General features: G+C 41.5%; 3 protein-coding genes and 3 long non-coding RNA genes across 15 annotated transcripts; 5 read left to right on the top strand and 1 right to left on the bottom strand.

The window, feature by feature from the left end:
• The first annotated feature begins 5,542 nt into the window (after positions 1-5,542).
• LOC124065625 lies at positions 5,543-6,806 on the top strand. The gene is made up of 3 exons (XR_006844495.1): positions 5,543-5,669; positions 6,075-6,212; positions 6,500-6,806. It is a non-coding gene; the product is annotated as an uncharacterized LOC124065625 (long non-coding RNA).
• Positions 6,807-7,832: 1,026 nt separating this feature from the next.
• Positions 7,833-13,174, top strand: LOC124061040. Its single transcript, XR_006843673.1, has 3 exons — positions 7,833-9,014; positions 10,700-11,488; positions 11,711-13,174. It is a non-coding gene; the product is annotated as an uncharacterized LOC124061040 (long non-coding RNA).
• A 13,986-nt stretch (positions 13,175-27,160) lies between these two features.
• Positions 27,161-90,185, top strand: LOC124061033. Its single transcript, XR_006843672.1, has 9 exons — positions 27,161-28,899; positions 29,627-29,682; positions 30,039-30,132; positions 67,236-67,432; positions 67,553-67,572; positions 69,776-69,869; positions 80,005-80,133; positions 88,260-88,365; positions 89,446-90,185. It is a non-coding gene; the product is annotated as an uncharacterized LOC124061033 (long non-coding RNA).
• A 2,699-nt stretch (positions 90,186-92,884) lies between these two features.
• On the top strand, positions 92,885-132,153 carry dmxl2 (Dmx-like 2). 10 transcript variants are annotated; one of them, XM_046392417.1, is made up of 56 exons: positions 92,885-93,285; positions 101,568-101,693; positions 101,945-102,016; positions 102,141-102,216; positions 102,424-102,568; positions 104,029-104,095; positions 104,212-104,384; positions 104,803-104,983; positions 105,105-105,285; positions 105,416-105,634; positions 106,044-106,315; positions 106,864-107,133; positions 107,398-107,627; positions 107,806-108,011; positions 108,396-108,517; positions 108,859-108,948; positions 109,034-109,136; positions 109,241-109,360; positions 109,502-109,729; positions 109,876-110,162; positions 110,628-110,800; positions 110,880-111,531; positions 111,785-112,114; positions 112,189-112,308; positions 112,754-112,889; positions 113,570-113,680; positions 113,853-114,022; positions 114,638-114,735; positions 114,849-115,014; positions 115,526-115,790; positions 115,904-116,106; positions 116,256-116,645; positions 117,337-117,519; positions 117,612-117,908; positions 118,035-118,226; positions 118,333-118,409; positions 118,623-118,753; positions 119,269-119,514; positions 119,829-120,011; positions 120,343-120,426; positions 121,652-121,842; positions 121,952-122,085; positions 122,180-122,265; positions 122,394-122,595; positions 123,294-123,411; positions 124,571-124,636; positions 125,523-125,609; positions 125,813-125,934; positions 126,824-126,962; positions 128,125-128,185; positions 128,343-128,470; positions 128,573-128,650; positions 128,767-128,858; positions 128,960-129,012; positions 129,120-129,337; positions 130,219-132,153. In XM_046392417.1, exons 1-56 carry the CDS (start codon positions 93,199-93,201, stop codon positions 130,426-130,428), a joined length of 9,447 nt encoding a protein of 3,148 aa, XP_046248373.1. In that variant the 5' UTR covers positions 92,885-93,198; the 3' UTR covers positions 130,429-132,153. The 10 variants fall into 10 exon arrangements, with proteins under 10 accessions (XP_046248373.1, XP_046248365.1, XP_046248382.1 ...); XM_046392409.1 differs by having other exon boundaries at positions 102,138-102,216; positions 107,809-108,011; XM_046392426.1 differs by having other exon boundaries at positions 102,138-102,216; positions 110,634-110,800.
• Positions 132,154-132,282: 129 nt separating this feature from the next.
• Positions 132,283-136,805, bottom strand: gldn (gliomedin). The gene is made up of 10 exons (XM_046392529.1): positions 136,081-136,805; positions 135,340-135,391; positions 135,232-135,249; positions 134,996-135,094; positions 134,383-134,484; positions 134,091-134,225; positions 133,647-133,730; positions 133,425-133,550; positions 133,184-133,334; positions 132,283-133,085 (listed from the first exon to the last, which is right to left on the bottom strand). The coding sequence occupies exons 1-10, from the start codon at positions 136,624-136,626 to the stop codon at positions 132,620-132,622; spliced, it is 1,779 nt and encodes a 592-aa protein (XP_046248485.1). The 5' UTR covers positions 136,627-136,805; the 3' UTR covers positions 132,283-132,619.
• Positions 136,806-140,085: 3,280 nt separating this feature from the next.
• LOC124061003 (aromatase) lies at positions 140,086-143,409 on the top strand. The gene is made up of 9 exons (XM_046392489.1): positions 140,086-140,410; positions 140,495-140,645; positions 140,732-140,886; positions 141,000-141,164; positions 141,346-141,460; positions 141,596-141,707; positions 141,830-141,992; positions 142,210-142,451; positions 142,862-143,409. Exons 1-9 carry the CDS (start codon positions 140,215-140,217, stop codon positions 143,117-143,119), a joined length of 1,557 nt encoding a protein of 518 aa, XP_046248445.1. The 5' UTR covers positions 140,086-140,214; the 3' UTR covers positions 143,120-143,409.
• The last annotated feature ends 770 nt before the right edge of the window (positions 143,410-144,179 follow it).

Here is a 144,179-nt window from a genome sequence, read left to right as displayed (position 1 = left end):
CAGATGGTTGGGGCCTATCCCTCCTCCCATTGGGCAAACAAAGATGACAAAATTTTCAAAGATGAGGGACTATTTACACTTGTTTCATCTGTTTCTACATTTTTCTGTAGTTTTTGCATGGTGAAACCAGCCAAAAGAAGGAAAGTGATTCAAGTGCAAAGATTGAAGTTCGTGTCTGTACATCGTTATTGGATAGCTTTCACTGACAGCTAATATTGTTACATTATGCCAGTAAATATTTTTTTCTGCATTGTGTGGATGTACTGCATATACAAAAATTCAGTTGGGTTTGCTGTTTTGTAAAAACTGATTAAAGGAGGTTTTTTTCCCCTTATAAAGAACTCCAGATGCCAGATCCCATAAGGAAAAGGCATATAAAATTTTAAATAATGTGTCACACATTTTATGTTTGGAATTTGAGTAGTTAGAGCAAGCAGAGAAGGAGCACACTGTTTGTATTTCTGCTATTTTTTTCTCTGGGTTTACCTGTTGAGCCAAGAGCAGTAAATAAGGAAATGTTTCTGCTGTCAGAACGTCATGGCTGATAGAGTGAGACCATCTGTGTCCTTGCTCGCTCTGAAAAGGGGGGATGATGTTGAGGAAAGAGAGATGAAGGGATGGAGACAGTAAAGGCCTTCACAACTGTTGTTGGTCACAGCCCAGTGCACACATCCCCCTTGCAGGCTTCAGGCTTGACCTGTGCATGAGCTCTGTCTATCCCTCACAGTCTGAACACCTCTGGACAAACACAAAGACACACACACACACACACACAAACAACGTGCAGTCACAAGTGCACACAAACAGATCTGCCTGTCTTGCAAATCCAGACAGGTGTGCAGACTCAGTCGACAAGATTTTACCACAGTGCTTTCATGCACACATGCACATATGCACACACCTACACACACGCCTGGCTGCCACCTGGGAAGACAGACACATCCGGTAGGTCACCTGTGGTGCAGGTGCTTCCTGCTGCTGAAGATGTAAAAATCCTTTAGTTTAGTTTAGTTTTTGTCACAGCAATGCACAGTTTCATCGTATCCTTCCAGTAATATGTTGGGTTACAACATCACCATGAATAAAAAGCCAGTGTTGCTATTATGCAAATGATATTGGACAACAGAGAGGATGCATAAGATGCAGTTCTGGATCTTTCCTGTGAGTTACACAAGATCTGTCTGCTGGATTTATTAGCATAACAATCCCTGGACTAAAGTGAGTTTGTGATTCCACATTTCAGACAGGCTGAATATGAAACATTAGTGCATTAGTAAATCCTTATGCTGATAACCGGATTGCAAAGCAAGTGGTGCAAGGTCAGGATGTTTTTCCTCATGATCCACAGCTAGTAGAAGTAATATGGAGACTGCTGGTGGAAAACACATAACTTGCTTGGCATTGTATCTGTACGGGAGGTTTCATATCTGACATTATGCAAAAGGTGAAGACTAAATATCTCAATATACAGAACAGTGATTCCACCCCGTAGCACTGTACGTTATTGCTGATGTGTTACTAGTTGCAGTGCAAGACAGATTGACCTAGCGAGACAATGTCTCACCACATGATCAATATCTATCTCTGTCTCCCAGTTAAATGGAAAAAAGACAATCTTCTGCTAATGTATCTCCTTTATTACTCGTATTTATCACCAAGTGAGAAGAGAAAGAAAAGGAGGGCGGGTGGCAGCAGCTCAGCGTGTTGAATATGAGCATAGTGAGTCACACATAACAGCCTGTCAGCTACAAACAGGGCAACCGAGTTTTCTCCCACCATATGTGGAAGTGTGGTTCTGTATGAATATGGTAAAACAGACCAGCTTTTCATCTCCTCCTTCTTGTATCTGCAACGTGAATCCTGCTTCAGGAGTTTTGTGTTCCCCTACAGCCTTTCTTGACTGATGCTTTAATTTTTGATGAATCTTGTAATAGCTGGAGCAGAATATATTGAGAAAGTGGCCTTTGTGCATTCGGCGACAGTCGTGTTGGAGGGAGAGCGGCACCATATGTTGCAAAGTGGAGATGAAATTGGCTTTGTCTAGAATGGAGAGAAATCGAGAGACTGTGCTGGAGTCCTGGAGGGATGACGAAGAGGAGGAAGAAGAAGAAGCAGAAGGAGAGAAAAAACTCTCCTTCATTTCCTCATCATCTCCAACAAAGCGAGGTATTAAAGAAACACCTGTGGTTGGAGCAATGTAAGATCCAGGACTTTCCCCCTCCTCTTTCTCTCATCATCGACTTCATTCCTCTTTCACCCCCCTGCTGCTACATCCCTTTCTGGCCTGGGGCATAATCTCTTCCCCAGACAAAAAACGAAAGGAAGAGATGCTGACATGTAATAAAGCAGGACTGATTCTGTTTGGGGCTGAGGCTGGCCGCGGCTGCAGTTGGAGCCTGGCTTGTTTCCTGCTTTTTGGTACCAGAATGTAGAAAGAAGGGGAGGGAGAGAGAGAATTGGTATTTCTACAGCAGAAAGATGAGATTGCATACTAACAGATGCCTGTTAATGAAGTGTTGACAGGCCGGGTGAAGGGCCAGGCAAAGCTACTGTATGGTAAATGATGGAAAAAAGAGGGGGAAAATGGGTTATGAGAAGACTGATGAAGGCAGGGGAAGCGTGTGTATATGTGTGTGTGTATGTGTTTGTGTGTTTGTGTGTGTGTGTGTGTGTGTGTGTGTGTGTGTGTGTAAGTCTGTCTTAAGCTTCTGTTCTCCAACCTTAGAGCTGGTGCTCTGTCACCAGGGGAACAGATAGCTTTTAGCAGACTACCTCGAGGTGGAAAAGACTGTTGAGTCTGTCTCTCTCTCTCTCTCTCTCTTGCTCCCTCCCCCTGTTACTCCCTCTTTCTTGCTCTCCCCACTTTTCATCTCTCTCCTTCGAAGCGTTTTGTTTTCCTTTGGTATCCCTGTGACACTTGCCTTTTTTTTTGTGAGGCAGGTTTGAATTGTAATAAATTTATTTCTTTTCTATCCTCATGCTGCTGCTGCTGCCATGGACATAAACCTTCTCTATCCAGAGCAGTCAGTGCTGTCATTGAAACGTATTACCTCTGTTTCCTGCTCTCCTCACACAGGTGGTGTCGTATTTTCAAGGCTGTAGATAAATAACAGGGATCATTTCACATTGACATTTTTTATCTTCTTTTTTCTATGAAAACTTATCAGCTTTGTTTACCAATTCTGTTGTCGCCGTCCCCGCACCCCCGACCCCGTGAGGAGATCTGAGCCGGATGGCAAACATCAATGACAGATCCGGTGGGTGATGAAACACAAGGACGCACGTGGTGGGGAGTTGGAACAGCTTGGGGTCTGGGAGCTGTAGCCTGACAGAGCAGGTGAAAGAGTTTTTTTTTTTTTTTTCTAAAGGAAAAGGATGGAGGCACTGGAGAAAAGCATCTGATAGGAAATTCAGTCCAGGGAGAAAAATAGATGGGCATGGTATCAGCTCCCTGGACCCGCACATTTGGTAAAGAGCAGCCACTTTTGAAATTTTATAACTTCCACCCACCTGCCCAGCTTGCTCACCTTCCATGCTACACAGGCACGCCAGAGGAAGCTTGTGAAGGTTGTTCCTAACACTGTCTCCCTCTGCTTCCTTTGTTTTCTGGAAATTAGCACTGAAGATCTGATGCCTCTTCCTCTGTTAGCGAGCGAGTGTATCGAGCAACAGCAATTTTCTTCAGCAGGAGTTGCCTCCTGCTGCTCCAGATTACAGCTCATTAGTAGTAGCTGCAGAGAGACAGCCCACATCTTTCCTCCCCTCTGGTTCCCACATTGTTTCCTATAATTCTAGTGTGGCCTGCCACGGTGACAAAAATGATGGAGGTGGTGGTTCTAAAGGTAAGGAAGTTACGGACACAAAAGGGAGTACAAAGACAGCAGCGAGGTGCTTGTTCTGAGGTTGCCAGTTGCTGACGAACATGTGAAGAAGTAATTTTGGAGAAAAAAATTGAATTGGATTGAATAAAAAACTGGGTTTGGAAGGTCACAACAGAAGTTTGCATGTTGTGTTGCTGGACTGAGGTGAAAGTGATCTTCGTGTAGCTGTCAAGGCAAGAGTATTTGTGTCTCTATGGTTTTCTAGAAAAGTATTGGAGGTTATCAGGAGGTCATGTACAAGGTCAGCAGCTATATTTGTTTGTGTGAATAGGCTGCAGATTGTGAGCTGCTTTGGCTGTTGAGCTCTTGTACATCTGCCTAAGTCTGTCTTTTGTCTTTCGTTTGCAAGAGTAAAGCAGTGTGAGAGTGCTTCTCTCAAACTGTCAGCTGTGCCAGGCAGTGCATGGTAATTGCCATTGAACAGCTTTGTGTTTCTGCGCATTCACATTCATTATCCTTTTTTTTCTCTTCCTTCCTGTTTAAGAAGATCATTGGAACTCAAGCACATTGCTCCAAAGTTGCACTGTCTCTATCTCCTCGCTATCCTTGGCAAAGTTTCGTCAAAGTTGCCGAAGGAAGCAGATGCCAGATGTCTGCTCTGTCTGTTGGGTCGCTTAAACTAAACACTTTTCTCTGATTTAGTTTTGGTGTTTCCTGAGAAAAGATGCACACACAGGCTTGTAAATTTCAATAAAAACAACAATACTTACTGTTTGGAAAGAAAATTAAATGTAGAACCAAAGAATTAATTCCATTATGTCAAAGCGTATATTACATCAAACAGTAATATCACTGGAGTGATTGTTTTTCCTGCTGCATTCAGTACCTTAGCACTTGAAACTTCTCGGATGCAAAACAAGATCATGAAGAGTAAGAACTGACCGCTCAGATTGGTTCAGTTTCAGTTTACGTCTTCTGCCTCTCCTCGAGGGGTAGGCCTCCATCCATACATGCTTGGATGGTTTACATCCACTCCATCCACTGGGGCCCCTTCAGACTGAATAAGCCAGGATGATGACAATCCTGTGGGCAGTGGGGAGTAATGAAAAAAGCAAAAAGACAGTCTGTAGGCTCCGTCCTCTGCCTACAAACACAGCTCTGAGCCACGCTGCAGTACTGTACACTGCTGCTTGTTTTCCCTCCAATATCCACATCCCAACATGACCTGTGACCCTAAAGTCATCCTGACAGGCGGATCCTCTGACAGCCTTATTCCCTGAGCTCATTCTGCCTCCATGAACACTGGAGCATGAAGCATGCAGTATGTCAGAACTGAGATGCAGAGATTCTCAGATTCTCAGCAGACATCAGCCAAACGAAGCCTTAATTATATTGCAGTGACTGGACTTAGGTTGCTCTAAATGTACTGTGAATTTTCCTTAAAAAACAAAACAAAACCTTTGATCATGTATCCTTACCGTATGTGCATTTATATAAAACAAATCTATATAATTTGAAGTACAGGGGGAGCTGGATGAGGTATGTTTTGATTCTGGTGGTGAAAAGCAGAAATAAATGTGTTGGAGTGTATGACTTCAATTTCTCTGCATGTCCACGCAGAACCAGAGTTATGAAATATGCTGTTGGTGTTTCTGCACTGTGGGTCATACTCCGCTGTAAGAGAGATGAATTTTTTTTCGTCTTTTCTGTCTCTTTTGTTCAGCTCTCCACTCAGGCCAGACTGGCCACTCCTCACGCATACAACCACGGTGCAGTTGACCTCGAAACAGCGAGTTTCACCTCACACTGACTTCACGGTCAACCTATTTTCAACCAGACTGCCTAATGGTATGCTCATGAGCCAACACAATTCCACTAAATTCTTTTCTTTCATAGTTGGAAAAAACTTGTGCAGCTACTGTTGGTACAAGTTCAGATAATATAAGTCTGAAGTCAAGAGCTTCAAGAAAGAATCTGTGTTACTCTGAAGCTTTCAAAGGCAGGCCTTTACCCCGTCAGTTTTTCATTTTAATGACTGGTAATGCGGTTTGAGTATCTCTCATGTACCAGTGCTTGTCTCCGGTTCCACCCCATCCCCCCTCCCCACCAGTGACATCCTTTACCCCACACTATGTGTCAGCACGCCTGGGACACTCGCTCGGTCACAATCTCGACATCTCCCACCTAAACAATGCTGTCGTCATTTGTCATTTGTCAAACTCCTTTATCTGTCTTTTCTTTGTGAATCTGCAGGAGGAGCTGAGTGATGCTGAGACGTGATAGGTGCCCGTCCAGAACCATGCATTTGATTGTGGGAGGAAGGACATACATATGCGTGAACTGTGTGCGGATAGAGATGGATGCCCTGCCCCACTTGAGCATTCAGAGAGAGTGAGTGCATGTGACAGACAGTCAATCAGCTTGCGATGTGAGGTAATCACACGGTAGACAGATCAATTAGTTATTTTCTCCGTAGACAAAAACGAAGAAAAACACTACTGTTCTCCAGGTAAATGATTTGCATTTCACCGCTTTCATCTCTCTCATCCTTCTTGTATCTTTATCTTTCCTGCCTCACCATTTCTGCCCTCTGCATGCCTCCTTCTCTGCCTCTCCGCTTTGAATTTGGCTGTTTAGCTGTTTATCTCTTCTCATTTCTCCTCCTGCCCGCCTCATAGGGAGGGAGGTGGAGATCCAGCCGATCAGGGCTGAGTGATGGTATATGAGCGCAGGCTGTGAACGATGAGAGCTCCGCTTGGCTGGATCATTTATACTGGGCCTCGTGGAGAACAAACATATGTATCTCAAAGCCATCAGAGACACTCCAAGGCTGGTCTGAGCACGAGCACACGCAAACACAGAAGGAAACAGCAAGCACACTCTAGGACATTGTACGTATCAAGTGGCAGCTCCTACCTCCTGAAGGGCAAAACTCACCTTTTCTCTGTTTTACTGTCCGACATCTAGTGGAAAAGCTAGTAACGTGAGACCTAACATGGGTGAAAAGTCATCTGCTTCAAAGCTCCATTTTCTTGTTATCCCCAGTTGTTTTCCTGCTACCCATTCAGCCAGTGTCAGCTCACATCAGCAGCTTGAATTGGTGGATTTAAGGTTGTTATGCTTGTAGGTCATATGTTCTTTTTGTGTGTGTGTGTTTACTAGCTGTTGCAGTGGACATTCCCTGAGGTTGTAGAAATGTGGTACAGTCTCGGCTGTCACTGGAGATCACTCTGCCCTTCACACTCTCTTAGAGCTGGATGCAGTCAATGCTTGTCAGTGCGATTTTACACAGCAATCTTTATTTACAGGAATACTGCCATGCGTACACACACACACACACGCACACACACACATGCAATCACAGAAAACACAAGAGAGCGAGCTTGCATTTTTCTTGGGAAGGTGATGCAACCAGCAAATGCTCTACTCTTTACACACACACTTGTATGACCATGTGCTTCTCACAAATACAAAAAATAAAATATGTGCCATCTCATTTTACAGTTAGCCACCACACATCACATCAGTCTTATAGCCTCCCGTGTCAGCTGGTGTTGCTCAGACATCCTCTGTCCTCCAAGGCCGGTCCAGCATGCTCTATTCCTGTTTTTAGTCCATCATCTTCTTGTTCTGTGTGGTGACAGGACCACCTGGTGCTGCTGCTGCGGCTTGCCAAATTTTGGATTATTCTGCATAACAATGGGCCAAAGGACTGTTTGGATCAGCTCCACTCCCGAGCTGCCAGGGACCGCTCTGCCTCTTGCCCTTCAGAGACAGTGGCTCTCCTCCCCATCGTGCACACATGGATGCACGGCCACACTGGGGCGATGCTCCCCCTCACACACATTCAAACTGTTAATTAACGTGTCCTTGTGTTTATGGCCATCCAGTGGCCCACGAGGGAGTCAGTGAGGTCTACATTTGTGTAGACACACACACATACACACTGGTAAGCTCACACACACACACACACAGTGGGAAAAACAGATGAATTTCAGTGATGTGAAAATGTGTGAAAGGAATGAAAGCCTAATGCAACTTGGTGTGGGCTGATTATGTACCTGCGGATATGTACGTCTCTTATTGTGTGCGCATGTTGAGCTCTTGTGTAAAATAAAAATGACAGAGGTGGTGATTCTCTTTTTCCTCACAGTGACTATTAACTATAATAGGCTGTACACTATGTGTCTGCAAATCCCCTCTTTGAATATACTGTGACATATTACAGCCTGAAGTGACACTGACATATATGGCCTTCGAGCGTCCAGACAGACTCTTACTCTGTGATAGTCTAAAACAACATTACTGAGGTGCAGTAGACGCTCAGCTCACACTGCAACTGTCAGAGTCATGACCCAACTGGAATAGACAGAAACCTGTGAAATAGAACCAGCCTCTCACCGTCTGAAACACGAACCAAATCTGTCACTCAAACTGCAAATGGAGACCATGGAGAGGTAAGAGGAGGGAAGGGAAAAGAGAGTGATACCTCAATAGAGAAATAAGCTGAGAGACAGGAAGCAGGAAAGACAGAAGAAGACAGAGAGAGTGAGAGAGAGAGGAAATCTGAATTTGAGAGTACAGTATTGCAAAATGAGCCAGTGATTTGCAGCTTGTGTTGCTGCTTCATCATCATCGAGTTACACTGAGTTGCGTGTTCTTTTGCGTGGAGAAACAAGGCAGCTCCAGATGGTGCAGAACTGAAAAGGTGCCTTACATGCTGCCTCGCAGAAGGAGCAAAAAGCAAAATGAGTCCCTCCCCTGTAAAATAACGATTTAAAATTAAACTTTTATGAAAAAAGTTGCTGCGGTGTCAGTGGGGTGGACTGGAGTTGGTGCTGGTGCTGACATTCGGCCCTGTCCCTTGCAGTTGTAGTAACAAGCGGGAGCAGTTTGTTGCCAGGTGTCATATTAAGACCCTGATTCCCATTTGTTATTCACACATGGAATAAAAACTGCAGGAATTAGAGGTTAATTAAGATTGAGAAAGTTTGGGAGGTAAAAGAAAAGGTGAGAGAGAGAGAAACAGGCAAATGGTGGAGTGAAGCGGAGAAAAGTTAATTTTCATCGCTGTTGTTTCTGTGTTGTGCTGCAGCTGGTGATGAATGGCAGACAGAGAGCTCTCAGCTGGAGGAGGAGGACTAATGGGATTGTACTGCATCAGCACTGAGATTCACGAGGAGAACACACCAGGTTACTATTATTCTTTCTAAATGCCATGCCTTGTTAGGGGCATTCTGTTTCACACACAGAGTGCCGGGGGAAAAACCCTCCAGAAAAGATTTTGATTTTGTATTGTCTGCACTGACATATTTTATTTTGATTCATTGTGAAATTAGCTGCAAAGAAGCGGGGATATCTAGGCTGCATGATGATTCTGCTTCATTTCCAGCCTCAAAATATGTCTCAAAATGTTGTTTCGTCAGGCCAGTGAGTTTTCATTTGGATGGTGTAAGTCGTCTACAGCAGATGAGTTTCATTCTGCTCTGTGATAATGATAGATATTGCAGGCGCATAGTGGGCAGGTAGGAGGGAGGACCTAAAAAGTGTGCTGTGTGTTGATTCAGTTTGAGGTGTAATTCGACACTGATGATGTTCAGCAGAGCGTGAGACCAGCCCGAGATGAGAACGCCTTCATATATCGCTTTCTTCTGTCTGCCTGCACTCCCATGCCCAAGTGTACCCTTTGACTGACCAGAGCACTTTCTTCAACATACTTTATGGTCTTATTGATTCACTGTTGTATTTACTGTATGCACTGCTGGAATTATGAACTGTTAAACCAAACCAAACAGGAAGAGTGGATGAAGTCATCTGATATGATAGCACTGATTATTCCCATTAGATTTCTCCTTTCCACCCCACGGCCTACTGCTTCTTCAGTTGAACGAGTTGTGGCCAGTGGCTGAGCAATGATAGTCAGATCATTGCGTTGCATTTTCACAGGCAAGGACATAGAGAGCAGAGCGGGAGACTAAAAGCAAGAAGGAGAAAAGGAAATCAAAGACATCGGTTTATCATAAATGTTAAACTGAAGCCAGTCTCCAGGTGTTTCAGACTGTCTTGGTATTTCCCTTCCCCCACACTACACTATACTGCATTCTTCATTCTTCAGTCTGCTGCTGTAACCTCTTTAGAGGATATTATGGTCCCTTGCCATCAGGAAAGCCCATTACTCCATCGACAAAGCTTTATCCATGGAGGTATAGCTTTACTTTTCCACTTTACACACACACACGGTGTGTGTGTCTGTCTGTGCCTGTGGTAATGTAACCAGAACCTTTACAGTTGTGGAGGATAATGCCTGTAACAGCATCGGTTCTTGTTTGCCTGTAATGGCAGACCAGACGGTGAGAGAGGATCAATGCCAAGATGAAAAGTTGCTCTGTCATGGTACAGTAATTGTTGTTTTACATTTTTAATCCAATACTATCAGCAAACAGATATTGAGTGATTCTGCAAAACCCTGGATTACATTAAACCTTTAGTGTTTAATGCAAAGGCTTATGGTTTCTTTCTACATTATGTGTACATGGAAACTACAGTAACATATGATTAAGCGATTACTGGGAAGATCATGCACCACAGAATTACCCAGTATGGATATACCGAAATTCCTGAGGATACAGTGCTGTCTCGTCGAGTTACCTATGAATGAAGAGATCACTAGGAAAGGTAAACATTGTAAGTAAAGGAAGTGGATAGTGTGCACATCTGAAACCAGCTGGGTACAAATGTGGGACAAAAGACAGCATACAGTGTAAATGTTCACGCACAAATTTGCAAGCTCCCAAAATATGTTCTGTTGAATGTTTTAACATTTTCTCTCTCTCTCTCTCTCTCTCTCTCTCTCTCTCTCTCTCCCTACATGAAACCAGATTGCCCTTCACATGAGGTAATGAAGCCACTCTATCAAAGACTTGTACCTCCATCAGGCTGCAACCCAGCTCCTCCCTCAGAGGACAATACAACATGGCTGTGTTCGAGCTACGCTGTGCCCCTTCAGGACACCATACAATCTTACTGTATCCTTTGCCTAAACCCGTTGTTTATGCACCACTCATAACCTCCACTGTGAAAAATACACTCATCACCTGTCAGTGCTGCTCTATCACTAACATCACTATCACTGCCGTCTTCAGTCATGTTCTATTGTTCTCCCCTGAATGACCTTGAGACACGGTCATATGGCTCAGTCAGAATGGGAGGTCTTCTGGACAGCCTTTCTCTCTCTCTCTCTCACTCACTACAATATTTCACTAAGCAATTTGGTGCCATATGGTCATGGCTCCATAGACCAACACTCCACCACTAAGGAGCTTTATGGGCATAAACGACAGCAAGACAAACTCCTTTTCGGGGGCTGATAAAATCTCTCTAGTCATCCATTTACTATATGGCCAAAGCTGCTTTTGCTCCAACTGTCTCCCTGTCCCTCCAAGTGTCCGTTCTTTTTTTTATTTTTTCTCTCAAGAAGTGTGCTGAGTAGGGTCGTGGCATTAGCGGTGGCAGCATCTGCCAGCAGGGAAAGGACCTAGGAGAGTGAGTGCCTCCTGTTTGTCTCCGCTGTCTCCAAGTCCCCAACCATATTCTTCCTGCTAATTAACCTGCTGACGCCTCCTTACTGTGTACATTTTGGGGGAAGGTGGAAGGAGGGTGTGCAGCAGGTGGGGAGAGAAACTGACAACTGGCAACTAAAGCTCTGAATCTTGAGGATTAATTATGCTCTGTCTCATTTTCTGGCCACATGTATCCATACACCTACCCACATGGTTGTGTGGAGTATCTCCGAACGTTCTGCTTTTTCTTTTCAGATTTTTAACCTTAAATATCACCAATTTAAGTCTACATTTTATTACAGATGAGTTTTTTCTCTCTCTATTATGTAGCACCAACATGGAACAGGAAGTACAGAAGCATATGGATCAAAAATGATTCAGCAGTTTTCCAAACCTTCAGCCAAAGCTGTGAGTATTTGATCGAGTTACGTGTGATCAAGCACAATGGAGGTAACATGGCAATGGTGGAGCATGGGAGGGAGGTGCAAACCTGCCTGCTGACACACAACATGAGGTTGGAAATGCAGATGGCAAAACTGGCTGTGACTCCCCCAGCTTCAGGTTGCCAGGCTTGGAGCCGGGGAATAGCAAATGTACCACAGTCCAAGTGCTAGCCTCTTTAGCATGGAAGTTCAATTTCCTATAATTTTTTGCCAGGAGCTCATTAGTATCCATTCTGATTTTTCTACTTTGTGGTAAGAGCAACCATTTTTGTTTATCTTCATGAAAATGAGTTCCTGAAGGTAATTGCATCCGTGTTTCATTCAAAGTGTTGTTCATTAGGAGAAGGAGTTATAAATGGGAGCTCTCACAGCGTATGTTCACGTCAGGCTCTGCTGCTCCCTCTGCCACCACAGGCGACACGCACATCGCTCACTCCCTTGCAGGAACAGGCGAATATATGGCTGCACCCTGCCAGCGGGAACGAAAATGGGAAGGCGGGGGATGAAGAGGGGTGGAGGAAGAACGAGGAAACAGAAAGGCCACAGAGAGATGAAAATCAGAGCAGGATCAGAGATGACGACTCGGAAGATAAAACAAAGCACAGAAAAGTTTTGACTGAAGATGAGGGAAAATAAAGGGGGAATAAGGAGAAGAAGGGAGAGATATAGCAGACTAGGCAGACGGGCAGAACAAGTTTCCAGCCCTCCACCCATCAGAGAGTTCGGCTGTTCAGATGTTTGGTTGGCGGTAAAGGCAGACAGACAGATTGCAGCCAATGATATGTGTTGGGAATCATCTCAGAGATGGGCTAATGACAGGGGGGGAGAAGCAGGCAGATGGCTCCCGTCAGGGAAATACGCTTGCATTACCGTCCCAGTGGTCTGGGCTGAGACTGCATGAACATTTGGGATTGCAGGGAATAAGTAATGGTTAGTATGGGGAAAGAAACTGATCGGAGAAGGTGGTGACAGACTGTCCTCTTCTTGACCTCCAGTTTCAAAGGAAGAAAGAAACAAAGCTGTGAGTTTATGATGCACAGCAGTGTACATATTTACATCAGTGCATGTTAGCACGTAGAGTGGCAGAGACAGAGAACCAGAGATGATTTTATTGCATGTGTGTGTGGATGAAGTTTTTTTGCATGGTCAAGATTTAATGAATTACTCATTATCCACTTGAGATAATTATATTACATTAGTATTCACTTGATAATAGAAATAATTAGTTGTATTACTCATGGCATTGCTTCACACTTGACTTCAGAGTAATCCAATCATGAGAGGAAGGCGCAGCTTCACACACTCTCACAACTGTGCAAAATAAAACCCCAGCAGATTCCTGGATGTGACTTAGAAGACATAATGTGTAAAATAAGACAAATTTGGAATCACCAAAGAGCATATTCTTCCTCTCTTGGTAACCGTCTCAAGTCCCCGTACCACACTAAAGGTTTGAAACGTGCAATATGTCGCACTGCATGTCATCTGAACTCATGTTTATAGCTGTTCTTGGGGATAAGGACCCACACTTTTGGACAGTATTTCAAAGACAATCACAGGGTTGCACCTGGCCTTACACAAGAAAAGTGACCGAAAAAGCTTTGTGAGGAATGACAAAAGGTAAGCTCAATAAAGAAGGGCAAATCCTACATTCTTTCTCACCTCCAAACACCTGAATAATCGCTGTGTAAAGTGGGCGTGCTTGTTGGATTGCCATTATCAGAAGGATAAAACAGTTTACTGACAAGCCCCCCTTTACTCTTTAGAAAATCAGAAGAAAAAAACAGAAATTCCTTTATTTATCCCTGAAGGGAAATTCTTGTTTTTCTTGAAATGAAATTAATGTGGAAAGGTGTTTAGAGAGGGGTTTCAGATTTGCTTTGACAACCTGACAAGCCCTTTTGAGTCATACTTAAACCTTAAGTATAAGGGGTAAGTGTCATGCTGGTCTTGCCTCTGAAGACACACATACAAAATTACCCGTTTCCCAGAATATGAAAGTAATGAAATTGGAATAAGGAGCTATTTCAAATTTCAAATTGCTGAATTTTAAAAACGAATCCTTGTGGATACAACAGAAAATCACAATCACTGACAAGCAACACTGATAAGCAAACGTTCTCGTGTCTTTCTCTCTCATCAGTCCCTATCTTGGTCTTCTTTGCTTCTCCACCCCTCCCTTCCTGGTCTCTGCATAGTGTCAGCTGATGAAGGAGTGCCAGTGGTATCTTCTGTGAATCCTTAGTATTCGAGTATGTATCATCTACTCATGTGGGCCCTCTTTCATCCCTCTGAGTAGCAGCTCAATAGATCAAAATAAACTAATCTGGCTCCATCTCCTCTGGTATGCTCCACTAGCTCTGACAGTCTGCGTTGTTTCGGTTGAATGTTGTCTTGCTGTCCATGTCTGTGATGCTCAGCTCTGTTGAAGAGCTCTGGAAGAAAGGGCTTCAGATCAGCTGTCAATATGGCAAGGAAACTGAAAGATCAGTAACGGATTGACAGTGAGTGTGTCTCACGGGAAGATCAGATACAATCCATGAATCACGGGCAGCACCATTGCTGAAACTGAATCTATTGTGTATTTACACAGTGATGTGTCACACGGGGCATTTCAGTCTCCGCCTCCTTGAGCTTGCCAGTCTTTTATGCCGAGCAAAATTTTATATTTACTTTTGTAATGAGTGCTGGATTGAGTCAGCCTGCATTCACACAGATTCTTGTCCTTTAGACACCAAAACATAAATAGAAGTGTAAGTATAAGTATGTGTCTTCACTGATAAAATGATGTTGTACACCATCAAAACTCATGTCTACATGCTATAGTTTACATGTTCCTTTGCTCAGCACCATTTCACACATTTTGTTGCCCTGTTGTGATTGTAGGTCTGTCCAACTGACAATAATGACCAAAGACGTGTTAGAGTAATTCCCTTTGCACATTTGTCTGACAATGCCAGGCTAAATTAGTATGCTACATATTATAAAGTAAAGAGAGAAGTCAAGCGACACCTCCTGTCCTATATCGTCTTCTAATGCTAACCGTCTCTTTCTAGCCTTGTCTTCACTCTGTTGGAAACATAAAACACTTTTCGCCCAAGACAAGTTTTCAGAGCAGAATACAGTAATATGAGAGAGTGGCTAATCTGCATTTGTTACGTTTAAAATGATCTTGAGTGAGTCATTCTGAGTGACCCTCTTACTACATCCTGCTGAGCTGTGTGGGTGGATGACTCCGACTTTGTCTGCTGCTGGCTTATGTGTTTAGCTGCCGCCACTGGGCCACAATGAGGGGAATACTTTCTAATGCAATGGGGAAATGGTCATTAGTTTAGCAGCTTCATCAACATTATGAGACTTAAATAGGTCAGTCACTGACTTAGGGGGGGTGAAGAAGATCTTGTTTCTGGGAGGAGGCAAGACATCTTTGTGGTCTTTAGTGCACATGGTTAATAATTGTTTATTAGCATTCATCTGAATGTGAATTTGTCAATTTGACCAGTTTGATAATTGCACATATTTTGGCTTCACAGTTATTAGCTATTGTTTTTTTTTTGTTTGTTTTTTTTAGCGTCTTATGCCCCAGCCCCTTTTTGCTTAGATGACAAAAGACTGTAAGATGACCAAGATATGATAAAAGTCCATTTATATACAACCACCATCGCATACCCATACAAGCTATTCCCCTCTGGCAAAACACAGTCCTGGATATGCTGCGCTCTCCAAGACAGTAAAGGTGCTGAGGGAGCAAACATAAATTTCATTTCACACACCAATCATAGCTTTATTTGACTCCACCTGTTTGATAACGCTCACACTGTGGCTTATATTGTGATTTTCTGGACTGAATAAGATTCTTTATGGCTCGAGCAATAATAGAGGCAAAATATGGATTAGATATAAATTCATCATACACTGTGAAAGAGTGTACGGAAATGTGCACATAAATATGTATATTCCTCAGCCATGGGGATAAACAGGTCTGTATATTTAGAAAAATGTGCTTATTATTATTCAAGCATGAGATTCATCTTGCTGTGCTTCACCCTGATAGAAAGCAGTGTTCTTTGATGTTCAGAGTCAAGATAAAAGAGTCATTGTTTTATGTTTGGGCCCAAATATCTGTAATTCACTGTTTTCCAATTGTTCTTGTTTTTCTTCATACTTTAGGTGGATGTTCAAGAGCCTTATTTTTTTCAGCAATGAAAATATGTGGGGCAGAAGAAAGATGCGGTCAGTTAAATCTTACTTTTCTTGTGTTGAATGTTAGAACAGTGACTTAGCTCTAAGAAATTCTCGTATTCAGACACCACTTAGCTCCCTCTGCATTTCAGCTTAAGCAATACAGTAATACGCTGTATTACGCTGTAATATTTTTATTTGTTTGTTTATTTGTTTTTCATGAGCTATAGTAGCTGGTGGCGGCACGGTGGTGGTGGTGGTTAGCACTGTCGTCTCATAGCAAAGGGTTCGAATCCAGGTTCGAATCCCGGTCTGGGCCCTTCTATGTGGAGTTTGCATGTTCTCCCTGTGCCTGCGTGGATTTTCTCCGGGTACTCCGGCTTCCTCCCACAATACCAAAAACATGCACATTAGGTTAATTGGCTACTCTAAATTGCCCCTAGGTGTGAGTGTGAGAGTGTGTGGTTGTCTGTCTTTGTGTGTTGGCCCTGCGATTGACTGGCGACCAGTCCAGGGTGAACCCCGCCTGTCGCCCGTAGTCAGCTGGGATAGGCTCCAGCTCCCCCGTGACCCTGACGGATAAGCGGTATAGAAAATGGATGGATGGATGGCTACTCTACGTTTCCCCTAGGTGTGTGTCGGCCCTGCGATTGACTGCCGACCGGTTCAGGGTGTACTCCTCCCAGACGACCCCCCGCAACCCTGACGGATAAGCGGTATAGAAAATGGATGGATGGATGTATATAGTAGCTGGTATGATCAATCAGTTTCAATCACTTTGTCTTGTTTTTTATGTTTCCAAGAACAATTGTATAAAGCAAATAAAATGAGGTCAACATAATATGACCAATTAAAATATAGGATAAATAATAATATAGTTAGATAAATAAATAGGTAGATAGATATGGCACACATTTATATGTGAAGGGAAAGGGAAATACGGGGAAAACTGACCTTGCAGTTTTAGTTTCAAGGACAATGCCATCGATCTTATGGTGGAGATGGTAAGTCTGCAGGTGTACTGGATACTGGATTATTCTGAAAGGGACAGGGAAGACAGCATCACTGTGTGTGTGTGTGTTTGTATACAGTAAGTGCTTATTTGTTCCTATGTATAGACAGGCACAACCGCTTTGAAAGCTTATTGCATTCATGACACAAGAGTGCACACTTGTGAAACACAAATCCCATTCAGCACAGATTATCTAATGAACTTCAAAATGCAGAGGTCTGATACTGTGGTGTGTGCTTTTTGGTATTAGTGTTGCCTTCAGGGTAATGAAAATCCTTCTTTGTTCTAGCAATGGGACATTTCCTCATGTAATATGCAGTAGAGCAGAATATTGAACAGCAGCACACTGTCACAGACTGAACAGTAAACCAGTAAGTAATGATTACACATCATTTTTACCAAGGATCTGTGAAACAGCTGCAGTGCAGGGTGTGGCATCCCACCTCGGTTTGTCATCTGAAAGAATACAGTGTGGTAGTGGATGTCATTTTGCCCCTCTGTCTCTGGAGCTGCAAAGTAGTGCCTTGGGGCAAACTCTTTGAAATATATCTCTGTCACAGTGCAGACCTTCACCTCGGCTCAGATCTGCCTAAATGATTTTAGCTGTGGGTGAGAAATCTCAGCCTTTGATTTAGAAAGGGGGCACACAGGTACAGATTTCCCAGAGGAGGGCGAGTTCACAGATATATATCCAGAGAGGTAAATGTCTTGCTCATTTCCAATTATGGTTTAACTAGACGGATTGAGGTCAGAGCCAGAGAGCGGGCCGCAGGAACCAGCCATCAGAAATGCTTGTGGGAATGCCAGTGGAGAGAAGGGGGTACGAGAGGTGGCAGGAACATTGGAAGTCCTAGCACGCCACCCTGAGTGAGAGGGATGATTTTTCCCTCTGCTGCCCGCCCTTTCTCTCAAACACACAATCAGGGAGCAGTCGGAGGCAGGGGGCTGAGGTGGTGCCAACCACCCATAAAAGCCCCAGTGATTCTGTGTGGAGCATTAACCTAGCAACCACAGAGAGAAAGTGAAGCAGCCAGCTCCTTTCTCTCAGGTCCACTTTAAGACTGTGTTTCAGGAGAATATTGTCCTCTAAGATAACTCCTCCAGCACAATGCATCATTTCAGAGGGGCTTGGCAGAAGTGTGTTTAAGTCAGTAGCAAGTCAATGATATGGAGAGGGGGAGGAGACAGCCTAGCTGGGACAGACAGCTCAGGGGCTAGCTGAGAGAGGTGTCACTGCCACTCTGTCTAAAAGGCTGGCCGTTGTCTCGCCCTGTTTGTTCACTTGGTCCTTTCACTGTGGTTTCCTGTAGGCAGGATAGAAAAAAAGCCTCATTCCTAACACAAATCCCTTCTTAAACATCTTGTATTCGGTCGTTTCTGATTTTACCTGGAAACAATCTTTCTCTCTCTCTCTCGCTCTCTTTGCAGATGTAATCCCTGAGGTGGAGTTCTAATTGAGAAACACACAAAAGATTAAACACCTACAACTGTAAAGGTTTGCAAAGTATATCTAAGCAAGCATATGCTCACACAAAAGCACGCAGTACATTCACACACATGCTGTGCACAGTGGATAGACGCACGTACAAGCAGCTGCAGTTGCAGCTGTATGACCAAACTTTAGTTCTGCATAGCTTCAGATCTGTCGCATAACACTGACACACCGTTTGGATTTATGTCATGATGTTGTTTAACGTGCTCTTCCTCCTTCTTCTTCAGTTGTTCAGAAAAATAAAAGACATTATTTGGTCTGCGGTCTTCTGTATTTGAAATTGCAGCAGGTGTTTGCCTGGCAATCTCATTGTCAGTACACTTCTAGCTTTCTGATTCTGATTTCCACATGGAAAGCAGCTCCTGGATTCCACTTTAAATTTCCCTTTACGGTATTTTTTTCACACTGCCAAATGGAATGGAAAATGGAGAAGAAACAAAAGTGCTTTGAGGAAAAAACATGAATCTTTATAAAGGTCAGAGCGTTTGTTTCCTCCGGGATACTGTTCGAGTTTTCATACACGGTTGTCTGTGGCCAACTTGTGTGTATGTGTTAGCAGATTTATTTATTTATTTTTTTGCATATGTAGTGAAGGCAGCATGTGTGCACACAAAGGGTGCTCGTCTTCAGAATGTGTGTATGTTTAAGGGCCGCTGCTTGTATCAGTTTACGACAGCCCCAGAGCTAATGCGATTCAGAGCAGAGAATAAGACTGTGCATTTTAACAGCTTGGCCAGTGGCGCACGGCGGCCAGCAGTGCAAGAAGCGACAGTAGCCGAGTTATGTGTCTGTGCCAGATAGTCTACCAGGGCTGCTTAGTAAGGGACTGGCGTTCCAGCCCATCTCTCCAAGGTCCAGGCTGGGATGAGATGAGGAAACAATCTGAGAGGGAACAGAAAATCATTCACCTGTTTATATCTTAGTAGCTCACAGGGTGCCTTCTCCTCCAGTCTCCTTTGCCTTTCGTCCTCCCTCCATTCAAGCTCACCCGTCTCTCAAACTGTCAGTCTGTGTGTGTGTGTGTGTGTGTGCGCGCGCACATGTGTGCAGGCGTGCATGCTCATAAATCTCCATGAAAGTTGCTATCTGGAGTAAAACCATTTTAGCCATCAGGGAGTAGGAACAATCCTGTTTGATGTGCGCAACCATGGACGCGCACGTACACATGAATGCAGGGAGATACGCCATGATAGATGTCTCACGCGCAACATCATATGACAGACAGTCAAGGTAATTAATGTAGACAAAAGGACTGATATTTTCAGACTGGACATATCATATCAGAGCAGAGCAGCAGAGACGGGAGTCATACATCATGTCTAAAAGATCCACTTACTTTGCCAGCCTAATACAGTGTGCTGGACACCATTATAGTCAAAAACACACCCAGTCAGATCCATTTTACAGCATAAAACAAGGATTTGTTTTATTGGCTGTAATACAGCGTGATGCATAGCGGTAAATACTTATGTTACCTCTACAGTAGAAGTAGAGCTCATATTCAGATATTCTGATTTTTAATTATACTGGCAATAGAGTTAGAAACAGCACGAATACTGTACTGTACTGTACGTTTCTTATATTCACATTTTTAATAAAGGTAGATAGGCATTAGCAGTATTTTAGTATTAGAAGTGATCAAATGAAATATTTTACAACCATCTCAGATGTTCCTAAATCTGACTACTTCACATGCTGTTGTGTGGTTTAAACTATAGAATTGTATCAACTTTGTTCCTTCAGACAAAAAAACAAATAAGACATCCTCAGAAAGAGCTTGGAATGAAATGACCTTTTACAGGAAAAACTTCAAATGCTGTGTCATTCTGAGGGTTAGCATTTAGAAACCTGAAAGGGTGGTATGTTGTCCTATTAAATTGGCTTGTGGCTGACTTGCATTCAAGGATTTGAGACTTGCTTCCAGGAAACACAAATGAATCAAGAGGAATACAAGTACAAATTTGTCTCTGACATGGTGAAGCAAGTAGGAAGTGCCGCAAAATGGAAGTTTTTCAAGCGAGCTACAAGCTGCACATAAGTACAAAACATGTACATGCACTTTGCTGTTTTGCTACTTCCTAGCTCTGTATCAATGGTGCTGTCAGGCATCTACCAGAGCAGCTGTGCTTTTTCTGTTCAGCGCAACAGTAAGTAACTGTAAGGAAAAGTTACAGGAGTTGAGACAACATGAGAGGAAGCAACACAGTTTAATGGAAACAAAATAGGAAACAGAAGCTTGAAGAAGGCGTAGAGAACAGGATGGGAAAATGTCCAAAAGGAGGCTGCAGTATAAAAAGAATGACTAAAACCTCACAGATGAGACGAGAGTAAAATGCAGCCGTGAGACAGAGAGAAGGAAAATAGAGAGGGAGAGCCTGGAGAACAGCAAAGAGGGAAAGCTTAGAGCGAGGGATGGAGAAGGGTGTATTAGCAACGTAGATTAGCGCGGCAGCAAAGGGGATTGTTGACAGCGTCTTTCATCATGGAAGAGGGTGGTGGCAGTGTGACGGTTTGCTCCCACTCAGGTCCTGACCCGTGTTATTACAGAGCAGCTCTCAGCAGATCGCTGGGCTAAATGAAGCCATTGTGCAGGATGGTGCACAGCCTGATGTTGTTGTAATGAAGACAAAGCCGTGTGTCACATGCCAACCTGCAACTATTAACTACACGCTCATATGCACGCACACACTCCGACTCAAACAAGGTCACATCAGCATTTCATAAACACCGTATTTGCCATGTTCCCAGACAGATGCAAGACGGATCTTGTATTAAATTCTGAAGCTGTGCATTTATTTTCATACAAAATTGTTGTGTTATCCGTAAATTTAGCCGACAGAGTCTGAGATTAGGTTTTTAAAAACAGGGGTGGGAGAGTCATGCAGGGTGCTGCATTACAATATTTCAAGGTTTTTCTTATACACAACCCCCACATCCTGCTTTCTCCAGCACACACACACATACATACACACACATACATACACACAGGCCGATGCTGTTTGAGAAAAGTCCGGTGGGTTTCTCTGGTCATGTTGATTCATCCTTGCGTGAAACGGAAACCAAACATTTGCTCTGCATGGCTTCAGCTCCTCAGCACACCTGCTGCCTCTGACCCCCACGGCCATCAGCACTGCAATAATTGGCACATTTATTAAATTTCTACTCATCACGCTCAGCATCTGGACTGTTAGGGAAAAATCCCCACCTGATCCAGGAAGTTCAGAATGGGTCAGCCACTGACAACACATTTAAATCTTGGAATGACAGGGAATTATAGGAATGATCCGCCTGATAATTTCATAACAATGTGTTACTGTTTTAGCTGCAAGAAAACAAAATGCTTCCCATCCACTGATTATAATTTATTCAGGTTATTATTCTGTTACAGGTTACATTCTGTGCAAATGGTCCACTAAGGATGAATCCTACTGTTGTTTTATTATTGAAATTTTCCATAATTTCATCCAGTGCCATCATCAGCTCCAAGTTTATCTACTAATTTTACATTTGCCTTAGTCTTCACTGTACATATTGTTTAGTGTTAATTTGCTCTTAGCATGCTAACATGCTACACAAAGATGGTGCACAAACCCACTTAACATCAGCGTGATACAGTAGCAAGCTGATGTTAACATTTAGCTCAAAACATTGTTGTTTCTAAGCCTCACAGTCTAGACTTATTCTTTCGGGCGAGTACTGAAACTGACAGGATGTGCCTGTGTGAATAGCCCTGCTTACAGTTGGGTGTGTTTTGCTTGGTGATCCAGCTGTGATATGAAGGGGCTCAGTGAAGCTGTCAGATATCCTTTGCATGGCGGCTATGCTCTCAGGTCAAACCGGGGGCATCATTGCCTGTCACTGCTCCTGTGGAGTGTGTGTGTGTGAGAGTGTAACCCAAGGAAACTTTACCCCTGAACCAGTGAGACTAACCTGAGGGAAACAAAATCAGCTGGCCTGGTTCTCCTCCAAGAACCTCAAAGCGGCACTTAAGACAGATGCAGTCAGGAGAGGTGACCTTAGCAGACCTCATGCCAGCAAACCAGATTTATTTGCCTCTACTAGACACCAGACTTACAGTCAAATATATATGTTTTGTTTTTTTTTTATAAATGCAAGCACTGTCAGGCACTTTTCAGGGTCTTTTGCCTGCAAGAATAATCTCAAGTAAACATATCAGTTGAATTAACTGTTATGCTATGATTTAAAAAAAATACCAAACTGAATTACTGTAGTTAGCACACATGATGTAGTGTTACAGGATGTGGATGATATACAGAGTTAACAATAACAGATTGTTGAGTTTTTTTTTTCCACTAGGTTGATAAATGTTTAATCAGGCCTCGGCAGTAGAGTTTTTTAATTATGACTTGGAACTGTTTCATCATAAAATCATAAAATCCTAGATACTTGTTAGAAAATGGTGCTGTTTCAGTGCTCATTATGAGAAAATTAAAGCTTGCTCTGAGGTGAAATGAGCCAGCCTGTATACATGCATTCATACGCCTTGTGCGAGCCAGTCGGGGGCAGCGCTTAGCTGTCAATCATAATGTTTCACCTGCTTTTTATAGCATCACATAACTAATTAAAACCAAAGTTATCAGAAATGCTAATGTTTGAACTTATACCAGTGTGTTAAGAACTATCTAAAATGACAGGCACCAGCATTGCAGTAAATTTATTTGAAGTGTCAGTGTGTACCTGGAACTTTTATGGTGTCACCTCGGTCCAGGTTCCAAGTGGGTTGAACCAAAAGTGAAAACACTGCAGACTGAAGAATCACAGAATCATCACTCATGTTACATGGAGCAGCCAGAGTCATCTCGTCTTCTGTGTGCTGATGTAGGACTTTCCAAACTCCACACTGTTTCTTCAGTGCTCTTTTTCTTTTTCAGTTCTCCATTGTTCATGTGTTCCAGTTTCATGTGGGATCACTATGACGATAAGATAAGAATCCTGCCTGTTTTGAGAGGATGCTGTCTGCAGTGGAAAATAAATTTGAGAAAAGTACCAAAAGCAAGTTGACTAGAGCAGAGTCTTACCAACCCATTGTAAACATGGCTTTATCTTTGTTCTGAAGTCATAACATTAAATTCGTCCCATCATACCCATTAGACCTGACATTATAAGTGACACACACACACAGTCCCACCGACTGTAGTGACATTCTTTGATAGCCCCTCTCTCTCTGCACCCCATCTTGGCTGTGTTAGATCCTTGAATCCCAGACTTAATGGAGGATAACTGAAGCCATGCAGTCTCTCACAGCCACTGTGGAAACACAAGGCAACTTCAAGATTCCCATCAGACCCATTGGGCTCAGACGGCACATTCTTCAGTGTACTCGGATGTGCGATAGTTTCACAACAGTCTCACCATACTTGCTTGTTAGGGCATATGATGAAAAGTAGCAAATGGGTGCGCCTGATGTTACAATATTGAAGGAGAGAGACTTAGACTGTTTTTACTGCAGATGCTATGCGCAGGCACATACCAAATGCTATTCGTTCTGTTCGGTCCTCAGGGCTGTCATGAAGGTTGCTCTTTTTTGTCTGTCATTCTGCTTCTAAAAAACACTGTTGTTTCTACCCTGTGGGATGCACATTTCTCCTCTCCTCAGAGAGGCATCACCGTGACACTTTTTAGAGTCAGAATTAGGGAGCCACCTCCTCTCTGCTGACCCACAAAACCTCTATCTGCTGACCTAGTCTCCCTCTCCTCCTCATTTGCCTCAAATGGAGGCAGCAATGCAAATGTTGTAGCTGACAAGTACCTGGCTCAGTGACATTTCATGGGTTTTTGTACATGATGGCAAAATCGTGCACTCGTCAACTGTTCCTCGGCATCAGTGTGTAAATTCATTGTGTGACTCCCTGCTTGTAAATTCAAAGTGTTTCTCTTTCAGCATACACACGCTGATCCAAGAGCAGCTGCAGCAGAGACTTTAAAAGTTTGCAGCAGTGGCTGAAGGGTGTCACACTCACAATATCTGATTTCTCGCAACTGGCTGACACTCAGAGACAACGTTTTTGTAGCCCACAGCTTTTAGGTTGTTTTTTTTTTGATGATGAGTGAATGGATGTATGGATGGATGGATGTGTAGATAGGGGGATAAACAGGAAAAGCAGGAGGCTGTTTGGCGGCAGCAGATGGAGGAGCAGCAGGTGTCGTGGTAGGGAGGGACCAAGGTTACCATCGTCAGCGTTCCACTATGATGATCCTTGACAGCACAGGGAATGAATGTGTGGGAGAATGTACTCTCTGCCCATTAGCACATCTTCAGTCCAAAGCCTCCTACACTCCAGGCTCTCCTCACTCTGAGGGGAAATACAAACAGGTGGGGAAGGTGCTTCTCTCTTGGAGGTGGTGGCAGAACCATATCGTGGAGCTGACGGATAGATGTGTGGTTGGACTGGCGATATGTCAGAATGATCATGGAGTTTGCTAACACTTGTCTTAAAGCAACATTTATCATCTGAGTTAAGTGACAGGTGTGAAAATTAAATTTTGTTCCCTTTATTATCAGGTTTGCAAAAACAGATAACTGGTTCTGATTTTTATTTTGAATTTTGTTATCTGGATGCAATTCAAACACAGCTTGGAGTCACTGTAAAGAAAAGAATAGCTATCATGAAAAACTCATGCTAAACTGACACCTCTTAAGAATAAATGCATCAACAGGAAGCAACAGCGCAGCAATACAGCAATGTTTAAAATCAGACATCGAAACCACGTCAAAATAACAAACAGACCGAGCAAGTGAGTCCAAAATTGATAAGGTTGTCATTACCAGCTGGTGGCTTTGTGTGAGGGGAATAACTGCACTCCATAGACAGCTTGTGAGTCTGAGACAGGAAATCATAGGCTGTGGTAACAACACCTCAGAAAGCGCAGTGAAACTGCTCCAGATGAGGCTGGGAAACTTTGCTCTGAGGGACCAATAAACAACTGGGGCTGGTGGCTCAGCAGGACGCGTATAAACACACACAACTCTCACTTGCACATAAACCCTTGTGCCACGAGGAAAATCAAGGCTGATGAACAGACTGATGTGCAGCACATTATTGGAGACAAACAAATAAGTAGCTTGTGTCACGACTGATAACAGATGTCCCTTGGTGGTGGTGGTGTATCTGTGTCTGAGGACTTCTCCTGTATATGGAGTGGCAGCTGTCTTTCATTAATTCAAGACCACTTCAGTTTATTTATTGAATCACCAAGCGACATGAGTCACTCTGCCCTCTATGACATCTTTTCAAAAAGTCTGATTTACCTCCAACAAAACATGGAAAATTACAACCTATAAATGTGTAGTTTCAAGTGTTTTGACAAATCTCTACTTTCTATATTCTAAATAATATGGAATCAGGACCTGAGAACAGATGCTTTATTTTCCATTTGATTGTTTCTAGAAGGTCATTTTCCCCACAGCTTTTCTTCTTTCTGTAACTGAATGCTTTTTAATCTTATTTCACTGCATCATCCTGAGGTATTTCAGTCCAAAAAAATCAGTGAAAATTTCAGATGTTTGGCTGACAAAAACAAACAGGCACGACTACATCGTAAAGTGAAGAATACACACTGGGTTTTGCTCTCATTATTTAGAGTTCTGTGTCAGTAGAAGGTAATTAAATAACTTCTTACTATGAACTAACAAAGCATGAACGCAGGAAAAACTTCAGTAACAGCTGTGCTCTTAATCAACTCCAGTAATTGAGAAATTTATACAAGAAGCGAGTGTTTTAATCGCCGCGATAATTGCAGTAATTGTTGGATTGTGATATACTTACAAAATTTCAAGAAGTGTATTAGAAGAAGCTCATTTAGGGTCAAAATATATCAATGAAAACATTGTGTATAACAAGGTCGATTTCTTAGACTGACATTTCTGAAAACAGAATGGTAAGAAGCTAATCGTGCTATGAATATATTTGTTGTATATGGATGATCTGTTAACAGTATGTTGCCGTAGCTCTCTGTTTCTCTCTCAATTGCCCTTGCATTTCCACAGAGATATTGTGGTATTTGTATTCATATCTTATACTATATTCATGAGATATTGCTGAACCAAAGCATGAGATCCAAATGAATGGACGATTTATTCAATATTCAGTGAGACCAGGCGCCATTAATGGAAATTACCATTCTAATTGATGAATGACTATCTTCCTGTAATGAAATTATGGGGTGAAAAGCTAAAGAGTTATTTTAGGAGAGGAAAATAAGGTGCTTTTGTGGTAATACCCCCCTTTTTTTATCATAAAAGATGATAGGCAAGCTTTAATTGCAGTGTTGATGAGGACACTACAATAGGTCCTCCCCCGAGAGGGGATTTCTGGGGGTCTATCGTTTAAAGATAGGCCCACGATTCCGCACAGCTTTTAATTGAAATCTTGTGGAAAAAAATAGAAAGAAAAACTTAATAGCTTTTGCCTGAGCACTCAACCAATCACAGAGATAGTGGCACCCATTGACTTGGGTAATTATTTCTGAGTTTAACTCTTGTGTGCATTGAGCGATTCTTCTTGTTCTTTACTGAAGAGCTGGTGCTAAATGGTGGAATATGTCATGTTTGGAGGCTTGAGGCAGGCGGCAGTACGAGTTTTTTTTTTGTTTTTGTTTTTTTTTAATAAATGCTAATTTGTGTTGATATTTGAGTTGATTTTATTGGAGAGTTTCCACCGTGGTAGGGCAAGAGAAAACGGGAAACTGCACAATGAGACTAGCTCTCCTCTGACAGGGTTTCACCAAGATAGATGACAGTGATCCATGTCTGGATGGGTAATTTAATCACAGGTCTTCTCTAGCAGGGGTAGTACAGTATAATCATTATGAGGATATTAATGCATGGAGGTTATTGGCTGGATGTCAGCAGCTGGTTGTCTTGACGTAAGCCTCCAGGGATTCACAGCTGTGGCTCCAGGAGCAGGCTGGAGCCCACTGTGATCTAGGAGCTTTAAAGGACCATGTTAGTGACTGACAGGTGAAGTGGAGGTAGATAGATGCTTTTTGTGTATTCTGACAGAACCTGACTGTGCCATGTGGTTCACACTTGGTTACATGAAGCAAGCAACAAGCGAAACCATCTGCATCATTTGAATCTGTTTGGATCATCACTAATTCAATTTTATCTGCATTCAGAACTGTGAAATGGAGCTGATAAAATTCACAATCAGAAAGTGAAATTATATGTAATTAAATAAAGATCACCAGTATTCACAGGGTAGAAAACCTTCCCTGTGGTTTTGAAAATTGGGAGGAAAGCGTGATCACCCCTTTTCCTTGATACGTGAAGACCTTGATAGTTTTCTGTAGTTTTTTGGTCTTGTTTCTAAGTTTGACAATGTGTTACACTCTTATATGCAACAGTAACAAAAGTAAAAGTATTTAATTTAGATTTCTAGAATTTTGTCTCCTTAGAAGCCATTTATAGTGGAAATTAGTGTTCAAAACCTGCAGGTATATAACTTTAAAACATGAACTGTTGATTTGTGTTCGTCATAACGAGCACCTTCACAACAAGGGACCTTAAAAGTGATATAAACTCTTAAAAATGCCTTTTCTTGCTATCATTATTTTAGCTTGAAACAAATCCCCCATCACTAGCAACTCCACCCTCCACCATCATCCCCTTTGCTCAAACCGCTCATTCTTGTTCTGCGAGTACTCATTAGAAGAACAATCAGAGTTATATTTAGCCTGCTGTTGAGAATATTCTCAGGGAAAGTCATTCTCTGGTGAATTAGAGGAGAACCTTAATGCAGGACAGGGTGAAGGCTATTCATTTGTAACTAAAGCTTCTGATGGCTACTATGAATGCACGCATAAGAGAAGAGGAACTGGTAAAAGGCTGACTGACAAAAATTATTCAGTTTTTGTTGGGTAACTCCCTGCAGTGAGAAGGTCTAAAATACAACACATCAAACAGAAGAAAGCGCAAAGCAGATTTTTTTAAATCTCCTGAGGCTGCCAACAACACTGCAATTGATTTAGTATGAAATAAAATACCGTGTGCTTGTAATTTCAATGTAAAAGCTTTTTGGTGTGTTTTTAAATAGCGATGTGATCAGTAGGCGTTTGAGTAGAAAAAGAGGCAGTGAAATGTCAAATTCTTATTTTAATCTTCTTTCAGTTTCCACATTTTCATGCACCGGGGAATACCAGTGCAGAACTAACCTTGTCGCCATCTCATCCCTCGGTTCTCTCTCTCTCTCTACCCTCTCAAGAGTTTCATCCCGTTTTCATTTTCCCTTTTTTCTCTGATCAGAAAATATGTGTTGTGTGTCTTCTCTTCTGACAGCGATAAGGAGGCTGTTGGTTTATTGCAAGTGATCTTCAGGGTAGGGATCTCCAGCTTGGACTCAAGGCTGCAGTGGCCTTACAAACTGATACAGTAAGCCTCTAACAAACATACACATGCAAAGAAAACACACACATGTGCACACACAGGGTACCCTCACAAACAGTTCCAATGAGGTGTATACTTTATGCATAGCAAAAATGTACACTTGCACTGCACACACAAGCAGATCAAATGGAGTACAAGAATCAGTGCATAGCATCAAATGGGGAACTGGAAGTTTTCTCATTCATAAAGTCCCTCTTACATAAAGTATATATCACCAGTAATGCTTTTCAAACACAAACACAAAGAATATACACATACAAGAAGATGAACAGCTGCTTATAGAAACTGTGTGCAGCCTGAGATGAATAAGCACTTTTCCCATTAAAAGGGTCTTAAAGGGTCAGTGGACCAACAAGGGTGACCAGTCACATCAATGTAAATAGTTGTCATCGGAACTCCTGTCAATCAAAGAAATAGTCCCCATTTAAAAGTATCACACCGTGCACAGTGTGTCAGTTCTCATCTTTCACATGCCTTCTTTGTGGGAGGCTTTGTGGATGGACAGACTGATGCATCTGTACGTGCGTCTGTGTCACTCTGTCTTTTGTTTCCTGATTGTGTGTTTCTCTGTGCTCCAAAGATGCCTGGTTCGTGGCAGTTTGTCTCCGTCTCTGAAGGGGCTAATTAAGCCTTCATGTGTCTCTGCTCTGTGCCTTTTGCTTCATTCCATGATGTTTGTATTTAGTGCTTCCTCTCCTCTGCTCTCCTCTAGGCTTCTTCACATGGAGTTTTTGAATGCAGTTGCATGTTGTCTGCTTATGACTTAAGGTAAGAATTTGTCTCCTTCTCACCTTAGACAGACAAAAGGAAGCAGCCGCCCTCCCACCACACACACACACACACACACACCCCTTGCTAACAGCATTTGGACAGTCCTGTTGTCCTGCTTCCCTTTTTGTCAGTATTAAATGAAAGACCATGTTACTGTGTAATTAATAAGTTACAAACATACTAATCTTCATAGAAATAAAACAATGTAATCATGTTTATTTGTCAAGTGTGTCTGTGTGTCTGGGAGCACCATAAAATTAGAAATTTTGAAATCCTGTTGCCGCTTTTTCTTGCCTTTGTGTACTCTCTGACCACACACTTGACTACACGTTTTGACTCATCCTCTGATGCAGAAAGCCATTATGTGACTGTATTGATCATGCTAATGAAGCAAAAGAGCATCGTACGCAAGCAGACGTGGAGGTCAAGCAATGTCACAGTTGACAGGTAAGTGACAAGGACAGGAGGGATTACTGTTATGTGTGTGCGTACAAGTGAGTGCCATTCACGCTTGCATATGTTAAAGGCTCTGGGTGACAAAACGCATACTGATATTGCGTGGTAGGCCAAATTCTGTGCAAACATGCACACACACACACAAAGTTTCAAATCCAGTTTCTGGAAATGAATATGACTTTTATTTAAGACTCCTTGTTCTGAGACACCAGTCAGCAGATGATATGTGATGGTTGATGGGTGATGGATGTTGTCACCTTGCGGTGTCCCTGCTGGGGCGGAAGGAAGGCAGGAGGGAAAGAGAGCGAGAATTATCTCCACAGAGTTCAGAAAATGCGAAACAGTGGAAACAAAATGTCAGAGCTGGGAATTGCGAACAGACGGCAGAGTGCATACGTGGTGGTGTGCACGTTTTGTATGAGTGCTGGGTGTGAATGTCAGGGGGGAGGGTGTTCCTCCCCACCATACTACAGATAAATCACATCTATCAGGCAGATCGCCGTATAAGACATGAGGTACGATGGCAGAAACACCACACATCTGCTGTTGCTTCCCTACACCAGGGAACATTACCCTCCTGGAGCTGCAAGGTTGTAATTAGAGTCATAAAACTTACTCTGAGTCCGTTAGTACGACGCCCCTGGTGATACAGATCTGTAATCAGCATTTATATGTCTGACTTTATATTCCTTACTGTATAAATGTTGGCAAATAATGAAGTGATCGTTTGTTTAAAGTGTGACACCAAGGGTTGACGTTGGTATAAAACTGGTGCTGACTCAGTAAAAGAACGCGACACTCAGCTGCATCTCGCTACATATTTCTTATCAGTGCAGTGTTTGGGGTTGGTGGGCAGCAGAGTGAAAATTTCATTGGACAAGTGGTTTGTCGTTCATCGAATTTCCTCCATCAGTTTTTCTGTTATATTATGAAGCATATTATGGCGGGTATCGAGAGTACATTTTTTTACAGTTCTTTGTGTACAAATTTTTGTACCCTGTAATGAATAATTTGCATGCACAAATTAGCCAGCTGAATAAATAATTCATATCTAATTACTTCATTTATTCCCTTGAATTAATAATTGTGCCCTTGGACTACTTATGGCTTAAAATTAGATGAAGTTGCAATTTTTAATTCACCGGTATTTGTTTATTTTTGGGCCACCTGGGGGCAGAGGAAACAGACTGTAACCAGAACAATGCCATATTATCACCTTTTACGTTTCATGTGGCGAACTTATTAGCAAACTGCTATGAGAGTGAACCACAACTGTTAAGTTATGGAACTAAAAACCAAACTTTTGAGCTGAAAGATGCTGAAAAGCTCTGTAGGGTTCAGGCGAACTACAAAGTCGGGTGTTAATATTCTACGGTTTAGTCAGTCAGGAGTGACCTTTCACGTGGAGGTAGTCATGTGATTCAATTTCAGTTCAATTCAGTTCAGAAGTTAGACAATTCACAACAGAAGTTATCTCATGACACTTTCCAATTAGAGCGGGTCTAGACCAAACTCTTTAATTACATTTTATAATACAGCCACTAGAATTTGTGATACGGCTTTGCTGCAGTGATTATTTTAGCATGCAGTATGTCACCATACAGTGCTACAAAACAGATCAAGGGGTCATGTCTGGGACCTCTGTTGTTTTCAATTTGTCTACTCTGAGTTTTACAAAATAAATGAAAACCGTATTCTGTTCATTCAAAAATGAATCAACATTCCCAGTTGGTCCCATACACTGTCAGTACACACCCACAGTATATGAATGTGGGAGGTGGGAGGTGGGAGGACGGAGTAGGTGGAGGGCGACGGATTCCTGCTGACTAGCAACATGAACAATACAGTGATCACAGCTTAGAACAACTCGCACTTTGACACACACACACACACACACACTGACTGGGCTGTGCTGACACCTGTAGTTTGGTTCCCTTTGCTCAGGACAAAGGGAGGCAGGGCAAAGAAAGACTCATTGTTGCCTTTCACTTTTAGTTTTATTTAGTCTTCACACTGACTTCTGTCAAAAGAACCGATTGTTGTAAACATGGAGTCACATGGACTAATAGGTGAGGCACTCACTGGACAGTTATGCTGACGTATTCTGCCTCGTCAGCAGTACACAGATCGTCACACAAAGTACCGAGCAGACAGAGCTTCTGGTTGGCTTTATCATATTGGCCATGTAATCATACTTGAAATTTTAATAAACTGGCGAAAATTCTTTCCATAACTGAAAATGTTTACTTGCAAAGGGAGAAAAAAAAAAAACATAAAAAGTTTAAATATTATTGCTGTGATCACATAATTTAGACAGGAAATCCAGCACTTACTTCTGCCCTCTTTCATGTCAGCGTGACTGGCGTTGGTAGAGTCTGTGAGGCTGAACTGCGAGGCCCACTCTCTATTAAAGCAAAGACAAGAGGCTTGGTGAGATTTCATCAGATCCTTTGGATGAAAGAGCCTGCTTGACAGGGAGATTCAAATTCCTCCCTAATTCAAGACAACCTGCAAAACTAAAGTGAAACTTGATAGCTATTTACCAATTCTGTTGAGTCAAAACGTTCCCATAAAGTCATCAGCTGCTCTGGATTGGAATGCAATAATTTCATGTTGAAAGGATTAAATGTTTAATAGATTAACTTTGTAGCTGAGTGATTTACGGTAACTGTTTTCAATGTCAACTCTTCATATTCCCAGCGATAAAATACCTAAATGCAGTGTGACTAATCTTGAAAGTGAATACCGCTACTGATTAGTGTGACAGTGAAATCCCTCCCCACAGCATATTTTAGCTTTCCAGTTAAATCACAGCCTGGGATCATTTTGCTGTAAAGCTGCCTGGAGAACAGAGCACAGCATCTCTTAGTGCAATGGCTGTAAATTACAACTTTCTCTAAAGGGTGTTCACTTAAGTTTTATTACTCTACTCAGCACGATTGATGTTAACATTTGCAACGTTTGTTGATTGTTTACACAGAAAAATTGCCCATAGTCACTAATCTCTACAAATAATTTCTTTTTTATTTATTTTTATTTTAAAAATGATTGTTAATGTTCAACCAATGGCAAATGCACCCTCATTTAGTAGTTAGTTCATTTGAAAGATTGGGCTGTTTAGTTCATGTAACTGACTCTATTTTGACTCACTGACTAATAATAACATTAGTAGCCCTGTATTAGCTTCTACTGTAGAAAGTTTCCGTTAGATTTAATATGTCAGAGACAGTTTTAAGCCTTGGGAAATTCTGAGTATCCCCTCAAATACTGAGGAGCTTGTTCTCCTGCACCATCAAGAGCAGCGTCTGGTACAGAAACAGCACCAAACAAGACAGCAAGACCCTGCAAAGCGTTGGCTCATCTGGCTGAATGTGCAATAATGTCTGTATAACAGCTGTTTGTCCCTGCTACAATGGGAGAGAAATACTGCTACTACTACTACTAGTAATAATAATAATAATAATAATAATAATAATAATAATAATAATAATAATAATAATAATAATAATAATGCTGTGCAATCAAGACTGAATTTGAATTGAGACAGGTGGGGAGGGGCTGGTGGGGGGTTTCCAAGAGTCTGAAGGAAAACCTGACAGTGTGTGGTAGCCTGAGGGACTCCAAGCTATCTTTTATTCATACTAATTAGCTTCTAACTAAATTAACTTCCTCCTCCATAATTTGCAGAGAAAGACATTTCTAATGTGCACCCTAACTGACTGGAGCAATCTAATTTATGTGATGCCTCTTCTTCTTCTTCTTCAACTTGTGTGCATATGGGGCAAAACGGCTGATTATGCATAAGAGTCTTTTATTGTTCGTCCACTCCCAGTGGAACACAATCTTGATCTTTTAGGTGGCCAGTATTTCCACGAATATATTTGCATTTAAAAGAATTGCTTCCTATTGTTTTTTTTGTTTTTTGTTTTGTTTTTTTTTTTTTGATCATTTCCTGCCTTACTCTGGTTGAGCTGGATAGTTTTGTTGTGTGAACAGACTTTTATTTAATAAGACATAATCAAATGCATGCTTATGCTTGCATGAAATTTAATTTTGAAATTATTGTTAAGAATTATTTTTCTTTGTCTTGTGTGACTACTTAAACAACATACTAGAGTATCTCTGTCCTGTCTGTCTAGCATTAGAAATCACAGGGAGCTGATGGCCGGTAAGAAATAAAGGAATAAGAGGTCAGTAAATTACAGTAAGATATATGGTACAAAATGTTGCAAGGCAGGTGAGATCAAGTTCAAGACACAGAAAGTGAGCCAGCCAGAGGAGCAGTTCATGGAAAAGGACAACGTGATTGCCAGCATCAGACATGACATAAAGACAAGAAATATTGATAACCAGTGAAGAAAATTTGACTACAAGGTGTGCATAGAAGACCGAAGCGAATGAAAGAGAGAGAGCTAGTGGCCATGAACGTAGAATGCTCGGAAAAAAACAGTGTAAAAGTTGAAATAAAATATTTAACAAAAAAGAATGGATGAAGAAGGTCGGCACAGCAGAGGAGACATCAAGCCAAGTGTTTATTCAAACCATACAGCATCGAGCGTCAGCTTCAGTGCTCATTGGTCAGCATCACAGCCTCGCTGGATGAAGGTTCATAGCCTCCAACCCAGCCAGCTGTATTCTTTCTTGGTAGAGCTTCTCTCAGTGTTCCTCATGGGATTCCTCCCTCTGTCCAAAGACATGTAGGTCAAATGAGCCATGAATGCTAATAGACCAGTTTCCAAGTTTTGTGAACAGCTCGCTGAATTACAGATAAACAGCTGTCTATACTAATACATTGTGAATACTGTCCAACTAACTTCATGACTAACTTTATATCCATGGTATAACACTGCTATGAGAAGCTGCCGGGTGCCAGTAATTGTATGAGCACTTTAAAGGGATCAATTCAAAACGTCTTCACATTACCTGACTAAGATAGAGGACAGTGTATTCCTTAAATTCTTAACTTTGAAATGCAATGCCAAGACACATTATAAATTAGCAGATACGCTGGTTACTGAGAAAATTAATTACAATAATGTGTGTGAAATTTTCTTGATAATACACTTGAAATACACTACAGACATTTTAGAAATGGGGAAAAGTTTATAAGTTTTCTTAAACATTAACAGGCAACTTCAGGTTTTGTTGTTGGTGGCAAAGAAGAAGGAACAACAAGCAGATGTCACATTTATTTTGATAAATTAGCTACTTCAGGTTGCCAAAAAGAGTTGCCTGGTTCAAGCTGTAAGATCCATCGCAATGTGGCCCAGTCTCAACCCCCCTCCTGTTCTTCACACCCAGTGTCTCGCATTTTTCGAAATCGTATCATACTGTGGGTGGAGATATGCTCAAAAGGGATGCTAGATTACTTATTTGCAGGAGTCTGCTGCGTGATTTTCACTGTAAGAACTGCATGGTCTAAAATGTAGCACCCAGTCAAAACTCCAGCTGGTAAACATGCTGACCTCCGTATTACAGATGTTGGTTGACAGCATCTTGTGATGAAGCTGCATTTCATCATTCTGTAAATGAGCTTACAGCACATGATTGCACTCGTTCACTTATATCATCCCTCCCCTCCCCTTCTCAGACACCCTCACTCATTCAGACACACGTCCCCAAGCCCAATTATCTGTCAAACCGCATGAGTCCTACCACACGTGCATACGTACACCCACAGATCTTGGCTGGCAACCAGTAGCCCACAGGTCACAGATGTCTGTATATGAGGGGGTGACAGTAATGAATATTGAGTAACTGGAATGATGCATTTACAATTCTGCCTTATATTGCCTTCCTGTGCTATCCTCCAGCCTTTTACCCGGGTCTTAAATCCACCCCCCATCCTTTTTCTCCAGATGGCAACCTTTGGTCGCTCTGGGGCACCAGTGTCCTCAAGCAGGAAGGATTTCCCAATTATTAGCCTCTCCCTGTTGAGAAAATGGCTTTTGCTGTGAGACTGAGAACATTTTTTCTTTTACTTTGGCAGAAGGATGGATCTTACAAAATTTTGAACGTGTTGCGGAAGCATGGCGACACATTCACAAGACCTGAAATTATTCACAGCACCCTTTTTTCCCCAGAATAAATAGTTTTTATAGAAGCATTACGATTTGTTGTTGTCATTCTAGGTGTGAATGTCATTAGGTAAAATGTGTGTCACTATCAGTTGATGTATAGAAAGTAAAGAAAGTCCCCGCATGGAAAGGGTTGGGGTAGTGGATGGGTCAAAACAAACACAGACATAACTTAGTTTAACTCTTTGTTTCCTAAACCTCTACAAGCCCTTAAAAGCACAGTGCTATTTATATTCCATCCCGTGAGATCAAATTGCCATCCAGACATCTGAAGTCAGTGGACACAGTTCCTGTTTCAGCCATGTTCTGTAATAACCTCAGCCATCTGTCATAATTAATGCCAATATCACTTTGAAAAATACGGGGCAGAAAGAATGATCAAAATCCTGGAAACTACAGAAGTTTGACTTGGTTATGCAATACGGGGTTGCTGGTTTCTGGTGCTGTTTTTTTATGCAGAAATCCTTTGGGTCTGTACAAGGCTTTTCCACTCCCGTCGGACTGCAATTAGGCTGGTTGGAGTGATGTGGTGCCAGAGGCCTTAGTATGAGCTACTTCACTCAGGTCCTCAGAGAAATAACAGAGCTTACCTCTCTCTAACTCCTTCTGTCTCACTCAACATGCTGTCAGCTCCTCTCTTTGACTTTGGCTTTTTTTTTCTCTCTCTGTTTCTGTCTCATCATTTTCTTCTTGTTCTGTGTCTCTGTTTCGCTCTTTCTTACTCCGTCTGTCTTTCTGTCTGCTTTTCTCCCTCCTGCTCTTACTCTGGTACCCCCCCCCTCTTTTTTTTTGTTTGTGTTGTTTTTCCAAGCTAACTGATTTGAATAAACTGCCAGGGTTGAAATGAATTATTGATTATAGTGCAGACTTTTAGAGGATGGATAAAGTCCTGTTAATCACGCCGTGCAGCAATAGGTTACAGTTATCTTTTAATCAGCAAAGGAAACCACACCAAATCTTAATGCTCAGTTTGCTGACATGACTGCTTAAGTAAAATAGTTACAAAATAAAAGCTATTCCTCACTACTTCACACACAGCACATCAATATTTACTAAGAGTTTCTCCTTTATTTTCATTTTTATGTTCTACCTTTGAAGAGATGTCAAGCTACTCACACCTCCTTCATGCTAATATGAATCCCAGAGGGAGTTATTTTGTTGTTTATAAACGCTCCTTATCTTTTCTGTAAAGGATGTTTGATTTTCCAGTAAAACAGGTGAGAAACAGTCAAGTCCTTACACCATGTTGTCGTCTTTATTAAGCTTCCTCGCTGCAAAAAATCCCACTCTCGACTGGCACATATTACCTGTTTTGTCAAACGTTGCCTCATGTACCTATAAAGTACATTAGATTATTTCTTCTCTTTTTGGAGACTGAATACACTGGTTATCATTTTACTCCAGGACACCAGCATTACAAAGGCCTTAGTATCTCTGCTCAGACAGTACGCAGAAGAAAATGGGACTCAGAGTATTTCCAGAGTGTAGCCTTACAAACATCCTTTACATTTTAATCTGACCAGGTTTACTCATTCTGCACCAAGCTGTTCTGTTGCTTTGCTCCAGTGTCTTCAATTTATTCAAAGACTAAGGCTTAATTTTCCATTGTCATTGATTTCTAGCCCTGCTGCAAGTCGGGGTAAGGAGTCTATTGATTCACACGCTGCCTTTTTTCAGCCTCCGCTCTGACCAGCTGATACAAAATAATGGGAGAAAAGGAGTTATGGCAGGATGTGGGGAATGTAAGGGGAACAGCAAGAACGGTGGGAAATTAGTGTGATTAGGTGTGAAATGTGGTTGTGGAAGAGAGAGGAAATTTGTGAAGGCGTGGGAAAACAGGAGGCTTGTAAGGAGCAAGAGATAAGATTGTGTATGTTTGTGAGGCCCTTTGAAACCATGCATGGCTGTATTTGACGGAGACATTAGTTACAATTCTGCTTTAGTGATATTTTGTCTGGGAAGCTTACAGCTATGGAGCATTTATTTGAGCAGGTGAGCCATATCCTTCAATTTCTGTTGACCATAATGAAATATGCAGAAACTCAATAACATAAAATAAGAGACTTGAAAGTATTTATGCAGGACATACGCACATTCATCAAAACCAGTTATAAACAAAAACATCACTGTTGAAAATCAAGAAAATGATCAACACAAATACAGGCCTATGGTGTCATACCCAGTATGACATGCAAATATCGAAATCCATGGCTGCAGGTAAAAAGTAAAACAAATAAATATGCAAATCTAGAGCTTGCTTTTGTCATTACCACCTTGGTGAGCAAGGATGTGATAATATATGTTCACAGCACATCATAAATCTATGTTAAGTACCAATAGAATCAAATCTGGAGGAATACTCACACTCAGCTATTTCCTTATGTTATTAAAGAATATGAACAGTTCAGAACAGTGCAAAGAGTGCATAAAAATCAATCAGGCTCAAGTGGATTTAAAGAGATTCTTTGCTTGTTTGTTTTCTTCTCCAAACTATGGTGAAGTTGCAGTTCCTTTAATTGGATGTGAAGGTAAAATATTCAAATATAAATGTTTAGCAATTTAAGCTTTTCTGGCGTGGTTTAGACCAAAGGAGACATGCTGTAAGATGTGCTGGCAGCAATGAAACAGAGATAAATTTAACAATGGAGAGACTGACTCCTTTCTGATATTCTGAATTGAAAACTCTGACTTACTCTGTCTCAAGGATTTTTCTATTTGTGACTTCTGCTTCTTGAGCTCTGGGCAAGTCAACAAACAAAAACAAAGCTCTGGCTGAATATTGGAAGGTCTATTTTAGGATGAACACCCCTGGTAAATGTGCTCAGTCTGTGTGTGTGTGTGTGTGTGTGTGTGTGTGTGTGTGTGTGTGTGTGACTAAAAGTGACTCAGACCCTATACAGTCAAGTACAGGTACTCACCCATTAATGGGAAACTTATCTCTCTCAAACACATGCTGACCTTCAGTGACCTTCACCACCGGCTAATTGGCGTAGGCAGGCTTTTACTTTTACAAGAATGTAGTCAAGTAGGTGTGCATGTGAGTGTGTGCACATGCAGGCTTTCAAGTTGAGAAGCTGAGAAAACACCTGCACCTGCATCCTATGCCAATTACCTCACTTAACCCCCTCCTGACCTCTCTCTCTCTCTCCCCACCTCCTCTGTGCAGGAGCACCGCTTACTGTGAAGCCCCCTCCTCCTCCTCCTCCTCCTCCTCCTCCTCCTCCTCCTCCTCTTTATTTTACCCTCGGCCTGTCACCTTGATTGTTGCGTCTCATTCCCAGGTTGCTTGTATTTGATGACCTGGCATTGAGACTCAACTTTCAACTGTCTAATCTTTCTCACTTAAACAGATGCACAAATACCAGTTGAAATGCCCTAAAACAGATCTTGAATGTAATAGCGCTGAAATGCACCAAGGAGAGCCCCTTTTTGCATTTTCACCTTGTTAAAAGTTCAAATATTCATGTGTGTGCGTCTGCCATCCCTGATAGGCCACTATTTCTGGGAGTGAGTGGCTGGGGATTGTTTCCAGTGTTCTGTGTGAGGAAAATTGAGCCATTTTGAGGCAGATCAAACAATGGCGCGCTCTGCCTAAAGCGGTAGAAAATGTTGGCTTCATACAGCCAGCAGTAGAACAAAATGCTGACCCTATGCAAACATAAACTGCTGTCATCAAAAAAATAGAACGAATGCTGTGAAAAAAAAAAGAAAAGAGAGTTTGAGTCTGGAGGATGGACTGGTTGGAAACACAGCTGTGTGAGGAAAACAACGTCATGCTCTTATCTGAGGCCTGTTTCCAGTTCCGAGTGGGTTGTAACGATTTTCTAAAAGGCTATTATAAATCTTGTATTCTTGTAGGATGCAACTGCCTGAATACAAGAAATAATTTTAATTCTTACCCTTCACTGTGTGTCACTGTTCATGTACCCGTGTGTGTAAATCTCTGACCATCTGAATGTGTGACCGGCGAGTCTCCCATGTGAACTAAAGTGTTGTGATGCTGCCAAAATACCTGATGAAAATCGGAGAGACCGAAATGTTATGATCAAATTAATATTTCACCCGTAAGTGAGACACTTGCGTGAGAACTGTAAATCTTGAAATGCACAATTAGTCAGTCTCATCGTGTCTTTGTCAGCGTGTTTCCCTGAATGTTGGTGTAACTCCATCGAATCACTCCAGCAGAATGACTTCATGTTCATTAATTGTTTTAATTGTTTTCCCTTCACAAACAGGAAATGATCAAAGTTAATGCAGCCAAGCTCTTGCCGCAGTGTGTGTCTCCCTAATGGGAGAGTAGAAAAAAAGTACACGTCGCTTCCCCACTCTGTGAATTATTCAGTCCCACCTCAGGCCTTCGTCTATTGATGTTCCTACAGACTTCCCCAATGCACAACTGACAATCCTGACACTAGCCACATCCAACAGCCCTCAATCATCGCTATTTTATCATGTGGATGTGTCTGTTTTAATATTCATAAACGTGAAAGCACACCAAAGTGGGGTGTGCAGTGTTATAATTTGATATCCTCCCCCAGTTGTTGTAAAACATAGCGGGGTGATTAGAACGCTCTGCATGGAACTAAACGTAATATTCATTTTATGAGCTAATACATCAGCACTTCAGTATTACAGAACGTTAAAAGATACGGCTACTGGCTAAACATATGTTAGATTTACATATGCAAAAGGTAATTGAGAGACCGAGAAAATCTTAAACATTTTAATGATGGGAGTTACCCAGCCCATTTTAATTGCCCAGAAGCAGTGAAAATGCACTCTTCTGCTGTTTGGCTTCAAGTATCCTTTTATTTCATTTCTACAGGCATGGCCAGATAATTTTCTAATGTTCAAATGGTCCAGTCATTAGTATTCTCTCCAGACCACCAACTGAGATTGGTTTCTTTTACACCGCCTGTTCAGAGCATTTGCTTAATGTTCACCAAAAGGCCAATGTGTCTGTGCTGTTTAGTACAAACGTAACATTTGGTCTGGCACTTCTTCCTCTTCCTCCTTCCCAGCCTGCTGAACTGATCAGCACACTAGCTGTATAATGTAGGGCAGAGCACACATTGGGAACAGCGCGGCTTTCCAGTTCACATGAAAAGCGCAGACTGAAGCTAAATATGCGAGTGTGTGAGTTAGTTGTACTGTTAGCATCTTTATTACCTAACTGGCCTGTGCCTCACTAAGGGCGAGCAGCTGTGTTTCAGGATGTCTCTCTGCAGGTGCAAAGCCCACACACACTATGGACAGGAAATTACAGCTTTACCTGGGCCAGCACTCACCTGTGCTCCGTCCTGACTCATCCCCTGCAGCCCTGTGGGACAGAAACCCTCCTCAGCAGTTTGCACATAAGCTCCTCTCTTCTGCTTTCTCTCGCTTTCCAGTTGTTCATGAGATTTTCTCAGTTTTCTCTCCTGTTATGATGGTTTCCATAGCATCCTCATTTCCCTGCTTTTTACTTTTTAAACAGCCTCTGCAGGTCTCCACAGGCCTCCTTTTTTGCAGTCAACACTTATAATGTTGGTACAAACACACTCGCTCACAAACGCCACACACACAGCATTTGGTTATTTGTGGATTTGATATATATAGTAGATAACCTTGCAGTGAGCTGTGCAAGTTGAGTGGAAGCTCTCAGTAAGAAATTAAAACAGTGCCAACTGCTGACACGCACATCGCCTGTCCTGCTAACCCTTAAAAATCAGTCTGCAAAACAGAAAACAAGATAAAGCTCCAAAATTGCCGACTTTTTTTACCACATTTACAGTAAATAATAATCATCATTATTATCATCACCACACAGGACTGCAGCTAATCTGGGGACTTTTAACAACTTGGAGAACTTTTTTCCAGCCTGAAGGTCAGATTCCAGTATTTCTAGACTCAATATTTATATTAATTGTCTCTACTTTCAATTAAGTAACAAACAAACAAAGGGCAAAGACTCCTGACCTCAGTATTTCTAAAATCCTGGCTATAGCAACTAGTATCAGACAATAAACACACAATTGTGAAGGTAATTGTTAATCATATAAAATAAATATAATAATTTAAAAAAATAAATAAAAAAATAACTGAGATATGAGTGAGTTTTATGAGTGACAGGTGTGAAGAAGCTCTTCTAACTACTATCATTTAGTGCACTGGGAGCGATAAAAGAATCATTTAATATTCAGTCGGGAATTTGCTTACAGTAGAAGATGATCTACGACTTGGCTGGTAGTTCCAAAAGCAAAGCTTCAGCTTCTTCTTTGTAAAGTATATTTTTGGCTGCCAACATCAAACCGATGGATTTTAGACACCACACCTCACATACGCTGTGTGTTTCTTAAGGCACAGACAGAAACTTTTTCTTAACTGATGCAGGTGTTCAAAGGCTCGAAGGAGACGAGATCATCAGCGACTTCTTCCAAGTCAGTGGGGAATAAAAACTGCTTAATTCTGGAAATTTTCTTGAGGCTGCATATAAAATACACCTGTTACTTCTGCAGCCTCACATTGGGAGGCAGTGATCCTAGTTCATGGCCGCTCATCTTAATGAAGTTACTAATTAACTTGGGTGGCCTGTAACTGAATGCTTAAGGATTCCTCCTGTGTTAATGAAAATTTGCCTCCCTTTGAAGACTGGCCTTTCTCACTATAGCTGTGTGAATATTCACATGGCGTGATCAAACAGTAACACGGGTACTGAACATACCACTGTGTTCCATTTATTCACAATATGACATCCGAAAGTTAAATAATCCATGTTCAAGATTTATGGACTGAAGATGAAAGCATGTTTTGATTGATGCTTTATGTGGTTGTCTGTCCATATTGTACAATTTGTTTGTGTTACTTCAAGTTTTAAAAGTGTATTTATGTGCACTGAAGTTATCCTCTCTTATTTGGAGGTGCTGGATAACAAGAATCTAGTTTTTGTTTTGCTGTTATGCTGGTTTCAAAGGTTAGGGCAATTACATTCATACATTCTGTTTGTGGCAAAATACAGAAATGGAAATTTGAATGCTTATATGAGAAATAAGACTCATTTTTATCAAAATATTTGTAGGCATTGAAGGGAAGGGTTGATGAAAGGGGAAAAGCTGTGTATATCATTATCAGATGATCACTGTACACAATCACTTTGTTTTCTTTATAATGCACACTCTCCACTGTGTGTTTTTAAAGGATCGAGCTACAGTTCACATCTTTAGGCTGCCGAGGATGAGCTCTAACAGTCTGTCAGTGACCTTTCTTGGCTTTCCGTCTGATCAAAGCCTCTACTCAGCACCACTCGCTGCTGCAGGTCCCAACCTTCTGTACCTCTCACTTGATGTAGAGGAGAACAAAGGCGAGAAGGAGAAGGACAGACAGAGGAGGAGGGGAGGGAGAAGAAAGTGAGACTAGAGGAGGAAGGAGCAGGGAGAGGCCGTGCTGTGAGGTCATGTTTGATGAGAACTCTGGATCTCCTACAGACAGACAAAGAGAGAAAGGTTGGCTTAACTCAGCCAAAATAGAAACACAGAGGAGGACGTGGGTAGAGGACAAAAGATGAGGCAGGAGTGTCTGGAAGGCTGAGCAGGAGGAAGAGGAAGATGGGGAGGGGAGGGACGAGACAGGAAGAGGACCCTTTGGACTGGAATAGCAGCTCCAATTAAGATCGGTCACCAGATAAACAGATGCCTGTCTCTCTCTCGTGTGTCTGTTTGTCTGTGTGTGAGCGTGCATGTCTCAGTGGTTTGGTGTGTGTGAAGACTCAGTGATAGTGTCTACAATGTGAACCTGTGGGATGATCCAAACAGGTGTTTTTTGAGCAACAGACTTTTGTTGCTCCTGTCCCAGTTTGTTTGAAATGTGTTGTTGGCATCAAAAAGGCAGGTATTTACAGAAAATCAATGAAATGGATGAGATAAATCATTAAATATATTGTTTTTGTACTGTTTTGAATAAATGTCATAAAGGATCAACAGGTGACACATTTTGTTTTAATTAGGCTTCACATCAACTTTCAACTTATTTGCTCCTGTGTGTTTGAGAGGTTGAGAGGTAGGATGCACTTTACAGATGGATGTTTGTGTATACATCCATGCATACTCTATTTGTGCATTACTCTATGTATACATTGGTTCATGTACCTGTGCTAATATGTGCATGTTTGTCTGCCTGCTTCCATGTGAGAGCACTTGGTTGAAGGTGTGTTTTTGTCTGTACAAGCCCATGCATGTTGGTAGGTACACGTGTGTGAGGGTGAATGTATGTGTGTTGATTAGCCTTGCAGTAATTAAATCCACCGGTCACCGTGGGGATAGTGTCAGACACATCCCGCTGGCGTGGTGGGTCTCAGTGGACTGTACATCAGCAGAACAAGAGAATATCAAGCTGATCAGCTGTGAATTTTATGTCTGTGGGATGATGATGAAGTACACAACCTGTGCAGATGATAGAGTGGGTGCAAAGGATGAAGAATTTCAGTGCTCCTCCTCATCTGTTGCCACTGAATACAGATGATCTTTGCGTCTCATGCAAGGACGGCGGGACAGAGTGACAACACCCCCACTGTGGTCCCATCTTTCCTTCTCCAGTGTCTCCTTCTATTGTTGTCACTGTCCTTGTCTGTCTTTGTCTGTCTGTCTGTCCTCATTTCTCCTTTCATGTCGCTAAGTATAACCGGTAAACCGCAGACCACTTTATGCGTATCAAGATGAGACCGTCCGTGGGCAATCCGGCCTCACATTATTTCTCAGGACTGATCAACATAAGACAAACAAGATTTGTTATTTAGGTTTTATTTTCATCTTTGGAGTGTGCCACCTGGACAGCTCAGTTTAAATCAGTTTAACTGATTTATTATGATTACTCATAATTTGTGATGAGGGTCAAAAGCTAAACCTTTTCCGTCACAAAAAATGTCATGTGTCATATGTCATGCTTTATGTGAACATCCCTCAGTTCCCAAGAGACAATAAGAATAACACAGAGATGTGATTATCAGTGTCACATTTTGTATCTGGTCTTACAGTAGGTTACTCTGATCCTTACTGAAAAGTGCCACTTTAAGAGTGCAAAACCTCACCTCATATGCTATCACAATGGAGCCACGATATCCTCGAGGCAGCATACTACAGCAATCTCTCAGTGAAAGCATTACTTTGTGCTCGGCAAGATTTAAGGAAATCGTTGCCACAATTATGAGGACGTCCATCTGTGCTTATGTTCTGCATTGTGTTGTTCATTAAAACCACTTGTCCCGTGCCTAGAGAGACTACTTTTCAAGTGGGTGACATTCTCCACAGAAAATTGTCAAAACCAGCTCAGCTCGGAAAGTTAGTGTGGGGGAATCAACCCACTCCACGCCCTCCTTCACATCCACCTGCTAAATGCAGGCTGTTGACAGAACTGTTAACTTGTTACACAGATTCCATGTTCATAATCACATCCATAATCAGAATCAGTCAACTATGTAAAGTGGGCAGATTTCTTTCTTGAAACCAGTTAGACAAGAACATTTGTTCTGTCTCACAAAGGCCCTCTGCTGCACTCGATGTGCAATGTTCTTTTCTTTACCGGTCAGAGTGGTTATAGTTGCAGCAATGGTGTAGGGAAAGGAGGTCGGGCCTTCTGTTGTGCACAGTTGGGTTGGTTCTCTCCTCTCTGGTATGTTTGATAGAGAGGGGGCTGCCTTATGCTACCGTTGAAGTGTATACAGCAGCCATCTCTTCCTGTCGCAAGGCATGTTAGCCTCCCTCTGGTGAAACTGTTTTTGTTGGGTCAGGACACAGCCTCCAGTGATGCATGTCGCATCCTGTAATTGGGTGGGGCTTGATGCTCAGGCCCTTGTTGAAGGATATATACAAGCCAGTGGAACGCTTCTCTCTGAACGGAGAACTTAGCTTAACGCAAATCCCAGTAGGCAAAAACGTGATCGTGTTGCGGTAAAGCATTACCCTTAGCGGCCAGCAGGGGGCTCCACCTGTTCTTATAGAGCTAAGGTTACAATTACTGTAGCTACTGTAGTCTTTAGTTTATTTGTCAGACAGGTCAATAAGTTGGAGTTTTGATTTGATATACATCACAAGGTAGAAGGCAGGTATAAGATGACCAAGCGCACGTCACACCACCACTGATGGAAGAGGGCAGTATAGCTGCTGCTAAATCTGTACGGGGCTTCTTGTAAACATGACACCCTTCTAACAAATTAATGGAAAAAATGGAAAAATATTCAAAGTGTTTGCTTTATCAGATGCAATCCCAGATTTTTCAAATGCTATAAGGTATAATGTGCAGATTCATTCAAAATAATCCCTCTCAAACATCACTTATGAGATCCTGCCCTCTGCCTGTAGTTTCTTATTTTCTTATGCTTTTTGCTTAGTTTGGGACGCTTCTTGGGGTGAACGATCCTGGTGTAAAATAGTTGATTGTTGAATCTCATTTCCAGACTGTCAAATACTGGCACTTTGGTTTGGCAACGCATCAGTATGTGATGACTTGGGAATGAAACTCAACAGCCAAGTGTTTTTCTTATTCACTGCTGCATTGACTGGTGTGTTTACAAACAGTCGGCAACAAATCTTGTATAGTATGCCTCTTAGGACATATTGAAATATCCTTTTCTCATCCTCTTCAGCCATCATCAGCATGATAGGTCTCATTAGTGACTCAGTGTGTGTCATATCTCCTCGCCCCCCCCGGTGCTGGCTTTCACACACTCCAGATCATTTCAAGTTCCTCCCTCTGAAACTTTAATCTCTTCTCTCTCCCACTTTATTCTTCTCTTCATCCTCCATCTATGTCTCAGCAGCTCTCAGAGGTCATTTTCTCTATTCTTCAAGGCTCATTGGTCACAGAAAGGAATCTGTTCTTGCTGCCCACCAGTCTGGGACCTTGAAGACCTGTAAGGACAGAGTGCTGGTGTAACTTTATTTCTTCTTTGACTGGAGGTTAAGAGACATGGATCTGCCTTTCCTTTCTCACCTGTTGTGGACCACAACTGTGTGTATTTTTTGTTTAAATGTTGTTTAAATCCTGTTGCCTTCCCGCTGCGGTTTGTGCTATTAAAAATTCATCATCATTACATATACATGCCAAAACCAGATTACAGTTATAACAGGGACACCCATCTGTGGTGCAACAGCACGCAAAGGTAATCATTTAAAATTCAGGAGTTATGTGAGCAAGTCAATTTGCATACATATGTGTAAGACAGAGCCCTAACAAAGTGCCTGGTTAATTCAATTAGCACTGACGGTCTCAGCGGAAAAGTGCTGTGCCAGCGATAAGGTTCGACTGCTGCAGAGCAGGGCAGGAGTATAAGAGTAAACAGTTGCCCCGTAGGGAGGAATATATCTTTATGTTCCTCCTGTGGTCGTTTGGGACGGCAGAGCTGTCAGAAAAAGGGTCAGGCTATTATGTGTGTCTCTGTTTCAACATCCATTTGCCATTTTCACTCTTTACAAGAACCTTTTCTGGCAGAAACACTCATCGTCTTCTAACACCTTTTTGCTCACCCCATGTCCCTGTTCCTTTGGGTCCGTCCACTTTAGCCACATTTCAACCCTTACCCACATGTACCTAGACCCTAGATCTATGGTCGCATTTCTACCCCGGACAGGTTGGTGGAGTTGTTACCGGGGCAAGACCCTTTCACTTATCCAAAGGTTGGGAAACAACAGATTTATTAACATTTATTAACTGAAATACTATACACAAGACGTCATATTCTTTCTTTTAAGTATGTGATTGTTTATTACAACAAGAAGTAAGGCTTTGTTTGGGAAGAAGCTGCAGGTAGTAAGACAAAAGATAAAAAGATAAAAGCAAGAGAGACTCTGACAAATCAGAGGCCTGCAGTGTGTTAACTACACCTTTAAGTATTGGCTCAGCTTGCTTGAAACTTGAACAGAGGGACAAAATAAAGTGAAACTTTTTGAGAATGGAGTGTTTCTATTGGTACACATAAAGCCAGAATAATTAGAATATTAGTGAATCTGCTGTGTCCTCAAGTGTCTTGATTGTGGTTTGCTACCAGGCGATATTAATGAAATTTATGACCTGTGACATTGGTTGCTAATGTGTTATTGGCTGTGTTATGCAAAATCAGCAATTATGGAAAATCAGAGGCAGTCAAGAGGTGGAAAACTTAGGGGAAAAAAGATGTCAGTGTGGAGCCGGTCTCAGCCAAAGCCTCACCCCCGCTCGTCTCCTCCACCCACAGCTCTTTCCTCCAACAGACCACCCTGCTGTCACCTCAGGATCTGCTCTCACCTCCTTCACTCAGCTGTGTTAGCCATTCACACTTGGCCTGTGAAATCACACACTCTTCACAGGGGCTCTTCAATGCGTCACACACACTCTCTCTCTCTCTCTCTCTCTTCCTGCCCTCCCCCTCTCTCCCCCTCTGTCTCTTTGAATTCTAATTGACTCAACAATGAATCCATCATTATTTCTCTCGCCTGTAGCAAACAGATGGGGCACTGCTGCTCTCTCTCCATTTTCATTGTCTCTATACATCTAACCCTGTCACTACTGCTGCATCATCAGGCTGTCTACCTGTAAGGCACACCTTGTCCCTCTTTCACCTGCTCTAACAATTCACATACCAACACGTTTCTACCAAGTCTCTCCCATTCTCGATGTCAATGACAGTCCCCCTCTTTTACCTCACTTTACTTTTTACAAGCTGACTCACCTTCCAACCACAAATCCAAAAGAAGGAAACACTGGAGAATGTGTTGAATATTTCATTTTAAATTGAACTCCTGTCTACAGTTTAGAAACAGCTCTTATAATGATGTTCTGGATCATGTATAGTTTCAGTAACACGTTTAAGCACAGGCAGCTAAAATTGGAGTTTTAGTCACCTTTACTGCTGACTAATATCTTGTTTCTTATGAAAAGCACTTTTTCTCAGGTTGAAATGCATCACGTCTTATTGCTCTTATCGCTGGATGCTTTAGCTTTGCTCACAGGCCACCAAAAGAACAAAAGAAGATGACAAGTACTACAGCCCTCTGTAAATATGATATTTTGACTTAAAACCGTGACCGAGTGTCAGCTTTGATGTGTGTTTGTGTGTGTGCGCACGCGCATCTGTGCATGTGTGAGTGTGTGTGTGTGTGTGATCGGTATTGTCAAGTGCGAGTTGTTTGTGTGAGACCGAGAGACAACCTGGAGGGCTTCATTATTAAATCTGGGACAGCGGGAAAAGCGTGCACTGCATGATGCACTGTGGGATATATTCAGAAACTGCTGCAGTAACGATTTTCACGTGAAAGGTTTGCATCCGTTCATTGCTACGTTACTACATGACAAAACAGCTTTGACACAGTTTTAGATTGGGAGCTGGATTCCCTAGTGATGAAATCACACCATTTGTATGTCACCATCATGATGACGAGAAATTATTAAAGGATGATGCCTCTTTCGTTCAACTTGCGTCTTATTTTTGTAGTTTTGGCCTTCATAGACTTTTTTCCTGGCAGACATTTGGATTTCATGGAGCAGGAAATGCACAGGTGCAAATAATAACATTATTATCAAGTGTTCCAGTGAGCCATGTCAGTGACTGAGCATAACAACACCAGAGCCTTGGAACTGGCTCACATAAACTGAATGCAGCCATCATTAATGTTGTTAATTCCGCCTGTGCTTTTCCTGCTTTGACACGTCAGAATATCTGCTGTGAAAATGGTGTATTTCTATCAGTTATAATAACATTGTACTCACCCAACATAGTTGATTTCTGAGATCTGGTAATGCAAATATTCTTCTGTGTTTTTGTTCTTTGTTTGTCCCAGTCTCCTCCTTCCCCTTACATTTGCCAGGCTGTCACTGCAGGTAAGAAATTGTTTTTAATGGCTTATTTAATGGTTAAATAATAATAGTAATAGATGGTGATCAGACATTTTGCCAACAAACTCTCCAGTCAGGCAAACTTATTCAAATGAGAGAAAGAGGAATGATAACATCAGTACTCAAACTGCACGGTCCACACAACACTTTACAGATGGACTTCCAAGTTCAGCTTTGACCTCCCATGCTTGCTGTAGTTGCATGAGCACATATTTTTCCTGTGCATTGTCATATTTCATCTATGTTCACTTCTAAAAAATAAATGAGTGGTTTAGATAATCTAACAGGTTAGCTTCCCTGCAAACATCTAACCACTCAAATTTCATTCAAACCTGTTTGACTTCGTAATCACTTTGATTACTGCAATGATATGATGCCCGCCAAAACTATGAAGTTGTGAAAGAAAGGTGTTACAAAAATCAGTCGTTTCTGGCATTTAAAAAGTGAGCACCTAAATATACTGAAATACAAAGCAGGACTAGTAACTTCAAATTATCAAACTAACCCATGTGAACATTTTGCTGCTGAAACTGAGGAAACATTCTGGAAAAATATCTAATCAACCTCCTACACATTTCATACTGCAGTCAAGCAAGTGTAATGCTGGGACAGAGGGGGTTGCTGTGCAGTGTGGTGCTGTGCAGCGCAGTGTTGTGTTGTGTTGTGCTGTGCTATGCTGTGAGGGATAATGATCCGTGGCTGTGTAAGCCATTAGTGAGTAAGTGGTTATGTTGGAGCCCCTGTATCCATGACGCCTGCTGTCACTTTGATAAATATGCAGCACACAGATGCCCTGCATGTAACAGCTCTCTGCTGCAGATAGAGGTGCCATTTAGTTTATTATGTTCCTTGGAATTTATTAATTGTCATGAATATTATGTGTATTTTGAGTTTACAGTGCAAAGTGTGGAGGGGCGCAAGTGTTTGTTGGTATTTTGTATGTGTTTGTGTGTGTGGCAATCAGTCTGATAAGCTGTAATATTTGTGGTTACAGTTGACAATCCAAGGACTAGCATAGCCTTGCAACGCAGTGAACCACGTGATAAAAGCCTCTCAAAGAGAAAATGACAGCACTGGCTCTGACATGTATACCCGCTGACAGCAACAGAAGCCTGCATGTGTGTTTTGTTTCCCAGTGCGCTGAATTCACCCTTGACTCCCTTCAAAAGCTGATTTGTTTGGGTCACCTCAGCAAACCTCAACAGACTTTCTGGGATAACTTCCTGCAAAGCCGTCTCTTTAAAGTCTGCTTATTTTCACCTCATTTCACACCAGTATGAGATGGGCTTCTATGAAAGGGCTCAATTCACGGTCCACTGGGTAGAACTTTTTAAAAAGAATACATTAATAGATGCACCACCTCTAATGTTGGTTGAGTAGTTGGTCTTCATGACCGTATGCTGGCCTGTCCTCTTTCACAGTGTTTGCATGAAAGGACAATCAGTATAAAGCAAACGTATATATTCATTCATGCTGAGTGTTTGTTTTTAACTAGGGTGCCTCTGTCCCACATGCAGATTCAAAGCTGTGAATCTCACATGGAGTGGAGATGCGGCAGCTCTTTTGTCTGTGTGAAAGGTTGGAGGAAAAGAGGCTTTTTCATGGTCTGAGTCCACTGTGAATCAAGCTTTACATCCTGCTCAACTCTTTTGCAAGTGAATTAGATCCAGTGGCATTATACTGTGAATTCCCCGGGGTCAAACAGACACGGATAATTGTATTTTCTATTTTCTCTGCTTTGCTTCTCCCTTTGCTCATGTGCATGGGTTTGATATTTTTGTTGATTACCTAAATCTTTTTGTCCCAGTTTTATTTAAGTGAATGAAATGTATAATACATTGTGTGTCTTACTTCTCACAGTAAAGTGTGTTAGGAGCGCTTGTTGGGCTTCATTTTTCATACAACGGAGGTATTTTTAGACCTCTTTGGGAAAAAAATGTGACCTACAAATTGCACAGATTTTGTTTTCAAGTTATAACTAAGTGGTACCCCATGAAGTAAACAATTAGGTCTTGAACTGTGTGCAAGTTTAGGTATGTGTGCACCAGTGAGCCTGTTTGTGTGCAGGTTTCCAGGCGTACTTGAACAAGTGAACCATATTAGACAAAGAAGAGACTGCAACACAGTAAACACTGCAGTGTTTGAAAGAAAAGGCTTGGAATTTTTTCAATTGTGCTAGTAGGTTAATCTTCAACCCGGCACTGGTCTGCACTACCCAGCACACTAGCAGGTTCTTAGGCACTGCTCACCCTGGAAACACTGGTCTGGCAGTAAGCCTTGCTGGCTTGCTGTGGCTCTCCCAGTTAAGACTGTCACTACTGTGGCCAAGGGACTGTTCTGAGAGAGTGGAGATACCAGCTCTGTTTTCAGGGTTGAGCCAAAACCACCGTTTTGTCTCTGTGTGAGTGTGAGCAGGAAGACAGGCCTCTTATTATTTTACTAATCTCTGGATTAGGAAAAGCAGCTTTGGGCCTTCAACTCCTCGCTAATCAGCTTCCGTACATTCAACAAATATGATCTGTAACTGCTCTTTCACTTTGCATCTGTGCAAAACATACACTCTTACAAACCAAGAGTGGAGACGGGGCAGGAATGTTGGCTTTTTCTTTGGTATCATGTTTCTATCTGAGTTTCTTCAACAGTGGATTAAGATAGAGAAGCTGTGTGAACAAGGCATTGATTGTCTGTCCTGTTTTGCCATCCTCTTCATCAACTAAATTTGTATCAATCTCAATGTTCAGTTAAGCTTATGATCACTATCAATAGACCTGCAGTATTAAGGAGCTACAGTGGACCTGCGAACAGCAGTGTTGGCAATGAAGTATACTTTCACTGATCCCTGCCAAATCACTAAAATGTTCGTAATGAACTTTTATGTCCCCTTGGCAGGACCAACTGTTCACATTTGCATCTCAGACATTTATATTTCATGTTTTATATATCTCTTCCAGCTGATCACAGGAATCATAGAGGATGTGAATAATACAACATCTTAGATCTGTGCTGGCCAATATAAGTAATTTGCCTACAGTGATATTACTCACATTTCTTAATATTGCAGGACATATTCCTGTTTGTGTGTGTGTGTGTGTGTGTGTGTGTGTGTGTGTGTGCGTGCGTGCGTGTGTGTGTGGGAGTGTGTGAGTGACTGAGAGCGAGAGAGAGAGAGAAAGAGAGCTTTCGCTGGAGGCTTTGTTCAGCTCCGCGCTGCCTACTTTCCTGGAAATAGGATTTTGATCTTTTGCATTGAGAATGATTATAGTTCACTTCGTTCACACACACTGGCAAACTTTGACAAGGCACGGCGGTGAGGGTGCTGAGTGTGTAGGAGAATGTATGCATATGCTTGCGTGCATGTGCTTGTGTGTTCGCCTTGGCCAAAATCCCCACAGCTTGCAGATGGCAACCAAACATGCCAGCCACACACACACACACACACACACACACACACACACACACACACACACACACACACACTTTAGGAGCCAACCTGGAATCAGGGCCCTGTATCCTGGAGGACTTCTTGCCAGGTTACAGCTCTTTTGGACAGTCTAGTATTCTGTCTATTCTCCACCTTCTCTCTGATCTCCACAGAACCTCCTGAAACCAGTCCAGCACGACACAAAGCCAGTGTGATTAGAAGTACACTCTATAATGTATAGTACAGAGAATTTTAGTTTTGGATAGAGGTACAATGTCCAATTATGTAAATAAGAACAAATAATGTAAACTTTTCTTCTGAGAATAACAAGAGCATAAAACATTTCAGGAAATGGCCAAAAGCGACATTTGTTTACATTCAAGTGATGAAGCCCTCTAGTGGCTGTAGTAGTTACGACTCTTGTCTTGCACGAAACCTAACCACGTTGTTTCCAAGCCTAAAGTTAAACAGGCCTTAAACAGCAATTTGTAAACATTAAGGTAACCCTGTTGATAGTGGCTTTTGATATCAAAACAAGAACCAAAATTATTCATAATCACGATCTCACAGTATAGAAAGATGAGGAGACGAGGAGTGGGAAGTGACTATTATTGTCAAAGCAGTCAAAATACAAGCAGCTGTTGCATCTCTCAGGAATATGTTTTTTTTCCACCTACATTCAGCCTTTCTTATTTCACACTACTGAAAAGCTGTGATGCTCATCAAGTCTGTTTGTCAGGTCACTGGGATGTGCAGAACTTGGTCAAATCAGTAACTTTTACCGACAATTTACAAGTAGATTCATATTGTTAGGAGATAAGAGATAAAGTGTTGCAATTCACAGTCACCATAAAAGGATTTTAACTGACACTGTTATGTCATTAAAGCCTAAAATATCTTTTATTTTATTTTTTTTTTTAGCAAGTAACTGTCAACTCGTCCATCATCACACACAACACAGATGCATGTTCACAAATGCATGTATGTGCCCAAACATTTAAAATAAATAAAATATATACAGACAATCTTATATGACCATGCACATGTACACACTTGTTAATTCTAGTTATTAAGTACTTGGTAAGATGAAGCAAGGGCCAAAATTAAATATTCATTCTCAGAAGTGAGGAGGAAGGGAGAAAAGAGCAGGGTAGAGAGTGTGTGTTGTGAGATCTTAAGGTGTGTGTGACAGAAATGACTCTTAGCTGACCTCAGAAAGCTCCTTGTGCGTGGCAGATTGCATAAAACAGCCAGCGATGACAGGCGAGGACGTTGACTTATGGGAGTGTTACGCCTTGCCTGATGTAAGCATGCAAACAAGTAAGCACAGGTACATATACAGTAGAGTGAGCTATAATCACCCAGTCAAATGCTGACACACACACAAATAGGTGCACACTCAAATAAAAACCACCCAACTCTGAAGATGCCCCCCTGCTGCTTTTAGCAAACACATACAGTGATGAATTTTCGTTTTTGGTCTCAGTCCAGTGTGTTTTAGCTAACGGACAATCTTGGTGTTGTCCTGGTTCTCGGGCCCAGCAGTAAGCCATCTCTCTTCTGGAGGGCTGAGTACCCTTCAGTACTGACATATCTCTGAATTTGACCTCCACTCATTTTGTACAACAAATCACAGAAGCAGAATGGAAGAGAGGCTGGAAATCAGGAAAAATCAAAAGAAAAGAGATACTGCTGAAGGCATCACGGGTCAACAATGCAATCTTTTCCCAGTGATTCATTTTCTGGCATCTGTCCTCTTCATCTTTGATCTTACAGTCCCACATTTTCCAATCTCGCTTTCACTTTCACATTTCTTCTGTTCCTTTCTCTGCATATTTGCCACAAAAAACAAAAGCAGCTGAACTAGAAAAGAAGTAGGGCGTAGAGCTACCCCAGCTGACTAGCCAGGCATCCCTTATTCCTTTGGCTTTTAACGCTGGCTGTTATAAAATATGCATGGCGTGGCATGGAGGGGAGCTACTTAAGGTGGACTACTTTATGTTCCTATAGTCCGCATTGCTGTCGTGTGTGTGTCTGTGTGTAGTGCAGAGTGCAGATAATGGAGACCTCTTTAATGGACTAGCAAGCAGGACAATCTCCCTGGTGCCCTTATGGACAGTGTTTGGCTTGGTCTCCATTTACGTCAACTGAACTTTCTGTAGCAGATGAGAATGGGATGTGTGGTTCCCATAGTGGGAAGACCTGTAGTAATATGAGGTCAAGCATGATGCATAATACATGCAGGAATAGTCAATGTATCTTTATTGTCTATTTGTTGGGGAATATAACCTCACACATTGGCAGATGTGTTCATTTAGATCCAGTTGCACTTTAAAGGACCACAGTGCAGTCATGCAATAAATTTAATGCTAATCTTGACCAGTGGTGAAAAAATGAAGCAATTACAAAACCACTACATTTTCTCGTGCCTTAAATCTGACCCAGTATAAATAGAAATTTGAGCTCTCATATTTGATTATTAGAGAACGTATCTTCCATAGTTATTTCTGACATTACCATGATAAACCCCAGACTTACGTCAATCCTCTTTGATGCTGAGAAACCTGTGATGTGCTGCTGCTGAGCTATGACAAACCACCACTTTTAAATCCAGCCTAAGTCTGCTTCATGCTTATGGGTATTCATTTCACCCAATTTTTTTTAATATACCGTGATATGACTGATCTCTTCAACTCCCCCACATCCAAATATTCCCACAAAGGTCGCAGTGTTTACTATTAAAAGAGGGGTTATTTGTAGTGTCATTTGCAGGAGGTGACATTAACAAAATAAGTAAATTTTGCCTGATAAATCCTCGCCAGGAAATGGCACACATCACAGAAATGACATTACATTACAAATAGGTGGATTTTATTACTTAGCCAAGCTAATTTTCATAAATTCATATTTACTGTCCTGATTCAAGTGATATCCAACCTATTATCTAATTCTCATCTAATATGAATAAGCTTATTTCCCAAAAAATGATCATTTCCCTTGAGTATATGAGTTGTACACGCCATAAGTTGTGTTAATGTCTACAATATAAATATCCACAAGCTGAAAAAATAAGCTTAATGTCAACTGAAGTAGAAAGAAATGAAAAGTATCATGTTATTTTAATTTTTTCTTCTTTAAAATGTTAAAGCATGACTATTCCACTTGGAACTAAACTAAGCTAAACCTGACACAAAGTGAGTTCTTCTCATTAAAGCATCCATTACCCCTAATAGTATGTGAACTGCAGATTTGCAGTGACCTCAGTAATAATTACTGTGATAATTATATGTGGTATGAGCATTCCCTACATTTTACTGATTGTCATTCTTGTTCACTGCAGATGCCTACAATTGGTAATTATGCTATCACTTCTTTGTTTGAAAGAGATACTTTCAGTGCCAGGACACTGAAAGAATTCACTCTCTGCTGTGTGTCTCTTTCTCTCTTTGCTGTAAAGAAAAAAGAACAGAAAAATCAAAGAAATGTGTCATATATTATGGGTAGGTTGTCTAACAGGAGATGATGACTTGAAATGTCCATTTGTCTGACTTCTGGCTTACCATATGAAATCTGTCAAATCTGAAGTCATTCAGTCATCCCCACAATGTGCATTCAGTCACCTGGTTAAGGATTCAGTATACTGAACAAAATCGGATTTGACACAAAGGCCATCACTGTTGTTACAGAGCATATGATTCTGTGAGCCACTGCCAGTTTCACCTAAGCAACTATTTGGATACTGTCTATCTCCTGTCTGCTGTCTATCCCAGACAGGAGAGCTTAAGCTGTTATGGTAAGATACTTGAATATCAGGCTTTTCATTGCAGGAAATTAACCAAAACCATGCAGCCCAAAAAACATGTCTCATACCTCTTTGACACTGGGCAAAAAAAACCCACTTACACCCATTAACATCTGGCTTTCCCCATCAGTGGAATAGGGTATGATTGCTATTCATTTCCCCATCAAATAGGATCTGTATTTAGCAGCTCTAGCTCGGATCAGCTCAGATGGAAACATGACACCCTGGAGGACTTGCAAATTTTGCCCCTTTAGACACCAATTGATTTTAAGGACATTGGCACGTAAATACTTTTCCATCTGTCTCCACTCACAGAGACATTCAAATCCATTCAAATTGCTGATTGTGTAAATTCCTAAGTTAGTGTATTTGTTTTACTGCAAAATAAACTCTTAACGTCCTGTTTTATTTCTAACGTGACAATGGCAGTATTTGATGCACTGACATATAACAGATGATGGAAAGATTGGGGTACACAGCAATGAAAAGTATGTGATGTTCACTTTTCATATGTCTGCAATGTACGAACTGAATGTGGTGGGCAGGTGTGACATTGTTTTGAAAAGAGTCACAGAATTCTTCAGCCAGCAGTTTTTCAGTTAGCTTTTATCATCTTGCAGTGTTGGAGAAAGACAATATCATTACGACCACACTTGTCATTTTATTATCCTTCAAATAAAAACAATTACCCGAGCATTTGTTTATTATGTGTAAACAGATAAATTGTCCTTTCCTGATTTAACAGTCAGCTGGAGATCCCTCCAGCAGTGAGAAGAATCGCCCGTTTCTTCTGGCATTTTGAAAATTACACATCTGCTTTCGTTTGTGCTCTTAAACTGGCACAGCTAATAATGCCAAGCCTTTCTTATGGCAATTCTGAACTACTTACATTGAGTCCTGACCTTTACGTTGTTGAACAAACTAACATTAAAGACAGACACAGCGGAAAGGAAGGAGTTGTGTTTTAGAGCGTGAGACTTGTTGTTCTGTGTCTGCAACTCTGTCTCGTGTCTGACAGGCTTCCCAGCAGCTGGCTAATGGCGTCATCAGTGTCAATGTAAATGATCAGGCCATCACAGGCAAAACCAGCTCTTTCTGTTCTATACAGAATGACAACATTCCTCACTAACAGCCCCAGAGGACACAAATAAGCCTGATTGCATTTCTGCTCCAGATACTGTATAACCATTGAGCTGCAAGAAACAAACAAAATCAGTCTCTTAACACTGCCCTCAGACTAGCAGGTTTGTTTTCATGACCTTGCTCAAGAGATGATTTGAATCCCAAAAACTCTCTGGTTAGCCACATGTTTGTGGCAGACCCATGCATGTGCTGCCAAAAATACAGCCAGTCACGCTAACACAAAAACATGTGCATGCAAACATTGTATACACACACACACACACACACACACAGTCTCCTTCACACCTTCATGCCAACAGCAGTGCCTTCTGGCAGGGCAATGGAGCCAGCAGCAATGATTGAAACATGCCTTTTTAAGCTGGTAACCCTTAGATATGGCTCTGCCTGTTCTTCTCCAGAGCCACACTTAGCTCACAACCCCCTTTTTAATAACAGAAACACAGCTTCACTGAGACATCCTCCACCACCTTACCCCATCCCCACACCAGTCAGCCAGAGAGATTTCTCACTCTCTTTACCTCATCCAAACCTCTGTTGCCTTAACTCTCTTCTTTCATCTCTCCAGTCCCGTTCACCCTACACATCACTGTGCCCCCGGGAGTTTAGTGGGGCTATTAATGCCATAGAAATAGCCCCTGGTCTCAAGTCCTTAGGGACAGACATCTTAAAAAAAAAAACAAAAAAACAAAACAGGATCCCCTCTCTGATCAAGCTCCCAGTATGACAGACAGAGCCAGTCCATTTCTATATCCATCTTAGTGTAAATAAACAGATGCAGCCAAACCCCTTGGGAAGAGCCATGCAGTCACTGTGTATGAAAATAAGCCCAGCAGAGGGAGTAGATGAGTCCTCTAGGTACACAGAGATGTTCTAAAGCTGTCAAACCATAAAAAAAGCAGCCATACACAGGTGCTTTTATTCGCTGATGACATTCCTCTATTTCTGTGTGTTGTCTTGCTCTGTGGATCAGTGGACAGCTTTGCTCTCTTAAGCTGCATTTAGACCGAGTTGTGCATTATAAATAATACACTTAGGCTATGGCAGTGTGGAATTTGATCAGACCTGTTCAGGCCATTTATGACTTGCTCGAGTTTCTGTTGCATTGCGTGATCTATGTTTCTATATTTTGTACACTTTTTGTGGATGCAGAAAACTCTCTGGAAGAATGATGATGTCCTAAGCCAAGAGCCAGAAACTGGAGGCTATCCAGGTGGAGTTCATGGACCAATCACTGATATTCTTCCAGTTGTGTCCTCTCACACCTCCGCACAACCCTGCACTGATTTCCAAAATACCTAATTCTATTTGAATAAGGACTTAGTTTCAGAACAGTGAGTGACTTCTGTGATTTTTGTCTTCTTTACCTGTTCTAGTCCCTTTACTTCACTTCTTTTCCTGTATAATGTAGCAGAGCCACTGAGGGAATGTGTGTGAGTGAGTGAAAGAGTGTGTGACAGTCAGTTATGTTTTCAGGATCCAAGGCCAAGTTGAAAACGGTACAGCCTGCTCCTTTGATAATAAAAAAAAAAAAGCCCAATGATGTAGCGATCTGCAGAGGTAGAAACAGCTCTGACATGGAAGGTCTTGTGGGACTGTCAGCAGTGTCACCATGCAGAAAAGCAAGAGTACAGAGATGTGCAATGTGATGACAGTGTGACTTGGGAGGAGAGACACTCGTGCACAACAGAATTCATGGATGTACATGACCCACTCGTAGTGGGCAGACAGATAAACATTCCCTTAGTCCCATTGCTTGCAGGATAGCTAGTGAAGGAAAAAAAATCAAATGCTTTAAACATATAGAGACAGAGAATAGGAAGACTGGAAAGGTTTAGGTTATGTTAAATCGGAAACACAAACAAAAAAAAAAAAGAGACGAAATGGCAACATTATTGCCTCATCCTCCCACACAAAACAAATCCTCTTGTGACAAGATGCAAAACTCACAAGAATAATAGGGAATTTGATTGGCATATGCAATAATTCAACCAGGGGAATTCATCAGTATATTCTGAAGGCTATGTGTGTGTCTGTGTGTGTGTGTGTCTGACAGGCAGCTGTTTGTTTGGCAGAATGAAAAAGATGGCAGAAAAACTGTTGTTTTCTTCCTGGCAGCATAAAACTGGAATAAAAATCACTACTGAGAGCTACTGAAGGGCTGACAGAACAGCTCAAATAAACACTAAAACCCCTTCTCCTCTCTTGTACGCATTATCACTTCCATTCCCTTCTTCTCCTCAACAGCATATTGATCCACTTGTGTCCCCCCCTCCAATCTATTTAGTTGTAAAAAAAAAAAAAACAATTGTGCACAAGGAGAAAGGACAAGTGTCTCAGGCCTCGGGACAGAGGACAGCCCTGGTACACCCATGCTTGTTACCTTGATTTTGAGTCAGTATGGCTGTTTTTTTCTCAGCCTGTATTAAAATTAAGCAAGCTTCTTCTATTTCTTCTTGTCCAATTTGGTGCTGATGCCCCTCGTCCTAAACACAGCATAGAAAGTAAAGCTGTACTATAACTATACCCATACTCTTGAACTACTGGACAGTTCAAACAGAACTGTTCAATTCGTGCCGCCAGCGAAACGAGGAATTAAAAGAAGGTTGGGACACATGACAGGAGGAAGAAGAAATGGAAAGAGAGGCAGAGAGACCTACTCATTACCATGTAGATATTATCTTCTTTTTTTTTTTTTTTTTAGTACTGAAGAATTGGATTATATCACGTCATACTCGCAATGTATTTTTGTATATTTCTGCTCTCTTGCACTCTTGATAGGGTACACTTTGACAGCCAATAATAAGCTGTAAGTGTAGTCAAAGTATATTTCTTGACACACTCTTGCTCTAGAAACTATGAATAATTCGAAAAGGGGTTGTTCATACAAATGATTATCACTGTCTCTGATGCCCTGCTCAGCTGTACAAAGCGACTTAGCGCCTATTAGCCCATTGTTTTGGTTGTCCAGTGCAAAACTTCATTGTTTTGATAAAGTGTCAAATTTCATTCACTTTCATTTTCAGCAGTAGGCACCTACAGCAATCAAACAAAAGCTCTCAGAATACATTATAATAACTCAGAATACATTACATCACCTGCTCAGCACTAAGTAAGCAACTAGCAAGTGAACATACACTATATAGACAAAAGTATTGGGACAGACTTTCAGGTGTGGTGTGGGGCTCTTTTCAGAGGATGGGCTCGGCCCCTGACTTCCAGTGAAGGGAAATCTTAATGCTTCAGCAATACTTGTGCCCCAGTACAAATGTTGCTCTGTGTGTAATAGATGTCACCAGCATGTTTGTCATATCAGCTTTATAAGGCTATGATCTGAAAACAGGCTTTTTTTATAGACATTTCATTTGAACACGTCAAAGTAGGAAAGCAGGCAAAAAGACTAAAATTACATGTGCATGTACATGCTGGGTCACTGTCACGGCTTACTGGGACACTTTAATGGAACTGAGCCGACTTTAATGATATTAGTTACACCAGTGATTTTCCTGTTACAGCAAGTCATATTGTCCCTGAAAAAAAAAGCTTATGTTGTGTTTACAGCTTATTGTGCTAACCCCAAAGAGGCCAAGAAATTCCTTTGTATTAGTTCAAGCCATAAAGTATGCTTATTTAGAATGTACCATTGCATTGTCAAATGCTGAATTAGGCATCTATATAAAACTCTGAATAAAACCTCTCCTTGTTATATTTGCTGCCTGGATATTGAACATATCGGTCATCAGAGGATGCTCTGGTGGTGGAGTGGTTTGAGAAGTACCAATTCATGCACTGACTCACATTGTTCTTCCACATTGTAAGATGAAATAATCTAATAGTATTCAGTCCTGCTGAATAAAATGATTAAACAGAAGATCTGGAATGTCCTACATTGGAGGTCCCATAACATAAATCATTAAATTCTCTCCATGAAATTAATGGAAGTCAGTGTGATGTCCTCTGATATAATGGAAGCACAGCTCTGTGTGTGTGTGTGTGTGTGTGTGCGCGCGCATATTCCTTTAGTTGTGGGGACAAAAATGTGTTCACACTGTCACACTGTGAGGACCTGGCTTATTTATGGAAACAACATGCAAGTCCCCACAACGTAAATCATTAAATATTAGGATGAAGACTTGTTCTAAGGTTAGGTTGAGGTGTGTGTGTGTGTGTGTGTGTGTGTGTGTGTGTGTGTGTGTGTGTGTGTGTGTGTGTGTGATATTTTCAGCATCACTGAGACTGTACTTTATGCGAGACACTTAATAAAATATAACTATTTAAAAAAATACAAAAGCAGATTTTTATTCACTGAGACTGAAACAAATATTTGATAAGATTTATAAATGAAATGAAAGGATCACATTTAATGAAACAGGTTGTAATGTGAAAAATTCACAGTGCCTGTACTGGAATTATCAAATGGTTTGCGTATCATCTGAGAAGCAAACAGAGCAGGCAGCCCGGGGAAACAAGGTAAAGGGTAAAAAAGATCAGTTTCATCTTCTCATCTGTAATTCTTCAAATCTGATTTCTTTAACTGCTCTGTATCACTTTTAATATGCCTCTCTGTCTCTTATTTTCAGCACTCCTTTACTTTTATCCCTCCTCAGATCCACCCATCTGCTTAAAACTATATCACATGAGAGAAAAGAGCTCTAGGAAAAGATGGGGATGGTAAAGAGAAGCTGGGAAACATAAGAGGATAATTAAAGTGCCCAGATGGCATTCCCTAACTAATAGTCCAAATTATCATTAATGGGGAAGGTTTGGGATCAGAGCAGAAAGCGGTGAAATCTCACCATGACAACTAGCTAGTTGCTGGAAAGGGGACGAACAGCTTCTGATTGGGAGGAAATGGTTGTAACGAAGCAGCAGACAGCCATCTTTAACCAATCATGTGTCAGAGGTTAATGAACCACATGTATTTGGATTCAAGACAAAGCCGTACCAGTGGTGTCAACTGCATTAACATCTCCATCCTCTCTCCGCTCTGTGCCTCACACTCACACACACACACACACACACAGACACACTCTAAAATAATGAATGTTTAGCTGTTGTACTTATAATCTATACAAGTATTCAACTTTCATATCTGCTTATATGGCATAATAATATGTATAATAGATTTAAACTGTACATGCACTTGCATTTGACTGCTCTTATTTCAGCATGAGAATTTGGCAGACCTCTCCCCAGAATTCTTTGCTGTGATAGCACTGTCATTTTTTGAAAATGTAGAACCAAAAACATTCCACATGTTGTATGCTAACCTGTCAGAACAATATATGGTCAGTACTCCTATTTTAGATATGGACTGATGGTTTTACGGGGTGTTGTTTGCGCTCTTGTTTCATTCTTTGGGGAAGTCTAGAAATTGTGTTAATTAAGAGACCCAGTTCACCCGAAGTGTAGCCCCCACCCCACCCCCGTCACACTGGGTGACTTCACTGTGTTCTCTAGATTATCTCAAGAACCTGACACATTTTTTTTTTCTGTTGCATCATCTTTCGACGCTGTGAGCACCACAAACAAAATTTCATTCGCCAACATTGTATTTGGGAGGAGGATGAATTTCAGTCATAGATATTTCTAAACCAGTGAATTTCAATCTATGTGCACAGCTAGATGCAAGCAGGGGAAAGAAAGTATGTGTATTTGTAATTTGGGCCAGTTGGCCCAATATTCCACCAAGTTTTGAAAGATGAAGGGAGAGAAGTTAAGGGGATAAAGGGATTCGGGGCAGTAGCGGATTTTTCTCTTAGAAAATCACAAACTGAAACTTTTTTTTGTCTTTCCCACAGTGTAGTTTTCGAAGTTGAATTAGATCATTCCCTTCTGCTCTAACTTTACTTTGCTGCACCTGACAAGTCAATAGCGATTGATTTTGAATGTATAATCCATGCATTATTGAAATGGTGATATGCGCTTGGGGACCGGCGTTCTTCGGATTTCACTGTGTGGGCTGCTGCACCTGGCAGAGGGCCAGCACTCAGACACCACAGACAAATCCCACACATACGCAGGTCAACACAGATATTTGACTCTGCTCTCCTTTGGCTTCTCTTCTGAAATATACCCCACACTCACAAGAGCATGCTCACACAGTACATCCTGATGGAGTTAAGAATAAACCAAGCTATAAAAGACAACACCAGTACTTTATGTGGAATGTCGAACAACCAAATGCATTTTGATTTGAAAGCATTTTGAGACGGCAGTTTTTTAAAACCATAAAAAAATGTTTAAATGATGAATCTGCAAAGAAATGCCCACAGATGGTATTCAGAATCTGTGTCTTCACATGAGCCGTCACAACTTCCATAAGGTTGTGTTGTCACAATTATACAGTTCAAAAACACTTCAAAAACTACAGCAGAGTTGGTGCGGAGACACAGTGGGCGATGCCTGCTCAAGGAGGGGGAGCTGTAAAGACCTGAGCATTCAACACACAAATATAAATTGTCTTAAAAAAAGGCAAAATACCTGTTTTAGGCATTTTGTAGATTGAAGATGAAGATTAGTGTTCACCAGCAAAAGAGTGCGCAACTCTAGCAAGGATTTCATGAGGCATTTTATTTCAAGCCAAGCAAGAGAAAGTTTTATTATTTTGTCCCTCTGGTATTTAAGTCTCCTAAGATATTGCTGTTGAATATACAGTATGCTCCAATTAACTAACTCCCTAATCTTCTTTGTAACTTTGTTGTTTGTGTCAAATACAGGACTCTGTGACTCAGGGGAACAGGAGAGATTGGGTCCATACAAGAAAGTTTTATCAAAACAGGACAGAAGTGCAAAATATAAAGCTGATCAGTGTCACATGTATTTAATGCATGTTTATATTTAAATGTTTATTTCGGGCTTGTTTTGGTATTGTATTTACATTTTTGTCTGTCCTTGCTGTGCATTTACTGTTTTCTCTTTTTTTTGTCTGACAAAATGCAAATGCATGTTCCCTGCATGACAGCTGTCCCTTGTGGTTAATGCAGAAATTCTCCACCCGTATGTCTCTTTGTCAAGGTGTCACTGGTACAAGGGAAATTAACTGCATTTACTTCTTTATGTCTAAGGCAATTAATGTTAGTGTTCGGCATAGAACAGCTGGTTTCAGTGATTCAGTGTTGTACCTGTTAGCCGTCTTGCAATTCGTGTGTGTGTGTGTGTGTGTATGTGTCTGTTCTGCTGAAGGACAACAACAAATGTAGAACAGCAGCCATTTCAGCTGAGTGTACACTGTTGAAACAACTGACCGCGAATGTGTTCACCTCTGCCTTAATTTGTCTGACCATCTTGCAGTTCGTTGGTTGAAATAACCCTGGAGCATTTTACTTCCTGATAGAATGACATGTAGGCCAACAATAGTGTATGTGAAACTGTATTTCAGCATCTCTTGTTTCTTCAGTCCTTTCCGCCATTTGCCCACTTTTTCATGTTTTGCTCCTCTCAGTGACAGCTGAGATTGATAATCAACATTTATCTGTGGAGTGCAGGCTCTTCTTATGGGGGGCACGCATTCATGCACAATTGTACCTGTGTCCACACACTTACACTCACACACACACACGGTGCAGGTTTGGCAGTTTGCCATACAGGCTAATTGTGTGGCATCTGACAGGGTCTCAAACCACTGAGTTGTAGTCAGTATGAAATGATGTTTGCCCCGGTAAGTCAAGGTAAAGCTGCTTTCCTGCACAGAACCACCCATAGTGCTGATTTAGCAGACCTGGATGGATTATGGATGGTTAATTGGGGGATGGACTGTGGCTGTTTATAATAAAGTGTTATCTGAATTTGAGTTGGGAGGTCAGCAGGTGGCTGTCTTTCAACTTAACCATGCAATTAATGATGTACGCTGTAATAACTTTGCTGCCCGCATTTAGTAATGACGCAATTTACTGTAATGGACAACAAAAAAAATATCGCAGGGCCAACAGGTTTTCCACATGAGTAGCTGGATGAGCAGAGGCTTGAGAACTTCATTCTCTTGAAACATGATAATGATTTGGGGCCATTTCACAAAACCAGTTTAGGGAGGGTAGATGTGTTTTGGTCTGTTTATTGTCTTTCAGCTTCATGAAACACACTCAGGATCACGCCACACAACACTGCCTTATTTTTTCTTATACAACCCTTTTTGGCATTATTGATTTGTTTCTGTTGCTGTCATCAATTTTGGAGGCTATGGTGAAACAAGACCAAAATTTTGCTGCCATCCCAGCAGCTTTTTGAGGCTGTACTTTGACACAGTGTTGCTTTCAGTTAAATGCTAATGCCACATATTAACATGCTCACAATAAAAATGCTAAGACGCTAATGCTAAGCAGATCTGATGTTTCCATGTTCACCTTCTTAGTTTAGCATGGTAGCGTGCTAACATTTGCTAATTAGTTCGAAAGAAAATAAAATTATAGGTGAGACTTATGGGAACATCATTAGTTTTGCAGGCATTTAGTCATAAACCAAAGAATTGGAGAAACTACAATTTTGACCTGGTGATAGTGTTAGATTAAGGATTAACAACTCACCTAACTGATTACGGGTCATCCTGAGGTGGACATGAATGTCTGTGCCAAATCTAACAGAAAATATAAATTCATTGTGTATTTAAAGTCTGTCACAACAAAATATACTATCATTAGGCCTTACCAGGAGGAATCGTAAGTCAGTTTAATGAAACCAGTCTAACACAGAGTATCGCATCACACTTAATGATAAAGGTAGATTGTCATCAACATGTCTGACTACCCTTGGCATTGTTCATGAAACACCCGTCTGGTCTCCATCTAATCTCAGTCATTCAATACTTGTATATTCACAGAAATTGTTTGCAGGAATCGATTGGGCCTGAGAAACAACACGTTTTCATTCTGCTCAGTGATTGATCTGCTCAGTATACTGAAAATGGAGTGAACCCAGCAGACAGACAACATTCCTGCTGCAGAGAGAGAGAGAGAGAGAGACGACTGGTGGCCTTTACTGGACTTCATTTGTCCAGCCCAAACACAAGAAAACCAGGTAAATGTCAGGTGTTTTTGAAGAACGTCAGAAGCTACATTTTACTCCTCTTTAATCCACTTTTTTCCTCCGCCCTCTCCTTTCATCGCCTTCCCTCTCCCTGATGCCTGTCTCTCCTAGATAATGTCAGTGCCTCCAGGGTGAGTAGCACAGTGTGATCCTCCTCCCTTCATCTGTGTCTCCACGCCTTCTTCCTCTTCATTTCTCTCCTCATCCTCTCCTCCACACCGTGTTTCTCTGATCTGTTCTCTCTTTCTTTCTGATAAGCCCCAATATCTCTCTCTCTCTCTCTCTCTCTCTCTCTCTCTCTCTCTCTCTCTCTCCCTCTGTCAGAATTTAGAGGGGGATAAAAATCACTAAGCTCTGAATTATCTGGCTTTGCTAAAGGTCACAGTCCTAATCATCCTGGCTGATTGTGAATGGAACCAGCAGCAGTCATTAGCGGCACTCTGTCTGGAAGCGAACCAAAAAGGGATGACAAGAACATAGTTTCTGCTCCAGATCAACTGGAGAGCCAGGCAGCCTGATGAACAGGCAAGATTTCAAAAAAGAAAAAATCTGATGTATTTTTAGATTACCAAACGTATACTGTGCTGTAGATTTGTAGTTAAACACCCTTTGTAATATTTATTTGTTTTTAAAAATAGAGGCTGTTGTGAAAAAAAAAAAAAAAAGTAAAAATAACGACACATCTTCAAAGAATGGCTACAGGTTAGCATATTTGCACAGTGAGAAATGGCAGGAGCAGAAAAACAGCCCTAAATCATGATGGTGAAAACCATTGAGAGGAGAGATGTAATCAATAATAAATGTGTGGGAGACAAAAACCCAAAGGGCATCTAAAAACATCTCGAAACAAACAATAAACAGACGAAACAACAATAAAAATGATCAAAGTAACAAGCGAAGACACAACGTGAATTATAACCAAATCAAGCTGATGAATAATCCTGTAATAACAATGAGATGAAATGAAATAAAACAGCCCTAATGCAGGACAAAAGAAGTGAGTGAGTTTGGGGAGGTATTTGAGGATGTGTGTGTTTGTGTGTGTGTGCGGGTGTATGAGGGGGAAAGATACATCCGTGTGCAGGAGAGTGACTAAGATATACAGTACAGTTCAAGGTGGAAAGACAATACTTAATGCCGTGAACAGATTTGTCATTACTCCGTTTTTGTTATCCCTCTCATAGTGTAACTACCAGTAAAAACCTGCATATAGCTTACTGAATGATTAAAAGATAACTAATTTTCACTTAAAGTGAAAGTACAAGGTTACCAGATGCTGATGCAGACTTACATTGGCAAAAACTACAATTCAGACATTGTTCTTCAATGTCGTCTTGTGTGCGCAAAGTGATGCTCCGTGGAGGTTTTGACCTCTGCTGCTGACATGTAAAATGATTTCATGAGCAGGTTAATGTTTTGTGTACACAAGCCATGAAACATGAAAGGTGATGAATGTGTGAAACAAGCAGAAGAGGGCTAAGTCAACTTGGGGAGGGTATGTGAGCTTGCAAAGCAAAGAAACCGCATGACAAATGCATAGAAAACCTGGTAATCAATATAAGCATGAATATAAACAGTGCAAGATTCAAAACATTCAAAATAAAAGGTTAATTTGCTAATTCACATCTGACAAATTGTGGCCATCTTTCAACCAACTGTTATGTGATGACAACTAAGCTATCTCCATGACAACTGAAGAAGATTTATCCTTTGAGGAAGACTGCGAGGTACAGTGGGAGCAAAAAAAAACATCTACAAGTGGACCTTGAGTCAGTGCTTTAAAAGGAAAGAAATGCATTCAAGGCGTCTGTACCTGAAGGATGCCCACAGTTCCTTGCTGAGAAACATTGCCTATAAACACACCTGTGTTTGTTCACTCCACAGAGTACCCTTAAGTGTGAAGTCTAACCCAACGTAACCTACTCAGTACCTCAGAGACGTAGATACCTGGTATGCCTGCACAGACTGAGGACATCACAGAGAACACTTTCAGAATACCCAGTAGTTCTAACCAAACCAGCAGAATACTTTGTTCAGTGATGACAGAGTTCCTGTCAATCCAGTGGCTGCCTAGCCTGCTTTCACCAGTCTATCATTCAGTCAGCTTTCCAGCAACTCTTCGCCCCCACTTTCTGCTTGATAGCTCTCTATCAGCTCTCTGATGCTATCTATTGCTCCAGCTAGCTATCATTCCATCAGCCCTGCAGCATATCTTCTCCCTCCTCCACAACCTCCTGGACGCCCCCCACGTCTCTCTCACGGTCTCTCTGTCTGTCTCTCTCTCTCTCTAATGCTGTATGTGGATCGATGAGTTACTGCTGTGTTGAATGTCAGGCCGTCTGACAGAGGACACATCGGCTGCTGGAGGGACGCCAGGGGACGAGAGCTGTCTTCATGTCCCCACAACATCAGCATGGTGGTCGTGAAGGTGAGTGTGCGTATAGGTTTCTTTGTGTGAGTGTGTCTCTGATGAGAGGAGACCATTGATTCTCCACCAGTCACCTTCACTCTGCCACAGTGGAGCAGGGCAGCTAAAGGTCACAGGAGACTCAGCTCAGGCTCAGTACAGCACAGGTATTGTGTCGGTGTGTGGCAACAAAGGTCATTTATGGCGAGAGCACAATGAAATGGACACTCTGCAAATCATCTCACAAGCAGACACAGGATGTTACTGCTCTCACAAGGTGCCTCCACATGTCTGCGTGCATCTAATGCTCATCAAGGGAAGTATTTACAGCGGTTAATCACTGAAATCGTGCTGTCGAGAAACAAGTTTCCCATTTCTGTCTTTCCTTTAGCTTTCTCTTTGCCCCTCTCAACCACAAAATAACAGCAACCCTGTTCCACCCTCTTAACAGGCTCAGACAAACACATAAAGTCCTTGATTACCTGAGTGCCAAAGTGCCTCTGATGGAAGAGAAATGTCATTCTGACATTCTCTGTGTGTGATCCAAACTGAAACTCCATTAACTGCTCCCAGAATAGAGTCTCTTTCAGCTGGGTTTATGATGCAGGCCGGAGAAGGTTTAAAAATCAATGATTAAATTGCATTAGGAATTTCCAAAGCTGGTATTTTATAAGTTATGGATACATGAAATGTTCAATAAATAAACAGCTAAATAATAGTGATGATGTTTACCAGTGTAAGGAGAGAATAGATGTACACATGCAGCACATGTACAAGAATATCTACACATAAAAGAAGCTAACTCAGTGATACAAAATTTCTATACAAAAAAAGAGGATCCATGATGATCCCATTTATCTTTGCCTGTGACATTCCTTTCTTTGCTTCTTTGCCTTCATCCTCCTTTCCTCCTCTGCTTCATCATCAAACCCCCACAACCCGACCTACACATACACACACCTACACACCACTGCTCCACTTGAAGTCACCAAAGGTCAATCTCTTTAATCTCAACTGACACAATCATTATTGGATTCTCCCCCACACTTCTAATGAATATGGATACACATACACATATGCGAGTTTGTGTATGTGTGTACACACATTTGCACACGCACTAGCTCTGTCTCTCTCTTTCACTCTCTTTCTCTCTCTCTCTCTCTCTCTCTCTCTCTCTCACACACACACACACACATTTGTTCACCCTCCATTTCTATCTGTTGACACCACCCACAGTACATGTAGATGCATCTTGTTGCTATTACCCTTGTGACTTGCGGGCCATCAAGGCAGGAAAATGTGTCCTCACTGATACTTCTGCAGCCGAAATGTTTTATCAAGAGAAATAGCATTCTCAGTCAGAAGTAAGGTCGTGATAGCTTTAATTTCACACATGTGTGGGCACAATGGATGTGAGCTTGGTGGTGTGCACCATTGGGAATATGAAATGTATTTGTTTCTTTCATTTTGAGCAGAGCTAGGGATCACTCTAGAGCTACGGATCAGTCTTAGTCTCCAATGAGTCACCATTTTCATAAAGTCAGCCTCAAGGGAAGCTCTCAGTGAGCTAAGCCCCATTCTTTTTGTTAATTATTACTGTTTTGTGATGAGACAACATGACAACTACAGCCGAAGCTGTGGGGGAAAGCAGCAATATTGATTTGTAATGGTTTGTTTGAAAGCCTAAAATGACCTGTGATTACATTTTTCTGAGAAGTGACAACTTGTGATGTGCAAATGATAGTGCTCGTTAAGTGGATTAATGGTTAAAGTGTCATAAAGTTGTTATAGCACCACAAAACCAAGTCTAAGAGAGGAGGTCTGGGTGGATGGCTGAGAGTATGAACTTGAGGTTTGCATCCCATAACCGAGCAGCAGCCACTCACCATCTTAGTTTAGCATGTCAGCAGGCTAATGTGTACTAATTTGCACAAAGAACAAAATTTACCTGAGGGTGTCAGGAATGTCAAAAACAATAGCACTTGACAAACTGCCTTTCTTGACCTTTTTGACATCACTGGATCAATAAGGTTAATACAAATAATCCTGCAGGGCAAATGAATGCCTGTAGCAAATTGTGTTGCATCAAGATTTTTCACTCAAAAACACAAACATCAGCCTTACGGTGGTGCTAAAGGAAAAGTCAGGGAATTGCCTACGTTGTTAGGAATCATCCTAATGAATGTTTTTACAACATTTTTACAGCAATCCATCCTGTAGTTTTCTCCATTCTGGGCTAAAGTGTAACCGACCCACTGACCAACAGGCCATTATTAGAACCATAGCATGATCCAAAACTGTGCTCTTATGAGTCTTTTTTCTTTTCCCTCTTCTCTCTCTCTCTCTCTCTCTTTTAGTCAAATAGTTTGCTTCAGTGCTGTTCTGTCATTTAAATATGCTGGCTGTGAGACATTTTTATAATACTTCCCATTTTTACAGAGATCCTCTGCACAGAAAACATATTTTCTTTTCTTGGGGGGTAGAATTAATTATTCTTGGATGTGAGCCAACATTGCATGCATACACACCACAAGGTTGTTCTGGGAGATGCATTACTAAAAGCCCAAGCTGGCAGTCTTCAACTTTCTCCAAGTTATAATGGTGTGATGAAGTATCAGCCAATGACAACACTGAGACAGTTACTTCATAATTTAATATCCTCCAGGAAGTAGCCAACTATCTAACTGCTGTCCAAATAATGGATGTAATATGAAACTTGGATAAGGTGTTCCAAGATGGCCTCCCATTCGTACCAATGGATATTGCTGTCTAGGCACCGTAGTGCATTCACTTTAGCACCATTCCCTAACTGAAGGTGGCTGACTGCCAGCAAGCATGAATGATGCAAAAACAATATGCTCATACAGAGGAAATGCAACCCAATAAATGTTGTAATGAAGTAGTAATTTCTGAATGTGTGATGCTGAGGAAATTTAGGTGTGCGGGATACAGTCCCATCCTGCACGTCCACCACTCATAACATGTTAAATGTTTCTCTCAGTAAGCTTTATTTTGAAATCGTAACTGGACAATGCATATTTGATTAGGAAGTTCTGCAAATTGATCCTCCAGAGCGTCAGGATTGGAAGAGTAGGGTTACTGAACGAGCTGCTGTATGTGCAACAGGTTTGGAGTGGAAACGTGCAGCGCAATTAGCTTTAGTTGGATTAGTTTAATTTTAATGCCATCAAAATGAAATTTTAATTCACTCTCAAGGAGCACCACTAATTTTCTTTCTATATGCAACACCAGGTCAACCAGTTAAGTTATAGGACAGCCACACTATATTTCTCTCTCCATCTCTGTGGCCTTCCATCCACAGTAAGTTATGATGGTCTTTCCTAATGAGGTTTGGCTGTTTGGAAACCTACCATCTACAATACAAATTATAATGCGCTAAAATTACAAATCTGCCTCACCAACCCCACTTTGAACATTCAAGTTGATAACTAATTGAGTTTACCGCTTATGCCATGACATCCGTTATTTATGATCTGAATGCTCACTTTACCTGTGCCTTTGTTGGGATGTTTAACAGTGTAAATATATGTTACAGTATAAAGATGCTGACATTGCATTGCATGCATCCAAGTGGGAAAGAAGGGAGAAAAAAAGCTTAGTGTGAATACTATTTCAAAAAGATGACTGTACTTGTGCTGATATGTAGAGTCAGAGAAAAGAGGTTAAAAAAAAGCTTTAAAGTTTAATTTGCAACTTTTCTTTGTACCTCCTCACACAGCGAAAGGAAAACACCTTTTAGCTGTTTGACTGTGTAGTTGGCCTGTCAGCACACAGCTGGGAGTAAACCTCAGCAGAAATCAGCATGATCTGGGTAACAGAGAGAAAAGCCAGTAAAGTGTTACAGTCCAGATAACAGAATGAAACCAGAAATGCTTCACTGTGCCACAGTCTCAACACAAGTTTCTGTCTCATTTATTAGTTGTACTTGAATAATAAGGGATTTATGCAGAGCAACATTTTCTCGCCTTGCAGATGCTACAGCTTTTTTTTCAGTCCTTGCTGTGATGAAATAAGTGAAATTTCTTAATTCTGGCAAAAACTGCAAACGCGGTGTGATCTTTTACATTTAAATATTTTAAGTTTATTACATGTGGATACAAGATAAAATCACTAGCAAAGCTTATCTTCTCCAGCGTGGGTCCACTGTGTCATGAGAAATGAAACAAGGTTTTGTAGATATTTCACTCTATATTCTCACAGCCTAATTTTAGTTTTGCTGATTAAATAATTCTCCCTCTGTGAAACTGTAAAACTCCTCACTCACTAGACTGTTTTGCTCTCTAACTTCTGATTACATCAGATTTTATACTTCTGTTGGGTCTCTCTCTTTTTATTAGTGAGGAGGGAAAGGGGTCAAGGGGCAATGGAAAATGTGTCAAAGCAACTAATTGGACACTGTGTGTGTGTGTGTGTGTGTGTGTGTGTGTGTGTGTGTTGTGTGTGTGCGTTGGGAACATACACAGTCAAGAGGTTAGTAGAGAAAATAATTGAGGTGATGCCAGACCTGGTCTAAGTCTGCATTTTGTCACGGAGCAGATCATTTTGTTAAATCAAAAGCTTTTTCATCACAATAAGCTGCAGCTTAAAAAAAGCCTTGACCTGGCTCTAATTAAAACAAAATGGTACTCAATGATATGAGCACTGACCTAGAAAGACTGAAGGGTCGTGAGCTTTTCCAGTTTAATGTATGATTTAATCTGGTGGACTTTGACATAATGTTGCAGAAAGTTGGCTTTTTGAAATATCTGATTTTAAATTGAGTTCAGGTTGTTTTACTCAATCTAGCCTATTATAAACACCCAGCACACCCACTTTTTTTCAAAGGAGCTCATGTCTGTACAGGCAAAGCTGTGTTTGCTCCCTTCCTTCAAGAAAGCTCATTGTAACCTCTTGAGTCTTGTATGGCTCAGATTATAAAATAATAATTTTCATTTATCAGATTTTTAAATCTCAAAAGATTATGCATACTGTAATGTACTTTAAGTTGTAATTCTAATTGTTCAGTTTAATTCTACAAATAATGAACACTCGTGCAGGCTGAGCACTGAGTGAAAAATATTTATTAAATCAAATATCTACTGTGACACCCAGTACAAAACAGTAACAGAAACTCATCTACCGCTACCACTGATAATAATGATACTACTACCGTTACTACTACTTCTAACAACAGTAATAATATCCATTTACTTGGTACATGCTATTTCACCCTTAGTGTACATACAAACACCATCTCATTTGGAAAGTTAATTTTACAGTTTATTCGTGCTGCCATAAGATAACGTTCGAAATGTGATAGCAATGGCCGCAGTAAATGAATAGACTACACAAGTAGCCTAAATTATAACTTTAGGAAATAGCTGTATTAAAATGTCTGGACAACATCTGCCAATCCTATTAACAGTCTCCAGACTATTTCACCTCTGACCCTCTTTGCAAATTGTTTTCCATCTTTCGCTCTACAAGGTTGAAGCTATGGCCCAGTGACACTGACCTATTCTGTTTCTGCAGCTGAGACATCAACTGCCACAAAAATGCCTGTTTCCTAACTCATCTAAGAATAGCCTGCAGTCATCATTTATCCCGCAGGCTGCAGCTCACATCTAAACCCTGGTGTATTTAACCATGTCTAATGCACAACCTTATAAATTCTCTACAAGCCACTCTGCTCTGGTGCCTGCAGTAGACTTTAGAATTACCAGATGGTTTAGATTAGGGAGAAAAACACAATAAAAACACAATCGACCACATTTGGTTGATAGCCTTTTGTAGTGTGTGTGTGTGTGTGTGTGTGTGTGTGTGGAGTAGACAGAAACAAGTAGGAGGAATTTTGCGTCTGGATGATAATAAAAGGAACTTAACACTCCTGTTTGGTTCACAAACATAAGTAATGAAAGTCAGGCAGAGACATTCAGTGTCACATTCGCTTTTATTGGTGTAATGGTTAACCTTATTGGACCTCATTACTGACATGTAAATGTTGCTTTAGGAGTTGCAGTTAAATCACTAAACGCACATCGTTATGATTGGAATGGGGATACTTTTTGGGTTCTTGTGTTTTATTTGCATTACATTTAGTCACGTTCGCTGACTTTCTGACTCTCTCCTGGAACTTAAAGCGACAGCTGACCAGTTGAAACGTCACCTTGGATGAAATTGCAGACTTCTCTGGGTTTGAACATTGTTGGAAACATCTGGGAGCAAATCAGGTCAAGAAGTTTTGTTGTTGTTCAAATGTGTTAATAGTGAATATTTATTATTTTTTTTATGCGTTTTGATGTTTTCCAGCATGACAGAGCAAACAGTTACAAAATGATCTGAGTCTGTCACCTGTAATTTCAACAGATTCTTATCTGTTATTGACAAAACTTCTGAAACCACATCTTTTTTAATGAACAAAGAGTTACAATTTTAACACATTCAGGAGTGGATGAACAACCAAGCAAATATGCGATCAAAACACTACAGATTCTAAAATAAATATAACAAAGAAGACGATAACATAACCGAAATTCTGCAGTTCTGCAAATACTGAAAGACATTGTGGTGAAAAACATATCCACTTATACTCCATGTCACTTACAAAGTGAAACAGTACTGAGAACAGATAAACAACAGCGCAGTGAATTGCCTACTGGAATAATGACGCACAAAGATAAGGAACCTGCTGCAACGTGGTGACTTTTATATTCACTGAGGAATGTAGCTCTTGTGGACAAGTTTCACTCATCACTCATGAGTAGAAAATAAAAGCAAGATTAAATAACATCCTTTTAAGGGTATTTTGTAAAGAAGTCATAACTCCTGTGGGAACTAATTTGCTTAATATTGATTCTAAACACTGAATTTCATGTATAATTTACAAGTTACGTGTGGGTGTATATAAAGGGAAAACATTTTAAATGGAGCACTGCAGTCAACAAAATGTAACTGATGGTTTTGATTACTTCTGTGGCGCAGCTGAAACAATGCAAATGATGATATCTTTTTTGACCCTTGAAATTTATTAAAACTAGAATAAGCAGTCTGAAGAGGCTTATTTGTCCCTTTGGGTTTTGCACTCCTCTTTATCATCGCTCATGTTCCCACTCATACTGCCCACTCTTTTAGTATTTGGTCATGGGACTTTACAGGTTGTGTAGTTAAAAGAATATGAGCAAGAAAGCTTCACAAGCAAAAGGAACCTCAGGTCACAGTCAGGTCTTTTGAAAGGAACGAAGATAAAGGAAACATTTTGAAGTGGCATGACAGGCCCTTTAGACTGTCATGTTACACTATTCCAATTAGCCAGGCAATCCTCATATCCAAACTTTTTCCTGTCTTACATCACAGAGTACCCACGCAATCCGTATGTTGTAATCACAGTTTTAACAGTGAATTTCTTTCCCTTCTTTCTCTTACAGGCATTACATCAAAGACAGTGTTGTAGCGGAAACAATACAAAAACCAGCCCTTCCACCATATTTGTTATGTCTTTAACAGGAGTAGAAAAGGGAGCTCTCTCATTAGAGACCTGAGGACGTTGAGCCAGCAGATGCTAAGTGGGCATCTCTCTTGCCCTTCTCTCCTCTTTAGGCTCTCCTCAACACACACACACACACACACACACAGAGAGAGAGAGAGAGTACATGAATTTGCCTGCCTCACCTAGAGCTGTCAGTTTGATGTTCCAAACACACTCCCCTTTATTTGGAAGAGCGCTACTAGCAGGGCTTTACAATGCAAATTCCACTATGGCCTTTTATGTGTAACATTGCTAACACGCCTGTCATGTCATGCTTTCCAGCAGGGCTTCTTTAAATGCTGCACTCTCAAAGTCATGGTCGGGATCAGCGGTTCTGGTGCTCTTAACCTGGAGTTAATATTCAATGAGTGGAGAAAGTCTGAGTCAAGCTGGGTGCTCCCAAAGCAACCCAACCTCACTCAGGTGAACTCATGATAGAGAATTATTTAGGTGTGAATAGAAAGGACTGTCAGTGAGCGTGTAAGAGACTGAGATAGTACCTCTGCTCTCTCTCTTGTGGTTTCATTGCCGTGCTATGGTCAGATATTGCATCATGTGTTTTCTCTTGGGCGTGATAATTTTATATGAAGTTCAGCAAGTGTCAAAGGAAGAACATTTAGCTTGTGGCCTGTTTGGGCGCATATTTCTCAGTACAATCCAGTTTATACCTGGTAACTTCAAGTAGAGCTTTATCGGCAATCATCTCGCTTTTTTATTATTTATAACAGCCTGTGTTGGTAGATGGCGGTAATTTTGCTACTACGCTGTTTGCTTAGAATGAAACATGGCGTGATGATAAGGCCTGCAGGAACGCGCTGATGTCCTCCGATGTCCTCTGTGTCCTCCCAGCTCTCCCAGAACACAAGTATATCTCCTTATCACACACAATTAGTGCACAGTCCCAGTGTAAGTACAGGAACATAAGCTCACACACACACATGCGCGCACACAAATACACATACACAAAACACCGTTCCAACGACAAATCAGTAAGCCCATCCAATGATGATTAACAGCACAAAGCCAAAAAAAGAGGAAAAAAAAACATTTTTCTGCGTGGTTGGCTATTTTTGTTCTGGATGTGTTGTTCCAGTCCACACAGACCTCACTGATTTTCATGTCATTTCTGCATGCCAAATGCTGTTAGAATCACAGAGGTATGAGTATCATATTGAGTGTGTCACTTGAGGGGAAATGTGAGCTGTCCAGCATATTGAATTGAGAATTTGTTTCAGCTTTCAAGTCTCATCTGTTATGCAGTTTACAGATTTGCTTTTCTGATGCCTCTCAACACTGACCGTGGGGAGATCATCATCTTTTTTTCCCCTGACTGGAACCTCTGTCACCCTGTACTGTAACATCATAATGTTATGTTCTTATATCAAAACCAGTACACATGTAGGCACAGAATGTGTACATTGTATAGATGACAAGACTGATGAAAGCAAGCATAAAATGCCTGTGTGAAGTTGTTTTATGATGGTCTGTGGGCGCTGGCAGTGTTTTATGTTGACTACATAAACTACTGGGTATAGCTTGGTGCGATGTTTGAGTTATGAATGCATTTTTATACCATCTAGTAGGGGTTGGGGCCTTATTTTAGCATCAGTCGCCATCAAGTTTTTATTTGGCGTGTCAGTCACATTGCTTGTGTGAGGTACCCGAGTGGGACCCATGATTCTGTGGCCGTTAAAAACAGCCTCACACAATGTATGGCTGGTAGAGGCAGCGTTGTCCTTTGTGCCACTGGGCTAAGTTAAGGGTATTCTGGACTCATTTAATGCACAAGAATGAAACATAATGGGATGTGAAAGGCAGTTTTTCCTCTTGCTCATGGGGGAATGTTGGGTCTCCCTTTATTAAAGACTAAATTAAAGACTATGGTCTAGACCTGCTTTATTTGGAGGTGTCATGAGATAACTTTTGTTGTGATTCAGCACTGTATAAATGCATTGAATTGAAATTGAATTGAAATAAATCTTTAATCTTCCATATTTTTTAGCTTTCTTTGCTTTCTCCCTATAGTCGTTATTTTCATGCCCTTGAGTCTGCCATAGAGAGGAAACAGAGAATAAACTCTGCTTACAGTGCACGGTGATTCCTCATGAGAGCTGACAGATGTTTGGGTTTCACTTCTACCTCAACAGTAATGTACTTGGCCAGTGGGGACCCAGGCCCTCTCTCAGACATAAACGTTTTTAGTGGCTGTAGCCAAATAGCCATCACTTACTGATCATTTTGATGGCAAAAAAAGTTTAAAAAATACTTTTTCATATTTGCATTGAATCTAATGTTAAAGCAATAGTATTCCAGGTGAAGAAGCATGAAGAAGGCCTGCATACAATACACAAAGCACTACACTGTCAGGCATTGCAGTTTCAGATGAGTTTGCTGAGTTTGCTGTTGTGCTCACCTGTCCTAACATCACTCTGAAAATCCTTCACAATTTCCCCTCGGTGGTTGTGTTTGATTTCAGTCACTTGACATGCATGACGGGTCGTGCATTGAATCAGTGATTAATTAAAGTTCATGCAACCTTTTTGAACCTATGTCAGAGCAATGCTAATTTTATCTATAACCCATAATGTCATCATCTCGTATTTTATTGCATTGTTGTGCTTTTTTTGTTAGATTAACAAACTGCCAGGCCCATCCCCTCCATGACTGCTCACCTTGAAACCCCTGACACAAGTGAATGTACACTTTCAGCTTTTCCAGAGTGTTAAATCTATCACTTGGAGCTGCACCTTCAACCAAACAGTAAGTCACCATTTTGAATTTATTGTTTTTTTAATAGCTCTTTGAGCCAGTGCAGTCTAATACAATTGTAAAGGTAAACTCAAAGAAAGAATTTCCATGTTTTACCATGGTTCATAAGTGTCCCAGCCAGCAGAAATCTACATGCCAGTATTCACTTGTGCTTTTCAAGCCACCGACAGGCAACAGGAAATGACATGTTTCTCACTTTGATGTACACTGTCTAATGGGTTGACCCATTAGACAGCATCACCTTGCTGGGCATGGACGTCTGTCCTCTTCCTCCCACAGAAACGCCAGAAGCTAACTCTTCTCTGGTGCAGCCGCTCATATGACTCTTATCTTTTACAGTCTATCATGACCGTTTTATGTGACTTTTGTTCTTACTGTGTAACAAATACAACATTAAACTTAGTAACGTACAAGTCTTGAGATAAAAAACACTTAAGTACAGGTAAAATGACAGATTTATCCAAATGACCTGCCAAACAGTAATACAAGCCAGCATTATTGTATTTAGGAACTTTTTGCTGATTATTCTGGTTCTGTAGACATCTCATAGATTGCATAATTGTGTCTCACAGCTCTCACAAGCCACATTTATGAAACTGTGGCTGGAGCAGCAGGTGAGCGGTAAGTCAGGACCAGGCTAATGCTAAAAGATCAATGAACATAGATTCAGACTTGTGTTGTTGGGTTATAGTTAAGGAAAGGATTTAATCCATATGCTTACCAGCCTTAAAGAGTGACTTAACTCCAGGCTGAAAAGCACTGTGCAGCTTCCAACTTGAGACATCACCGTTGGGTACAGTTGGATGTGGAAGTGTAAGAAGTGTAACCACAGCCAACAGTGACTCCATGGTACACTGACACAGCTTGGTGAACATTTCTACTTCACAGCAGCAAGATTTTAAAGGTGAATTTTTTTTCACATTGAACCTTTACATATCCACAGCCATCTATAACCATAAATTTAAAATACCAATCTCATGCTTAAACTCAACATTATGGTTTCATCAAATAATGAAGCCTTAGGTCTCATGGTGTCAAACCTAAGTGAATAAAACATGAATGGTAAACTACCCTGCAGTACAGCTGGACCCCCACAGTGAGAGCCTGTGCTGAAGATGCCCCCTTGCTATCTTTGTTAGGGTTTTCCCTCAAGGTATAATTTAAAACTATGATTACTCTTTGGTCGAACTCAATTATTCCACTCAGAAAGAGATATAGAAATTCTCTGCAAAAGTTTTTCAATAAAAGTTTTACAATGAAAGATGAGTCCAATAAAAAGCAATAACACTAGCACATCCTCATTAAAAAGTGCTTTGTCATATTTCAGCTCCAAAGGCAACATAGGACCAGAAGACTTTTATTAATCTATTAGCATGCTGATTACTCCAGACGAATAACAACAAATGGAGAGATGTAGAGATGTTCAAACCCACCAGGTCATTTTAGTTGCAAGGAACGTGTTTTGAATAGATAGCACATATTTTCATGACCCATTTCTCATTTAGATAAATTGTGGGAAACATGTCCAACTCGCTGCTGAGAAATGATGTTGTCAGTGTAATGAGGGAGCAGCATTAAGCAAACCTGGATTTACTGTTTGCAAACAAGCATCATTTATGATCAATATCCACGACTGTGAAAGGTGATCCTCCATGCTCTTCTCAGAAGCTCAATTGATTTTTATTTTATCTTTTCTCTGAGGTTTATGAGTACACTTGAGTGCTCTACACTGCAAAAAGGCCATAGCTGTTTCTTTGTGTGTTAGCTCAGTTGGCGTAATACATCCTTGTCAGTTTTGTTTCATTGGATCTGCAATAACCTCAAATAGCTAAAGGCTGTTTCTTCCCCTGTTGCATATTAGAATTGTTTCAAATATATTGCTTCTTGAGAGATGCTTATGAGCAGGCAAAGCGAGCTGAGGAAAGAGGAAAGGATGGAGCAACGCAGGGTGCTGGTCCTGCTACTTTAACACCATCATCCAGGTGATGGGTTATCCAGTAATAGGAGATAAGACACGGCTTTTGGTCATGTACAAGAACACACCAGTGTGTGTGTGTGTGTGTGTGTGTGTGTGTGTGTGTGTGTGTGTGTGTGTTTCTCTGTGTGTTCACATAAGCTAGAGACAGAAAGACAAAGCAGGGGAGTTTAATGGAGTGTCCCAGGGCGAGCCTTCGTTGTTCCCCCTCATCAAGCACGCTGGCAGTGCTTTAGCCCCATAATGGCTACCGTGTGCCCTGAGCCACTACACGCTCCACAGTTTCCTCTCACTCATTGCTCATTCTTATAGGCCAGGTGCAACCACATTCCATAATGGGGGTGGGAGGTTGAGAGGATGCACTACATTAACAGACAGGGAGCAAGTGGTTGTCAAAGTGGGGGGGAGAAAAGAGCCGCAGGGACCCGAAGGGACAGAAAGGAGAGGAGGAGGGAGAGCAAGAGGAATGGCGAGTGGTGAGGTTTATGAGGTGATTATGGAAGAAATCACATCACAACAACACAGTCTAATCACAGAAACAACTGCCAGTCTCTGAGACTGCAATGCTTGCTGTTATTAACGTTCAAATCTTGAATCAAGTCACACGCATCTTCATGTGCAACACACGTGCAAAAACTCACTCTCTGTCATGTGTAAACATATATATATACACTCAAGAACAACTCTGACAGCAGCCATTTAAAGGAGAGGACTGATATTTGGCCCTTTGGAGTAGTCTGGGGCAGCTGAATTCCCCCCCTCATATGTTACTGACAAAAACCATTAGACACTATAATAACAGTGTCATTCAATATTCACAAGGAGGACATAACAACAGCGCTGAATGGGCTGCCAACCTTTTCTCTCTCACGCAGGCCACTGTTTTATCCTCTCCCTCTTTGACTAATTTACAAAAGCATTTTTATAAGCTGATCTCTATGTGAGTGAATAGGTATACCTTCAGAGATTAGATTTTTAAAACAGTGAATCTAAAGAAATCTCAGATACACAAATTACTAGTCGACCCTAAAATGGCATGTCTAGTGATTTGCAGCCAAGCTTTTTTTTCATTGGTCTCTACTGCCCTCTAATGATTGTAAAGAGACACACTGTGATTACAATGATTGTAGCATGGAAAGTTAACCCATAATGGAATATTATCCACACAATTGCCTATTTAAAACAGCCACACAAAGGCAACATCATCATGAGTCATTTAGAAATAGTGAATGCTTCCATCAAACCTGTTTTTCCATCCAAAACATCCCACAGAGTTGTGAAATGAAAAGCTTCATAAGTTAGGCAAATGCAGTGCTGGCATAAGATTTGTGGAGAGGGGGAAGAACTGTTTCTTATCTGAGTCAGCTGAATGCCAGGATCTGTGACACTGTGCTTGCTGAGTGTCCTCATTTCATATCACCCACTGTCAGGGGAAGTTATCTGGTGTTTTCAACTTATCAGTCCCACTAATCACTAAGCATCATGCAAAATGCATAAGGTGATAATGAAGGACATGGCAGAGCAGTTTTCCTAAAACTAGAGATGACAGTGATTTTTAACACTGTTAGTCTTTGCCTTATTTTCTGTCCTATTTCCTTTTCTTCTTCATGCTGACCGGCTGTGATCAAAATATTAGATGTTTTGATGCAGGGCAATTAAGATTTGTTTGCCACAGTGCATCATTGTACAGCCCTACAAATTCGCATTGGCACGTAGCAGTAAGAGAATGTAGATGAAATTTGCTGCATATTTGTAAATTTAAATGAAAATATGTCCTCTTCAGGGTAAGCATTGAAATGTTGGAAAAGATGTTTCCTGATTAGGATTTAAGGGGAATAGTCCACGGGAAAAGCAAAACGTTTGTAGCTTGTAACTCAGCGAAACTATTAATTGACTACAGTGAGAATGTTAAATAGGATTAAGTAGAAAATGAGGGAGTAAAGGAAATAAGCTCAGCTTAAAAACCAAAATGATGTGTGTGTTTCAGTATGCGCACATGGGACTGAATCTTATCTCACCACTGCTTTCTCTTCCCCACTGCCAGTGCCTAATGGCTCTTGTCTGAACATGTATGGAATAGTCTTAGCCGTTTCTCCACCTCATAGACCTTTATTTGGTCCCCTTTCTTCACAGGCTTCATTGTCTCCTTGACTTAGAAATCTATTATGAGCTTCCTTTAAAATTTACAAGGGCTGCAGTATGACCATCATCAAACTCAAGGTCTTTTAAAGTGCTATGGTTTTACACACACTCGCTTTCTCTCTCTTTACACACACACACCTACCAGTCTAAGAGAGATCTTGTAGTTTCTTCTGTCTTTAGAAACATCTTATCAGTCCTGATGGTTGAGATTAATGATCAGCCAGAATACAAAGACACACACGGACAGAACCATTTACAACAGTCCACTTTTAAATCAGGCACTATACAAAGCCACCATTTATTACTGCAGTCCTTTTCTCTGTCTAATCTCCAGACAAAGAAAACCCCTTTTCAAACCTGAATACAATTCCTACTCTAAAACAGTTTCTGTTGAATACTATTGTTCACACACTATTATAAAGCAGGTATTAAAGGGCTAAATCTGAGTCATATTCTTTCCTACTGGGGCTGGATATTTGGCATTACAGTAGGTGCTAATTATCTCTAAGACAACTCAAGGAAAAAACAGTAACTCTCCAAAACCATGTAATACATGTAGCTGTACCTTCAGCTGCTACCTTTCTTGATCCCCCATTTTAAGGCAATAAGCAAACACCTTTCTTTGTTCTTTGCTTCATATTCTTACTATCTGTTGTATTCTCTGTCCTAATAACTGCAGTGGTCTGTGTCATGTTATAATCCTGATAATCTCGCTGGAGGTTTCTGAGCCAACAGAGCCCTATGTAGACTGTGGGGAGGGAGGGGCTGAGCTGCCCATCAGCAGCAGTGGCACCGTGTGGTATAATAATTTCCTCCTGCTCTATAGGCTCCTGTATTCCTGGGGTTCACCCGTCTGCTTATGCCAGACACACATGTAAATGCATTCTGCGTATGCACCTGCATGACTCACACATACAGTAAACTCACATATTTTCAAACAGTAAGTCGTGGACTTTATGCACAAATAAGACACATAATAAATTTCACAAGCATAGACATAAACACAGATGCACATATTTCATCTAATCCTGATATGAACTATTGTCAGAACCGACAACCAAGACCATAAAAGAAACTTGGATCCTTTGTACCAAAACCACACAAAGCAGGCCCCAGACCAGCTATGTCTGCGTCTTATTTACTCATAATCGTGCTGAAAGAGTCAACCGGTTGTTGTTGGTCAACAGTGCCACCTTCTGGCCAGTATGTTACATTACAATAAATTTATGTTGGTAATGTTCCAGTGACCCAAAACTGGTTTCTTTTACAATTACTCATTGTTAATGGTGCATCCAATACCTTAACGTGGTATAATAACATACCAGAGATGTGAGTCGTTTTCCCTCATGTTTAGATTTTTGTAAGGTTTGAATAAATGTTCCTTGCCTGGCTTGATAAAAAAAGGAGCTAAAAATAGTTTTAAAGGTTATTTTATGGCATGTTGCTTTTATTAGATCCTTCTCAGAGAATATTTTTTTTTTAGCTTTACAGAATATGTGGGAAAAAAGTCAGTTAAAAGTGAGGGTCATCCCTGTTTATGTATGCTATGTAACTGATCTTTAATTCTTTAATTTGAGGATATTATCATGACTTTCACTGTGTGCAGGGCAACTTGTGTGTATAATCTCAGTTCTCTGACTGCAGCTCCTCCTGTCAGAGCATGACAGGTAGCCAGCATTTTCTGCAGAGGCTTCAGCATGACTCCAGCCTTTGACCCTGCTTTGCAACTGGCTGGATATTAATGAATGATCACACAGTCTCCAGATGCATGTGGCCTCTGTCTCAACACTGTAACACTTACAACTCAAATTATGACAAAAGCATCAACTCAGGATGTTACCCAAACTACAATATTGATACAGTAATATGACCAGCCTTCTTTATTGGAAAATATGGGCTAGGAAACACAGTAGGAAACTACTGAAGCCCGGTGATGCATATATGAATAACAGATATGTGAAGCTCATCTCTGTCTGTCACAGTGATTCAGTAACCTGTTGAAACTCAGCTGGAATTATAAGCTTTGGTGTGTGTGTGTGTGTGTGTGTCTGTGTGTGTGTGTGTGTGTGTGTGCATGCATGTGTGCGTGCATGCCAAGTCCTTGATCTTCTCTTCACACATCAGAGGCACGTCAGAGATCTGCTCACGCCCACCATCTGGTCCTTGATCATGCACTGTACTCTGCGCAGACGAACTCATATTTATGTCTGACAAATTATACACTACAGCACATCACTCATGTGAACAGGTACTTATAAAAAAGAGACACATGCACACACACACACACACACACACACACACACACTGTGAGCAGGGGCACCTGCTAAAAATTGAGCAGTATGTGGTCCAAATATGAATGAGACAGAAATATAATAACATTCAATAAGACAGGCAATCATGTTACAGCTCAAAAGGGACTGCTGAAACTTTACAACATTTTATTTGAATTTGAGGTCTGGCCCAAATAGCTTTATTAAATGTCATTTATTCTCACAGGATATCAAGAAATGGTAGGAAATTATGATTCTGTAGAACATATTCACTCAGCAATAAATGTTGGAAACCTTCCAAAATGTAAAGCCAGTGTAGGGTCTTGCTGTAGTGCAGCTGTAGTAAACCACAGGAGATGCAACATTTTTCCACTTATTGGAAATAATGTAGCCTGAAGCATGCGAGTGTATGGGAGCTAAGAAGCTATCAGAGTCATAATGTTTTAAATCCTATTATTATGTACTGCAGCTGTGGCACACGTCACAATGATTACGTTTTGCTGAAATCAAAAACCTTTCTCAGAAATTGCCATATTTGCTGCTAAAAATAATTTGAAAGATTATTATTATTTTTTTGGCGTGTTGCCTTTTTAGATTCTTGTCAGGGGATGAGAAAAAGGACACCTGCACACACTGTGTGCAAAGGCACCTGCCAGAAGTTTAACAGTATGTGGTCCAAATATGAATGAGACAGATAAACATAATAAAGCTCAGTAATGTGAAGATGAAAAAAACAGATAATCATGTTACTGCTCATAAAGCCCAGAGGAAAATTCACAATGCAAATGCTCATTCACTCACAAGGGCAACCCCACACACTGAAAATATATTTAAAACCATTTTGAATTTCATTTGAATAATACAGACAGAGGCCTGGCAAAAGGTTTGAAGTCTGGTCCAAATAGTTTTATTAAATGTGATTTACTATCACACTAACAGTAAAATTGAATTTCTGAGCACAACAGACCTGACTAGGTTTCTGTATAGGTTTCTAATAGGAAATAATTCACACACATACATCAAACAGAGGCGGCATATAATCACCGAAACAACTGAAGGTGTGAGAGATTCATCAGTTAGCCCAAGGCTGGCTGGACAGGAAAACAAGAGAGACAGATGGACTAGTTAAACTACGGTAAAAGAAGCTGACCTTCCACAGAGCAGGAAGAGGAGGGGAAAGCGACAAGAGTGTAGAAGAGAGAGGGAAAAGAAGAGGTGGTGTGAAAGACAGAGACAATGCTCTGGAATAGCTGTCATCAATCTTCAGTATCTCTGCAGACACAGAAATCTCTGAGACGCTGAGCAGGACTGCAGCGTGCGTGAGACAGAGATGGAGGAGGACGTGGAGCAGAAGACAGAAACGGAGAACAGATGAGACTTACTGTGCGAGAGCGAAGCAGGTGTATGAGGTTAAAAAAAACAAAACAAAAAAACACTCCAAAATCAAAATACTGTAATGCAGAGGAAGAAATTACTGAGGCAAGGTAATTATGCTCAACCTCACCCAGAAAGGACCTGCTGCTTAAAGAATAAACCTGTGAATTACAAATTGTGAGTGGGTGTAATTTTTCCCTCTGGAGAGAAAAAACATTCATTCATTCAGATGTCCTGGTTGCCATCTATTTAATTTTTGTCTCATTAAATGGCACTGTAAATCATTTTGTTGATGTTAATTCTCCTGAGCCTTGACAACAATTTTATCCTCTGCTTTTTTTGTCTTTGTTTAACAGTCAGAATGGAGACAAATGAGAAACATGCAGAGAGAGAGAGAGAGAGAGAGAGGTATAACATGCAACAAAGGTCCCCCAGCCGAGGGTCGAACTATGGACATTACAGGTATGTGGTATGTGTGCTTAACCATTAAGTTTAACCAGAGTGTCCCTGACCTGAATGTTTTTAATTTGCAATGAAAAAAGGTGCCAGAGACTGGGAACAACAACAGCGAACGTAATGGCCTCCTTTAGACCTAAAAAGCAGTCACAGGAAACTTCTGATCCAGCTGAATGAATGGAGCCTTTTTCGCTCTGAGATACATGCTCACTGCCCTGCAGGGCTTTAGATTTGAACAAAAGAATGTTTAAACTCAATTCTCCTACCAGTGGCAGTGACAAGAACTTGAGCAATGTGTGTCATATAACATGCATGACTTCAGTTTCTCAGAGCAGCATTCTGCAGTGGCAGAAAGTCCAAAGGCAGCAAAGTGTTATGAACATGGCAGCATTATAGTAGTCTAGTAAAGAAGAAAAAACAAAAAATAATTTATTAATTCCTAGTTATAACACCAAGAGATTATCATACTGTAGGATCTGTGAAATGGTGGACTCAAGCACATTTTTCTCCATTGGACAGACACCCTAGAGGAAACTTAATCACAATTCAAGACATTCTCTTATCTTTTTATTTTTGCACATAAGAATACATGTTTTCTTAGTCATTCACATGCAAAAATCTTTTTAAAAGATTTTTCAAAATTGCCAGAACAACTTGCACCTCATTAGGAGCAGACCTTGGCCCTGACCGTGGCTTTCAGTCTGCACTACATACAAAGTGGTAAAGTAGCAATGCAGGCTTTAAATGAGGTGTAACTTACATCAGAGTTTAAGGGCGATCTCTGCACTTCCGTAGAACTCCTCAAAGGTGTTATTGACACTGTTATGATATGATTTACACGTGTGCTCTTATATTTGACTTGTCATTTTTAAGGCAAAACATTTTTAATTGAAAAGTTTGACTTAAAGACTGAAAAAGATCATAAAATCTATATCACCATCATGAAACTTTAATAACTTATTAATTATGAACTTAGCCAATAGATTTGTAATAACATGTCCCATGTTACACCGGGGCTTTCATTGCACATTTATATGATGTGTTGTGACTTATTTAATTATTCACATATTTTATTTATTTGATTAGTGAATTCATCAGGCAAGGTGGCCATCATTAGTATGAGTCGCTCCAGTTGAGTTCACGGCTGTTCGAGGGAGGAAGATAAAGCTAGAGTCCGCATGCAGCATGATCTGAGACTGGAGGCAACACATCTGGTCATGAATAGGATAGATGGATGAACGCTAGAGTGGCCTGTTTTAAGCCTGCTTCCTCACAAGTGGGTGGATGAGATTCATGCCCAGCTGGATAGAAGACTCTTGTTCTTTGCCATGCAGGATTGCTTTCCAGCCATAAGGATGACACGTTTTCTCCTTTCTAAAAGATAACAAGGAGATGATAGAGCACAAAGTGCACGATTTGTAGAAGAAAAACTGTAACCCTGCATGCATTTTGCTCATATATCATATTTACATAAAGTTATGTGTAGTGGTCATGCCTATGATTCTTGAGCTTTGATTTATGGTGTCCCTAAAAAAAAACAGTGAGAGATGAGACAAGTTTTACTATACACAGGTAACTTGATCAAACCACCTGATTTCATGAAAAGACATTTGAATTATTCTGATCCTGTTACTCTAACTGATCTTGTTAACTATGAGAGCTAATTTGTAATTTAAAAGCAGCAGAAACTATCTCCAGTCTTCTCTTCCAGCATACTCTGTATTAGTATGACAAGCAATAAACAACATACTGTAATATGCATTCTGTGTTGTTCTCCTGAGTGCCAGGCCTCATTAGCATTATTTGCAAACATCACAATGCGTATATCCCATCATTTCTAACATAACTCATTTTCACACACATCTTCAGAGAACCACGGGATAATTATTTTGGTTATTCTGTGCTCCCTGCTGGTTAAGGCCCATTTCTTCTTCATTTCTTTTTTTCCCATGAAGCAAAATGTCCATGCCAGTAATTACAAATTGCCAAAACACACAGAGCAGCAAGAACAGTGATTCTCTTGATACGAACATTAGGCAAACAAATTATTTAGTTTTAATCAAAGTCTCACTGAAATGATAGATTCTCTTTTCCTCATTTACTGAGAAGTCAGAAGACTGTGCTCAGGCTGTTGTTTATCTCAGTATATATGACCCGCTCTGACAGAAAACTGAGGTACTCACACTGTAAATATTACTACTTTATGACCGGTACAATTAAACAGTATACAGATTTGATTATTTAAGATTGTGAACAAGCTCCATTATATTTTTGACCTGGGGAGCAGAGATCGTTGCGCCTCAGAGCCAGACTGGAGTGACCCCCAACAAGCAGCCATCCACGAAATGAGAAAATCCATAACACATTTAATTCTGCTCTCTGTAGATCAAGATTCTGTCTTGCAATGGCACCACGGGGACTACAAACACTGCATCAACCTTCTGCTAACCCAACTGCAATATCCATACATACAGTAGCTATTACTCACAGTGTCAACCATCTCTGTCTCTATCTCACACACATCTATACACATTCACACTTACATGAGCCTCCTTTCTAAATACACTCTTTGTTCACGGGTTATCCATATTGTAGAAATGGGACATCCCTACATACATCTTTGTGGGCTCTGCTCACTCATGATTCTTGGCCAATCGCACAATACCTCAGATATACCTGCCTAAGAGATGAATCTCATGTTTCTTAATAATCTAAACACATGAATAAACTTGCCAGGGATTTGCATGAATTTTCCATCTTTCCATATATTTTTGTTTAGGTTGATGAAAGGGTTGAACAGTACATATATTAGCTAGATTAGAGGTGAGGTGATTCAAGGTGAAGTCAGATGCCCTCATAGCAGTCAGCCCTTTGGGAGCCAAGGATGCAGACTTCCAGCAAGATTTTACTCCTGATTTGCTATGACATAAGAAGGACTGTCTGCAGGCTGTAGACATTACACTAGTCATTCAAATGATCAAATAAACATGTCATCCGTCATTGTGAAATCTACACAGAACAGCCATAAAGTCTGACACTTGTAGTTCAAGAAAATAGGCGTCGCCAAATACCAAATGGACAGACACAGCACTACAGATGCTACAGGATGAATGTGCCCCACCATTGTTGTTGACACTGCTTATGTGTATGTGTCACATTCTCACTGGGTCACTGCCTCGCATTTTTCTGTTCTGTTGTGTCCTGTGTGTCATGGTGGCTGGCAGGCAGGCCTTGCCTGATGATCTCAGTGTGGCTTAAATAACTAGGCCAGTGCCGTGATGGTGGGTTGAGAGTATCACCACCACGGTTCCCTGTCAGTCCTCTCATCATTTATCTACAGACAATGAAGGAGATAATGTAACAATGGATATGTAAGAGGGAGGCACTAAAAGGATGGGGGATAAACAATATAATGATGATTTACTCCATTAAATCTCATCAGTGAGATCAATGAGAGTAGATAAGGAGATGAGGAACAGTTGCAGCGACAGTGAATCTCAGTCGGGTCTCACTCACTCTTTGTTCTTTATAAAATGTAAGTGGACATCATTGTCACAGCATTTCATATCTAAATAGTTGTGACGGTGGCTGTTGCCGTGACATTAGGACAGCAACTAATGATGATTTTCACCATCAGTTAATGAACAGACGATTTTCTTGATTAGTTAATCAATCAGTCCATAAGACACCATAAACTAGTGAATAATACTCATCATAATTTCCCAGAAAGTGAAACCTTCAAGTTGATTGTTTTGTCTGTTTTATGGTCCAAGCCTCAAACACTGTCATGTAAAAGTAAGGAAAGAAGCAAATCCTCATATGTGAGAAACTGGAACCATGAAATTCATGGCATTTTTTATGAAAAATTAGCATAACTAACCAGTATTATTATTATTATTATTATTATTATTATTATTATTATTATTATTATTATTATTATTGTTATTATTATTAGTTGCAGTTGTAGGCTATACCTTTAAATCCAAAGATATGAGCTAATTAATCATTTAAAATTAATACGTAACTCCATAACTCCCTCTTAACAGAACAGAAGGCTTAACAGAAGGCTACAGCTCAGTAAATTCTATAAAGAGTATGGCGACTGTCTGCTGCATCTTAACGCTGTTTTATGTGTACATTTTTCTCTCATTCGATGACTTATTTCCCATCATTGAAAAAAATCACTACCCCATCAGTTTGGGTTTCACCTCAGACCCACATTTATGATCAATGAACTCAAATCATCGGCAGAGGGCTGCTCGCTCTACACACTAACGCGCCGTAAACATAGAAAAGCAGTTCTAGAGCCACTGTACAATGCCTCAGAAAGAAGCACGGTTAAACACTGAAAGGAGTCTAAGTCGGTTTAAATAAAAGGCATGTCACTCTTTACAACTGACTGTTTTACTTCGGGAATAAGGCCAATAAGGCACTCAGCGAAATTCAAGAGGTGACGTTTCCCTGTCTAGATTACTATTATCTATGACCATTCAGTCGTGCCTTGACAACGTCGTGAACGCGCATGTCAGGTTCGCTGCAGAGATCCCGCTGCCTCGGCTCTCACGATTAATCGTAGGGATGGTGTTGACAGCGAGAGGCGACGGGTGGCCAGTTTTACATGTTTAAATAGATGACAGGGCCGGGTGAGATTACATTTATACGGGCCGAACACTAAGTCCCCACACCCCTACTGTTTGTGGAGGAAGACGACACTGCCGGGCCGAGGACGACGTTAACATTACTGATGGAATTCCCAGTCATTGCTAGATGGAGAAACCGAAAGGGTGGACTCGTTATTAATAATTAAAAAATCCCATCTGCTGCTAAAATATAAGGAAAATGCATCTGCACCAAGTGCTGACGGGAGCTGTAAACCCTGGAGATTGCTGCTATTCGGTGGGAAGCGTGATTGACATTCCTTTCACGGTGAGATTTTATTTTGATATTATTCTCTTAAGATGACACCCACTGGTGCTAACGACTGGCTAGCTAGCTGGATAGTTAGCTAGCTGGATAGTTAGCTAGCTAGCGTTATACTGTCTGGAAACGAGCTGGCGAGTGAGCTAAAGCGCTGGCTAGCCGGGAAGTGTGCTAGCCAGTCTGCCGCACCGAGGGATTCACTGTCAGTGAGTCGAGACTACTCGGGGCACCCTTATCACAAGCCCTTTTCATTTACCATGACAGTCGGACAGACATTGATAAGCTAGTATGCTCAAGTAGATACTCAATGGAAACGTCTGCATCTGTATCTTTGGGGTAACGTTGATAAAGTTACTATTTATCAGTCCAAGACGCTAGCCGCTCAAATGACCTTTAGCTGCATGTCGTTACGTTAGACTTACTGCAAGGGAATCCCTTTGCGCAGCCATAACATTATTGGTAAATATTTGCAACGGGACACGCTCCGACGAAATTTTGCAATGCACATTAAAGGTGACTCCGCACGGGGCTTAGCCAAATTGCGCACCGCTACAGGGTGGAAAAAAATGCAGTGTTTTGTGTTGTTGCCGAACTAGCTAAGCTTGCTACCATTTGGCGTTAAATCCTCCTCACGGATCATTAGCTCGCTGTCATCCTAGCATCAGCTGCGCCAGTCGTGACGTAGAGAGCCATATATGGATACATGAGCTAGAGGGCTGAATGGCAATGTGTTGATGTCGAAAATAACATTGAAAATCGCGTTTCCATCTGAAATAGTAAACACTTTTATTTTACCGATGTCTGTTGCCCCTTCTATCAGCTTTCGTTGTGGAGCTCAGCATCAGTCGTTTAGACTTTATGTATTTATACACATGCTGATCAAACACAACACCTTGAACCAAATCCCGTGTCTGTTATTTATTGACCCCTTTGGGCTTTACGTATTATATGTTTGTCTGAGGTCTGGCAACTTCCCATCATTTTTATTTGTGCCTCAAGTTGACTGGACTGAGAAGGCCAGTCAATATTCCATTTAGTGCAGTGAGACATGGGAAGAACCTACTGTGTAATAGTACAGCCTCGTTTGTGATGGCTAAAGAGCAGAGGGAATAGAGCGGAGTAGCTCATAATGTCAACAGATGCTGGGGCACTTTTGCTTAAAATGGCTGGTTCAGCTTTAAATACAGAGTAAAATGTAATAGACAGCAAAACCGAGGCATTTCTGAGTCAGATGTTGTATTGCGAACAGTTGATGAATCATCCAAACCCATTACTATGTTTTACTGTAACTGATTACTTTAAGATTGAGTTGTCACCCTGGCCAGTGTTTAGCTTCTGGGGGGTCGTAGTTTAGTTACCATAATCTGTTCATATCAAAAGTATTTTCATGTTTTTATGCACTTTAACCTTTTCAGAAATTACAGAGATTTGTTCTCTAGAACAGTATATACCTGAACTTTAGGGTTTGCTGTCCACAACGATTGAACGTTGAGAAAGTATGCTACTGCTTTGTCATTACACGATGAACATGAGAAGCAATACCCTTTAAGTTCAATGCTCGGTCAAAATGGAGACAGATATCTTATGATTTTTGTTTTTCGTATGACTCCAGAGGTCGTAGCAGCCATGTCAGTCACCAGGACCGTGTTCATTTGATTTTTATGACTGTAGAAGATTACGAAAACAACGTGACTACATTAGTGAAATCCTGCCAGTGCCGGCTCACAGTAAATTCTCAAGAAGCTATGTTACACGCCACCATTCCCTCATGCTGAGAACACTGTGAGCGTAATGGCTGCCAGATCTTTGCTTGGTCTGTTCCTGCTGCCTATTAGTGAGGTGATGCTTTGCTGTTGTTTTATTTTTATATATATTTATTTATTTATTCAGAAATACTGACAACCTTTTCTCCCTCCTTTATGATTCCCTCAATACTTTACAAGATAGTGCACGGATACTTTGTCGTGTTCATGTCTGTTAAAACTATAAAGAGGAGTTGTCCTCCTTTCCCCTTACACTGACCCCAGATCAAGGATGTTTGAATGTAAATAGGCATGCTTTGTACCTAGGGTCATATCTGCTCAACAACATAGGACAGAGCTGGTTGTGAGGCTAAAGCTTGGCACATTGCCACAGGGCCCAAGTTTCTATGCCTGTTTTCTTTCTGTGTCTGAGAGGATATTTGAAGAGCACTAGACATTGTGTCCAATGCAGTTACATTCACATTGCCTCCTGGGGCTCCTAGGCCAGACCCTGACACACACACCCCCCCCCCCCCCCCACACACACACACACCTAACCTACAGCAACCAGTGCACTAGATCAAATGAGCAAGCTTTAGGCTTCGTTACCTCTTCCAAGGAGGTTATGTTTTTGGTCTGGTTTGTTTGTGTGTTTGTTAGCAGCATTATAGAAAAAAAAAGTACTGACCCGATTTTCATGAAACTTGGTGGAAGGGTGTACCACGGCCCAAGGAAAAGCTATTAAACCTATTAAATTTTGGAGCAGATGGATAAGCAAATTACTTTAACCTTTGCGTATAGGATTCAGTTGCAGGTAGGCCCCTCCCTGACACTGACACAGAAAGCACTGGTGGTTGAGTGAGTTAGATTTTGAATTAAGAAAGGGAGCAGTGTTGGCGGCACAACAAAGCAGTGAATCAGAGAAATAAATCATGATTTTCACACTGTTTCTCAGTGGTTATGTTCTAATAAACACTCCTACATCTCTGCACAACCCTGCAGGCAGGTGCCACATTGCAGGATTTTGTGTGAAGTCAGATGAAGCACACATCAAACACATAGACCTGCATAGCTCTTTATATCTGCATGACGCAGAGCAGAAGAGAGAGACAGCTATGAAACCTGCTACACGCCCAGAGTCCAACGGCTGACGCCCAAAAATATCCCCAAAACAGCAAAATAATAATTATAATTTGTGATAAGAAGATGAAGAAATTAAAGGCACACACAGGGTTTTTGTAGAGGCTGCAGCACACTTCCAGTGGGTCATAAGTGATCATGGAGTGACATCGACTCTTCAGCCGTGCACAGCCATATTTGGACATAATTATACTGCTTTTGCAAATATATCCAGACTAGTAAGGTGTGAATTGCAGTTATATCTGTGAGGTTAATCTGCAGGTTGATAGCGTTCTTAACAAATGAAGATGGGTTATAAGAGAGGATGTGTGCATGAGTACAAAGCACAGCTGCATAACTTCAATGATTACGTAAATCTCTCGACATGTGGTAAGGATCTAATGTCTAAGAATATTTATTTATGACGCTGAAGGTTTAATTCTATTTCCTTTGTCCTGTGAGTTTTATAACTACAGACTTTTGTTATGCTGCTTAAATGTCCCATGATATTTGCTGCAGTGATATTATTGTGCACATGGGAAAGCATCCTCTTTAATCATTAAAGTAATAAGAAATCACCTTGATAGCTTGTGCTGCTTAACATAATTTAGAAGGCAATATAGTGTACAAGAACCAGTAGAAGTGCAGTGAAATGTTCATGTGGGTGAGGGACTCTAACTTGGAGAAAATTTTCTAGTTCGGGTGGGTGGGTGATTATACATATATACAGATTCAGATGAACACAATCCAGACATATAGTAGGTGTCCTTCCAGATTTGCATATCATAGAATAGTGGACTATGGGCCTTGCTGTTTGTTTCTGTGCTTCAGCATGGCTTCTACAGGGTTGCATACTCAACTTTGTGCATTGGTATATCGACAAAGTTGAAGGACACAAATTAAAATGCAGTGGAAATTAAAAGCTGAAATAGAGGGAAAAGTCTGATAAAGTGAGCGAGAAATAGAGCTCCTCAGTGGCATTTAGGCAGTGTAAAAACCAGCACACATAAAACAGAATTCAATGTTTTGTTTTGTTTTTTGTACTAGCTCTAAGTCAGTTTTTATTTGCCCTTATACAAATTGCATATTTATTAGCTGTTATCAAATAACAACAAAGATGTAAGTTAATTGTCTTGTTGAATTTTATGCACCTTGCTCTTAAACTTGAGGCTAACTGTGCAATACACACAACTGTTGTCAGTAATACCATAATAAATCTGTTACCCGCCATGAACTGAAATTTTGAATTTTTGATTGTTCAAAATGGTTGTCTGTTACCATTTGAGTGACATGTATGACAGCTCTAACTGTTTACCATTTTTTCAACTATTTAGTATTATTTGTTTCTGTTGATTGTATGTTGGAAGACAAACAGACATTTTTATGATAATATCCTATTGAGAAGTTGTAAAAATCATAGCTTGAAAGACATCTATTCCTGCTTTTTTACCCGTCGTCATTAATGCACTGCTTAGTGGGTTTGATATGCAGAGCAGCAGATGTGTGTTACACTAAGAATAGAAAACACATGCAAACTGCAAAGCACAGAGAGACAGCATGTAACCCGCCAAGGCTGCATATTCCTCTGAATTTTATTATCTTAAAAATATAGAGACTTTTTATTCCTCATCTGGGTCTCGAGCTGCATCAGAGTACAGAGATCATTACATAATGTGACAGTGATTCCTGTTTGCCGAAGGTGGACATGATTTTTCTGCGATCACTTAAATCTCTGAATTTAACATGTTACTGCAGCTACACTGATGGAAAGCCACAAGATTTTGTGGGATTGCTGTGAGTAGATAATGTCTTCTAAAATGGGTAAATTGTGTGAAATGTGTCATGCTTATGGGATATCGGCCTGATATTGTGCTCAACCATAGCATATTAGAACACGCATGACTAACCTTCTCCAAGTTCCTCTGTTACCTACAAAAATTCAAACTAATAGAATTCTGACAGAAATGGTTGTCATCTATACCAAACCAGCTAATGAGAATTCTGTGTCTTATCGCTCAAGAATTATAACCTAAAATGTATCATGATCTTGTCTTGACATGGTAGAGTTTGTTTGGTTCAGATTCAAGGTAAAAACCTTCCTTCAGCTTATGATTTAAATGTCGACAAAATTTCATTAAAATCTGTTTGGTAGTTTTATTGTGCTAACAAAAAACAGGACACTTTGCCGTTGTCTTTGTTTTGAGATCCATTAAGGGGCTGCAATTGCAGTTGCAGGTTGTCAAGCTAGATTCATAGTTTAAATTGGATATGAGTCGGAGTAGTTTTGCTGTTAATGGCCACTGGTTCTCTGCAGTCATGCTGCAGTGAACAACAATTACAAGGCCCATATGATGTCATTATGAATTGCGGGACCAAAGTACAGGTCTGTGTTATTGGCTTTGCAGGGGAAAGATGTCTTAATACAGATTAGTGACTGCAGCTCACACGAAGGTGGTCCACTTGGTAGCAGCTGTGACTGTGGACCATGCACACATGATTGTGTTAGGCATGGGGAATGAGTGACATTAGCAGAACTGATCTCTCACTCTCTTCCTCTTATCTGTTTTCCTGCATTCGCACTTTTCTTTTGAAATACATTTACTCAGAAAGCAGTTAAATCCCTGCTTCATGATGTTTGTCAATAATCAAACAGAATTCAGATAGCAAGATGTGAATCGATGTCTTTAGCTCTCGTCAGTAATATGAATATACCATCAGCCTGACCATGCTGTCTTTCATAGACCAGAAATAATGTTTGGTGACTGAGCTCTTTAAAGCATAATACAAGGGTGTATAATACAAGGGTGTGTAATACAAAGTGTCACGTACATTTCCTGCAAATGGACAGTAGATGGATAAAATAATACAATTATACTGAAGTTATTTCTCCAGTTCCCCCTCAGATGCAACTGGTTTGTCAGTGTAAATGTGTGACAGAGGTAATATTTATGCAAAGACTGCAACTTTTTAGGTGTAAGCAGCTTTCATGACTGACAGGGAGGAAACGTTGCTGCTTCAGGGTTGCACTCATTCAGTCAGCAGATTTCTAAGCTACTGTTACTTAAGTGTAGATCCAAGTACATTCATAGAGACAATTAGTTGCTTCATAATGCTGTCTGCTGCAAAATCAAATGAATATCCTGACAGCTAGCTACACATCAGATGGGTTCAAAAAGGGCGTCTAGCAGACATTAATGCCTTCATTTTATTCCTTTAAAGTGCTGCTTTGGATTGGAATACGTTCCCAGTTGACTAATTGTTATAAGGTTTCCAATGTCTTGGTCTTTATTGTCTCAGTCTGTCTCTCCAGTATCATTAGCTCTCAGTAGATAAACACAGCAATGCAGGCAGACCTCTTAAAATCTAGTGCTTAGTTTTTGTGAAGATTACTAAAATGCTAAAGGTGGGAGTAAAATATTCTTGAAATAACTTGTGAATATCTCATTCCCCATAGAAAAAGCAAACCTAAAAGCAACTGATCTATAAACTGACTCAAAATGTATTTTGTCTGTCAAGACATTAATGACATTTTAGTCCCAACTGTTTGTTAATGCTGTTGAGCTAGCTCTTCCCCAGGCTGTATACTGCTGTGTCAGTGTTAATGCTATGATGCCATGTATGAGTGTTATGTTGCTACTAATAATGAATCGTCTGAATTTGTGTTGCCATCCTTCAGTGCCTTGTTGTTCTGTGTGTGTGTGTGTGTGTATGGATTTGTGGATGATGACAGAAATACAGGACACACACAAACAAGCCCAAGCCAAAAGAACAAAACAATGATGATAGGTCATCCTGTTAAAGGCAGATGCATTCATGCTTACCAGCCTGACTCAAGGTCTTACCAGCTCCAAATTAGCTCACTGACAAAGAGAGTAAAATGGACCTGCACGTTCTTGTGTGTGTGCGTGTGTGTGTGTGCGCGAGAAGGTGCAGAGCAGTCCTAGACAGTGCGTGACGGTGACCGCCTTTAATGTGCAGGAGCAAATGCTGCAGTAATAGTAAAGCACAAACTGCATCTCCCTTGCTTCTCTTTTTGCTGCTCTCAGAAATTATCTAATAACACGTAACATATAATCTTATGACAATCTTCACTCTGCTTTTATCCCTTGCTGTCACTTTATATTATACCACAGGCTGTAATGTTGTCCTGCTGTGTGACCTAGTGGTTCCCAGCCTCTCCTCCTGTTCTCCTGAATAATGAAAGACACAAGCAGTTCTCCTGAATGTACTGTTGCTTTGAGTCCAGCTTGCCTGTCTCCCAGGTGCTGCTGCCGTTGCTGCCAGTCTACATAGTCTCCCAACTGCCAGCAACCACCACTGTATCAATTTACCTTGCTGCCCGTAATCCAGATATTAATACAAGTCTGCCCGTTAATTTAACCTGTGGTGTATTTGTATACTTATTGCACATGAGTAGCTGCTACTTTTTCATACAGTGGGTATGTTAATCGGCATCTGAAGTTTGCCTTATTGTTATATTCTGTGGTCTCTTTGTTCATTTTATCTGCCAATGCAGTGATGGTTTAAGGTAGCTGTCATGCTGTGGTCATCCTTTCGTAACATCTCACACTGCTAATGCAATATTTACAATAGTGCCATTGAGTGCTATGATGGTGCTTTGAGTTATTTATGTGACATTATCCAATTAGCACTGCAGCGGTGCGAGATTTTCACTGTAGGATAATCGTTTCACGATATCATGGTAACAGTTATCCATTTTGGATCAATCTGCTGACTATTTTCATTTTTAATCAATTAATCATTTAGTCTATAAAATGTAAAAATAAATAAATAAAAAAATCTTGTGTCATCTTTAAATTGATTCTTTTGTTCGACCAGCAGTCCCAAACCCAAAGACTCTTCATCTACTCTCATAAATGACAATGAACAGCAACTTATCCTTGCATTTAAAAAAATGGAACTAGAAAGTATTTGACATTTTTGCTTGAAACATAACTTAAATGATTAATGCGTTATTAGAATAGTTGGTGATTAATTGTTTTTTGATCCACTAATCAATAAAAAAGCATTTCACAGTTAATACTATCAGTTACTATAACCCTTAAAGGAGTGAAAACAGAAGGCCTTTTTTATGAACAAACAAGTGGATTTAAACTTGAAAATTTTTTAATAATGTTTGCAGTAGAATTCAGTACTGTAGGTGAGCAAATGTACATCGTATGATTAATGTCAGTTTTCATACACTGCAGCTCGTCATCCAAGTGGAAATTCAAAGCAGTAAGAAACTAAACAGAGCTGTGAAGCAATAGACTCTATGAAATATAAAGTTATTAAAGGTCACTCAGTGTTTTCCAGACATTTAAAGTTTTTGTGTATTATGCATTTAAAGTTTCAGTGCTTTGGGTTAATGTGTTTCTGTGGCTTGATCTGATTTGGTTCCTCCTCCTTTGCCCATTTCTTTTCCAGGCCTATGGCTCCGGTTGTGATGTAGTGATCTTGGCTAGTGACTTTGAGTGTGTGCAGATTATCCCGGGAGCTCAGAACGGAAACATACAGGTGGGCTGTGTGGAGTGCTCCCACCAGCTTGGCAGGGTAAGTGTTGACTGCACACTCAGACAAACTCCCACACGCAGTTTTCGTTTTTCCATGTATCCATTATCATTTACGCCGAGCATGAAGAAGTTCATTTAGCCCTGCATTTTCTGCTGTCTTGTACTGCCAATGCTTTGCTCTCCTTGCCATCCTGCTCTCCCCACCCACCCCTTCTCCTGTGGGAATGGCTGTGCAGAAGCACTGATGGGGTGAGTAATGTTGTGATGATGAACACAGATCTTTATTTTTAGATCGCTGCGTCCTACGGAAACACAGTCTGCATCTTTGAACCTCTTTCTACCAACCCAAACAAACGCCACAAGGTGAGTATGAATGTTAGTATTATGGACATGTATTGTGGTTTAAATTAGCATCTAGTGGGTTAAATCACACTTGTGTGCCAATAACATTGCATGGTGTGTGTCGCCCTCCTGTCACTAACAGCAGCTTAACTACCAGTGGCAAAAGACTGGGCAGTTCTTCCTTGATGCCATCACCTACAACCTGGCATGGGACCCACAAGGTACGACAATGCTTTCTGTGTTTAACGGATTCGCTGACTGTCCAACTAGATTAATACACTCTACGCACAGCTTCTATTACGGCCCCCTGCGGTTTGTCGGGAACAACGTGTGCATTATGTAAGAGTCACAGTGTGCGAGTGGCTCTGTGCACTGTAGTCGTCAACGTGGGACGAGAGGTGTGTAACATGGTGCTGTTGTCTCCTCAGGGAACCGTATCCTAGCAGCAACTGAGCGCCTCCAGCTGTGGGCTCCACCACCGACAGATGCCCTGATAGAGGAGGAAGATGGGCAGACGATTGAGGACAAGCCCCACCCTGTCCTCAATGACTGGAACTGTGTTTGGCAGTGCAAGTATGTTTCTGCTGTGGTTCATGCTGTAAAAGCATTCAGCATGATTGACATGGGAAAAAAAATGTTGCTGCTTCCAGGTTATGTACATTAGCTCAGCTGCAAATTGACAAACAACAACAATAATTTAGTCTAGAAGCAAATACAGTTATCGAGGAACAGTTGCTTTTGAAGTGAGTGAGTGACCTCGTAATGTCTATGAGGAAGCAAACACTTAAATTTCCTTCCAGTAAATGGATTAAAATTAGTGTTAAACAGACCTGTGTGTCTTCATTTTCTTCATTCCTTCTCTCTCCACTCATGTTCTGTGGCCTTGTCAGTAAAAGATTTCTTAAGTCAAGTTTAGTCAGGTAAATGGAAGTGAAAAAATAAATGCCTGCCAGCTTTATTCTTTTTTTTTTCCAACTTTTGCTCTTTGAAAGTGAAACAGGATCAACATGTCTTTAGTTATGCAATGTCAGGAAAGGCAGTGCCTCACCAAACCTAAAAGGAAATGAGATTATATGGTAGTTGTGTCTTTGTATTCATAATTCATTACTTTATGAATGTTGTAGCTTTTATATTTCATTATTTAGAATTTGTCTTTGGATTTCATGTCCTCTAGGAAACATAATCAGAATAATTATTTTAAAACTTTAGAAGGCTCCTTTTGCCACAGCTTGCTTTTAAAACCTATCATTCCTGAATGAATTTGTGCCTCTGTTTGCATGAGGGCCAATGTTTTTGTTGTCGATTTGCACATATGTTGTAAGCTCTTACACTGTGTTGAATGATTTTTGCCCCTTCAGTCCCAAGACATTTCAGAGTTTACTTCCCTTAGTAAGCAGGCGATCGAGCCCTGCCTTGGCATATAACCTAGTGTTGACCGTTTGTTCTGTCCATGTGTAAGATGAACTTGGGCTGATGCATTGAATGTAGACATACGCTACATTGAAAAGTCACTGCCTACTCAGGCAAAGACTGCGTCGTGCATTGCTGGTCTTTTTCTGTCAGCTGATGTTTTTAGTGTATATTTGTCCTCTGTCCTGCAGTAAAGAGTTAGTCTCTGCCCTGTGCAGACAGAATATTAACTTAAATTCTTCTTCTTCTTGAAGGCTGTAGAATTGCAACATTTTTACTACCAAAAAATATACACAGTCATTATAGGCAGTTACTGATTCTCCAAGCTCACCTGTCCACAGCCTCACAGAAGAGCTTTGTATACACTGTTGTAAGCCACTCTTTTGTTTCTGTGACCTGTGCTTTAAGCTGTGCAAACAGACGCAGACATATTAGCAATTGTCATCTGATGACACACATAACCCACGAAAGCAACTGCAAAAGGGAAGTGCAAGCTCTGAAATTACCAGCAAAAACTTATGCATTAAGCAACACATTGAACAGCTGACAGCAGAAACACAGAGAGTTTCCCATGGAGAAGTGAATATAGCTCATATCATTGTTTATTCTTCTGTTTCTCTCAGGACTGCTGCATCTGTTCACATTGCCAAGTGGTCTCCTGATGGGGAGTACTTTGCAACAGTTGGAAAGGTATATGATTCATGTGAACAGGTTGCAAAACAAGACATTTTGGAATAGTGTTTGTAGCTGGATCTGGAGTGATGTTTGCATATAATGTATGTTTGTGCATGTGTGTGCATACACAGGATGACTGTTTACTTAAGGTGTGGTATCCTACCACGGGCTGGCGCTCTGCTGTGGTGGTCCAGGACCTCTCAGATAAAAGGCCTCCTCCTGTTCACTTCTCGTTTGTTTACTTGGCACATCCTCGCTCAGTCACTGGTATGTCCTGGAGGAAGACCAGCAAGTTCATGCCCAAGTAAGAAAGTCACAGACGCAACCGCACAGTCAAGTTGACCAGTAGCACAATTGTTTTGGCGCCCTCTAGCGCAAGCTTGTTGTCTTCAAAAGCCTGATATATTTTTTCAGAATTTACCCCTTTTGAGTCATGTGTTAATGAACACAATTATAAAATTATTTTTTACTCTGTAATCTTGTTTTTGTCCTGTCTTTTATACTTTTCTTTATTTATTAGGGTAAATTTGAAAGCAAATTTATATGTGAAATATGCGAATTAATAATTATATGCGATATTTTTGATGAAAAATGTGATAAGGAATAGTAGTAACAGTGGTAATTTTTGCCTTTTATTTTCATCAAAAAAAGCATCTAAAAATGATGATCATCAAACCAAACAAGCATGTTCTCTTACATGTGGAGATTTTAATTTGTTCTAGGGGCTCGGTGTGCAATGTGTTGCTGACATCCTGCGAGGATGGTGTGTGTAGGTTGTGGTCAGAGACCTTGCTGCCGGAAGACAGCCTGCTTGGAGGACAGATCTCTGAGAACACACAATCCTTCAGCTCCAGCCTGCCAGGCCTGGCAGGCAATAAGGACAAGATACAACATGCTTTGGAGGTACATTTACTTAGACATTCAAATCGGACCAGAAGTAAAGAAAAAACATAAACTATATATGATTTCAGATAGATGAGTTACTTAAACTTGTCTGTTTTATTTTTGTGCTTTGCTTGATTAGTCGATCCACCACCTGAAGCATCTGCGTCGGGGCCGGCGACGGTCTTCTGCTCTGGTGGCACATAGCGAGCTGCTGCCCTCTCAGCTTGGCACACAGGACACACACACTCACCGCCACATCGCTCATCATGCTAATGCCCTGTGTCACTTCCATATCTCAGCCAGTATTAACCCCAACACAGGTATGGTCTCCTGTTACTGGAGATAAATCAGCCCTCAATACATTCAGAGAAATATTTTCTTTTCTCACTATATTCATCCATGTTCATCCATGTATATCTTCCTCCTCCTACTTCCCATTTGCTCTATCAGATATTCCATTAGTGCTGGCTGATTCTGCAGTGTTCAACCCAGATGATGGCACTGGAGGTGGAGGCTTTGTGGTTCACTGGCTCAACAATAAGGACCTCAGCTTCACTTCCTCCATGGAACTTTTTATGCTGCAACTCCGTAAGTTCTCTGAACAGCAACTGGAGCAGACAACTGAGGACCCCCTGGACCCTGAGGGATCCCCTTTGAAGTTTGACTTTGGTATGACCCACGACCAATTCAACACACATTCCTTAAAAGGCAAGACGAAGCCAGTTTATTTATATAGTATATTTCATGCCTAAAGGCAACCCAAAGTGCTTTACACATTACATAGGCACACAAGACGGAAATAAACACCATAAGCAAACAAATTTACAGAGAATAAAAACAATAAAATCAAATAGCAAAAGCCTACAGAGTAAAAACAATCAAAAGCACACAAAATAAAAACCATGAGACAGATTAACAAATAAAGCTGAGAACTGATTAAAAGCAAAAGTAGACAGGTAGGCTTTTAGTTTGGATTTTAAAGTAGTCACCTTTGTCTCAAGTCTGTCTCAAGTTGTCATTCCGCTTCACCATGTTTAGTTTTGATTTTCTTTTTTTTTTTTTTTTTTTACCTTTCTAGACCTGGACGAAATGTCTGACAAAGCCTCCTCAGAACACGGTGAAGAGGGTGAGCAGGGGGAACAGGGCAGCACCAAGGCATCCTCCCCGGGATCCAGCTCCAGCATGCCTTTGCCCTCTATGCTGCTGGAGAGGAAGATGGAGACTCTGACCACAGAGTGGAATAAGAGCCCAGACATGCTGTTCACTATCCATCCTGCTGATGGATCTTTCCTGGTTTGGCATGTGAAGTACTTGGATGAATTCAACCAGGGCATCTTCAGACAGGTGCAGGTGAGCAGAAAATCAAGAATATAAAAAAAATAAACATCCTGCTTGTAATTTCCACAAGTAAGTGAGACACATTTTTCAAGTTTGTGTCTCATGCTTTAAATTCAGTCGTGGCTGTGATCACTTGCTCACTCATTCGTACACAGCAGCAGCAGTATAGCTGTAGTTAAACTCTTGTCTAAAATGCAAGGTGACTCAGCACCCCAGCCTCATGTAAGACTCCTTACACACCTTGTGTTTTTTTGCTCTGGGTGAGAGGCATTGGCACAGTGAGAGGCACAGTTTAAACATTAAATAGCTTTTCTGTAAAATGCACCCCATTGTCATTTTTGCAATTTTTGGGTCGTAATATGCAATAAGCTGTCTATGTGTATGGTTCAGTTGTGAGCATGACCTAACAAACCAGATTAAATCTTGTTAATTTTGCTACTGATGAACTAAAGAGCCGATGTCACATTGGTATAAATTGCTAATTAGGTCTCTATAAGGTTGAGGGACTGTAGAGAATACGTCCTTGTGTTCCTAATATTTCCTTCCAACTCTCCCACCAGGTGTCCTTCTCCTCCCGCATTCCGGTGGCGTTTCCTACAGGTGATGCCAACTCACTGAGTAAAAACATCCTGATGTATGCCTGCACTTTGAGTGATGGTGGGAATGGAAGGGCAGGGGAGCAGGGAAGGATGGTCCAACGTGTCTCCCACTCTGCTTCGGCATCGGCGGGCTTGGGTTCACCCGCTCTGGCCTCCCCTCTCAACCCTCACCCTGGTATCAGTCCTGCAGTCATGATGGTCTCCAAGCATGTTGATGGATCTCTCAACCAGGTAAAACTTGGAAAAATTGCGCTGTACGTGGGGCATGTGAGGCACCATTTTTTCTTGTCTGGCTCTGTGGGTATTTGTTTATAAATAAATAATGTTTGATCTAGGTGTTCCCAGAAACATAGATACTTTACTTTACTTACTTCAACCCTGTGTATAATTTTGGCGTCATAGCCATAAATTAATGAATTGTATTGTAATTGCATGTTTGTGTGTGTTCAGCCTTCCCAGCCCTCGCTAAATAATTTTGGTCTTCTCTGTCTGCAGTGGGCAGTGACATTTGCTGAGCGTTCCGCCTTCTCCAATGTGTTGACCGTGTCTCACAAGTTCCGGTACTGCGGCCACCGCTTTCATCTGAACGACCAAGCCTGCCACACAGTGCTGCCACTGCTGCTGACATCCTCTCACCATAACGCTCTGCTCACCCCTCCCTCGGCTCCTTGCAGCCTAGAAGGAGAGCAGCCTCCTACCTTCCCCATACCAAAGGGACTTTCCAGGTATAGAAAAGATGCACGGCAGAGAAATACAAGAGAATAAATAAGAAAAAGAGGATGGCAAGAAAGAATAGCAAAGGATCACATGGTTGAAATGCCCCTAGGTACTGCTTATGAAGTAATGGTCTCATTGTTTTCTGCATGAAACTTGAGTTCTAATCATGTCTTACTCAATCATTAGCAGGAAGCAGCTTCGTAATGCCGCTACAAGGACCTTCCATGACCCCAACGCCATCTATAGTGAGCTGATCTTGTGGAGGGTGGACCATATTGGACCCCTGTCTTGCACTGGCGGGGTCTCTGAATTAGCACGTATCAACTCTCTTCACACCTCTGCCTTCAGCAATGTTGCTTGGCTGCCTACACTAGTACCCAGCTCTGTACTCGGTAAACGCGCTATGGTTTTTTTTGTTTTTTTTTAGTGTGGTGAAAATTTTAACCTCATTGATGAATGACAGTACAGAAACATTGTTGTTTTAAGAAAATAATCATTAAGAACATAAGAGGAAGTTCCACTGTTGCTATATCATCCTAACTTCTGCATGTCAGTTTTGCATAACGAACTGAACTGTTTCTTCCTCATTATGTCTTTCATGATGTAAACATATTTTTATGACTGTTTTTAACAACAAGTACATTCATTTTCCAATTAAGTTCCAGCCATATTGATCCAAATTTCTTTGGATAAATATGTGTATGTGGAAAAATAGTAATTAATATATTCATTGGCACTGCGGTACTTTCCTACGAACGTTGTGTTGTGTCCTTCAGGAACTTACTGTAACAGTGCCAGCGCCTGCTTTGTGGCGTCAGATGGTAAAAACCTGCGTCTCTATCAGGCTGTGGTGGATGCCAGAAAGCTATTGGATGAGCTGTCAGATCCTGAAACGTCTGTAAGTGGACACATGCAGTCATCACTGCATAATGTTATTGTTCAGTGGGATATTATAACCTTTGTTCAGTCAGATTTATGCATGTGGATCTTCATGTCATATAGTTCAGATATTAAAGTCTTATTATTGGCCAGTTTTTCAACATCTGTGATGCTGCCTTTATTTATCAATATTACTGAAGCGCAAGACAGCACTGCACCATCTACACCAGACATTTATTAAAATGATGCTATTTCTTCGTAAATATAATTCTTCTATCTGTTGCTTTATAAATACCACAAGACTGCATTACCATGTACTAAATGGATATTTAACCATTTTTTAAATGTGTCTCTGTTTAGAAACTGGTGGGCGAAGTGTTCAACATTGTCAGCCAGCAGTCCACTGCCAGACCTGGATGTATCATAGAGCTGGATGTCATTACAAACCAGGTTAGCAGCTGCTCTGTGTTTTTCCTGAAAACTTCTGATTAATAGACATAGGAACATCCTTAACGCTATTTCCATGTGCATCCAGTGTGGCGCCAACACCCAGCTGCTGCATGTCTTCCAAGAGGACTTCATTCTGGGTTACAAGCCCCAGAAGGAAGCATACACACCGACCTTTCCGTGTGGTGAAGGTAGAGCGAGCTGCAGAATTAAAACTCTGTGTTCATCTGTTTCCTAATACTGTTTCAAACGTGGTTGTGAGAAGCAGACAGTGATGTAATTTTACTATATCTAGATTATCAACCTGCACCATTCTCTGAGAAGTTCTTCCTGGTGGTGATAGAAAAGGATCTCAACAGGAACTCTGTCCTGCAGATGTGGCACCTGCACCTCAAGTCTGTGCAGGCCTGTGTTGGTAAGTGCAGGGTACACGGTTTTTGGCATAACTGAAAGTGAAAGCTTGGATTTTAAATATGAAGCCTTCCTTTATGTCTACATCAAATGGCCTCTACTGGTGTTTCAACCAACTATAAGCTTCCTGTGTCTCTGTGTCCAGATGAGCCAAGCCCAGATTATAGCTTCCAAAGCCAGCTAATGGTGCCCAATCAAGTCGTGAATGCCGACTCATCTCCGGAGACCTCTCCTATCAGACCCCTGCCACGGTCAGCCTCAACAGCCAACTTGCAATCAGCGAGCAAACTCATCCTCAGCTCCAAGCTGGTGTACAGCAAGCGGCTCGACCTGCCCCATGGAGTGGAGGTTACAAGGGCCACCCCCTCTGCAGGTTGGGATGGTTGTCACATATGTGACTCACATCATCTTGTTGTTGCCGAATTAAAAGGAATGTGTAAACTCAGTTCTACATGCTTTGCAGTAACCTGCTTGAATTTTTTTGATTTTTTTCTTTTTTGTACCTGTTCTCATTTCTAGGACATCTGAGTTCCTCCTCTATCTACCCTGTGTGCCTGGCTCCATACCTGATTGTTACTACCTGTTCTGACTCTCGCGTGCGGTTCTGGCACTGTGCCGTGGAGTGTGATGACGGGTTCAGCGAAGATGACCAGGACAACCGGGTGTACCGCTGGGAGCCCTGGGCCCTGATGAATGAGGAGGAAGACAACAACAGCGCTGTGTGTGTGTCAGGACGGCCTGTAGCTGTGTCCTGCTCCTACACCGGCAGGCTGGCAGTGGCCTTTAAAAAGCCACGACAAGGACAGGTAGGAAGTTCACATTTGGCTTTCTAATGGCATTTTCAGTATATTGTACCAAAAACTTACAGGGAATTCATTTAACTGTGCCAATTACCTTGAGGTGGAATATGGCAATAAAAATGTAAATGCAATGAATGAACATTCTATGGCTGCATGCCAGTCCTCTTAAAAACTAGGTAACAATTTCATATATCAGCATAAGAATACATATTTATGTAAAGATTGATTAGGGAGGAACTTTATCAGATAAACATAGGCATAATGTATGTCATACATTGCAGTGCATTTAAAATCTGTGATAACAGTTATTATCCATTAGTGAAAATGGGATACAAATTGACTATGTGAACATCCTGTAGCTGGTCCGTATTTGCAGTATATGGAGTTGGATTCACAGTATCCACAGTATATTCAGATGTGACATGTTATTAGAAATCAGACATTTTAAGAAAGCGCTCATCTTGTCTTCAGTTGCAGGGTTCTAGAGAGGACTTCTCCATGCATGTGTCCATCTATGAATGTGAGTCAACTGGCGGCTCAGAGTGGGTTCTAGAGCAAACTCTCCACCTGGACGACTTCACCAGACCCACGTCAACCCTGGATCCCAGAGTCAGTGTGGACTCAAACCTCTTTGTCTACAGCAGGTCAGTAGAGAGGTGTGTTTGTACCATGTTAACTATGGTGTGTATGAGTGCTATAAGTTGATAATTTTGTCTATGGCAGGTCTGACCTGTACATGAGCAGAGATCATAGCTCTCCCAACATAAAGCACTACGTCCACCTGGACTGGCTGTCAAAGGAGGATGGATCTCACATCCTGACTGTGGGAGTTGGATCCAACATTCTCATGTACGGCCGCATCTCTGGCATGGTCAATGAGCAGACTAGCAGCAAAGAAGGGGTGGCTGTCATCACCCTTCCTCTGGGGGGCAGTATCAAACAGGGGATCCGCTCACGCTGGATCCTGCTTCGGTCCGTGTTTCTCCTGTCCTCGGTGGACGGCACACCGTCTCTGCCAGTCTCCCTGTCCTGGGTGAGGGACGGCATCCTGGTGATAGGCATGGACTGTGAAATGCATGTGTATGCCCAGTGGCATCAGGACAAGAAGCCTGGTGAGGGAGAGGATGGCAGCTTATCCTCAGCAGACATTGCCGGAGGTCAATCCGCAGGTTCCTCCTCAGTCTTTGAAGGGAGAACCAGGTCTAAGAGTGTGTTTGAAGGGAGTGCAGTCGTGGACGAGGCTCTTCGTGCCCCAGCAGGACTTCAGGAAGGGGGACTGTTTGAGGCAGCTCACTCGCTGTCCCCGACTCTACCCCAGTATCATCCCACCCAGCTGCTGGAACTCATGGACCTGGGCAAGGTCCGCCGGGCTAAGGTGAGTCTGTTTCTGACTCATTCATTGACTCAAGAGTATACCCAAAAGGGTAATTTAAAGCTCTCATTTATTTTTTTAGAAAAAACAAACATTCAGTCTCTAATAGTTAAGAGTATAGTAAGGCCCACCTTTTCTGGATTAGACTGATGAAAAACACATATGTTGAATAGATAAACATGGTAATGGGATGATCTAGCTTATCCCACCTGATTGTACTGTTTGCTGTATTACCCACTGCTCTTTTATATATTAGGCCATCCTTGCTCACCTAGTCAAGTGTATTGCTGGGGAAGTTGCTGTGGTGAGGGATGTGGAGGCAGGTGAAGGCGGAGCCAGAAGACACCTGTCCCGGACCATCAGTGTGACTGGCAGCACAGCAAAAGACACCATTGTGGCTGGCCGCGACGGTGGCAGGGACTACACTGAGATCAACTCCATCCCTCCCTTGCCGCTCTATTCCCTCATGTTGGCTGACCTAGACACCTCGTACAAGGGAGCTGAAGAGGCTGCTAAGGGAGCAAAGATGGCCGACGTTGACGGAGCCCAGAAATCCACCGAAGACCAGTATTCTGACCTCTTCCAGGTAGGTGGAGTAAAGAGAGCTCTGATTTAGTTGTTAAAGGTGCAGTCCTAACTCCTTTCTTCCTGTGTGAACAGGTGCCAACAGTTACCACAGATGACTTTGTGAACTTTGCCACCGACAAACCAGAGAAGAAGTCTCGAGTTATCAACCTCTCTCAATATGGACCTACCTACTTTGGACCAGAGCATGCTCAGGTATTGCTTTATATTTTAGAAAGGGGTCTCACTTATAAAAGAGGGGAATTGCACTTTTAATTCAGGCTATTTAGGCTAACAGGTTGTCAACTCTGTGATACCATAGGAATAACAGTACAATGACATGGATGACAATATTGTGGTGATCTTGAGGTTTAATTTCTATAAGGGCAGCAATGGGGAGGACACATGACTTTCATAACATGACAGTAATAAGATAATCTGAACACACGTAATCCAGTTGTATCAGGTTAATTTAGTTTCTCAATGAGGATGTGTCATACAAGGTAATGAGAATATTAAGACTGGGTAATATCAAAAAAATTTGGAGTCTTGGCTGTCATTGTAAATTCCATCAGTACATCATGACTGTATTCTTTCATCAGTCTGTTGTTTTGAATTTTTCATGAGTCTCCTTCATCACTTTCTTCCTTCATGTGTCCAGGTCTTATCCAGTCACCTCATGCACTCCAGCCTACCAGGACTGACCAGACTTGAGCAGATGTTTTTGGTGGCCTTGGCTGATACTGTTGCAACCACCAGTGCTGAAGTTGCCAGCTCCACTGATCAGCAGTACACAGGTACAGTTTTTTGTATGTATGGGTGATAGTCATATTTTGATATGCATAGTAGATTACAGAACAGTAAATATAATATATCGCACCACATTAAACTACCATATATTGCAGTCACACAGAACTCAAACGTTTAACCGTCCACAATATCATTTGGTTAGTTCGATGGATAAATTAAGTATTACCTTATTTTGTGTAAGGATAAATGATGCTTGCGTTGTCTAACCAGTCCATGAACTTTTACCTTTAGTAAGAGATGATATTTCATTAAAGTTGACGCAAGGTTACAGACATAAAAGCTGTGCATGATTTATCTTAATTGTGTGTTGCTAGATAAAGTTAATCTTTAGCCATCAAATTTTTATCAACATAAACAGCAATGTTTGTACTGTTCCTCTTCAACTATATCTAAACAGACAATGCACTTTTTCTCAAATTTTCCATCCTATTTATTTAGTCTTTTGAGAGGAAGACATTAGCAGGTTGTTCCAGGGCTAAGTAAGCACAGAGAGGGTAAGAAGGTTCAGGGACAAGAGGCACAGTCTCTGACAGCATCACTTGAACTCAAGTGATACTGGAGTTTTAAAGGGCTTTGTTCTCAGGCTGCCATTTTAGAATGGAGAACACAGTGGTCTTTGAATTGACGATAACAACGCTGACAACTCTGTGGTGTCATGTTTGTGTAGGCGCTGAGGCTCTCGATGAATGTGGACTGAGGTACCTGCTGGCCATGCGTCTTCATACTTGCCTGCTCACCTCCCTACCCCCCCTCTACCGCATGCAGCTGCTCCACCAGGGTAAAACACACAGCACATGATACTGTTGCTGTGACAAAAATAAATGTGGTTTGATACCACAATAATACCACTAAATTGTCATTTATTGGTTATGAGATGCAGATTTCTAGTGCATTTAATCTTGGTATTGAACTTCAAACATCTTGCTCTTCTCCTTCTAATTTTGTGGCAGGCCTGTCAACATGCCACTTTGCATGGGCCTTCCACTCAGAGGCCGAAGAGGAGCTGCTGAACATGATCCCAGCCATGCAGAGAGGTGACCCGCAGTGGTCTGAGCTCAGAGCTGTTGGAGTGGGTTGGTGGATACGCAACATCAACACTCTGCGGAAAATGGTGGAGAAGGTACGAAGCCAAAATTCAGACAAATAGATACGTAGTAAGTAGTTTTGGGTTTTTGTTTTTTTTTTTGTTTTTTTTTTTAAAGTAGCACCTGCTGATGCAAAAACAATATGCTTTAATTTCTGGTGTTTTATTGATTGAGTACACAGTTTCTTTTCCGTTGCCTGCTGCTACGTTTTAGAGACACCGCAGTTGAAGCAGTGTATCTCAACAAAACAAAACATTATAAGATTTGAAAATTCAAGTCATTTGAACCCCCCCCCCCCGTAGTTAAGCCATTAACCTTACTCTTTGACTGCAAAATTGAAAGGCAGTGTGACTTTTGTTGTATCTGCAAACATACATTTTTCTCTGTAGTAACCAACTGTCCAACTGTAGGTTCTACAGGACAGTCTACATTTATAATGATAGCAGCTAGGATTATCTTGAAGAGCAATTCAAGTAGCAAATAGTTAATGTATGTAGGTTTTTAACAGTAGCTAAATAACATTTGTACTGATTTGCAGTGTTATGCTATTTTCAATCCTTGATTTGTAATTGAAATACATATAACATCATTGTAGTCAGTAAGTGAAAATCTGAATGAGTTTAGTAACTGTAACCTTTGTGTGTAATCAGTTAGGTAAAGCTGCGTTCCAGAGACACAGCGATCCTTTAGATGCTGCTCTGTTTTACTTGGCCATGAAGAAGAAAGCTGTCCTGTGGGGGCTCTTCAGGTAGCACATAGTTTCTGAACACATCATTATTTTGAACTGAGTTATTGTCTAAAAGTGATGTTTCCCACATAACCTTCATGGGAATGCTGAGACATGTGGTTTTCTTCTCTCAGGTCTCAGCATGATGAGAAGATGACTCAGTTCTTCAAGAACAACTTCAGTGAAGACCGTTGGCGGAAGGCAGCTCTGAAAAATGCTTTCTCCCTTCTGGGAAAGCAGCGCTTTGAACAGTCCGCTGCCTTCTTCCTGCTGGCTGGCTCACTCAAAGACGCCATAGAGGTGTGAACAGCACACACACTTTTACACTCAGCAACACACAAGATACACAGACATAGCTTGTAAGTGTTGAGTCTGCTCCATCTCCCAATTTCAATTTCCCTAACTGTGGAAAATAGACATAGCCTTGTTTTATGATGAGAAGATGAGAAGAAGGTGTATCTTTATGAGTCAAATCAAAACATCACTAATAATGCAGATATCTGTTGCTGAGAGCACCTTTAATTCACAGAGTAAAGTCTAAATTACACTGATAAGAGGCATAAAAAGCCTACATAGTTTTCCTTGGCCAGGGATTTTCATATCTCATAGTCAAAATACACAGATAGCCAAAAAAAAAGAAACAGAAACAGGAGCTTTGTGTGCTTCAGTGCTACGTATTGGTTGCAGTAGAAACTAATACTTCAAAATTCCTAAATTTTCTGCACTGCAATTGCTTACTTAGTGACATTTCTTACTTAAACTGCAGTGTTAACACAATTCCGCCTCTCTTCTGCTGTTCTGTGATGTGTAGGTGTTAATGGAGAAGATGGAGGATCTCCAGTTAGCCATGATAGTAGCAAGGCTGTATGAGGCTGACTTTGAGAATTCATCCACCTGCCAAGGCCTCCTTTATGAGAAGGTCCTGGGTTGTAACAGAGACGGAAGTGGTTACCACTGTTCTAGACTGCACCCTGACCCTTTCCTCCGCAGCATAGCCTACTGGATCATGAAGGATTACACCCGCGCCCTGGACACACTGTTGGAGCGAATCCCCAAAGAGGATGATGAGAACCCTGGTCAGTTGGTTGCAAATATTTCAGTGATACTTCAGTATTTGCTTGGCTGATTATGTGCATTGTGTGCCACACTGCAATTTTTCTTCTACATTTTTTTCATCTGTTATTGTTAGATGTGATGGTGAAATCATGCAACCCGGTGGTGTTCAGTTTCTATAACTACCTGAGAACACACCCTCTGATTATCCGTCGCCACTTCGCAAATCCAGAGGGCACAGCAACAACTGTGGGCCTCACTGCTGAGAAGAGCTGCACTGATGAGATCAACCTCATAGAACGCAAACTGTTCTTCACCACTGCCAATGCACACTTCAAGGTGAGTTCATCGATAATATGGCCACTCACTCCACTCCAGTTCTTCTGATGCAAATGTAAACTTTTATATACCGCTCTCCTAGTCTGAGAAAAATGTTTACAAAAGCAAATGTTTGGACGTGGTTTGAATCGTATCTAAATCTTTTACAGGTGGGCTGTCCAGTTCTGGCTTTGGAAGTACTCTCCAAGATTCCCAAAATTACCAAGAAATCTGGCTCTTCACCTCTCAGCAAAGCTTCATCCAAGGCCAACTTGAGCTCAAGCCAGCCCCTGGAAAACGGCACCCAGGGAGGAACAGACTGGAGCTCTCCTGCAGCCCCCGCTAATGCCTGGGGAGGAAATGATGGCTTCGGTGGCTTGGATTGGAGCCAGCCTGTGGTCAAGGTGGATGAAGATGAGCTGAAGCTTGACTGGGGAGATGACAAGGAAGATGATGAAGATGATGATGACGGTCTGACCATGAAGAAACCAGAGCCTGAGATCAAAGCAGAGGGAGGCTCAGACAGAGGTGGCACCAAACTGCAACGAGAAAACTCACTGGTAGGAATAATATATCGAGAAATCATCAGAACCATTACAAAAACTGCAATGAATATGGGTTAGAATGAGTGGAAATACTACACTTTATTGCTCTAGTTCAAGTCATTAATTGTATTATCATCATCATCACAATGTGAATGTGTGGGATAAACATATTACAAAAATCATCTTCTTGAAATGTGAAGAGTAAGAAAAATGATTTGCCAGATGGAGCCCCAGCTAGCCTGACCATAGTTGTTCCTCATTGTGCAGACTTAGTATTATATATTTCTACGTTTGAACCTGTCAGCAAACACACATTCAGTTATTTTATTGTCATATGTAGGCAAATCATGGCCTAGTACAGTCCCTATACTGAGACTCAACCAAAGGTTTTGCATTCAAATGAAATTATTTTGTATTTAACAGCTGAACTGGCATCACACTGGGCCAGAAAGAGGTCAGATGTGTTCAGAGATGAGACCATAGATATGACCATATCTGTAATTCATTTCAGAGTATTTTTCTGAAAGGTTCTCAGTGGAATTTACATAAGCAAAAAGAAAAAGAAAACATCTTTTTTTTGTGAAATTTGCACCCAGGAAGCCTGCAGAATGTGTACATGCAGACTTGAATGTTGCCAAAGGTCAGTGGTTCTGCAAAGTGCGATCTTTTTTCTTTAACACTCTCATATACATCTCTTATAATTCAGAGCGAGTCAGAGGTGGACGTCATAGCAGAGCAGCTGAAGTTCCGTGCCTGTCTGAAAATCCTGATGACAGAGCTGCGTACGCTGGCTACCGGCTTTGAGGTGGATGGAGGGAAGCTCCGCTTTCAGCTCTACAGTTGGCTGGAGAAAGAGATTGCAGCCATGCATAAGATCTGCAACTACAAGGTGAACACTTTGACAATATTTGATTACACAGCGTTATATTGGTGCTTCCTGGTTGACCATAGTTAGTCACCATAAATTCACTTAACACAAAGGTGGAGGGTAAGGAAGAAGATTCAGAGGTGGAGCGCTGGGGAGAGCGGACAGCATCAGTGGACATATCAGATGAGGCCCTGGACCATTCAGAGGCCGGAGCCTACGAGCGTCACCAGATGGAACGACGTCGTCTTCAGGCCAAACAGCAGCACTCCGAGAGGCGCAAGGCGTGGCTGAGGAAGAACCAGGCCCTGCTGAGGGTGTTTCTGTCCTACTGCAGCCTTCATGGAGCCAAGGGAGGAGGAGTCACCTCTGTTCGCATGGAGCTTCTGTTCCTTCTGCAGGAGAGCCAACAGGTACACTTACACGCTCAGAGACACATACGTTACGTAGTTCTGCTGCATTAACGCAAAACAATTTCTCTTCAGCCACATCAAAACCGGTGTAATCTACTTCTCTAATCTTGTCTTCTCACACTGTAGGAACTCACAGTTAAGCAGCTGCAGTCTCCTCTGCCTCTGCCAACTACGCTGCCTCTGCTATCTGCTTGCATTGCCCCCACCAAGACGGTCATAGCTAATCCTGTTCTCCACCTCAGCAACCACATTCATGACATTCTCCACACCATCACACACATGGAGGCCCCGCCGCACCCTGACTTCATGGATGATCGGGTCAGAACTCAAAAATTAACCTAACCTTAGACTTTGCATAGAATCTTTCTCACAGTCTTTGTTTTTGATGTTGAATGAGTAAAATGTGTGTGTCTTTCACCCTCAGGTAAATGCTCTGCACACACTAGCAGCATCTCTGTCGGCTTGCATCTATCAAGCACTGTGTGACAGCCACAGCTACAGGTAACAGTGCCTGTAGCTTCAACTGTGTCACTGAGATTTTTTTAGCCTCCTTGAAAACATAAATGGCTTCCTGACCACATCCTGACTCTAGCTGAGACATCTTGTCATTTCATTCTAGAAAAGAAAGCCATTGAGCATTGGTTCTCATACTGTTGAACATACAGTACATGTTTTGCGAGGTCGTGGCTGACGGTTTACCTGTTGCCTTTGCAGCAGCCAAACAGAGGCCAACCAGTTTACAGGGATGGTTTACCAGGGCCTGTTGCTCAGTGAGAGGAAACGACTCCGCACAGAAAGCATCGAAGAGCACATAACACCCAACTCTGCTCCCGCTCAGTGGCCAGGTAACAAACTCCCCACTCTTTGTGAGGTTAGAGTGAGTTAGACTCTGTACTTTGCTATCAGGGGCTGACTCTTGATTTATTTTGATTATTTTGTCATGATATTCGCAGAAGTAGTTTTAATGAGACTGAAGATAAGTTAGAGGATATTCCAGGGTCCTCACAGAATGCGTAGGATGTGTGTGTGTGTGTACATGTGTGTGTGCACGTGTGTGCATCAAAGACATGACTGAGAGAAAAAAGCAGAGGAAGAGGCAGAGCAGAACAAGACAGGCAATCTGTGTTTATGCAGAGAGGCAGATGGTTTTCTATAATAGGAGCTTCATGGCCTCTGGGAAGGAAGCGGAAAGACAGACTGATCGCACCATCATGCAAATGTTTCATAAATGTGTTCTGTGTTGGTCAGAGATAGCATTTTGTTCTGCTGTAAAAGGTTTTTTTTTTGTGTGTGTGAATAACAGGGTTACTCTTTTACGCAAATGCCATGTTGTGTTTGTGTGTGTGTCCTCTCTCTGCAGGTGTGTCGTCCCTGATTTCTCTGTTGACGTCTGCCAGAGAGGAGGACCAGCCGAGACTCAGCGCGCTGCTGTGTGAAGCGGTTGTGGCTGTTTATCTCTCGCTGCTTATCCATGGCCTGGGCACTCACAGCAGCAACGAACTCTTTCGTCTGGCAGCACATCCCCTCAACAACCGCATGTGGGCCGCCGTCTTTGGAGGAGGGGCCAAAGTTATTATTAAGCCAAAGAGGCCCGAGGCCCCACCAGGTAGAATTATTGTTTTGTAGCTAGTTACTGACGCCTTTATTTCCATCATCATGTCCATCTTTGTCTTTTGTCTTCCTCTCTGGTCTTTGTAATCTGTCCCTGTAGTCTCTTTGCCGTTGTCCTCTTGTGCTACATCTGTTGACTTTCTATACCTGGATTTATCTCAGATCTGAGGCAGCGCTCCGTCCCTCTGGCCTGTCTACATAGTTACATATACATACACTTAGTCCTGTCCTGTTGGTGCTCCTAAGGTGCTGCCGCTGCCACTGCTGTATAGTGTCTTGTTTGTGTATGCCCTCTGCCCTGTGTCCCAGTGCCAGCTGATTTTGAGGCGGCCAGGCCAGAGGAGTCTCAGGACACAGGAAGACCTGAGCAGAGCAGCCTCACCCCAAACCCCACTCCCATCCCCACTGAAACCCAGCGCCCCAAACGACCCCCTCTTCCACTTTCTAGGGGAGATGGGTTGGGCACTTTGGCACCAGCAGCTAAGACCAGCTGTGAGTAACTGAGCTGGTGGATTGCAGTGCTGGTTTGCAGGATTGCAGTGCATGGTAACTGTACAGGTTTGCATTGTTGCAGATGCTTGACTTATCCTTCTCTCAGCTACTACTGAATGCCATTACAAACACCAAAGCACACTAACACTATGAAGACAGAAGTCATCTGTACTCAGTGTTATGACAAACCAATAGCTGTGTGTGTCGGCATAAGTGTGTGTGTGTGCGTGTGTGTGTGTGTGTGTGTGTGTGTGCGTGCGTGCACTGCATGTACATGTTGTAATGTCCTCTGTGCTCATCTCACTGTGTCATTCCCATTGTGCCACTGAAGCAACAGCTGGGCCTAGCAAGGAGTGTTCAGAGGACAAGGCTGAACAGCCCGTTCAGACTAAATCTCAATCTGAGACAAAAGAAGGTACATCTTGAGAGATTATTAGGCTAATGAAATATTGCTGTAGAGCTGGAACTGCATGACTAGCTCTGTTTAGTCCAGTTTGTAGCATTAAATGTTTAAAAAGAATTTGAGTGGACCAGTTTTGCTGTGAATCAGTAGTTTGTAGTTGAGATGATAATAGACTTGACAGTAGCTCTTGTGTGACTTGAGTCAGCTGTTTGTCAGACTTGTAGATTTCTAGAAATTAAGCCCTTTCCTGAATAGGTGTGCTGTACAAGTCTAAATGTGATGACTGATCCTGACAGTGCTCGTTCATATTCATTAGGCCAAAGTAATCTGTGCTCACAAAGTATTTGTGGAGGAGGAAGATATGGGCTGGCATTTAGACTCTTTATCACTGTCTGAGAGAACTCTCAGCAAAGCCAAGAGTCTTTTCAAGAGCTGCTTAGTCGGATCTTAAATGCCAGATACTGATAAAAATCACTTTGGCAAATGTTAAAACTCTGCCCCTTTTGAGCATCGCTGCAAACTTGCATGCATGCCACAAACACACAGGCATACGCAAATGTCACACACTAATGCCCCCTGTCATGCTCTAATTTTAAACAAAATGCACATGTTACAGTCACCAGTCTCATTGTGTTTGCCTCCTTCAAGTGCTGTGGATACATAAAAAACTGCTCAACAAATTCGCCATCATTGTTTGATGTGTGTATTTGTGTTTATTTCGTGCTACATACTACATGAAATATGTGCTGATCCAATTATATTGTTATGTGTGTAGTATCTGTGTGTCTGACTGCACTGTCTACTCTGGTTTGTGTCTTGTCTTGTTTTGTCTGGTGCGATGCCAGAGATAATCACCCAGGATAATGGTGCAGGTTTGTGCACAACCTAGTGTGTCTTGCCCTGTGCTTCCATCCTAAATGTTTGTATTTGTGCATTTGTTTCTCTCTTTCCCAAGTTTCTTTTGTGTGCTACGACTGATCAAATTCACGGGATTCAAAGTTATATTTTCGTATTTCGTCGTGGTTTTGGTAAGATTGAGGTGAAGTTTCAGTATTAATAATTCAGCACTCTGTGGATCCCCCTGAAATTCTTTGACCTTCTTTTGGCTTTAAAGTGGCGCTGAGTCTCAGCTCATCATCCTTATTTGTACTAAACTGCAGCACGCTGCAGTTTGCTGCAAAACTGATGTGTGAGTTCATCGTGTTTGAAAGATACAATCTCTTTTCTCTTCTCCAAGTGGCTCCCCCTCAGCCCCCAGCGGAGGATGTGGATCGATACAGACGCAGGTTCAACATGAGGATGCTCGTTCCTGGACGCCCTGTAAAGGAGACACCAGCCACACCACCTCCTGTTCCCACAGAGAGACCAGCATATAGAGAAAAATTCATTCCCCCAGAGCTGAGCATGTGGGACTACTTTGTGGCAAAAGTAAGGCATTAAATGCTACATTTGTGTAAACGGCAGATGAGATCTATGTTTCACAGTCTGCCTAATTTCATTCGCTTTTTCTCTTCCGTCCCTATTTCCTCCCTCTCAGCCCTTCCTGCCGTTCTCAGACAGCAATGCCCTGTGTGATTCAGACGAAAGTGGCGCAGAGGATGATGAGGATGATGATGATGCCTTCCTTTCCGACACACAGATGACGGAGCACTCGGACCCCAACTCCTACAGGTAGGGCTCACCCTCTTTTGATTTTCTGCCACCTGATTTAGAGGCTGTGCTTGACATTTTGAGATTTCTGTTTGTTTGTCTATGTGGTACGTAGCTGGGCTCTGATCCGCCTCGTCATGGTGAAACTGGCTCATCACAATGTCAAGAACTTCCTCCCTCTCACTGGTCTTGACTTCACAGGTACACTCCCGTCTTGTTATGAGCAGCACCTTAAATGTGAATATATAGTAAGATTTGTTCTTTATGTAGATACACTGAAATATTTATATATAATATTGAAAATTCAGAAAGAAACTCTTCCTCCACAGACCTGCCAGTCACCTCCCCTCTAAGCAACGCTGTGCTAAAGACTTTAGAGAACTGGGAACAGCTTCTGCTGGAGCGAATGAACAAGTTTGACGGCCCACCTCCCAACTACATCAACACTTACCCAACCGACCTCAGTGCGGGAGGTGGCCCCGCCATACTGCGACACAAGGCCATGCTGGAGCCAGACAACACACCCTTCAAGTCAGTATTGCATCCTATTCAGCATACGAAAAAGGGGAGACACATTCTCACACTAGGGTGCCGTGATGGAGAGCAGCAACTAAATTTAGCTTTACTTTAGAAATTCGGATTAGATTATTCAAATCATTACAGCGATACTTAGTGACTGTAGCACAGAAAACTTGCAAATATGAAATCATAAATACCACTACCCCTAAAATGCATTGCCCTAGAAACATTTGAGTAACAGTAAGCACCATTTAGCAAACAGGAGCAAATCTCAAGATACATTTTGACTTTAAGGACAGAAAAGAAATACAGTTGCTGTTGTCAGTTGCAAATTAAGTTTAGGTTAGTTTATTGTATAACTAATGTTTTAAATACTTTGGCTCCAAAAAAATAAAGGATTACACACCCAAAGCACATTTTTGCTATAAGTTTTACTCACTTCACCGAGTGATTTCATTGCGTTATATCAGTATTCTACAGCACGCAGCAGTAGTTTTGTTTGTTTGGTGGTTCACATAGTGTGGATAATTAATTTCAAATTCAGTAATACAGAGGAAGGGAAACTAGTAAACTCAATTTGAACTCACTTCGCTCTTTCTGTATCAGTAGTGATTGCATGCTTTTCACACAGCACACAGACACAAATATGTCAAAAATTTCTGTCACAAATGCATAAAATGTCTTTCTGTCCGTTTGTGCTTTTCTTACAGGACAAAGAACCACCAGTCCTTTCCAGCACGACGTCTTTGGCATTTCCTCGTCAAACAGGAAATTCTTCAGGAGACTTTGATCCGTTACATCTTTACTAAGAAGAGGAAGCAGAGTGAGGTCAGCAGCGCACATGCATGATAAAGAAATTTGGCTTTTTTCTTTTTTTTTTTCCTAATTTCAGTGTGTTTCATGATTAAACCCAACATTGTTTTATTTAACAAGTTCCATATTTATACCATAATGTGTGCATTTTAATTTGGTTTTTTGTGAACTTCCCCCCCACACAAGTACAATATTGGCCCACATATAATACTATATTCTCTGAAGCTACAATTTTTAAATGATTACCCCCGACTGGCTTGAATCGTTGTAACTAAAAGCAGTCAGAGAAACTCCTTCTGCATCTAAGAACTTGTGTAGTGTAATGTGTATTATAAAAGGTGATATTTTTTTACATTTATAAGCAATAATGTCAGTTTATATATATATTCTTTATTTTAATGTGACTGTTAGTCATCATTTCTTTGTCAAAGACATTATATATGGGCCAATGCTGTATGTATTTTAATTTCACCTCAGTTCTTTTAGCACGACACGTCTACAGTAGGTTACCCATAAGAATGAAACACAGAATCTACATGTCATCCACACAGTCTACTGCACTGCAAGACACTTGAGCATGGAGTTGAGTATTTATCTTTGCTAGAGCCCTTTAAACACTGATCATTTGCCTAATTGAGAGACTGCCTGACATAAATTTACATGCCTGTGCAACATGCCTTACACATGTAACTAAATCCATCACACAGAGAAGTGCTCACAAAGCATTTATCTCTGTTGTTGATGTTTTTATTATTGTCGTTATCATTGCTTTGACTCCTTGGGCATCTTTAACCAAAGTACAAGATGGTTCACGGCCTTCTATGATGTCTGGAAGTATTCATTATTATATAATCACTTCTATGACAGGCTGCCACTGTAGCTACCAGGTCCCAGATGCTTAGTTTCCTGAACGTTACAACATTCATTCCGTAACCAGAGCACTTCAAATGAAACTGTAGCTGTCAGATCCATTTTTCATCCGGCTACATGACTGTTGCTCCATGCTAATGAGATGGACTACATTTAGACTTACTTTTTATCACTGACCGATCCTGTCAACCTTTTACATTTTCTTTTCATTCCATGTTTTATTTTTCTCTGTTTGTGCATGTGTTTTGTGTCGTGCCGTGTTTTTGTGTTCTGTGTCTATATTGCCTCTGTGTGTGTTGTGTAGTCTGTAGAGAACCATATGGACCATGTAAGCCCAAACTGCATAGCAGGAGCTAGCAGTCCCCAGAAGGTAGTATCATTTACTGTACCAGCCCAGGCCCTGGCTCTGTCTGTCTTTCTGTCTGTGTGGGAGAGTCACTGCGAAGCCAAGCTGGAAGGAGCAAGTGCATTAAAATTTGAAAGCGCTGCAGTGCACCAGTTGCACAGGGTTTAAGTTTGTAGTTCTAAAGCTGCTTCTGATTAACAGTGGGTGAAGCTCTTGATGTCTCTGCCTTGACTTGGCTTGATAGTGACTGCTCTACCAAATATTTCTGGCATAAAATCTACTCAAGGCTTAAAAGCTTCGATCTAACGTTTAATCTTTCCCTCTCACTGGGACACCTGTGGCATCCACTCACTTAACCTCACGTCCAGTCCCTACCAATAACACGTCTCCCTGTGTTTCTCACGCCTTTTTCCTCTCTAGCTGGACTGATTCTGCTGGATAAAAAAAAAGCAAATTAAAAAAAGCTCCCCTCAGGAGCCTTGGCATATACTGTAGACCTACTAACGTGCATGCTCACTGTCAGGGTTGCGTAAGGCTTGCCAGTCATGCAGGGTGTTGACACCTGAATCAACAGTCAAAACGGTCATTATTTAATTGTATATCTTTACACTTGACATTTTCCAATGACTACTCCTCTCCCCCAGTGAATGTGGCTGTTTTTTCTGGTACCTTAATGTGAAAGGGGAAGTTTTTCTGCTTCTGTTTCTGTATTCATAGAAAGATTTATCATAACATAAACAGTAGTTATAAAAAAAATCACCTTCTAAACATATTCTAAATTTTCCACTCAGTGGCCCTGGAGACCCCCCCCCACACACACACACACACACACACACAGACACACACACTTTAGCTTTAATTTCATTTGAAAATTTAACTTTGATTCACCATGTTTTCTCGGCTTTTCCAGGTGGAGGCAGATCTGGGCTACCCAGGAGGAAAAGCTAAAATCATTCATAAGGAATCTGATATCATCATGGCATTTGCCATAAATAAGGTAAGCTAAGTGTGTGAAAGAGAGCTAATATTAATGAGAGGTACTTTGTTTTGGGAGTACGTACACAGTCTTTAACAAGAACCTTCCTCAGTATTATCCAATGCATACCAGTTGCTTTCAAGAAAATATGAGCAAACTTTTGCAATGTCCACCATTTAATGTTGACTTATCTTCACTCTCTCCCTGCCTCCCTCCATTTCAAGGCTAACTCCAACGAGATAGTGTTGGCCTCCACTCATGATGTCCAGGAGGTGGACGTTTCTAGTCTGGTGGCTGTACAGCCCTACACCTGGATAGGGGAGGACTTTGATAAAGAGTCTCGGAGGTGAGGGCCAGTCATCTGTGGTGTCATGCCAAATATTTGGCCTTCCCCATGAGGGTTGGTAAAATACATGCTTTTGCTAAATACCAACAGCAATAAAGCTGTTATCTCTCCTCTCTTACTTTCTGTTGGTCGATACTCAATAATAAAGGGCTTGGACACACACACACACACACGCACATACTAACATACATAAACAGTTAAATGCAGTGTGAACTGAGAAGCAGAAGGTTTTCTCTACATAGTTACAATGCAGGCCTGCGGTGATATTAAATATATATTTATAAAATGATGTAAAAGGGGCGGCACGGTGGTGCAGTGGTTAGCACTGTCACCTCAGGGTTCCAGGTTTGAACCCCGGTCTGGGCCCTTATGTGTGCAGTTTGCATGTTCTCCCTGTGCCTGCGTGGGTTTTCTCTGGGTACTCCGGCTTCCTCTCACAATCTCAAAAACATGCACGTTAGGTTAACTGGCTACTCTACATCGCCCCTAGGTGTGAGTGTGTGGTTGTGTTTCTTTGTGTGTCAGCCCTGCGATTGATTGATGACCCTCCGAAGGGTGAATCCCGCCTGTTGCCCATAGTCAGCTGGGATAGGCTCCAGCTCCCCCGTGACCCTGTAACAAATTATATAATATCTAATAATCTTATAATTATGTTATAAGATAATGGGAAGTGGTTAAAAAATGTGATATTTAAGAATTCTAAGCCACATCATCCCTACTGGTTTTCCTCCATGCTCTCATATTTTGGCAGATATAGTGGTATTAAATTTCATTCTCTCTGGTATTTTGCGTGTGAATAGCTCGCTGAGTCTGTGTACTTCGTCCATGTTTTAAACATCTGTCCAAAAACATTCTCAGTAAGGCATTATGGTTGTGTTTTGTTTTACAGCTCTGACGACATAGACCATCGCTCTTCTCATACCAACATTGCCCAGGCTAGTTCTGTCCCCTTTGCGCCTCCACAGATGCCGGTCTCTGCATCCATGCCTTGGCTCGGCAGTGGACAAACCAGCATGGGAGCCAGTGTGGTAAGGGGTCTGTGCACCTCAAACACAGACATACACAAACACAGCTAAGCCAGGCAGTAATCGGGGTCTGCGCTTCTCAGTTTTAGCCAGCAGGAGGACACTGAGTTCTGTTTTGGAGCCTATGGACAGCATTGAATCTGTGCTACCCCTCTGCAGTATGATTTCAAAACATCCTGTGCTCCACAATAGACTTTAGTAAAATTAAATGGATATAATTTTAAGGGAATGTTTATATTTTTAATTCTTATCATTGTCGAGCCAAACTCAACCGTGCCGTCTAAACAGTTTTCCTGCTGAGTCTGTGAAGGCTGATACGAGGAGGGGGTGTGTTTGCATGACAGAGATGGGCTCACATAAACACAGATAGCAGCAGCTCTCACAGCCGGCGACCCAAGGTGCAGATTTGCGTCACAATTACATGCAGTCAGGGTTCTCCATGTCCCAGCCGTGTTGATAAATGTTGAGTGTGATACCATAAACAAGACAGGACAGACAGTGTGTCACCGGTTCAATTAATTACAGAAGGGGCTTTCTTGAGTGTGCGCTGGTTAGTTAAGATCCTTACTGTTTAATGTCTTCGTTAAGTTAAGTTAGGAGTTAAGTTAAGAGTTTGTTGATCCTCGCCTTCGGATATTGATCATATTATATGATATATTTAAGAGGTTTATTACTGGTCTTTCAGTCTATAGCACTGCATAATTAAATTGTAAGGAATCACTGCAGTGAATGTATGTCAAATCACTGATTAGTCCTTATAAACACTGTAGGACTTGGACTTGGATAAGTCAAACCAACAATATTGAAAAAATACAAAATGCAAATGTTTTCTTCTGCTGAAAACATAAACACTATAAAGGTTAGACAGTTGAAATGCGTGAGAGTTGATGTCAGTGAAGGTGAAAACTCTGAAAGCAGATGAAATAAGCTGAAGTTTGACGTGTATGATCGTAATGCAGCGTATGAATATTCAAATGTTCTGGTCACTTTTGTTGGTGAGCAGCCATCCAGTGTTCAGCGTGCAGGAGAGAACTTTGTGTTTTTAAATTATAACCAAGACCAAACCCTGACTTTTATCAAAAAACTAATGAGTAGTAAGTCAACACCTGGACATCATGCATTACAGGATGTATTGATTTATTGTATTGTTTTAATTGTTTTCCAGATTATGAAGAGAAATCTAAATAATGTGAAGAGAATGACATCCCATCCCATCTATCAGTATTGTAAGTGCCTACACTGAAGCTTCTGTATAGCACATCGTCACCTGTAAATATTTTTGATCAGTTTTTGGTTAATTCCTTTTTTGTGTTTGTTACTTTTCCTTTCTGTTTGTGTGTATGTGTGTGTGTGTGTGTGTGTGTGTGTGTGTGTGTGTCTCAGACATGACAGGGGCTCAGGACGGTAGTGTGAGAATGTTTGAATGGAACAGACCTCAGCAGCTCATTTGCTTCAGACAAGCAGGCAACGCAAGAGTCACCCGGCTCTATTTTAACTCCCAAGGCAATAAGGTACAAACACACACACACACACCACTCACATGCACACACTGCAACGCCTGTGTTTTGTCTATTAGGTGTGACTGTCCTGATGGCTCTGTTCTTTCCTTGTAGTGTGGAGTTGCTGATGGAGAGGGCTTCCTCAGTCTCTGGCAGGTCAACCAGACATCGTCCAACCCCAAGCCCTACCTGGTGAGGTCACCTTTCCTCCCGCCTCAGTACACAGCACACACACGCACATGCAGACACACGCAGGCATCAATGCGTATGTATATAATAAATATGTACTGTTCTGTTCCTGCCGACAGAGTTGGCAGTGCCACACTAAGACCTGCGGTGATTTCGCCTTCATCACGTCCTCTAGCCTCATCGCCACAGCCGGACAGTCCAATGACAACAGGTTGGCATCTGCACTGAGCGACACCACTTGTTCAGCCAGCAGGTGTCTTTCTCGCTTGTTATCAACTGACTGATGTTATTCTTGGTTTCCCTTTTCCACAGAAATGTTTGCCTCTGGGACACTCTGATTTCACCTAGCAATACCATGGTCCACGGTGAGAACTCCCACGTTTCTTCAAACAGCTGTATATTAATGATTTCTGTCTTCTATAACAAGGAGTTTCTGATCCAATTCCTCATTTCTTCCCACCCACCCCTTCAGCGTTCCCCTGCCATGAGAACGGGGCCACTGTGCTGCAGTATGCTCCTAAACAGCAGCTGCTGATTACTGGAGGCAGAAAGGGCTTTGTGTGCGTGTTTGACATCCGCCAGAGGCAGCTGCTCCACACTTTCCAGGCCCATGACTCAGCCATCAAGGCCCTTGCACTGGATGCCTTTGAGGACTTCTTTGTCACTGGCTCTGCAGAGGGCAACGTGAAGGTGGCACATGCTTCATCACTCACTTATTTTAGTTACACTTTGACTGTTCGCCGAGAATCGATGTACTTGACAAAATAAGAAACTCTCATAACTCTCATCCCTCATAACTACATATAATGCAGCAGTTATGTTGTTGTATATATCAATGACATATTTGTTACTGATGCAGGACCAGCATAATGCGTATCACAATTCTGAGCCAGTTGACAAGTCAGATGCCCAGTTCAGACGTTTTACGCTCATGATGCTGTCAGACAAGTATTAAATGAGGAGGTTGGACTTATCAGTGCCAGATAAGGCAACTTCGAGAAAGGAAAAGAGGTCATGACATACGTTATTAATGAGAGCAATTATCCAACCAGCAGGTTGCTGTTATAGCCGATTTGTCTGACGTGTGCGGAGGCATATGAGGTTATTTTGTATCCGCCCAGTGTCGTTTGCGTGTTATTTAATGAACGTATATTACAGTGGATGTTTGTGCCAGAATCAAAGCCTGCAAATATGCCAACACATCCGTCTTGCTGCCTTCAGACAGCTGCAGAGATGTAATGATCTGCAGAAGAAGGTATTCATATCTGTATAAAGCAGCTCTTATTCATTTATAAATCAGTGCAGAGTGATTTTGTGTTCCATAGCCTCTTCAGTACCGCTGCCGAGTGCTGCTCATGATGTGGTGCTGGTTATGGTGACACATTTGTCAGCTTGATCACCAGTGGATGCTATTAGATACAGAATGGAAACTTGTTTTCTCGGCATCGCGGCACTCAAATTGAATTTTGCAGCGGCACGACAGAAATAATAAAGCAGGGCGGTGTGAAAAAGGAAGAAAATAAACTCACAGCCTTTTCCATCCTCTCTACATCTGCTTTCTCTCTCTGTAGGTGTGGAAGTTAGCCGGCCACGGCCTCATGCACTCTTTTAGCACCGAGCACGCCAAGCAGTCCATCTTCCGCAACATCGGTGCCGGTGTGATGCAGGTGGAGACGCGACCCAGTAATCGCATCTTCACCTGTGGAGCAGATGGTACTCTGAAGATGAGGGTCCTCCCCGACCGCTACAGTATCCCCAGCAGCTTGGTCAACGTCCTGTAACGCCTGTTCCCACTTCTGAAGGTCCAAAGAGGAAAGAGACAGAAAGAAAAAAAAAGGCTTATGTAACACTCGCTAGGCATTAATAGTGTAATTGATGTGGAAGAGTTAGTCAAAAGATCGTTAAGCTTTTGGCCTCTTTCAGAGTGTGCAGTGTTCACGGGTTTACAGATGATATAAACCATATCCAGAATGAGAAACGGAGCTGCAAATATTTTTTTTTTTTTCCCCAAAGGCTGAAAGCAGATTTACAAGCAAAGGTATCATACTTGATTTTAAAGCTAGATTTATTGTAATTTTATTGAAGAATCTCTACTCTTAGAGTGTGTCCATAGGGAAGCTATGCATGTCCTGTTCTCGTTACGCGGTGCAATCACAGGTCTATTGATAGTGCTCTGTAAAAGTGCTCAAGCAAAAATTTTAAAAGTGTGTAACTGTCGTCATTTTGTGCCCACAGCTGAAATCTCTTAGCATCTACTGTAACCAGCACTGTGGTTTGTTATTAAGTCAGTGGTTTCAAGTGTGAATCGAGTTGTTGGAATCTGCTTTTTTATTATTTTTTTTGTTCACCCTCCCAATGGTTTTGCCCGGCTTTTCTCAGCCCTTTTGGGAGAGTTGATGGTGCATTGCTCTTATTGTGACACCTGCCTCCCCAGCCCTCCCGCTTCCCACTTCACTCGCTGCCCATCAGTCACTCTGGCCTCTCCTGGTTTGGGCTCGACCCGGTCCAGTTTGGTCTTTGAGTGTGTGTGTGTGTGTGTTTTCACTCTGCTGTGTCTACCATCTCTATGCTTGACCGACCAGCTGCCCTCAAATGCCTGTTTGTGTGGCAGACTCACTGCTAGAACATTCCTGTTTGGAAGATGATGTGATTTATTCCTGTGGCTGTGATTTCAATGTGTCCATCTGTTTGTTCCAAACCTGAATGCCCACCCACCCAGAGCAGAAACACAAAAGTTCACTTCTGGTTTTGCACAAAATATTCTTCAAATTGTCGTTTCTATTTAATTTTTATTATTTAAATTATTTATATGTTTGTGTTTGTTTCGGTTGACCATTCCTTTGTAAAACTATTTAACTTATTGCCTTTTATTTTAGGAATGTAAGGGGTTTTACTGTATCTGACTGGGAGATGTGCTACACAGTCTACTGTATGTAAGTGTACGTTACCTCGCTAGTTGTTTTTACTGTTTCATCCATAAGGAATAGATATTTGCACTCAAATTCTGGAGACACTAAAAGTTTATTTCAAATAAATAGGTTATTGAAGAAGAAACTGTTATATACAAATGAATGTCTGGCTTTATTTGGCCTAGTAGTAAAACGTTTGAAATAGTTTTAATATATAAATTATATAAATATATAAATATATATGAAATACCACAACAGCTTGTACAAACATGAAAGCATTTCTTTATTTTTGGTTTGTATCATACCAGCTGGATTAGTTGTGACTTTGGTTTAGTGTATGTATGGTATTTATTAAAGAGATTTGTGTTTCTCTCCCTCTTTCTGCCCACTATGTGTATTGTATGTATCTTAAGTGTTTTGCCGATGGTCCTACTGGTGTCTGGTGTGTGTGTGCGTATGCATGTAATGATGCAAAAGAAGCCAATATCATGGGTAGACGCTTACTAGGGCACTTGAGCCTGGAGGTGTGTGAGAGAACAGGTCATGGTCAGAGTTTTACCTTTGTAAAGTGAATAAATTCTTTTTATTTCATCAGGGTGATTTGGCACTGTTCTTTTTTTTTCCTGTCAAGTTGAATAAGAGACAAGAAACCATGCTGCTTCATTACAAAGGTAGGTGGACTGTCTGTATATACAGAACACCAGGGGACACCACATGTACATCTATGTAAAAATACAACAGGTCGATGTCATGCAAATACACTAAATAACACAACAACTTACTACATAAAAGTCAAGTTTGTATAAATATTCAACTGTTTTTGAAGTTTTCACACCATTAGTAATTCCAAAATCTCACATGTACTTTGCAAATGGGATATAAATACAGCAGTACTTATTTTTGACAATATCACAATAATTACTGACCACAAACTGTTGAGATTGTCTTCAAAGCCTAAATATGAACAGTTTACAAAGGTGGAGTAAATAACTGGTAGTCGGTAGACACTTTGTTCTTCCTGTGTAAGTCATGTCCGCCTGTTGTCAGTCATGTTTGGTGTTTCTCACTCATCAGAGATGAAGTGGACCACGTAGAGCCTGACGTAGCTGTGGTCCCACACATACAGGTGTCTGTCTTTTGGGCTGTAGGAGAGCATTGCCAGCACTCCCCCTGGAGACCTCAGGTCAAAGGTCACATTAACTGGCTTTCCTTTCAGCAGGTCAAAAGCAAAGGTGACTCTGGTGTCTTTTGTGTCAGTGACATACAGGACGCCACAGGCGATGAAGGCGTTGCCCGCCTTGCTGCGAGGGTAGGTGGTGTTTATGTAGGACGCCACAGAGAAGGTCTTCTGGTCCAGCTCGGCCACCATGATGCTCTCATCTACACTGGAGGCAAAGATGAGCCACAAGCTGTTCTCATCTACAGCCAGCTTGAAGTACGTCTTGGAGTTGTGGAGCAGGTAGGCAAGGTTGTTGTACAAAGCGCTGTCGAAAGCCAGAGTGTGAAGCCTCTTGGTTTGAAAGTCAAATCTGCAAACAAGCAAGCAGAAGGTTGTTTATCAGAGAGATAGGAACAACTATAGATAATAGCAAAGCATCTGGCTGTGTCACACGCCCTGCCGGCTTACCTGGCAATGCTGGAAGTACCGGCAATGTGATAATAAAAGGATCCGTTGTGAACAATGTGGCCGCAGCCTTGGTAGAACTTTTTAACATCTACAGTGTCACTGCTGCTGTTTTGGAATGAGGCGATGCTTTTATACTCCTTTACCACACGGCCTGGAGGAGTAAAAATGTTCACTGTTAGAAAATAATGCAGAGCTTAGTGTTCTAATGTGCCTGTAGGCTGTAGGTCTGTAATCAACCTACCAGAAAAGTGTTCTGCCACCCATATCCGCTCATCGTTCAGCCGAGCGGTGTCTTTCATCCATGTGCCAAATGTGCTCTCCATCTTTGTCACATTCCTGGGGTTGATCAGGGACTTGATAAGACACTCTGAGCAAAAAACAACAAAGCAAAGGCTTAGATTCTTGCATCTCTGCCACAGAGTACTTATTGCACATGTAGACCCACTGTGGTCTGGAAAATCACCTCTCTTCTTAGCAGGCTTCTGCTGTAGTTTCACAGCCTCCTTTACAGATGAGGTCTCATCGTTAGGGACTGCATGTAATAGGCCTGTTAGAAACAATTTCATCTGGCATTATTCACAGCGTTCACTTGACAAAATGTCACCACCAGGCCCATACGGTAGCTCTTCAGAAGCTTTCATTATTTCACGCGATCTTCCTCAGCAGGTAGCGAGATCAAAATGTAGCTTTCTGAACATTTCACAGACTGAAGCACTCAGAGAAATGGAGATATACAGTTCCGTGACAACTTGGCAAACACCATCTGGTGAGGAAGATATGATATGTGTGATATGAGTAAAATGTGGACCTTGATGTTGACAAACTACTGTTTCCAAGGTCAAGAAGGCATTTTCAGTCTAAACTGCACAGTATATGTTTGATAGAGGTAATAAAAATAGCCTCTTACCCAGTGTTTGAGCAGCTTGAAGGTTGGCTCTGTGGTGCCTTGTTCTGGGAGGCCCTTGAGGTCCAGGGGGGCCCGTGGGCCCTGGAGGTCCTGGAGGGCCCACGGGCCCAGGAGGTCCTCTAGCACCAGGAGGGCCTGTACAAAAAGGAGAGTAAAACATTTAAACCCTCTGGGTATACAAGATTTATTATGATCAGATCTAATGTTCCAGACTTCTGCATTTTGCAATTAATCTTTTCTTTCCATCCAGCATCATTTTAATTTAGAGTTTGTAGTGTAAAGCTCTACTTGCCCTCGATAATGACATCATTGGATGGTTGTCCCTTCTCTCCAGGCGGTCCAGGCTCTCCTCGCTCTCCTTTTTCACCCGGCTCTCCTTTGTCACCTGGTGGCCCTGTGGAGCACATGCAAAACAGCTCCAAGATGGCATTCATAAACTCAATACACTTTTCCCTATGGTAAAACCATGAATTATCCCGTTGACTTGCTCGGGTGAATCAGGCCGTCCGTTCTGTGGGAGAACAGAGTGAAGTGGGAGAAGATTTCCGGCTCATTTAGCTGAAGCCCAAAACCACAGAGATGAATAATATTATGTGAGAATGTGAGACAAAGGCTGCTGTTTGAACCACTTCAGTCATTTATGAATTACAAGCAGAATCCACAGTGAATAACATGTGATGTCATGATGATACATGGATGGATCAGGACACTGAGTGTGTTGCTGTGTTTTGAGTTTGTATCTTTATGTGTGTGCTTCCCATTGTGGTATTTTTAACCCCAGGTTACACTCAACCCTGTTACATTGTCCTAGCAGGCCTTCACTAAAATGGCCAGCATTGCTAGAGGTATTTATAAAAATGGATGTTAAGTAAAAAAAACAGAATAGGGCCTCACTATTTCCTTACCTTTTTTTCCTCTTTTCCCATCAGCCCCAGGCAGTCCATTCAACCCCGGGATGCCATCAGTCCCATTGTGGCCGGGCATACCGTCCGCACCAGGCAAACCTGCAGAAACACAAAAAATCTTCACCATGGGCTGAGCGGAAAACACACTCAGCAGCGACATGGGTCACTAAATCACAAAGGAGACGTACGGTATGGTTTGATTTAAAATTTAGACCCAGAATTAAGAGTTCACTTACCAGGCGGGCCTGGGGGTCCTGCAACAAAAGACATGAGGATGTTAAAGAACAGAAATCTGTATTTTGGTCGGTAAGTAGATTAAAGTATGTGAGCATGACACACTGTACCGGCTATGCAGACTCCCTTGGTGCTGTTGCAAATGTCAATCAATAATTTGATCTGAAGAGAAAATATTAACATATAATTAAAATATAGTGATGCATAAAATTGTAGCAGTGGGGGAGAAATAAAATAATCAAAAATAAAGCATAGGCCTCAATTGACACCCTTTTCACCAGTGGAAGAAGTAAGAGTAGCAATACACCTACTTTAAAAAATACTCGACGACTACCAAAAAATGTTAATTAGCATTACAGTAAAATACAAAAGTAGTGACAACAAAATATATTTAAAATATGAAAAGTAAACGAACCCACGAAGCAGAATGTTCATGCAAGACGTTTTAATACAGATTAGATAATATGATTATTACTACTGATGCTAAACATGTAGGAAAGACTTAATTGCTGTAGCTGATGAAGGTGATTTACTAACTTTAAATACTGTTGATACAGTACAAATATAGAAAAACATTACTCAAAATTTTGCCTTAACCCTATTCTACTATTTCCGTTTGTGTTAGCTAGTGGTGTGCTCAGCATTACCAAACAATTAAATTACCACAAGCTGAGCCTGTAACCTCTGGACACCCTGATGGTCCCAGGATCATTTCCCTTTTTAACCAGCTGGTGGTCCAGCATTAGTCAGCAATGACAAAATAATGCAAGACACTATAGACTGTGTACAGTATTTATAAATTTTACGTTTTGTCTGTCATGTGCAATCCACCAGCAGGTGTCTCATCTCACCGGCACCATGGAGTAAGTCATCATCATCATCATGTCATCCTGCACGTGTGCCTTGTGGTAACTCTGGCTGTGTCGGTGCTTGTGCTTCAGCCCGTGCTCCATCTTCTTCCTCCCTGTCTCCTCTCCCACCTCCTGGCTGACCTCCTGCTCATGGACTTCATGGACCTCCTGTCCCTCCTCGTGGTGAAGCTCCTGTTGTTGCTCCTTCTCCAGCTCTTCACTTCTCTTGTTTCTGGAGAACTGGTATTGATACTGGTATTGCGGGTGTTCCGCCTGCAACCCCGCGGTTCCTCTTGGCACCTCCTGGAGGAACTCCACCACTGAGCTCTGCTCCACCTCCTTCAGTCTTGCCTCTGTACGCTCCAGCCAGGCATGTTGCTGATTCTGCTGAACCAGGAGCACCAGAAGGCCCACGGAGTTCATCAGCGCCACAATACACGTCCCGTACAGCACCATCCGCTGAGGGAGGGTCATGGTGGGAGTCGGGATCCACATTGTCACCACTTCACCTCCTCTGTTCTGAGGTTCACCCACCAATCTCACCATTCACAGAGGAATACAAGTCCAGCACAGCAGTGAATATAACTGGAAATTAAAAGTTCCCTGGAGCCCAAGATGTTGCCACCCAAATCAAACTAATCCAGGAGGAAGGAAGTCCATTGCTGAAAGTTCAAGATCCTGTCCAGGTTATCTGAAAACAGAAAAGAGCCCAGTCAGCTGCAGCGTCTGCACTCCAGAGATGGATGGACTATCTGAAGGCAGACTGGTAAATGCAGGGTTGTTGTGTTGTTCTCCAACTGGTGAAGGGACTGTGTTTATCTGTGTGTGTGTGTGTGTGTGTGTGTGTGTGTGTGTGTGTGTGTGTGTGTGTGTGTGTGTGTGTGTGTGTGCAAACCAGTAAAGTAGGAGTGGGCATTACACAATCTTCTGGGCTTGTCTGGGAATAAACCCCCGCCTGTTCAGTCACCTGATTTATATTCAGCACAACCCATTCAATTGCACTGCCGTGGGCAGACACGCACGCACACACACACACACACACAGATGGACATGCACATATGTATGATGTACGCACGAAAGCACTCACATACATACCAAATGAAAGCACGCATCAGACCAGACAGACTGACTGGTTAACTGTACAACAGCGTTTTATATTAAAAGAAAATACTTTACGTCTAAATGCATCATCATAGTTTTGAGTGGTTCTTGCCCAACTCCTATTTTCCCCCCCCGGCGCTGGTCCTTGTCACATCCTCACAGCTTCCATCCACCAACTGCAGGGATGACCCATTTCTATTGCTTTGATTTGGGCCAGAAAAATGACATTTCACATGAAAAATGACAGTTGAGAAGAAAACATATCAGCCCCAGGCATTTGAAGCAGTCTTCCCTTTTACAGGGAGTTGGTCTTTGGGCTTAAGTGTAGGTGTAGCCGGTCCGTTCTCTGTAATTAAACTCAAATTAATTCAGTGACAATACGTTGTGTTTCACAACGTCAGTTAATTGGCTTCTTTGGTGATTCATGTAGCTGACCTACTGTATACATGAGGGGTGGAAAGAGAGAAAGAATGCATGCAACATTACTGTTAGATTCAGGTCCTGAGCTGCTGTGTGGGCTCCTGCCTGAAGCTGTAGGTCACTGACATCCAGCCGGTGAAAAATGTGAATCACTCCAGCAGATGTGTACGTACGAGCCCTGACGGCATTCTTTTATTATCTCTCATTCACTGTGCTCTGAATCCGTTAACATGAACAGGGTGTAACTATGCTGACAGGCCCCAACATCTTCTGCACCTCTGGTCTCTGATGACCTCTCGTTCGGTTTCCTCCTTCCTGAGGGAAAGCTGCCTTACCTCCTTTCTTTCCACGGGGCTGAGAGGAGGACTTGTCTTCTTAAAAACTTACTCATCCCATGCACCTCTTCTCTTTGCCTCCTTCACACTGTTATCTAAGAATTTTCACAAGTTTATAAAGATTTTTATTTGAATTCCACAGTTCAGAAGAACTAAGGGAGGATAAAAGAAAAGAGTAGAAATGAGTGAAATGGGAGATGAGAGGAGATCAAAGACAGCCAATAATATAATAAATCGATGTAATGAGAAACAAGTATATTATGTAAGTGAGGTTTATTATGTAAGTGTAGTAACTGAAGCCACACTCTGACATAACTGAAAGAGTGCTGCTTAGCGAGTGAGTTTATCTTCTAGCTCACCTCTTTGCCAAATCTCATCCATCATGAGTTAGCGGTTTCTGTTTTACTACATGTATGTTATAGAATATCCAGGTATACTTTTTTATAGCTGTCAGAGTACAGGTGGAGCTGAACCCACTCTGTAAAGCAGTGTAACAATGTAAAAGTGAAAGGTAGAATGGGAGTTAACGAGCTTTGTTCAGACATCACGCATGTTCTGACATTTAACTTCTTTTCCTTGACTTTCTGTCAGTTCACTTCTGAACAACTCCCTACACATGTGGTGGAGACAAAGATGTGGTTGACCACAACAACAGAGTCCAAAGACAAGGTTACATCAACTTCTGTTTTCGGGGGAAAATGAGGGAGGCTGGGGCTTAATCATGCAGAACGATCTAGGACTAAGCCATCATACAGGGCGTCATTATCAAGGCAGGGCCTCAGCACACAGTCGGCCATTTCAACAACTCACATTCTTGGACTCGAGTGTGGGCGGTGAGTGAATTCAGAGATTCCTTTATACAGAATGAGCAAATGGAACGACGGCAGAGATGAAACCAAACAGCTTTGGCTTTGTCACAAATAACTAAATAAGATAAAATGAAATAAGACAAATCCAAGTGGGCTTAAAACAGAGTTAGGAGACATAGTTTGGAAAGTGACATCCAATAAATGAGAGACTAAAAATATATATATATATATATATTAAAAATAGTTTAAAATATCACAAGGTAGTAAATGTTGTGCTGACAAAGGTGGGTCCATACACAGATGATGAGATTTAACGAAAACAAAAATAACCAAAAGAAGTACACAGTGGTGTCATTACTGACAAGAGTTTCAAAATACTAAAGTTATGGACAGGCATCTGAAAAACTCATTCAGCTGTTCTGTTCAGCGTTTTTAGTCAAACTGCTTCAGTACATGATAGTCTGAATATGTTTTGTAAGAGCTTCTTCCACTTCAACTGTGATGAGAAAAATTGTTGTATTGGTGCAGAGATATTTTTTATACGCACTTATAGATTCCTTCACTTCTCCTGACCGGAAAATTTAACAAAGAAAACGGCACCTGCCTTTAAAACTTCCTTTACGCATCGCATCTCCCAATCCGCCGACAAAATTCAGATGACTTAACTTTTGTCTTCCGGTTCTTGAGTGGGTGATCTGCTGCAGAACTGGTGTTCTCGTCCCATTCATCTCATAATGGTCAGTTTGGTAACTTCATAATGTCACACTAAATCTGCTGACCCTGTTTAACACCTCACAGCTCTGCTCCTCCATCTTCTGGTAGACTGATGGAGGAATCAGAATTCTAAATAATCCCTTTGAATAATCCCTTCAAATCCAAATGAATTTTGAAGCGACTGTAATGACGGTGAACATTTTAATGCAGCATCAACTCCAGTTGTCCCTCCCCTGTCTTTCTTTAATAGAAAAAAAAAGAAAGCTAAAGTGTGAATGTTTATGGGGAAAAAAAACAGTGAATTTAATTTTGCAAGACAGATAAATAAAGCTGTAATAATAATAATAATCACAATAATATTACAACAGAATTTTCCCAAATGGGGGACTTTTTTGTAGTATTTCCAATCAGATTCTTCTGGTGTTCAAAGGAGAAGTGAAACTTGCTTCTCATCACCAAAATGTCAAATACAACCCGCAATAAGCTCGCTCCGACATTTGGATTGCACCACAACACAAACCCACTGAACTAAGTCCTGTATGCTCAAGGACACAGGCACCAATCCAACCCCTCAAGGCTGCAAGTATATTGTTTATCATTTTCCTCCTCTGTTGTGGCTTTTGCATTACCCTGACCTGGCTTGTAACCAGCTCAGTCTACATATAAAGAGAAAGTTCCGACTGTTGAGGTGGCTTTCATCACTCAGAGCAGTCGTTCGTGCGGTTCTGTGCAGGCTGTCTTGAAACTGCTTTCTTATGGATTTGATCTCTGCTTGTGAACGGGCGATGACTCCTGTAGGTTTGGACTCAGTTGTTGCAGACTTGGTCTCCATGTCTCCTAATGCCACTGCTGTAGGATCGCCGGGCATCTCGGTGGCAGCCAGAACCCTGATGGTGCTTACCTGCCTGCTGCTGGCTGCCTGGAGCCACGCAGAAAAGAAAACTATACCAGGTAAGTTCACCTCAGGTTTAACATTTGGTTGTGTTGGTTCGGGTTCTGTGTCCATTTACCTCTTGCTGTCGTTTACCACAATAGGTCCTTCTTTTTGTCTGGGTTTGGGGCCACTTCTGTCTTATGTGAGATTCATGTGGACTGGCATAGGCACAGCCAGCAACTACTACAACAACAAGTATGGTGACATTGTCAGGGTGTGGATCAATGGAGAGGAGACCCTCATACTTAGCAGGTTGGTTTTAGCTGTTTGTGCTGATGAATAGCTAGTCAATCCAAGTACAAACTGGTAATATATTAATTTATTTGCTTTGCCATAAGGGCATCAGCGGTACATCATGTACTGAAGAATGGACATTACACTTCACGCTTTGGGAGCGAGCAGGGACTTCGCTGCATCGGCATGAACGAGAAGGGAATCATATTTAACAACAACGTAACTCAGTGGAAAAACATACGCACCTACTTCAATAAAGGTAACATTTGGACATGTAATCAGCCTTGCAAACTTTCTAATTGATTCAGTGGTTTTCAAATACACAAAATATTTGACCAACCCCAATCACAAAAGTTGGGTTTTCTCCGTCAGCCCTGACAGGCCCGGGATTGCAGCAGACAGTTGAGGTTTGCAGCTCCTCCACCCAGACTCACCTGGATGACCTGGAAAGTCTGGATCACGTTGATGTCCTCAGTTTGCTGCGCTGCACCGTGGTCGATATCTCCAACAGACTCTTCCTGGGTGTACCTGTAAATGGTTAGTACGCATGCATGAATCTCTGACTCGGTTCATGTTGTTAATCCCAAGTTTTTAATTTAGAAATCTGACTGGAAGTTTGGATAAAACGCATGTGGCTTGGGGCAGTTAAAATACAGTGAGATGATCTTACTAGCATGCTAGTAAGATCTTGATGCACTTGTGTTTATCCTGTGTCCAGAGAAAGAGCTGCTCCTGAAGATTCAGAAGTATTTTGACACGTGGCAGACTGTGCTGATCAAACCAGGCCTTTACTTCAAGTTTGGCTGGATTCACCAGAGGCACAAGACAGCAGCGTGAGCCACTTTCATTTTATTATTCATATCATCCTTATACATAAGCCCATATGTTTGTTCCTTTCATTTGTTTTTGGTTTTTTTTTTGGTCTGGATTCTTTTTTAAATAATCAACTTATGTCTGCTATCTCACAGTCAGGAACTGCAAGATGCCATAGAGAGCCTTGTAGAACAGAAGAGGAGAGATATGGAGCAGGCAGATAAACTGGACAACATCAACTTCGCCGCAGAGCTCATATTTGCACAGGTAGGCCTGAGTTTAACCGCTGCCATTTCTTTTTGCAAACAATTTCAGCACTTCAACCTCCAATCACCAACCACCCTGACATGTCAGGAATACTCTGGTGAAAAACTAGTGTTTGTTTTCAGAACCACGGCGAACTGTCCGTCGAGAACGTGAGGCAGTGTGTGTTGGAGATGGTGATCGCAGCACCAGACACTCTGTCCATCAGCCTCTTCTTCATGCTGCTGCTCCTCAAACAGAATCCAGATGTGGAGCTGCGGCTGCTGCAGGAGATAGACGAGGTCGTTGGTGAGTAGCTGGAAAACCTAAAGAGACTGACTGACAGAGTGATGAACGGCCGTCTGTTAAAGCTTATGCTAGAGTTTAAAAAGTGAGATTTAGACATTGACAGCTGACCAAAACTGATGCAGTCTAATACTGCAATAAATCCTGTCTTCATCATGTTATAATGGTCAGTTTTAGAGAGACATGACAGTAATATCTCTATGCTTTTGTCTGTCTGGAGGTGAGAGACAGCTGCAAAACGGGGACCTCCACAAGCTGCCGGTATTGGAGAGCTTCATCAACGAATGCTTGCGCTTCCACCCCGTGGTGGACTTCACCATGCGTCGAGCCCTGTCTGACGACATCATAGATGGCTACAGGGTACCAAAGGGCACAAATATCATCCTGAACACTGGCCACATGCACCGGACAGAGTTCTTCCTCAAACCCAATGAGTTCAGTTTGGAAAACTTTGAAAGAAATGTAAGTAGTGCATATGTTTAGCCCAGTTAATGTTCCACTTATAGCTCTAAGACTCAAAAGTATACGATAACATAATGTAAACAGAATAAAGAAACTCTCAGAGAGCCTTTAAGCCCATTTTTTTCATTTAGCTTCTTACTATGAGTAACGGCAACTTACATAAACACAAAATTTCCTACCATAGTTAGAACAATTTTGTAAATTTTATTGCTGCATGTCCTTATGCATCCTTGCGTTTTTCTCATTGATTTGAAATGGGCTTTGCTGAAAAAAGGTGAATTTTTTCAATCTTTTAATAGATAATACTCTTTTTTATCTTTGAGTCATGCATATTTGTCTGACAAATCAGATGCTTTAACTACTTCTCTTTCATGTCCTCTGCCCCTCCACTCCCCTGTGTCCTCCTTCAGGCTCCTCGCCGTTACTTCCAGCCGTTCGGTTCTGGACCTCGTGCCTGCGTTGGTAGGCACATTGCCATGGTGATGATGAAATCCATCCTGGTAACACTGCTCTCCCAATACTCTGTTTGCCCCCATGAGGGCTTGACCCTGGACTGCCTCCCACAGACCAACAACCTCTCTCAGCAGCCTGTGGAGCATCAGCAGGACACTGAAAATCTCAGCATGAGATTCTTACCCAGACAGAGAAGTAGCAGGCAGACACTCTGAAGCCTTCTGTTTTCTCTATTTGTACATACACATTTACACAGAATATATAAATAAACTGTATTGTCTCCTTTGCATCTTTTATATAATCTCATGACTTTACAAAGCCAACTGTTACATTTAATATGCATTAAAGTCGTATGTCTACCTGAACTATTATGTATAATGTGAGCTGTATGTTTAGATGTGCTAATACTGATGTAGTAATTTATTGTGCCAATATTGTGTATTACTGGCTTCATTTTGGGATTTTTTTCTGAGTGTCATGTCAATAAAATGTATTTTGATTATTAGAAGACAGAATGTTAAGTGCATTTCTAAAATTTAGCATATTAAAAATAAAAATCACACATTTTAAAAGCCACAGATTAATTTATATTAGACAGAGAGAGAGTGAAAAAATATACTGCCAACCTTTTTCTTTTTAACCTTCTTTTTCTTTTTCGTTTGCAAATATTGATCACCAGAGGGCGCTGCATCACATAACACACTAATGAGTTATTCAGCTCAGCCAAATATAGCAACCAATCTGTTCATTATGTTCAATTGCTCTGCCTTTGGGCAAACATGGCAACACATTTCACACACAGATGTTTCAATTTGTATTGCTTCCACTTTCTAAACACCAGGACTGCTCTAAGGATTATGCCAAAAGACCATGGGAGCTCTACTTACAAACATGTTAGTTTGATTTTGTGCTTGGAACAAACACGAGACGGAGGTCTTAAAGGAGAAGATTAGAGAAAATATACATGAGAGATAAGGTTTTCAGCTGTGTTGTGCTTTTCTTCCAGAGATGTCAACCATCAGCTCTTTGTCAGTGACGCAAGAGAGTGAAACATCTAAAACAAAAAGGTCTCAATTGCAATTTCACAGACACACAAGCACCTGGGAGCTGCTTGCGCTGATTACAGTGATGAGGAGAGTCTGTCAGGAAAAACACAAACAAACAAGTGCTTGGCAGACTAATCAATGTCTGCAGCAGACTATTCCATCGTTTTAACAACAAATTTAAATGTGTGTGAGTGTGTGCGCACACCGTAGTAGAGTCTGTCCTCAAGCT

This window comes from Scatophagus argus, chromosome 1, assembly GCF_020382885.2.
Source record: "Scatophagus argus isolate fScaArg1 chromosome 1, fScaArg1.pri, whole genome shotgun sequence".
In the NCBI taxonomy this organism is placed as follows: Eukaryota; Metazoa; Chordata; class Actinopteri; family Scatophagidae; genus Scatophagus; species Scatophagus argus.
This window is presented reverse-complemented; position numbering and strand designations above follow the sequence as displayed.

Bases quoted from the DNA above. Each gene is read 5' to 3' on its own strand.
- dmxl2 (XM_046392400.1), top strand. From the start codon at position 93,199: ATGCATCTGCACCAAGTGCTGACGGGAGCTGTAAACCCTGGAGATTGC. The intron at 108,012-108,395 runs GTAAACGCGCTA...TGTGTCCTTCAG, and splicing joins AGTACCCAGCTCTGTACTCG to GAACTTACTGTAACAGTGCC. The intron at 115,015-115,525 runs GTGTGAACAGCA...TGTGATGTGTAG, and splicing joins CACTCAAAGACGCCATAGAG to GTGTTAATGGAGAAGATGGA.
- gldn (XM_046392529.1), bottom strand. From the start codon at position 136,626: ATGGTGAGATTGGTGGGTGAACCTCAGAACAGAGGAGGTGAAGTGGTG. The intron at 135,392-136,080 runs GTGAGATGAGAC...TTTTCTCTTCAG, and splicing joins TGACTTACTCCATGGTGCCG to ATCAAATTATTGATTGACAT. The intron at 133,551-133,646 runs GTGATTTTCCAG...TTTTTTGCTCAG, and splicing joins GAAGCCTGCTAAGAAGAGAG to AGTGTCTTATCAAGTCCCTG.
- LOC124061003 (XM_046392489.1), top strand. From the start codon at position 140,215: ATGGATTTGATCTCTGCTTGTGAACGGGCGATGACTCCTGTAGGTTTG. The intron at 140,646-140,731 runs GTTGGTTTTAGC...CTTTGCCATAAG, and splicing joins GAGACCCTCATACTTAGCAG to GGCATCAGCGGTACATCATG. The intron at 141,461-141,595 runs GTGAGCCACTTT...GCTATCTCACAG, and splicing joins CAGAGGCACAAGACAGCAGC to TCAGGAACTGCAAGATGCCA.